The sequence below is a fragment of the Triturus cristatus genome, chromosome 2_2, assembly GCF_964204655.1.
Source record: "Triturus cristatus chromosome 2_2, aTriCri1.1, whole genome shotgun sequence".
NCBI lineage: Eukaryota > Metazoa > Chordata > Amphibia > Caudata > Salamandridae > Triturus > Triturus cristatus.
The window spans coordinates 75,272,194-75,382,632 of NC_140582.1; the positions used below are offsets into that span (position 1 = coordinate 75,272,194).

The 110,439-nt window shown below is 43.3% G+C and overlaps 1 protein-coding gene across 1 annotated transcript; it reads right to left on the reverse strand.

Moving 5' to 3' along the window:
* Positions 1-1,829: 1,829 nt before the first annotated feature.
* On the reverse strand, positions 1,830-110,008 carry LOC146861880 (uncharacterized). The gene is made up of 9 exons (XM_085641051.1): positions 109,722-110,008; positions 109,101-109,227; positions 95,380-95,490; positions 90,663-90,776; positions 87,471-87,581; positions 78,106-78,207; positions 14,085-14,201; positions 12,632-12,742; positions 1,830-3,498 (listed from the first exon to the last, which is right to left on the reverse strand). Exons 1-9 carry the CDS (start codon positions 109,755-109,757, stop codon positions 2,891-2,893), a joined length of 1,437 nt encoding a protein of 478 aa, XP_085497177.1. The 5' UTR covers positions 109,758-110,008; the 3' UTR covers positions 1,830-2,890.
* Between the last annotated feature and the right edge of the window lie 431 nt (positions 110,009-110,439).

The following is a 110,439-nucleotide window of genomic DNA, read 5'->3' on the forward strand; positions in this document are numbered from 1 at the left end:
TGCAATCTCTACCCTCATTAACTTGCCATGTGGAAGTGTTCTTGATAGAATGAATGAAGGAAGTAGACATACGGTGGTGGTTTGGTCACTTCTGTTCTGCGTAAGGTGCTCATGGGATATCCACTGTGACACAGAGTGACACTAAACAGTAGCAGATCTTTCCTACTATTTTGTCAGACATCTTGATTAACTTCACAATGTTTTTTCTCAGTTTTCTTCAACTCAAGAGTCCCAAAAATATCATACTAGGCAGTCGAACGCTATAAGGTCTGGATTCTGGTCAAAAGAGCACAGCATTTTACAATTCAAATATAACTGTTGTGTGGCTGCAGCATTCACATATTCTAATGATGGTTTTGTTTTTGCTCCAGAAGATAGACAAGATTCGAATTTACAATAAAATGCTTTGCATTGATTAGTAGTTGTAACAGCACAAATCGTGAAATGGATGTGAAGATGGTCTTGGTGTGTACAGACAACACCGCAATGTTTGTTTTTTCTCTTGTGCAGTGCACCTTATCATCAATATGCTCCTGGATGGGTTCTGAAGACTACATTCCCTCAAGACAGCATATGTCTATATTGAGACCACATTAAAAGATAGCCTTCCGACTGGGCAGTTGACATGGTAGAAAAACAAAGTTATAACAAGAAACAATCAGAAAAAAATAAGTTATACCAAGAAACAATCAGTTCAAATAAAAAGAAAAAGAGGCACAACATGGATATCTCACTATGCAGCAAATGTGCCTATAAAAGGAAAAAAGAAGAAACAGAAATAAGGCAACTGTATAATAGTGAATCTACAGCAGGTCCGAAGAAAGTGACATTTTGAGTTTGAGAAATACACTTCTAATTCAATGATGGGGTATGCAAAACAACTTTCCCACAAATTCAGTGAAAGAATACCTCCTCCTTCAGACGTTGAAAGGTACACCAAAAAAATAGGCAACCATAAAACTTTCCAGGAAAACAGTTATGTTTCAATTGTGCTCATTGCTTTATACCTGTTCAATCATATTTCAGTCCAAAAAGCACCTCAAAATAAAGTTAAACTATTATTTATCATGTCTACTAATGTAGTGTGAGCAGATTAACATAACTAGTTTCGTTGAAGCAGCTCAGTTATCCGCTGAGAGCTAGTCATTGTCATAGTAGAAAAATGGTACAGAAGAAGTGCATTGTAGAATTCGTAGAATACAGCAACCGGACTGAAGACAGCGTGTTCCATACATCATATCTGATGATTTTCATAGGCCATTAGCCTCAGTTGCCCACACTCTTTCACCTTTGTGGAGGAATGATGCTTTGTGATTGGGAGGTCAGAGTCAAGACCAGGCAATTCAAAAGCTCTTTCTTTCTCTCTGATATTTTTGGACATGTACTGGTTTATAAAAGTTCTCAACATTAGGAAGCTCGTGCAGGGTCCCATTATTCCTAGAGGTGCTTCTAAACTGCCTCTTAAATACTTTCACTTTGGCTACTGTACAATTAAGAACATGAGCAGTTTATACATTCTATTGAGTAACACAGGACATGAAAAGACTGAAATGTATCAAATGGTCACAAAACCTAACATGAGAGATGTCTGGTAGACTAAGAAAAAAGGAAAACCTGTCACCTACTACTACTCCAACTGTTGCCATCAAGAGTACGATTCTGACGTTTTGACTGTATAGGTTGCTGCCAGATTCTTAAATATTGCCTTGGGTGTACGTTCCCTTTTTTAATGGGGCCTTACCCTAAATAGGATCACAATTTACTTTGCTGTGCTCCAGAAAACCTCTGAACTATTTAACATCCTATGTATTAAGTATCGAACTGTGTGCATTACAGCTGCACGTAAACAAAATATACCCTTCATCTCTGAATCAAAGGCAATACTTCACATTGAAAGATTCCCCTCAGACACGCAGATCCCTTAAATCCACACAGGCCTAGCAATGTTTTTCACAGTGTTACTATTAAGACCTATTTTAAATCCTGCCAAAGGAATTCTTCACAATGCAGATCAACAGCCACATTCATAACGTTTGTTGTGATCAATTGAAGTCCATCTTAAAGTGCACAGGTTTCCTTAACTTTTGGTGCATATTAAATCATCTGTGATTACAATAAGGGTCAAGAAAATCCTATTTCATAAGAACTTTTTCTAGTCACAATGCTAGCTTGGCTTCCAAAGGCATGTGTCCATAAACCATTAGTCAAATCTGTTGGCAGCTACATGGAATGATCACCCCGTTTAGAGTCCCTGGGATAGCTGATTTTCAAATGTGTTTGTGAAGACCATGCTACACTAGATCTACAGCTGAATCTGCTGAATTACACAAGAGAAGGTGGTCAGTCCACCCATACACATTCAGCAGTATAACCACGCAGATATTATTAGCTTAGTTGCAAGACACAATGCGTGTCAGAATGCTTGTCTTATCCAAGCAGTAGAGATGGCGTGTACTGAGTACCAGAATAGATGCAGGAGAGACTCTTCATTGTAACCCCAGGTTTTCGAAAAAGGAGATCAACAGCTGTAACATCATCAATCCAAAGCATCACTTGTTCGACATACATTTTACAAGTATAAATATCTGCTTATACATTCCATTATTTTTATTACATGTAGTGAAATATAGCCTTCTATGGCTAAGGCAAATGTTTTGTTTCACGTATCCAATATTCTTCAAGACTTTGGTATACCTGCTTGTTTATGATAGTCACTACTACAGCCTACTATGTTATGCCATAGTGATAGCCTCTGTTTACTGGATTATAGTTTTGAATAAATGTGATGATAGTATTTAACCTGATCCTCAAGTCAGGGCATAGTAGAAAAAACTGCTCTCCTTTTCATTTCACAGTACCCTTGCCAGTTAGTTCTTGACTTCAGATCCTTCTAAAAATGTTTTCGTCGATGTTCATTAAGATCACTTTTACGAATGAATCTTTTTTCACATTCGCTACATTGATATGGTCTCTCGCCAGTGTGTATCCTTTCATGTCCATTAAGATTATCTTTTCTATTAAACCTTTTGTGACAGAATGAACATGAATATGGTTTTTCACCACTATGTGTCCTATGGTGTCTTATAAGATGTGGCATCTGAAAAAAGCTTTTCCCACATTCAGTACATGGATATGGCCTAATTCCTGAATGTGTGATCATATGTCTAATAAGTTCTCCCTTTAGGCCATAACTTTTATCACATACAGTGCATCTGAAAATTCTTGGATTCTGCAGTGTGCTCGGAAGGGATTTAAAAAACTCTAAACTCCTCAGTTTACTTTCATGTTCTTTGCATTTATCCATTCTCCCTGGTTTGGGGGCTGGCTGTTGTGAATTGCAAGATTGCAAATTTATAAAACCTCTTTCGTGTTGCATAGTTTTCTCAGCTCCCTGTTTCCAATTGCCTTGTGACCACACGGATGTTCTATATTTTTTGTTCCTTCGCACATTTTCCACATATTCTCCAACGGTTGCTCTTTTGTTCAAGTTTCCAATGCCTGTTGGATTCAAATCGGCCAGTCATTATCTTTTGACATGTAAGAAAACCAGTTTATTCACAATTATCACCTTATTTAAGAGGAATGTATAAAGATAACACTGCGTTACAATCTCTCTAGTAGTGGAGTGCAAAGGAACACATGGTGTATCAAGCGACTGTAAGACAGATGTCACTGTGTTAAATATTTCCAGTGTAAATACTGATACCTGTTTTTTCTGCTATGTGTTTGAACATAAGTGAATTTATATACCTGATTTAGTGTATTATTGCAGTTTAGTATCCCAATATAGATGTAGGTAGGGCTGTTATGGCATTTAGTATATGTAAGAAGCAAGGTAAGAAGGGAAGCAATGTGAATGGACAATGCACAGCATACTGCTAGTAGTGGCCTGACAACATCTTAACTCAGTCCTGGCAAATCTACAATTTTTAAGAGCTTTTTTTTATATACTCAATTTCATGGGCTGTGTGTGACATTTCCTAGCTTATCAGACAGCAATTTCAAATCTGTTTTTGATATTTGACCATAATGTTATTATGACATTAATGCAAACCACAACACTGTTTAATTTTATTCTGGGTGATTTTGGGTTTCTTGGTGTGAAACCGCTTTTATGCAGAATCATATAGTTTCAAAAAGAAGCAAATACGTCTATTCCAACTACTTCATATCAAGCTCGCAAAACCGCTGATGCAAAATACCTTTACAAATGTAGTGCCAACTGTTATAGTTAGAAAGTAGAAAATGAAGGAGCTGATAGAGAATATATTTCCAACAGTGTGATAAAAAAGCACATAAGAGAACATGTAATATAGGAAAGAGGATGCAGGCAAGGAGAAATGATTCAAGGCATGGTTGAAGGGATACAAATAGCGTCCACTCACACTGCCTGACCTCACAACATGCTTTATTTGAAATGTATTAATTGTTAATGTGTTCCATAGATTCAGGATAAAGTGTATGTGCCTAATTCCGAGTTTGGCAGTCCAAAGGACCACCAAACGTGCGGTGTAGGTGCAGTGGTGGTCGGGGACCGCTGCACCAGTGGTCCGACCGCCGTATTACAACTAAGGCAGTTGGCCCGCCATAGAACCGCCGCAACTGTCAAGGATCCGTGATCCCTGGTGGTGGCGCAGCGATCTGAGGGCTGCATTATGCTGGTGGTGCTACCGCCGCACCGCCAAGCATATTACGAGTTTCCTCACCACCAAGAAACCGGTCATGAGGAAACTAAGAGGGCCCTGTTCCCTCATGGCCTAAGGATGCATGCAGGGGGGCACATGGTGTGCCTACCTGTCTGCATACACCCCTTTCCTGCACGGCATGGACTGCACAGTCCATTCCGTGCAGGAACGGGCTTTGGCATTCCCATTGCGGTGCCTTTCTAATGGGCACCGCCAGACCACGAGAAAACTCACAGTCTGGTGGGTGGCATGCCGCCCAGCTCCCACGCCGCCAAAGTCATAAGTCATAATCAGGCCCTATGTTCTTCAGTAGACAATACATTTATTAATAGTTATCACTTCTATTGCATTATTATGTTGTCCATGAACTTTACCATCACATTTGTATTTGTTTTTTCATGATCAAATCTAAATTATATGTTACAACATCTTGATCTCATAATACTTATTGAACACAACCAAACTTCTTACCTGTATGAATGCTTCTTTTGACTCTCTACTATACAATGACCTAAGCATTCTAGGCCTAATGCTGTTATCCCTACTCTTTTTCTTACAAGGCTTTTCCACTGTCCAAGTCAACTGGCAGTACTGGAAAGTCATCACTGAAAGCACATAAAGCATATGGGAGAGGCTTTTTTCCAGTATACCCTAAAAACATTCTATTCTAATTAGTCTCAAACCAACCCTGGCATTTGCAATGCGATTATAGTAACACCTCTGCTGATCAGACAACGGATAGAAGAGGCACAAGACAGAAGAGACCTTTACGCCTAGATTATGTGTCAGGCAGAGAAGGATTACAGTATGGAATTCCACTTTGCCTGATACAGAGTGGGCGGGTGTTCATGCACCCATTGTTTTGGGATGTGGAAACACTGGACCTCATTTTTCTGGTAAGCAAACACCCAGTAAAATTGCATCAGGTTTCGGTGCAGCTTCAACCAAGCTTAATTTTTTGTTCTGGCAAGGGCGAGCATGCAATGGTCCTCCTTACTAGAATTTACTTTGTCCTATACTCCCCTACTCCCTACAACCCCTCCTGCCACCCTACTCTGGAGCAGAAGCATACATTTACCACAAGCTCAAATCAGGTAGTAAATTCTGTGTGGAATCCTGTGTGGTTTAACGACTGGTAAATCTGATCCCACACAGTAATTACACATTCCAAGGGGCTTAATTACCAATCAGGGTCAGAGGGCATCAAGAGAAAGGGACCTTCAGTATTTGCGCCTCAAGCCCTCTACGCTAGATTGTTATGATTTCTGGGAGGCTAACATTTCTTTCTTGTATATGAGCTCACGAATTCTCAGAATTGCAACGATATCATCAAATTTAGAGTAGGACTTCACCCTCTTTATGCTCCCCCTCAGGAATGTCATCATTTAGGAATGCAGGAGGGTTGTGTGGATGCGGATTTAGGCTGCACTGTAATAAAGAACATGTCTTGCTAGATTGTCGTTATTTTTTTAATGCCTCGCTGGAGAATGCATATTTTGTTTTTTAAATATAAGATCTAGACTGATAGCAAAGAGTGTTTTATTTCAAATGCATACTTTGAACGTAACTTAAGGCCTGGCAAGATATTTAATGCTTTTAGAGAGTTTGTACCTTGATTGTGTTTTATAATGCTTGTACCAAGAGAAATTGATAGTTTTAGATATGGTTTTTATCATGGAAATCATATATTGCTGATTTATTGTTTAAGAACTTGCGGCTCAAATAAACATATTTTTGACTGACTCACTGCACAAGTAGGTGCCACCATGTGCCAATATTAAGGCATTTGTTTCCTGATATGCTCTGCCTTTCTAGGCAGCCATGCAGCAAGGCAAGGGCCCCAGAAGCAGTCTGCAGTCAGAATCAAACTGACCATTTCCTCAATCTAGCTAAAGCCAGATGGGACGAGCTGCATTTCAAGCTTTTGGGAGTTGGTCTCCCTCTTGCTTAAGATTTCTGCTCTTCATGGTTGCTCCATTGTAGGTGTTCACATATTTCAAGTGTTGGGAGTTGGTCTCCCTCTTGCTTAGGACTGCTGCCCTTCATGGTTGCTTCACAGTGGGTGTTCACATTCCTCCATATACTAAAGGTAAAAACCCTAGCTCTTTACCAGTACCCCAACACAACTCCTGAATACAGTGTGCACAACTGTGAGAGAGACATCTAGCCGGGACATACTACCACTCAAGTAGACTTTGAAAAATAGCAGAATATGCATCAATAGACCATATGCTGAAGCCATGTCACCTTGAGATATCTACCTCTATCTTAAAAAAAATATTGAAATGCTAATGGCTGAGCTTCACAGATGGCATTTCTAATGTAAGCTTATACAGGTGTGGTTGTATATAAACAAGAGATGTGAACACTTAAGGCATTATGCCATGAAATGAAATCAAATTAAATAGAATGTTTTTGCAAGAATATATACTCACTAAATTGTAATGTATACTGATTTTCCCATTTACATTCATTAGGATTGCATCGTTTTTATAATGTGTTGTTATTCGTTTTTAAACAGCAATACTGGTAGTCCAGAGGTTGACAAATAAACCACATCCAGGTAACCATCCAGTACGCCATAGTATGCAGAAAATGAAAAATCCACCCAACCACGACTTGCTCAGTCTGAAATCGTATCATGTGGTACAAAAGTATTTCTACCCCAGAAGCATACTGTATCATACTGTAAGGCCTCTCTTTTTTTAATGGCAAAATGCCCCTTCACATATCTCCTACTTTCATCCCCATGTAATAAGAATTTTATCTCACCATTCATTGTGAGTGGACGCACCGGTGGGGCCAGACCACAAGCCCCAGGCACCTCGCGGCAGGAAGCCGCTGCCAACAGTTGATCGCAACCGGAGGTGCTCTACATATTTCGGCAGGCGGTCCTGTAGCGCAGGTATCGTGAGCTGACGCACCACTGGGGGCAGACCACAAGTCCAAGGACTCCTCGTGCAAGGAAGTTGCTGTCAACAGTTCGTAGCGACCAGAGGCGCTCTACATATTTTGGCAGGCTGGGCAAAAACCAGGCCAAGAGCGGGCCTGACTGCGCCCGTCAGTGGCCGGAAGAGGCTGGGCTAGGCCTGCCCTCTTGACTCCTCGGTCCCCCAGTCAGGCCCCTGTGATCAACTTTTCACGCAGCTGTGGCAATGGCATACCTCACACCAGAGGACATCCCAGTAAGTAGCTGCCTTTTTATAGTCCATCATTGTTTCTGTGGCAACGCAAAGTCCCCCCGCTGTTTCTGCCATTCCAGCAACCATGAGGAAAAGGAAAACTGCACCCACCACGACACCCACTGGCACAAGCCGCGCAACCATTCACTCCTTCCTGGTGAAATCAATGGGGGCCATTTCAAAAGAACTTGACCAGGCTGAAAGGCAACTCTCAGTAGGTCCTGGAGGCTCCTCTTCGATAATGCCTTTGAAGGGTCCACAGACAGTTGCATCAAATGTGCTGGGGACTGAGCCAATAGTTTCCTTGCCAGACTCGGTTGGCCCCCTGTCCACCCTGGCCCCTGAGGCCCCTCTTCCTGGTGCCTCCAGCAGTAGGGCTCCTTAGTTTCACCCTCTAGCACTGACTTGATGGTCCCTCCAGCCTCTAAACGGAAGCTCAAGGCCAAAAAGACTGATGAACTGCCAGCTACACAGAAGGGTCTCCTGGGTGAATATGTGAGCAACTGACCGGAGGACATGGAGGACTTCTGGGCCCCCGTGATACAAAAACTTACAGATACTTTCACTGGTTAATTGTCTCCACTCTGAGATAAACTTGAAACAATGGTGACAGAATCTAGGGAAATGCTAATCAGAGCTGAGAAAATGTTGTCTGCCTTCAATAATGCATCTTTGTCCCTACCCTTGAAACCTCATGTCTCTATTGCTGATTTGTCCCCTGCTGATTATCCTAAGAGCAGAAAACTCCGTTCCTGTAACCCCACGCCCTCTGTCGAAACGAGACAGAATGCCCACTCTTGGTGCCATGACTTTAACCCCTTTAACAATGAAGTAGCCTCTGCTAGTCGGTGCCTCCCCGTGCGTACTCGTGCTGCAGTCGCTCAGTCATCTTGTCCTGTTGAGACTGGTCCCCTGCTACCGGTAATCAACCCCCCCCTCCCTCCCCCCCAGCCTGTTGTCCTTACTGGGGTCCACGGACTTGTCATCCATAACCAAGAAACCACTGGCCAATTGATTAATAAGGTTTGTTACTGGTTAGGTAAATACACTAGACATAATGCTGCAGACCACTTGAACATTCTGATGGCCCGTAGGGTTTCATGGACAGGGCCCTCCCGGAAATCCTTTGAGGGAGATTGGGTGACCTATCCACCTGACATTGGCATCAACCCACTAGCATTGGACTTCTTTTATAGAACCACCCCCTGTTTATTTCAGCCTATAGGTCTTGGAGGTGTAGTGAGAGCTCCAGGCGGGCATCAGGCGTATTTATATCGATATGCTCCCCTGGCGGATCTTAATGACCTGGATTGACTCCCCGAGCATGACATCAAACCCTGGGGCCTCAACTAGAGCCACCTCCACAGGGCTCAGTAGATCTTGTGGTTCTGTCCCCCCCAAAGCCGACTTATCATCTTATACCTTTAAGCACAGAGCACCGCCCTTGTAGGTCAAATTCCTTCGGGTCTTTGACCCCCTAGCTGGGCCCACAACTTCCCACGTAAACCCTACACATGGTTCAAGGAAGGACTTGAGACTTGTCTCATGGAACATGGCAAGTTTGTCCGCAAAGTTCCTAGATGCAAGGTGGATCTTGTTTATTAAGTCCTTCACCATTATTTGTTTTCAAGAGACATGGGAAGTGAAGAATACTTTTTTCCTGGAGGGGTACAAAGACTTTTTCTGCCCTGCAGTTGGCTCTAGCGCTGTAAGAGCATTTGGGGACCCATTATTTTTGTTGGCCTTGAGTTCTGTGGCTCTGTGAAGGACTTGAAGTGGGACTCTGCTGTGTTCCAGGGCCTTAAATTGCTTGTCGGGAGATCGTTTCCCCTGGTATTGATAATTTTTATAATGCAAAAAGGAGGTTTCGAGGGTCCTCAAACCTCCTAGCTTTAAGTGGTGCTACTCACTCATTAATGGGGGAGGGCCTTGCTCAAGAGATTCTTATTTTTGCTGGGGATTTTAATTGTAACCTGTGTCTAAATTCCTCAAATCAATCTCACAGCAAAAAAAACCTGCATGATCTCAGAGGGCACGCACATGGAGCACAACCCAGAAGACGCAGAACTAAATGGTTTTTTACACACTCACAATTTGGTTTTAACTCTAGACAAGATGATTAATCCATTTAAGCCTCAAATCCCCCCTACATTTAAAGGGGGGGAGCTATACGATTATCGATTTTATTTTCGTCTCAGCTTCCTGGGGATGGTACCCTTTTACTTTCAACATCTTAGATAGCCCCTTCAGTGACCACAACCCTTTGTTTCTGACACTTGAGGGGGTGAGGTGCCTAACGGAGCGCTCTCGCATGCCCCCAGGAACATTATCCCTAACTGATCAGGGGAGGCGTCTACGGTGGTCGCAGATAGATGCCAAGCCCTTTAACCGCTTACTTTTTTTAAGCTTGCCAGCATGAGATATTAATCTGCCTGGACCCTCTAGCGCCGGGCGAAGAGACTTTAAGCTCTTGTGTCTCAATTGCTCAGAATGTTTCTGGCCTGCTACCGGTTTCTGTGGTTGGCCCCGGTTCTGATTACCCTAAATGGTTTGATACTGAGTGTGCCCGGGCTCTCCGCCTCCTGAAGAAAGCCCTGAAGCAGTTCACTCGAGATAGAGAGTGGGTGGCAAATTGCTGTCTCGTTAATAAGGGGGCTTTAAAAAAACAGAGACAATTGTTACAGAAACAGGCATAAGATGAGTTTACCAAAGCCAGCGAGATGAGGGACAGCACACTTTTTTGAAGGCAATAAATAGGCCTTGTTTTCCTGAGCCAATAAACCAGCGTTATGTCATCATATCACCCCTGAACAGTGGGTTGAACACTTTGAGGGTGTGTACAATTTTGGTCATACTGAAGAGACTCCAAACGAGGTTTATATACAGCCGGGTGACACTAAAGTAACTTTTTCCCTGGAGGAAGTTTTTCTGGGCATTGAAGCATTGTCCCGGAATAAGGCACCAGGACACAACGGGATCCCTCCGGATCTCTTCCAGGATAATATTGATGTTTGGTCCCCAGTTGTGGCCATGGTGTTAAACGCAGCAGCAAGGAAGGGGATGCTGCCTTCTTGGTCAATGGCTTCTATTATACTGATCTTTAAGAAGGGGGATAAGGATAACCTCCAATGCTACCGCCCAATATCCCTTATTGACTCAGCAGTAAAGGTCCTTGGCCAGGTTTTTTTGACTGGATTATCAACATGGGCACAAACTGAATACTATCCGAGGTGCAGTTTGGCTTTCGCCTGGGTAAATCAACCACTGAGCAATGCCTCAACCTCTACTTACTAGTTAATAAATACACGGTGGCTTAACCTGCTGCCCTGCTTTTAGCTTTTACAGACCTCACGTCTGCCTTCGATCAGGTGAACTGCAAGAAACTGTGGGACCTACTTATTTCCTTAGACGTTGACCCTGCCATTGTAACTTTACTAATGAATCTTCATGCTCACACCTCACTACAGCCTGACTGCCCTAGAGTTGGTAGGAAATTATTGCCAGTTCTATTATATGCCGACAACGTGGTGGTCATGGCATGTACAGCATTGGGCATGAGGGTTTTAAATGACTGAGTTTTTTTCTTTCATGGACAGACTGGACCTGACATTCAACTTTACAAAATCCTACGTTTTGGAAGCTGGCCCTCGGTCAACTCGGTCAAAAAACGTTAGGGCTGGGAACCATACTCTAGCAAAGATCCCGGTTTCCTAGTTGGGAACTTTATTTGATGCAAAACTTAATTGGAAACCGCTGTTGTAGGGAAAGTTGGGCAATATGAATAAATCAATAGGGGCCATTGCCAGCTACGCCCATAGATTAGGTTCATGGTCGCGAGGCTTGCTTTTAAAGTTATATCAGTCCAAATGCATTTGTAAGGTTTTATATGGCAGTGAATTTTGGGGGTATGACTGAAGGTCCCCCAGAGCACCCCCTCCTTCTCAGTACATGAAGAACTTGGAGTTGATTATTTAGTTGATCTGGTGGCAGGGAAGCCCCTGCTGTATTGGGTGAAGATATGATTCGAGGAGGACACCGAGTTAAATCACCTGATCATTTCAGATTGTCTGTCAATGGATCATGCTTTTAAAATCTATTGGTTACGGTATGTAAAGGAGTCGCTCTCTACCTTAGGCAGGGCAGACATCTTCCTCAAACGTGACTCAGTGAGGCCTCAAGAGCTCAACATAGTAAAGGATCTGTTCTCTAAGCATGCCGCTGCTCACGTGAAAAGATTGAGCTCTTGAGACCCACAGTGAGGGGGCCTTGCTGAAATCAGTGCAGGGCATGGAGAACTATCTTTCTAGCCTCACAAGCGCAAGTGACAGGTTTCTGGTGACCCGATTTAGATTTAATCAGCTTCACCATCACTTGGCTACCCGGTCTAGTCATGTTCATTCAAACGAGAGAATGCCCTGTGGCTGCAACTCCATGTCTCCACAGGATACCCTACACCTTGTACTTTTATGTAAATATTTTAGCCACGCCAGGAGTCAGTTTCTTTGACCCCTTTTAAAATCTCTGAAGTTTAGGCAAGCCCGAGTTGCTCTCATGTACTTACAGCTCTTGCCCAATGAACACACAGGTTTTGGAGTCACAAACTTCTTGCGGGTTGCTTTTAGGTCAAGACAATTAAGACCTGACTGATCTGGATTTCCTTTTATTTTAAATGTTAATGGACCTGTAATGAATGAATTTTATAGCATGATTTTATCTTTTATGGCTGTGTTTGCATCCGAATAAAGATTTATTTATAAAACTCACCATTCAGGCTGCTGGTGCTTTCTATTATCTCACAGTCCTGGGGATCAGAGGAATAGACATCTCCTTCTTCTTTTATGCGCACCATAACAACGTCTGGGTTAACCACATTCCCTATTTATAAAAAAAAGACGTAAACTAATCTGACATGCAATTTTCAAAACATTATCGTAAACCAGTAGGATTTGGGAAATCTAGATTATGCCATACTCCATCAGAAAGTTTTACCCAGATCTTGCAGGACCAAGAAACCAAATGTGTCTTAAGATATTGATCAATTGGTTCTTTGGGACATTTTCTCTGTGGTCCTTATGCACGTCTATCAATGGGGCCAATTAAGAAATGAACAACTATAAATGTCTAGTTATTTTTTTAACGTTATTTATATTTTATTTATACTTAAAATACACAGACTGGTAATTCGGCCTATTCCTTAAAGCTCTGATTTTGTTAAATAAGTGTAGTGAGGTGCATGGTGATTTATCAAACGGTTTGACTAAGTGAGAAGCCAGGTTTAAGTAGTAACTTAAATTCTGAACCTCATTTGATGAAATACAGAAAACAACATTTCTGATACTGGTAAGTTATTAGGATCTAATAATCAAGTGGATAAAGAGAAAGGTATAGGGCAGTGTGGGAGAGGTTATTTTAGGAACCAATATATCAGATGAGAAGGTGTAAATTTTAAATTTCAGCATGTAACATAAGGATTGATCTGAGTGAAGAAGGAAGATAGAAAGTTCAAGTGTTCAAGTGAATGAAATGCAACAACTGTAACGTGTGTCCCCGATGCAACTTCCAAGCGCTGCAGAGGGAGTAAGAGAAAGGACAACACGAGGGAAGGTGCGAGAAAGAGATGACACCGGTGTAGCAGGCATGCTGCTGAGGATGCTTGAAAATGCTGTTGATGGGGGTGTGAAGTGTCGATGAAAGGAATAGGAGAGAATTAAGGTCTACATGTTAGCTCATGTTTTGCTTTTTAAAGCTCTAAAGCTACACCTTGGTGGCTGCAGAGTGTCAACGGGGACTAGGAAGAAGGCAATACGGTGTGCGATGTGGATTGGCAGTGTGATATTTCTGTCACCTGACAACTACTTTAACACACAAAGTGAGTAATAGGAGGTACCTAATCTACTCTTGCTCATCTGCTAATTCCACCAACCAACTGCATGAACCTACACCCACCTTGCCCCACTTATGATCACACCGGACTACTAATTTAATCCCTCCAACACAAAGACACTAGAATGAATGCAATGCATGGAATGGCCTCTTCCAGAGCACAAGACTAATCCCAATAAGTAATAACAACAAATAACTACTGGATTAATCACTGACTCTAGGTTTCGGAGGCGCGTGTTGCCGCCGTAAAGTGATTCAAGGCCTCATCAGAGTACAATTCAATCACAAATTACAAATATGTCATGGGATGAGCTAAGGCATAGTCCATGCTTACCTGAACTTGGGGCAGTGCTGCTTTCACCTGCCTCTGCCGCAGTTTGGTTTGTTAAGCTCACAGTATACTCTTCCTCTTCATTTGGCAAATCAAAAGAATTATGGAGAAATGGAGTACCTGACAAAGAATATGCAAATCTGTTTATATATCAGAAATTACTAATTTGCAAGGGGTGACTGTGAAAAATATAGTTTGTAGGAACCCATAGTACAGACAAGATATCTTACATTGTTAGCGTTACGTAGAATTGAACTTCCAGACTTGCAGAAGCGTTTTAAAACTATTGATTAGAGTCTTCATGACGTTTATTTGTGCGACACAAGTGGCCAGATGTATAGGCAACTGCTGGCTTTGTACTATATCAAACAACCATAACAAATGCAAAACTACCATTTTATGATATCTAAGCTATGAGAAAGAGTAAATGCATTGATTTACAACATCTTAACAAATGGAGTGTGCGCTGAATGACAATGCGCCACAAAAAAAAAAAAAGCCCTGAACAACGCCCATTAGATAAAAGGGGCAAGTGGCTATGGCACACCACTTCTCTTCTTAGAGAACTATGTGAAACGTATTGTTAAATGCTAATAAGACATTTTCAATTCTCCCCCGCTTGTCGCTCATTTTCTTCCCAAAATGAGTCTTCATTCAGCCATGCACTGGGCCACCATCAGTACTTCTTCACCTTCCTCTCCATCGCTCCACTTGTCTCTTCTGCCCTCCTTCAGCTTTTCATTTGCTTCTGCTTTCAATATGTCAATTTCTTGCCGCCATAAGCTCAATCCACCTTAATAATCACCCTGCGACAACACACCTGTGACCTCTGTGCTACACCTACTTTGTAGGTCTGCATCAAAATCATAAATTAATTATTTTGTTGACAAATGAGTGGCACAGGCGAGCAGCGGAGGACCAAGTGGGTAAGGAAGAAAAGAAAAATGAGTACCAAAGAAGGGAGCAAAATGTGTGCTTTGTGGCTGTTATTGATATGGAACAAAAACACAGCTCTGTACTGGCCAATACTAGCATGGCAAGTGGGAGCTTTGTGACCTGACTTGCAGCTTCTCCCCTGTGAGGAGTTCCAACAATAAGTGTTAGTACAATGTCACAATGTTAAACCGGCTCTGCCTTCTTGTCCACTAAAAGTACTTTAATTATTACTGTGGTAGTGCTAGTGGCCCTAAATGAAGGTTACTAAGCCACATATGTCTAACAAAGTGCAACATGTGTGCGATTCATGGAACCTATTTACATATCTTCAATAGAGTGCTATAACTTTTTCACTGCAGATCGTCCTCGGCTGAATTGTCTGTTCGATGATCAATTCATTTTGGAACCATTGTTGTTTGCTCTGTTGGGGGTGGCATAAAGTGCAAAGGTACTTGCAGGTCCTGTTTCATTTAAATGTACACCATTTGAGATCAAGGATAGGTAACCTAAGTTAGAATACATTACTCAGAGTACACTTAACGCAGGTGCAACTTCACAACCCCCACATGCAAAAAGAGCAGATACATTGTTTTGCTCCCATTCAGGAGGCTAGAAATCACAGTATGTTAGCTCAAGGTTTAATAAAGCCTTTACAAATATTTGTGTGTGTGAATTCAAAATCATGAATTCTAATTCCAGTAGATTCAATCAAACCATTAGCCTCTACAATCCAATAAATTGGATAATATAGTCTTGTAAAATTAGCACATCTCATTTATAATGATAAAAACACAAAGTCCGCAGTGGCTAGCAACCATGACAGAAAAACATAAATAAGAACAAATATAAGATAATCGTTATAAAATCCAGAACCTTACTCCATAATCTACCACTACTTGGCTAAATAAACTCTTTGAAGCATACTGCTTTAAAATTATGTAGCCTATCCTGCAGCTTTTTAGGCAGATTTGGAAAATTGTTATGTTATGTCCATTTAATCAGACCCCCAGGATATTGAGGCATAGATAAGCAAATTTAGCGGCACAAAAATTTAAATTTAACGGCACAAAAAATTGAAATTTGGCGCCATTAATGTGCCTCTTTATTTTACTCGTAATCATTAATTTTCAGTCTTAAATCAATGGAAACTGTTTTAGCAGAGTATTCCACTTTCAAATAGGCATGTTTAAAGTGTCCGAGAGTATTTGTTTGCTATGCTAAGTCCCCGAGTCCTGTAATGGCTGGCAGCAAAATTTTTCACATGTTGCTGGCAGTCAATCAGAGAACCTGCAGGACTTTGACTTCCGCAGGAGCGATATGGCCCAAGGGAAATAAAGATCCCAGGGACAATTATAACTCTCTACTTTTAAATTGGCATGCCCGCGAGAGTCTAAGACACTCTTGCAAGCCTAAATGCACCCCTGTTGGGTCCCGAAACAAGAAGAGAGGGGATGTTTTGGTGCCCAATGCTGCTTCCTACTTCCAGTCTACTCTCGCCCCAGAACAGGGTGCAGGCACCCCTACCCTGACCAGTGGCATCAACCCTTCCACTCTCCCGCCACCGACCCTGCTTACCATGTTTTGCTATAATTCGATTTTCTCCCGGCTGCTCATGCACTTAAATCTGTGCAGTAAACAACAAGTTGCACATGTGATTATAATGACTGACCCCCCTCTTGCCCCCGCCTACCACGAATCCCCTCCACCAAGGCACCAGTCCTAAAAAAAAAGGAGGGGGACTAACCAAGTTAGGTGTTTTGCAAGTGACATCATGAAGTGTGCCACCATAGCACATGACGCCACGACACAAATAATGATTTTATCACTTTTTACACAAGTCTCCTCAGAGGGAGGGGAGTGAGGATTCAGGGAAGAGAAGCATGGACTTGTGAAAGTGTGCACGATTACAGTAAATCCCACAAACTGTTCATGGAGGGAGGGGTGCTTAGACCTGAAATTATTAATGGTCTTTTATGAAATCCATGTTTGATGGAGTCACATGAACAGAGGGGTGATAGGTTTCCAAAGTATTGATGCAAAACCAGAATGGGGGGCAAGCACAGTCCCTGCCAAGCACAAGGTATCCAGTTACACACAAAGTGTTCAAAGCTGCCACTGACCCCAACCACTGGGGAGGGCCTTGAGCAGTCTCTGCAGTAACCATCCTGGTACCGTAGGCCTAGACTTAGGCCCATATTTACAGAGGGGAAAAGTGAAAGTAACAATCCCAGCATGCAGTGGTGAGGCTTCAGAGACCTTGGTGGGTAGTTCACCCCCATCAGCTCGAGATAGAGGGACGCCCAATGAGTGCCAGATCAGAGACGGGGCTCGGTAACCTCCCTGTGTGTCCTCAGAACCCCTGAAGCATCAGTGGACCGACAAACTGATACCCATCAAGGACTCCTCCTCAATATCATTTGAGGTTGGATCCCACGTCATCACAGCGATATTGTGACTTTGTACAGTGACAACCTGAGGCTGACTGTTGCAAATCACTAGTTGCTTTTCTTGTTTGTCATGGTTTTGTTTGAACTCTGATGCATGTTGCGGAGGAATGTTGTATTTGGACTTGTACAAATACTCGGGGCCATGGTGTATTGGGTGGGATGATTTGCCCTACGCTTGTGGAATAATGGTTCAGTCTACAATTATGTCATCTTGTTTTAAAAAAAGGAACTGAGGGGGCTGAGCACGGCAATGAAAGGTATTACACTAACCTACTACATGCAGGGTCACTGGGATTATGCGGCAGAGGAAAACCAAATTATAGGCAGTCTCCACTAACATTTGCAACAAAGGCAAATTATGTGTCATAATGCTGCACATTTTGTGACAGCATTACCTCATTATTTTGGATTTTTTACTCCTGTTCACACTATTTGGGCAAAGGTTTCCCTCATTAGTACCACTTTGACACCCAAAATAGAGAAATACGCAACAGAAAGGTAGCAATCCACCCTTGTGAAGGGCCTTCCACTGTGCAGCAGCACATATGTATCTCGCTGCATTTTTTTGTAACTTTTGATCCGTTTGAGCTACAAAAAAAACTATTTTTGTTGCAATCTGCTGATTGGATTATGGGGAAATGCGGTAATTCGATAACTATGTGGAAAACAGCACACCGCAAATTCATACAATTCTATTGGGCCTGACTATATGTAGCCCCTGTCACTGTTGCCCCAGTGTGGCTCTGTTTTCTCACACTCAGTTCACGCATGGACGCTTTGGGCCAGTCAAGCCTGTTTGCCTGATAGGATGGAATCAAAACTCCCGGGTTTTGATGAGTGCACCTGCTGAGTGACGAGGCCCCGCTGCTGTATGCACAAGCACCTGTTATCTGTGGCAGCATCTCAGCAACCCGCAGTAGAACCAGTCACACCGGCCTCTTGGGGCCCCCACTGCCAGGTGGCCCCATGTTGTGTCTGACACCTGCAGGCATTCTAGCTGTTCAGAAAAGAGCTCAGTGGAAGCCAGCACCATTGAGCCATTGCTCACAATGTTAAAATTAAACTACAAGTCCCACAAGGCTGTTGGGTAAACAACCAGGACTCGCTGGTGGAACACATGGCACGTGGCCACCTGACAACTATGTTGTCCCTGGAGGGTGCCACCTGGTATAGCTCCAGGTCGGTCACTGCACCTTGAAGGTGAAGAGATGTCTTCTAAGCATGTCCAGAAGAAGAGTCTTTGCTTGCATCCTGAATTTGAAGAGCCCCCGAACCATAATTACACACAGTGACTGCCACCGTATGAACTTATTCAGTAATACGTGGTGAGGCGATTAGGTACACGAAATCCACCATAGAATTGAGCTAATAATCGACACCGCATATACAGAAATCTAACTGGTTGGGGGTAGGGTGACCAACTGGCATGAATGCAAATTCAGGACGGTAAGCGTCAAAATTCAGGACAAAGGGTCAAAATTCAAGACAAAACCTCGGGACAAAAGGTAAGTTTTACAGACACATCAGGGGAAGTTGCGCGTTAGTATATAAGTAAGTAAATAGACCACCACTTAAGTACAAGTCAAAATAAGTTCATATTAGGCTGAGACAACCGTGACTTTACGGTTTTTCGGTATGCGCGCAGGTTTGAGCAACTGTGCAGGTCTTTTTGTGGGATTTCATATGATAATAATCTAATCCAGACACATTCCTTTTGTAAAAATCGCGTCATTTTTACAAAAGTGCCGATTTTGTGGCAAATCGCGAAATTGCGAAATCCTGGAGGCTCTTTTTAATAGAGCACAGTGAATCACACACAAAGGTGTATCTTGGTGCTCGACTTCCACATAAGCCACATCTACTCATTAAAACAGCCAGGTTTTTAACAATCTTTTGAATTGAGCAAAGTCCACACAGCAGTGGAGGTAGCCTGGAAGCTGATTTCAAGCCATTGAGGCAGGATAGGAAAATGCTCCGCCCCCATATCTTGCGGCACGGATGCAGAGGATGGACAAAAGCGCCTTATTGCTGTATCACAGAGTGCGAGAGGGACAATAATAGCGTAGTTTGTCCCGGAGATGCACAGGGGACCTCCCCAATAAAGCTTTGTGGGCAAGACATCAGATCAGAATTGATCATTAAATCGCTGATAAATGGAAATATCTGGGATATCAAGGGTGAACAGACATTTGTTTTCAGCAATCATGGGTGCTTGGGTTTCCAAGATCATCAGACATTTGCCTTTGGTTGACATGAGGCACTGGTAAAATGCACTGTCAGGAATCCTAAAGAGTGAAATGCAAAAGGCAGATTATCTAAAGGTATTTTCTGTTGTGGGTTTTTATACTCTGTGAACGTTATTCTTGTTTCTCGTGGGAGTGCCCTTCTAGGTTGGGATGTGAAGTTTGAACTATTTTGGAGTTTCACTATAGAAGTCACATAAGTCTATTTTTAAATGTACAAGTCTTATGAATATTCAGTTCAATCAATAGTCCTTTATTCTGTACTTAAAAAATACCATAAAAGTACATATAAAGTTAAAATCAGAAGAATACGGTTCATAACACGTGGTTGGAGACAATTGGCCCAAAAAAATTCATTCAACACCGCCCTCTTGAATTCCTTAACCTTAAAGCAACCTTAATAAAATTCATAATGCAAAACAGTGTATGAGGATCATTAGCCCTTTGCAAGAATAATAAGGCAACCTTGGCATGTTTAAACTTTGCCTGTTTTAAAATTCCTACTAAAAAGCTACGCCTAGGTAAAACATAAAATGGGCATAATAGTACAAAATGAAGGGTATCCTGCGGAGACTTATTGTCGCAGCCGCAGGAACCCTTCTGCTCAACGGTTGAAGTAAAACCTGGCGGATCAGCCAGTAGGTGGTGTAAAAGGTTGAGCCTAAAACGAGTGATTAAAAATCTATCCTGGGCGTTATACATAAGAGCGAGATAAGGTTCCATTCCTTCCTCTGTTTTCACCATTCTATGAGCACAGACTGAGGTTTTACTTTCTTCCGCAGCCGCTCTACGTGAGGCTACCAGGTCCAGGACATTTTTTTTTACTCTCAATGTATCTTCGGGGATAATTTCCGTTGGATTGGTAAAAAGATCCTTACAACCAATTCCCTCAAGTGTGGACTTCACGTATTTTAGCCAGGGAATACTCATTTCTTTGTCCCTTTCTGTACAGTCTCTAATAATTTGTCTGCTCAGGTCTGCCTCGGTGTTGGACCAAATCTTTAGCCAGGCCATAAGAGGTCTGACCTTTATCAGGTCCTCAATGTATACCCTTCCTAGTTCTTCATGGATAATGTAGGCGGAAGTACTTTGTGGGGTCTTGAGCACCTTTCTCAAATATTTATTCTCCTCTATCTGTAACTGCTGAGTGCTAACAAAACCCCAAACTTCAGACCCATATACCACTTTTGAGCAACAGATTGAGCTGTACAAGTTCATAACTTGTTCTGGCGACCACCGGCCCAGCCTGCGTCCATAATTCATGATCGCTCCCGTCAAGGCCACTAATTTGAAACACCGATCTTCAATTAAAAATTAAAAATGTAAAAGCCCATCGAATAACAAGCCAAGGTAGGGGAAGGTCTGTACCAGCCCTAATTTGTGTGTGCCTATTTTGTATGAGAACTTCTTACAGGGTTTGGTTCCAGCCAACATGACATAGGACTTAGTCAGGTTTGCCGACAAGTCTAAGGTGTCCATAAAACTGACAAACCCGTCTATCAGGCGCTGAAGTCCCTTGGGGGTGCGGGCTAAAAGAACCGCATCATCTGCGTACAACAACACAGGGACAGGGCGGGAACCTACTCGAGGAGAATCTACTTTTAATTTGCCTAGTGCCTGGTCTAAATTATTACTATATAGGGAAAACGAAAATGGGGCCAAAATACATCCCTGTCTGACCCCACTATTGCAAACAAAAGGTGCCGTAGTGCCCCCTTCCAAATTAAAACGCACTTTGGCAGTGGTGTTCCAGTGCAATGCTCTCAGGATGTTAACCAAGCCCTGATCGACCCCTAATCTGAACATCAAGGCCCACAGCTTCTCTCTATTAACGTGGTCAAAAGCTGCAGTGAGGTTCATAAACCCAAGATATATAGCCTCATCGCTAGCTAGAGTATATTTTGCCAACAATAGATAGAGGTTCAGGCACTGGTCCGTTGTTGATCTCCCTGCCCTGAACCCGTACTGAGTATCTGTGATAATTTGATGGACCACTCGTCCCAACACTTTGGCTGTCACATCGATCAAAGATATGGGGCGGTAGCACTGGGGGTTATCCCTGTTCCCTTTTTTAAAGATGGGGACTATTGTTGCCGATGACCATGAACACGGGAGGCCGGTTGCGACCGCCGCATTTATCACACTTGTGAGAATAGGGGCCCACAGCTCCACCTTGCTTAAATAAAGGTCTGGTGGGATACCATCTGGTCCTGGCGCTTTGTTTTGCGTTAAGCCCTGGATACCCGCTATCACTTCCTCCAAAGAAAATTCAATCGTGGTAACCCATCGGGGTCCCTTCTCATCATCCTTATTATTCTCAGCGGTGTGGTTATATAAACTTTTAAAATGATCATACCATTGTTCTGGCAAAATGGTAGTACCAATTTCTGGGGCATTAGTGTCCTGAAAACATGGGTTATTTATTATTTTCCAGAACGCAGTTATGTCCCTTCTATCTGCTGCGGCCCTTAAATCTTCCCAGGCTTGTGATTGGAGGGAATATTTCCTACGTTTAATCGCCTTTTTGTATGTGATCCTACACAGTGCAATGCGTAACTTGTCCCGGGGTACAGTTTGCAAGCTAGATTTTAGCTCTTTCTGTGCCCGGGAACAATCTTTGTCGAACCATCTGGGGGTGGCGTTTACTCTCCCTTGCTTAGGGGTCTTTAGTAGCCCATCTATTAGATGCGCCACTTCCTCAAATGCTTCGACAACGGCAGGTCCCTCCACCGAGAGGTCAAGGCACGCCCCAATCACTCCATTCCCTGTCTCCATTAGGGATTTGTAAAAAGCGTCCCCATCCACTTTGGTCCATCTAAGTCGTCTCCCCTGATCCGTTACCCTCTCAATACTGGCTGCCCCTATACCTCTCCTAGCACTTCTGGGGGACAGGTCTACTAACTCCAGCACTAGGGGGTTGTGATCGCTGAATATACTCCATTCGATCTCTGCCCCTCTTATCCAGTCCTTAAATAGACTGGAGACCAATACGTTGTCTATGATAGAGCGACACCCTCTGCCCTTGAATGTTGGAATGCAGGGGCGTAGCTAGAGCCCGTGGCGCCCGGGGCCATCCCACAGACTGCCGCCCATGGCATCCTCAGCCCCATGACCGTTCGAGGCCAAGTCTCGACTCGAATTTCGAATCTCACCCCACTGTCAAACCTCAGGCACAAATATTTCTCACATGTATCACCGGAATGCCGGCTCCACACTAGTCCACCAACCAGTGCAAGCAAGTGTCAACCATCTGAACTCGCAGCCGCAGAGGGCCGCGCATAGCACTCCGGGGCCACTCGCCCAACCATACCGGTGTGATTCTTCCTAATACCTCCAAACATATACGTCAGCCTACCTGACTGTGGCACCCGCGTCCCACAGGCTCTCCCGAGGCCTGCCCAGCAACCATGCCATCACGCACATACTCACCGCGGTGGCCGGAGTCCGCGAGTCAGCTGACTCCAATGAATCCACAGTATAGGCCCAAGGTAATCGAGATCCGTGCCAGGGACTCCCACATCCCGCCACAGTCTGGGCCCATCTCTCACCGCCCCGACCCATGTGCCGAACGGCCTATGTCTCACCCCACCATCCACACAGAACAATTCCACAGGTGGGCACAGCCACGCTCAAATCCTGCTCACCACAGCATTCAACACACCCAATGCAATGTGTCCCCTTCCCACACATCGGTCTGAGTCTCAACTGCTCCCCTATCCCAGCAAGTGTGTCACTGCGTGGCAGCCACGCCGGCATAGCAGCTAAGGTTTCAGATTGCTGTGTGACATTTTTTAAATTGCAGTGCAATTATGAGTGACATTTCAACCACTATGAGTGACAATTTTTCGTGAGCAAAACCTAGCAATGAAGTCCATGGAAATGAATAAACAATACACATTATACCCTTTTGAGCTGTGAGAAACTCGAAAAAGATCTTTAAACTGCTGCAGTGCACTTCCTATTGATCACAGCACATCTGCTTTCCATAACTAGGTGCATTTTGTACTGTGGATATTGTATGTGCATTCATTCTGATAGGAAAAGACAAAACTATTAATCTCAGCATGCAAAGTGTTTAGGATTAACAAGTCAGGTTTCACAGTGTTCCAATTCACATGAAACACACAACAGGAAGCAGCTATGGATGGGCCACATTATCGTACTTGGTGTTAAGTGACACTCAGAGACACCCTCTGACAAAAATGTAATTTAAAGCCTTCTCCCCACCACAATAATATGAAGCTCCAACCAGGCTTGGACTGGCCCAAAAGCAGCAGCAAATGCTGCTCAGTGTGCACATTCACCCTCCTGCCATTAAGAAGAACCTGAGCCTGACCAGGGTTGGACTGGCCTGTTTGGATTATTGCCTTCACTATTGCTCACTGTTACTGCAGTAGATCCCAGGTAGGTTCTACTGTACCAGTCACTATTGGGTTACCACTAATCTGTTGTTTTTACTGGCATGATCCGTATTGTATTGTCCTGGCTCGGGGTCATACAAAAAGCCGAGATTTTTTCCCTCATCAGTGCATACTTTTAAGTGTTTTGAAGCTGCGAAGTTAAACATAACTGTCTCATAATTAAAGCAAATAAAGACAAAGCCCATAGTAACATGTATAAACTTTATGAAGAGAATGTTTTTTTAAAATAATTTTGTCATGCTTGAGCTTTAAATCAACATAAACAAATGACCAGTATGGCAGTATTTAGCATCCTTACCAGAGAGTGGGAAACGCTGAATGTGCCAGAATGGCTCCAGTGCTGCTCTCCGTGTTTTCTCAATTTAGTGCTGCTGGCGTCAATAGCAAGGCAGGGGCAACGGGAGGGTCTCTCTCTCGGGGCACAAGGCAGTCGCAAGGCGACCAGCCGCAAGGCAGACATTAGTCAAGTTTTTCCCAAGTTAGTGGCCTCAGTGGTGCTACAGGGAGAGGCTCTCTTGACCCTGGGGCAGAGGCGTCAGAGTGCGCAGCACAGACTGCTGATAGCCTGCAACATTGGTGTCTGGTGCAGAGCTCAGTCCAGCCAGCCCAATGTAGTCTGTGTGAAATCAAGCCAGGCCTGGTTCGTCACTAGCATCCATAAGGTATATAACTAGAATGAGCTAAAATTGTTACTGACACCCCACAGCACCATGCTGGTATCTGCCGAGTGCAGTATAGCACTAGTGTCTGGAGAGCATATCACTAACGCATGTAGTGCACAATACTTCACTAGCATCAGTGCAATATGCTAATGGCACCTGTACTGTTCAGTACATCACTATCATGTGCAGGGCTTGCTTTTTGTGTATATATTATATATGTCGTTACTAGTCTCTGGAACATGTGGTTGACATTTGCCAATCACATAATTAGCATGTTTAAAACATGCGTCTGTGAAACATATAATAAAAACCGCAAAGAATGGCATATAAATAAGAGACGTGGAGCGAGTCACTAGCACCAGCCCAATGTTACCAGATCAGACACTGTGCGTGCCCCTCGCAGCGGCGCTGACACAAGTTATAATAAACTGTGTACAGCAAAGTCAGTAACGGCTCTGCATGCATTGGCCAATGTAACACACACTTACTGAAATGTTCAGACTGTCTGCTTGCCGCACAGGGCTTCGAATAGTGGCTGCACAGCTGCAGCACACTGCATGATGCACTCGCCAGTCTTCTCCCAGACTGAGTCACTGACCCGTCCCCCAACTGGCCGCACCACTTTGTGCCTGCGATCATCATCACCACGATGTTGATGCCACTGATGCGCGGCGGCCGTGAGTGTCTCTGTGACAGAAATGAATCAGTCACTGACACTGGTCTTGATCTGGTCGCCCTTCTGGCAGCGCCGGGGGGTTTCATAAATGTATTCTATTGTGCAGTCAGCAGCGCACCGAGGACTGTCACTTGAGTTCCCCACCGAATCTGACCTACCTCACTTCCTCTTCCTTCAGGTCTTGAAGAGGCACTACGGCGGTCACATCCGGATTTAATCCCGGGCCCCCTAGTCAGTTTCAGTGTGGTAGTGCGTCTGAAAGCCGTGCGGCGCTGCAGGCCGCAGGAAATATGGTCCCGGGCATATTTGCTACATTGTAGCACACTCAGCCTGCTCCAGCGCAGAGGGCAGATATTTAAATCTTAATTTACTGCGGGGAGCAGCAGAGCTGGCATACATCATGGAACTGTTGTGAAAAATAACACGCATTTGATTCAGAAAACTCGCACCAAGCTTGTGCCTACAGCGACATGCTGGGAAGGAAGCCAGAAGCTATGCTTCCGAATGCCGCTCCTGCCGCCATTTACAGTATGCACAGTGTAAAATAAAGTCCACCTTCCTGCACATAATACCGCTCCCGCTGCACTTTCCCGCGCAGGCCTTTTGCGCAGCCTCCACTGCGGTGTAGTTTGCTGCTGCATTAAAGCGTTGCTGCCTCCTGCACGCCCGAGAGACCGCCGCATCTCTGAGTTCCTGTCTTTTCAATATTGTCAGGCGCTCGGGGAGGCAGGAAGGCATGGATGGAAAATAATGTATTAATCCGCATTCCTTCATTATTATTTCAAATTCATTTCCTGTTTAGCTGCAGTAAAGCCAGAGGCATAGCTACACTGACTGACAGTAGTGTCAGTGAGTGTCCCCAAGTAAACTACAAAGGCCGCCGCCCCCAAAATAGTGCCGCCTGGGGCGGACCGCCCCCACCGCCCCCCCCTAGCTACGCCACTGTTGGAATGACCTCCCCTCCACTTCCTATAGCCACAAGGTCTATAGTGTGTACTAGGGCGTGACTTTTCAGGACCCTATCCAATTCCATCCCCTCACCGGAGTGCTGAAAGTGCGGACCTTCCTCCAACGTGCAACGAGACCAGTCCTCATTAACAGGAATCCGGTTGGGGCACAGGTGGCAATTAAAATCACCTGCTAAAACCACTAATGGGGCCACCTCTCCCTTCCTCGAGGCTGTCTCTGCGCTTAATCGATTATCTAATTCACTTATTGTAGCTCCCTTCCCCTTGACTGCCACTGCGTTATACAAATTAATCAAAATCACATTTAGCCCATTTGTGTTGAACCCAAGGGCCTGAATATTATTTGTGGGCCAATTTAGGTTGGTCCATACTCCTTCCAGCTGCAGATCTACAAATATACAAAGTCCTCCCATAGCTCTTCCCGAGGTTGACTTCTGTGCAGGCACAGAAAAACACTTGTACCCCGCTAGATGAAAGGGGCTACAGTCTATCACCCAGGTTTCCTGCAAACAGATTACCTGAAACCTGGTGATATACTTCCTCCATTCCTGGTTGTCAAATTTTGCTGATAGTCCCGCTATATTCCATGATACCAGTTTTAGCCCCTCCTGTGTTTGTGTCTCTCTTGGATATAGTGTAGCTAGGTTATTGTCCTCTATCCTTTCACCTTTTGAGTCCTCATTAGACCTGGGCAGATTATATAAATTCTCTGGTCACTGAGGGTGCAGGAAGATATGATCCAGCCCCGCTACTGCCTCACTCCCTGATGACCTAACCACTAATTCAGGGGGATTTCCTGAAACAGGGGGGGCCGCAACACAATCCATAAGAGTCCCATCCGACTCCACAACATAGCTGGTGGGCACGTTCAATGCGGGGTGGTGAGATAAAGTTACAGTCTGGGAGATATTAGGGGAACAACCCTTTTCACAGAGTCGATTCGTGGGAAGGGTTCTATTGCTCTTTAATCAGTCCAGCTCCTCTAAAGACATAAGGGGGTCGAATCTGTTCCTCAGGCTAAGTGCTCCCTGATTTCTAAAGGAAGCATATGGCACTGGACAGCAGAAACCCTTCCCAGCCAAAGGGCTATCACTTCTGCTTCGGGATCCGGGGCCTGGACCAAAACACGGAGTTCCCCTTGGGTAGAAAAAGCTCAGGGGCAAAGATCTGATATTGCTTGATTGGCTAACCGGTTCCCAGCTTAATATATGGTCGACTACGCGCTGGTTCCTAAAATTTACCACCACACAGTCGCCGGTAGCATCTTTTGACCTGTTCCCCAACCAGCTCACCCTTCGGACAAACAGAATTTCCCCCTGATCATTCCCTGTTAGCGGCCTATTCTTGTTCAGCCAGAACATGGTTTTATTCTTGAGTTCATCGTAGGACTCTGTACGATCTGGCTTCAACTCCGGGACCCCCGTGAGTATAATTACATATGAGGCCGCTTCAGGGGTTAAGTTTATACAGGGTAGAGGGTTAATGATCGCCTTGGGGGGTGGCCCTTCAGATTGACACTGGGGTGGAAATTCTGGTGAGGGCTGCTTATGGGCTATAACTTGGGGGGTACGTGTTGGTGGGGCCAGAGTAACATCACCTGAGCTCACAGTATAGCCATTGCGAACACGACTAGTGTGTGGATAATGGGGGTTTGGGGACAATAGAGGGCGCTTGGCAATGGTGGATTGCCCTTCTGGGTTAAATCCCAAGACATTAAAGTATTTCTCTGCTCCCTTGAGTAGTCCAGTCGCGCTCTATTCCAATAGATGCATGTGATTTTCACTTTAAATCACACCCACACCCCTGCTGAAAGAGCTCTTGCTGGAGCCCATGGTGGACAAGGAATGTCAAGTTTCAGTAAGGAGCAGACCCGAAGCTGAAGCATCCACTATAAGTAGGAACGGGTTTGTTGTTTTTTTCAACATAAGATTCTGTAGACTAAGGAGGGAGCAATTTAAAACAATATAACAAACTTCTAATTCTCAGTCGTCCAAAAGTGACAGTGATCTTTAATCTCCATAAGGCTCTTGGATAATTTTTGGTAATTACTTTTTTAAAGTTGCTACCATCATTCTTGTACTAAGGAAAATGTAATCAAGATTCAGTCTCAGAACCTCCCAAACCTCTGTATGCATAGCCAGATAATACAGTTTCCCTCAGGACCTCCCATCACTAGACTCATTCACTTTATTTGTTCTTTTTTGCACCCATTAAGTTGTCTCTAAATGTCCCTCAGGGACTGGGAGCTGACCAACTGGATAAGCGCCCATCTCCAAATTGGAAAATTGGTCTCACATAGACCTGCCCTGTAGAATAAGGTAACATTCTGTTTCCAGGTTGGGATGGACTTTGAGTTCCAAATTCGATAACCATGCCCTGCATAGGGTGGGCTTAGAAGATTCTCCAAGTGATTGGTTTTGACAGCGTTAAGAGAACTAAGGGAGGTCAACTAGGAAGATGCCCCACAAAGAGACCAGCAGCTACCTCTGTGTCAGCTCCACTCGGTAGGTGGGACACAGGCGCATCGGTACATCAGATGCAGTATGGTATCAGTTTCAATGAAGTTTTCTGGATAGCCCTGGGTTCAGTGCAGAAGCATCATGACAACAAAGACCAAAAACCAGTCTGACCTTTGTTTGTATCATTAAGCCTGGCACCAGAAGTTATTGAGAATAAACATGTTCCTGTCATGTGCTGATGTTCTAAGGATTCAAGTGGTGAAAGTTTTATGGCATTCATCTTCACATGCTATTCTTCTTTCAGAATGAGAAACAGAACAATCAAAAGCATCCACAAAACATTTTCGATTTTCTAACGACAGACTCCTGCCAATAAATCAACGGTTTTCAAGCCAGGCAGCAAGGTCCATCAGGTAGGCTTTATTTTGAATGCCGACCTACTATAAAGTAGTCAGACTGCATCTGCCTCGCTACCTCATAATTAGCAGAGCGATAAAAGAAACACCATGTTATCTGACAAGGGAAACAACTCACTACTTCACACTTGCTGTACAGCTTCAGTGAGTTACCCCCACAATCAATTGCAAGAGTATCTAGTTTAATTTTTTTTATCTCAAAAAGAAACAAACCCTTGCTTTACTGTTCATTCAGCACTGGCTTTTCTTAATTCCTGTGTCTCTTTACCACTGCTCCCAGTCCCTACAGTCGTTGCCACAGACAGTAAAAAAAAGTGGTTACCAGTAAAGTGCTGTTGTGTTACTTGCTATGAAAATCTGCCTAGTACCCCTGCCCCTTACCACTCACTTTTCATCTTGCTGAATGAACCAAGTAATCTTTTTGTTGATCAGTTGAGAGCAGGCTGGCGATTTTATCCTGCAAAACATCTTAACTTCTTCTGAATTCGTTTTCTGTTTTTATTGCTGTGGATAGTGTTATATGTGAGTCACAATGATAAACAGTAAAATGCATCTATCTTCAGTTCCAAACTTTAGATACAGCTACTAATACATACATTCAAATATGTGTGTTCCTGGTGTTGTTTTAATAGGTTGAACAAAACCTTCACCATCTCCTATCCAGGAGAACAAATTACTTACCTTCGGTAACGCCTTAACTGGTGGAGACTCTATATAGGAGCAGATTCCTTACCTTATAATTATCCCCAAGCGTCAGACTGGATTCGGAAATGTTTCTTGAGCAGTACCCCTAAACGCCAGTAGGTGGCATCATTCAGCTCTGCATGGCGTCGGTGGCCTTGTCTGCGCCGAAAGTGACATGAGCGGTGCCTATAAAGGTGCCACACCAGCGCGCTGACGTTAGTTTCTTATCTTGACTTTTCATGGCAGATGCAAGGAGCCATTAATCACACTGACCACTGGTGTGGAATACTAGGGCCCTGAAAGGGGAAAGCCCTGTCCCTAGAAATCCGTTCGCAGAGTGGGGAGGATGGGTGGGTCGGTAAGGAATCTGCAGCTAGATAGTCTCTACCAGAAAAAGCATTACAGAAGGTGTAAGGAGGAGTGTGGCTCAATGGTTAGAGCGGCAGACCCTGAAGCAGAGTTCTGGCCAGGGACCAGGGTTCGATTCCCGCCTTGGCGGGGCTCGGGCTCAATTTCCTCGGACCTGTCTATTCTCGCCTCGTGCCTATTCTAATCATGGGCCCCACGCTGCAACTCTGGGCAATAGCTTGCTTAGCCTCCACACCGTCCCCAACAGCGATAAGGATGCCTGGCTTCACCCTGGGGGTGCCCAGGAGTGGACACTTCACAGGGAAAGCCAGGAGGGGTTCCACAGCGGTATGAGTATCAGCGCCAGGAAACCGCAAAAGGCGACACCGCAAGGTGGCTGTCTGGTGACAGTGCGCTCTATAAGTACCTTGACATTTACATTTAAGTAACTTGTTCATTTGATAGAGACTTCTGGCCGCAGATTTCTTACCTTAGAATAGATACCCAAGCAATACCTCCCTGAGGTGAGTCTGCGGACTAATTTCACAAGAGAAAGTCCTGCAGGACCGAATTGGCAAAATGCTCATCCCTATGGGCCAGAATTTCCAAGCAGTAATGCTTGTTAAACGTGTACAAGGATGGAAGCCCGGGTTGCTGTCTGGCAGATGTCCAGGACCGAAACTCCGAGTGCTAACGTAGTGGTTGCAGCTTTAGCTCTGGTGGAATGAGCACACAAAACCTCAGGGGGTTGCTTCTTAGCCAATGCATAGCAGATTTTGGTACAGAGCAGGATCCATCGTGAGAAAGTCCTCTTCTGTACAGTCCGTCTTTTCTTTACTCCGACATACCGTGCAAAACAGTTGGAAGTCAGCGAGAAACTCATGTGCGGTCAAGGCAGAACGACCAAGCTCATTAGGGTCCGAAAGTTACGTTTCTCCTCTTCCTTGGAAGGATGAGGTGGAGCGTAAAAAGTAAGCAGAGTGATGGACTGGCCTACGTGAAAGGGAGTGACCACTGTTGGGAGAAAGGAAGCCCTTTTAAGAAGCATGTCTGGGTAGATGTTCAGGTAGGGAGGCTTGGATGACAAGGTCTGAAGTTCACTGACCCTCTGGGCAAATGTTATTGCCACCAGGATGGCTGTCTTGATGGTGAGGAGCCTGAGAGGACAGGTGTGCGATGGTTTAAAGGGAGCACACATCAAGAACATCAGCACCAGATTAAGATTCCACTGAGGCATAATGAAGGGAGAAGGAGGAAACATATGTTGCAAACATTTCACGAACCTATGTACAATAGGGGATTGGAAGAGGAAAGATTGCTCAGGAAACCACAAAAAAGCAGATATAGCAGAAAGGTATCCGTTAACAGTGCCCAGAGCATAGCCCTACTGGGAAAGGGAAAAAAGACACAGAAGAACCTGAGCAAGGGGAGCAGAAAGAAGGTCAACTAGTTTCTCTGCACACCGTGGCACAAATTTGCCCCAATGGCAGGCATATATCGTTTGGTGGAGGGATGCCTGGCTGCCAGAATAACATTACAGACTTCGGGAGGAAGGTCGAAAGCTGTCAACTGTCGCTGGAGAATTCTCCCCTGCTGCTATCACAGAAGATACTCAGGGGCTGCCTGATTGGAGGACCGATGAACATGCTTGGGATACCAGACTCTCCATGCCCAGTCCGGAGCCACAAGGATGACTTGGGCCCAGTCCTCCCTGATCTTCTTCAGAACTCTGGGCAGAAGTGGTATGGGCAGAGAGGCATACAGGCCTGAACTCCACTTGAGACGAAAAGTGTCTCAGAGCAAGAGCCGCCGTGGAAACTACAGATGTAATCAAGGCTATCCCCACTGTTGAAAGAGACCTTGCACCACCTCCAGAAGGAGACGCCATTCGTCATCCGCTAGGCATCATCGGCTGAGTAAGTCAACTCTGACGGTCAGAGAGCCTGCCAGATGTTGAACCACCAGAGATATGCTCTGATGTTCCAGCAATGTCCAGAGACAAAGGGTCCACAACTCCACCCGCCCTGTTTGTTGCACTATCATATGGCCATGGTGTTGACCGTGAACACCTGGACTAGCCTTCCCTTTATGGATGGTAGAAAGGCACCCAGAGCTCAATAAATTAAAACTAAACCTGGAGCCCCAACAGGATGATGTGGAGTCTGGATTCTATCACAGACCAGAGGCCTCTGATCTCCACTTCTCCCAGATATCCGCCCCACTCCAGGAGTAACGCATCTGTCACTACCATCATATCTGGTTGGGGAAGGGAGAGGGATCTGCCGCTAACCCAATTGCTGTTCGTTAACCACCACTGCAGATCTCTTGCAGTTCCCTCCAAGATCTAGACCATGTCGGAGAGATTACCCTGATGCTGTGCCCACTGAAACTTCAGGTCCCACTGCAGAGCCCAAATATGCCAGTAGTTGTGTCAAAAGCAGGATGCAGGAGGCCATGATGCCCAGAAGCCTCAGAGTCAGTCTCACCAAAATCCAGGATAGAGGCTGAAACATCTGTATTATAGCCTGAATACCCTTGACTTGCCATTCGGGAGGATAGGCTGGAAACTGCACTGTGTCCAGAACAGCTCTGAAGAAAGAGACTGTTTGAAAGGGAGTCAGTTGTGACTTTGGAATGTTGCTAGTGAAACCTAGTGAATGTACGAGGTGCGCCATTGTCTGGAGGTGGGAAACAACAGTCTTGGGCGAGCTTGCCTTCAACAGTCAATAGTCGAGCTAGGGGAGGACTGGTAGCCCTTATCTTCGCAGATAAGAAGCAACCACTGCCATCACTTTGGTAAACACCCGAAGGGTGCCGGTAAGGCCAAAGGGGAGCACAGCAAACTGAAACTACTCATGACCTACCATGAACCGTAGGTAATGTCTGTGGGCAGGCAGAATGGGGATATGAAAATATGCATCCTGCAAGTCATCCAACATTACCATCCAGTCTCCTGGGTCCAGGGCAGACAGAACCTGAGCTAGAGTGAGAAGTTTGAACTTCTTCTTCTTGAGAAAGAAATTAAGGGAGCAGAGGTCGAGGATAGGGCAAAGACCTCTGTCCTTCTTGGGCACCAGAAAGCAGTAGGAATAGCAACCATGACCTTCTTCTAGCGTCAGCACTCACTCTATGGTTCCCTTATTGAAGAGAGCCGTCACTTCCTGGCAGAGAAGGGATAGGTGGTCTCCTGTCATACCTAGGTGGCATGGAGGGAGAGGTAGTTTCAAAGGGGAGGGAGTAGCCTCTTGGGACGATCTGCAAAACCCACAGGTCTGATATAAATCGCCAGTGGGACAGGTAATGGCGAATCCTGTCCCCCATTGGGTGCTCATGGTGGTAAGACAGCACACTATAAGGGTTTGGAGTCTGCGGCTGCAAGGGGAGTGGTGGACTGGCCTTATGTCTGGCTGCCCAATCCACAGGCTCTGTGGATATCATGACCTCTGCCATGCAGAAGCTGGGAAGCATGCACACTGCGGTGGCTGGGCGGGTAAAGACACGGCTGGAAGCCCCTTCCTTGGCAATGAAAGGAGTGAAAGGCAGATTGGGGTTGATGAGAGCCCATGGAAAGGCCCAAGGACCTGGCCATAGCCCTGCTGTCCTTAAAGCGCTCCAGCGCAGAATCCGCCTTGTCTCCGAAGAGACTGGAGCCATCAATGGTCATATCCATAAGTGATGTTTAGACATCCCCAGAAAAGCCCGTAGTCCTTACCAGGCATGACGCCATAGGGCCGCCATTGACTAAACTGATCTGCCCAGTGAGTCAGTGATGTCCAGTCCACAGCTAATGATAAACTTAGCTGCACCCTTCCCGTCAGCAACAGCCTGGGAGAGTACGGCCTGAGTCTCCTCCGGAACAGCTGCAGCACCTGCACAACTGTTTCCCACAGAGTGTGGGAATAAAGGCCCAAAAGGCAACACCAGGCCATGGAAAAAAGATAGATAAGATTTTTATTGTGTCAAATTATTAAAAACCATCACTTTATAAAAACCACAGTCAAAATAGAATACATAGCGTGAGCATTCAATAGATTAAACACGCAACTTTGTTAGGGACCAAACTCTCTAAAGTGCAAGATACAATAGTAATCACATAAAAAGAGCGAAAACCGAGTCTACAATTATAACAGATGTGGACTGTCCCAAGAATCACTATAATATCTACTAAGCCAATCACTGTTACTAGGTGTGACAAATAAGCCCCACCAACAATCTTTATGTGATCTTACTAAATCACAATAGCGTGTTTCCTGCAAGTTTTTTTTTTTTTTTTAAATGAGAAAATCAATGCCCTAAGGAATGTTACATTTTAACAAGGGTCCAATAAGCAAATTCAGCACATAAAAACAGCAGATACTGCCTGGCCCTTTAACCATGTTAAAAAACCCCAAACCATTGTCTCTGCAATAATACTTCATTCATTATTACAGTTCCATTGGCACCTAATATACAAAAATACTTCCTGCATTTGTCAGTCTTACTCCCAAGATGTAACTGATATTCCAAGCCTGTGTAAGCACATAAATAGGAAATAATATAGGAAAAATGTAAAAATTCAAAGTGCCCCATATAAAATGTCAAGCAAGAAGAACAAAAATACATCTTAATAACACTAATGATTAAAAGCTTTCTGGCGCCAAAGTCAGTAATGTTTGTGCTTCTTTGAGTAAATTCACACATTGGGCAGATATCTGCGGGCTCACACCACTCAGACATGCGAAGATCCCCTTATTGCATTGCCTTAAGCCAAGTTTGCAAACAGGCGGTTTCAGCCAGAAGCATCATTGATTTTTAAAAATTGGGCAGAAACATAATATGTGGGCGAGACTTTCCTTCCTAAAATTACGTAGACAGCACTTCCGCTCAGTAGATCCTGATAGTCTTCCAAATTTATAAGCTTTTATAGAAATTAAGCCACATCTCAGTCTCAACAGCTCTTTCTTGACTGTTAGTTTCATGTGGGAAGCTAAATACGTGGCCCTCCCTGGCTCTTGATACAGTGAGTCACATAAACTGGTGTGAGCTTTTCAAGAGAGTTCTTGAATGTCCATGGTTCTTGATTGAATCCTCTCCATTTTTTTATTCAAAAAGTTTTTCTTGGGTTGTCTTGGAATAAAGCAAAAAAAAAAACCAAAGGAAAAAGAGATCGTGACAAGGCATTATAACTGAATACATAATGTTCAGACAGCATGAACAGGATCCGATGGCCATCTCTTATGTCATACATAAGAAAGAAACAAAATGTGAGACCAATATATATAGCACTGCAATAGTGATACAAAACAGACCTACAAAATGGAAACACAAAAAAAGAAAAGGGAAGGAAACTATGGAGTGGTTCACTGAAGGACCTCTTGCAGACAATTGTGTATGGATCTAATGGTCAAGTATAGGGAGATTAGGGTCAGAAAATAGTACATTTACAAGTGACAAATATGTATGGATGTTTGAGTAGACCAACTTTGGTGACAATAAGGGTACAGAGTGGATCCACAGAATATAGGGGTGTGATGATAGAAAGTTAATCCAATGTCTGGGACCAGGCGATGACACCCGTCCAGCATAGGAAGGGGAAAGCAGACCATGATTCATGAGGGATCAGGAAGATTTTGTCATAGAGAAGTAGGTGTCTAAGGATGACCATACACTGTTGTTTTGAAATTTCCAAGGGGAATTGTGAAGAGAGATATTATCTGCACTTCTTAAGAAGGAGATCCAGTTGAGCCAGGCATTAAAGGAGGAGGCAGCAGTATTTTTCCAGTTGGCCAATATTGATTTACACACCTACGTCAGTAGTATGTCCACTAGGAGTCTATCATTCTGGGAATGGATGTGGGGATCTAGAAAGCCTTGAACCAGTGAAGGAAACTTCTTACCAAGACGGACCCCACAGATAGTGTGGATAAAGTCAAACACACTGTCCCAAAAGGAGGAGACCTTAATGCAGTAAAATAGAACATGACAGAGGTCCCCGGTAGCTACATTACAGTTCCAACATAAGAGACATTTTGTGGAGCCGAGACGGAGTCCAAATGGATCTGTGTAGGAGCCAGTACTTTGTTTGCGACAGTGCGGGAGATATTTTGTGGGATACGACTGATTTTCAAATACGTTGCCAGGTATCCGGGGGGATGGTACCATGGCTATTCAATTTTTTAAGACAGATTTCATGGAGGATGTGGATTTAGGTAATAAGAGGTGGTAGAACTTAGAGACTTGGTGGCCTGATTTGTTAAACGTTATTATTGTATTAAGGATGGAAGGATCTTTGTCTAGGAGGTTTAACTTGGACAGGCTTGCTTTGAGTTTAAGGAAGTCATAATAATCTATGTCTGAAAGTTTGTATCGCTGTTTTAATTCACTGAAGGAGAGCGGGGAATCCCTGGAGCCCAGTTGTCTTAAGAAGTGGATGCCTTTCGATGCCCACGATTTCCAGAATATTGCCTTTTCTTTAATTTTGATCTTTGAGTTGTTCCATAACGACATCTTATTAGAATGGGTGAAAGGGGTCTCTAGGAGTTTAACAATATTTGTGAGCGCTCTTTTAGTATTGGAGAAGATGTAAGGGGTAAAACCTTACTGGATAAAAAAAAAAGTGATAGGGTGAAATGTACCGAGTAATTCCTTTTCGACTAATAGCCAGGAGGGAGTATAGTCAGAGGGTAGGGAAAGCCAAAGAGAACCTTGTCTGGCTAGGAAGGCGGATTGGTACTTTTTGAAGTCTGCCATGTTAACACCGCCTAAGTGGACTGGTAAGCGTAATTTCTTAAGAGATATTCTCACTCGCTTGTTTTGCCAGATGAATTTAGTTATTAATTTGTCCAATTTGTGATGAAATTCCTTCGATAGCACAAGGGGTAACACACTGATCAGATAGTTTACTATCGGTGTGATCATAATTTTTAACGGTCTCAATGCGGTCACCACCAAGTGATAAATGTGGGATTCAAACCCTCAACAGCACTTCAACTTTTTTTAGTGTTAGCTTTTTTTTGTGGTGGAGTGATTCTAATAAGTCCGCATTGAATTCTAGGGCCAGGTATTTAATGAAATGGAGCTGCTAATCTAGACCCATGGATTTGAACAGATCACTCATGACCCATGATTTCAGACTTGTCTTTATTAAGTTTGCATCCAGACACGCAGGCATAATCCTCTATTGATTTTAGCAGAGTAGGGATTGAGTGAGATGCATCTTCGGTCAAGATCAGTATGTCATCCGCATATGTGGCCACTTTTATTTTAGTGTTATTGAAAGAAACTCCAGCTATATCGGGATTTGCCTTGAACCTGAGAAATAAAGGTTCTAGTATCAAGATGAAGAGTGATGGAGAAAGGGGGCAACCCTGACAGGTACCCCTCTCTAAACTGAAGGCTGAGGATAGGAGAGCATCCGAACGTACTCTAGCGGAGGGGGGCACTATATAAGGCCATGATCATTTTTGTGAAAGTGTCACCAAGAATATATTTTAACAGGGCTCTCGGAGAAAGGACCAAGAGACGCTGTCAAAAGCCTTATCAGCATCAAGGGTGATGGCTACAGTGTCTGATAATGCAAGCTTTGCTTTCTCAATAGTGTGGCAGAGAAGGATAGTATTGTCACTTGAGAGTCTGTTTTTCATGAAGCCCACCTGAGAGTGATTAACTAAAGACGGCAACTACGGCTCAAGTCTTTTACACAGTATTTTGGCATAGAATTTTGCGTCTAAGTTAATTAATGAGATTGGTCTTTAGTGTTTTTACCATCTTTTGGGATAACCACAATGGTGGCATCGCTAGTTGAACCGGTAATGGAGCCTGAGTCTGGGAAATGCCGGAATATGGCAAGAAGAAGAATGGGGGAAGCACAGGGGCGAATGTTTTATAGAACTTACCATTAAGACCGTCCGGACCTGGAGCTTTGTTAAGTTTAAGTGAATCAATAGCTCTTTTCACCTCCTCCAACGATATTGGTGCGCTAAGTCGTAGTTTGTCCTGGTCTGAGATAGACGGGAGGGCAGACTCCTCCAGGTAAGATCTACATTCTTCTGCCGAGAAGACAAAGTCCTCTTTGTAGAGAGTTGTGTAGAAATCCTTAAGGATCTCAATTATTTAATCAGGGTTGGAGTGTGGGATGTTGTTCTTGTCGTTGAGTGCGCAAATACCCTTATGATTCTATTTGTGTTTCAAGTATGATGCCAGAATTTTCCCCGCCTTGTTAGCTTCACATAGTTTTAAAGACTTGTATTTATTAATCCAGACCACCGCTCTCTCGCTCAGTAATCTATTGTATTCGTATTTCTTGTTCGTTAGAGTGGAGAATGTATGTGCATCATGGCGAGAGATGAGTATGGCTTCTAGAGCTTTGGTCTCATTTTCGAGAGTATCTATCTCTTTACTATGGGCTTTATTTAGCTTAGCTTGGATTTCGATTGAGGAGCCTCTAACCGTGTCATTGAGCGCATCCCAGTGTATAGAAGGGGAGGTCTCTGACACCAAGTTTTCCTTCAGGTAGTTCGTTATTGTTGCTTCAATAGAGGCTCTGGAAGCTGAGTTCTTAATTGATTGATCTTTGAATCGCCAAATTTTTTAGAAGCTCTTGCCTTAGTGCCCAAAAGGGACAAGGTGATAGTCGAGTGATCTGAGATCTGCCTGGGTAAGATGTCTGTCTGATCTAAAAGGTGTGTGTGGGATTTAGACATCAACAGGTAGTCTATCCTAGAGTGAAATGCATGGGGGTTGGAGAAGAAAGTATAGTCTCTAGTATCTGGGTGCTGTTATCTCCAAGGATCAAGGAGATTAAATCTATCACAAAGTTTAAGAAATGCTTTATGTGACCTAGGAGAATGTAGTACTGACTTGGATTGCCAATCTAACGTTAGGTCCATTGTAAGATTGAGGTCACTACCTAAGATGATGAAAGAGTAAGAGTGGATTTGGTCTGGGTCGTCATAGTTCAGACCGTATACATTGAGAATGTGAAAGCATTCGTTATTGCTGGATAATTTTGTAAGGACCCATCTACCTTTATCATCTGTGACGTGAGAGTCAACTGAAAGGCCAGACTTTTTTGCGATTAGCGTAAGAACCCCACCCTTTTTATTGATGGCTGGTGAGCAAAGGACGTCAGAGAGCCAGCTACTCCCAAATGAAGACACTTGTTGGAAACTTTAGTTTCCTGAAGAAGGAACACATCTGCTTTGAGTTTGTTCAGGCAAATTTAAATTTCATTACAAGACCGGAGGCTACATTATGCATTAATCCTTTTAATGCAAATCACAAACAGCCGCTGCATCATAAAGGTAAAACAGTTCTAGAATGCGGTGAGCAGAAGTAACAAAAGGCATGAGAGACAAACAGACTGCCTCTTTTAAATGCGGCTCACAAGCAGATAAGTCTATCCTTTACTTGCTCATCTATTTTTTTGAATACCTTAATTATTGTACCATTATTTGCCATTATTTGCCTTTAATTTGCCAATTAAGAGATATTTTCTTAACCTTTCTCGTTTCTGGCGCTTGTTTTTTCCCCCTCGCCCCCATGGTGACCATGTTCTCCCCTTCCCCGTCACCCCTCCTCACACGACTTCCTATTTAGGTCGTCGCTTTCCTCCTCATCGAATCCTACCTTTATCCTTAACTTTCTTCCTTTGACCCTGTGTGCGCTTTGGCTGCCGATCTTGCTCTTTCGGCTAACGCGCTCGTTTCTCCAACCCCCTGACACCTCTTCTGGCCAGCGCCTTCCTCGCCCTTGAATTCCTAATATTCAGGCATTTTCGGGACGCGCTCGCCTCTCCCCTCGCGAGCGCGTCGCTAAGAGCTAAGGAAAGAACCTTGGCAACGGCGCGCAAACGTGAGGCTCCCTCCCACGGCCTTTTCTCTCCACCGGCAGCAGCTGATCTCGAGCGAAGCCTTTTCAGTTACTTCGCTTTCTCGATCAGCTGCTGCCGGACCAACTCAACCGCTACCAGTTTCCTTTTTCAATAAATAGGGTCCGAAACCCTAATAATACATAGAAAATACCTTAAAAAAAAAAAAAAAAGAGGGGATATTTAATCTTAATTTATATACTTACCAAAATAAAAAAAATAAAAAATAATAAAAAATATATATATAATTTAAAGGAGAGTGTTTTATCAGCCTTAGGTTTACCCCCTTTTCTCCCCATTATGTCTGACTTAGACTCAGATGAGGCTACCGCAAGCTCTCCTATTCACGACGATGACTCCTTTAAAATCTTTCTTCAAAAAGAAATGAGATCCTGTATGCTCTCTACCTTCAAGGAAGTTATGTCCTCAAAAAGATCTCTCTCCCTTCCCAATTCTGACCCTGCAGACGATCCCAGTGTTCATCGCAAAAAAAGTAAAAAATCTAAAAACTGCGATTATCCCTCTGATTGTAATCTGGGAGGTCAAAGCACCTCAAATGATATGGGAGGTCATAGCGCCTCATTTATGATGGGAGGCCTTCGCGCCTCAAATGACTATGGTGTCCCTTGCGGCACAAATGTGATGGGTGCCTCCAGCGGCACGAATCTGATGGGTGTCCCTCGCGGCACAAACTATATTTCAAAGCAATCTGACGCAGTCTCCGACTCTGATGAAGAGGAAGAAAATTTTAATAATCCCTATGATGAATTCGTTTTGGACTTGGATGACCAAGACCTTGAATTTAATAACACTCCTGACCTTGATTCCCCTTCCTCAAAAAACGTTATCCTTAACCCTCTCGGAGAGGAAATGTTCTCCCCCCTTAATATTTCACACCCTAATAGCTCAAAATGGTTTCCACAAGAACATGTGTCTAAATTTATCACTAGGTGGCTGAGAAACTATCTCGAGAGAGAGACACGAAACACCCTGAGATCAGAGTGCCCTAGACCCTCTATCCAAGATAAGGTTTCCCAAACCCCCAACCTCGACCCTGACCTTATTAAATTTTTATTTAAATTGGGAAAGGACCCTAGAAAAGGTCTAGAGAGAGCCCTCAAAGGTTGCCAAGACCGCCTACTCGACATCCTTGGTCCACTCACAAGGATCCTCGACCTTGCCGAGGAATCGCATATCTCCAATATCCCCCTTGATGTTAACCTCATTCGAGGCTGGAGCCAAAGGGCGATAGTTCTCCTGGGCAACGCCAACTCTAGCCTCAACATAGAAAGAAGGAGAACTATCCTCACCAAGATCAACCCGAAGCTGGGTGATCTGGCGGAAAAAGAACCCTCTGAGAATCCCAAAGGGCTCCTCTTCGGAGAGGACATGATTAAATCTATTGGAAAGTACGTTGCTACTTTTACCGCCCTGGACAGGGCTCAATCCAATATGAAAAGAGTCTTCAACGCAAACCTTTTTGGACAGGCCGGAAGAAGAGGGCGTTCTTTCGGCCGTGGTATCCAAAGGCCCTTCTCATCGTTCAGGGGTACCGGAAGAGGGTTCTTCCCATCTAACCAGCAATTCTTCCCACAACGAAGCAGAGGTCCACGTAACAGAGGCTTCAGGTCCAGAGGAAACCCCAACAACTCCAATCCTCAAAGTAAGTCTCCCTTTTTCTTTCGTTCCTTCCCAAGTAGGGGGCAGACTGAAATACTTCTACCACATATGGGAATCTATAACTCAAGATCCATGGGTTCTCGAGACCGTGCAGGGTTTCAAAATAGATTTTATAGATATCCCTCTTCAAACAATTCCCCCTCAACCTCTAACACTTTCGGAAGAACACCAAAAGATTGTGCAAGAGGAAATTTCTTCGATGCTTCAAAAAGGAGCTATCGTTCAAGTCCCATGGTCACTGAAGACCTTTGTCAGCACTCTTTTCCTTGTACAAAAAAAGGAAAAAGGTTGGAGACCAGTTATAAACCTTCGAGAAGTGAACAAATACCTAGTTTACAGACACTTCAAAATGGAAGGCATCCACCTTCTCAGGGATCTTCTCCTCAAAGGAGATTGGTTAGTCAAACTAGACTTAAAAGACGCATACTTTACCATCCCTATGGCCTTAGAACATCAACCCTACCTCCAATTTATATGGAAGAATCGCCTCTTTCAATTCAAGGCTCTTCCCTTCGGGCTTTCTTCTGCCCCTTGGTGCTTTACCAAGATCATGAGGACTATCGTCTCTCTTCTGAGAGAAAGGGGTATTCGTCTCATCATCTACCTAGACGATATCCTTATTATGTCCCAGCTCCACTCCCAACTTTTAAAAGACCTCAATTCTACAATGAATCTCATCGAAAGTCTTGGTTTCATTATAAACAGGGAAAAATCTATCCTAACTCCCTCAAAATCCCTAGAATTCCTAGGTTCACTGTAGATACCTCGAACTGCCTTCTCCTTCTCCCTTCCAAGAAAATTGCGAAAATTCGAAAAGAGATCAGGTATGTCTTGAAACAGGAATCTCTAACACTCAGGGAATTAGCCAGACTACTAGGTTTACTTTCCTCTTCCATCCAGGCTATTTTTCCGGGCCCTCTGAATTACCGTGCTCTTCAGAGAATAAAAGCCAAGGCTCTCAAGCTTGGCCTCTGGTACGGAGATTCAGTGACCTTAGACCTGGAAGCCAAATCCGAGCTCTCATGGTGGCTAGAGAACTTGGATGCATGGAATGGCAAGGCTATTTTCGGTTCTTCACCGGAATTTATCCTGGAATCGGACGCCAGCCTTCACGGTTGGGGTGCTCGCTTCCTCGACCAAAACACTGGTGGCGCTTGGTCCCTCGAGGAATCTTCCCGTCACATAAATTTCCTAGAGCTTACTGCAGGTATGTACGCTCTAATGAGTTTCAAACACTCTCTTCAAGGGAGATCTGTCCTTCTGAAGATGGACAACATCTCCGCTGTTTCCTATATCAACCGACTCGGCGGTACCAAATCTGCAGACCTTTCCGCTTTAGCCAAGAAACTCTGGATGTTCTGTTTAGAACACAAGATCTCTCTCAGGGCGGAATACCTTCCTGGAGAGTCGAACCTTTCGGCGGACTGGAATTCAAGATTCCTTTCAGACCCTACCGATTGGAAACTCAACGTGGATGTTTTCAATCTTATCTTTCACCTTTGGGGTCCACTGGATGTGGACTTGTTCGCCAGCAGACTTACCTTCCAACTTCCCAAATATTTCAGCTGGATGCCGGACCCTGGAGCTCTAGCGGTGAATGCCTTCCTCCAATGCTGGTCGAACCTTCAGGGCTACGCCTTTCCCCCCTTTGCCATGATCCAAAGAGTCCTACAGAAGGTCAGAATAGACCAATGCACTCTGGTTCTGATAACTCCCTTTTGGCCTTCTCAAGCATGGTTCCCGACATCTCTGGAACTGTCCTGCGACATCCCCTTCCTCATCCCAGCGAGCCAAGGTCTGATTTCCAACGCAGACGGAGAAGATCATCACCTAATCACTTCAGGGAATTTGAACCTTCTTGCTTGGAAAGTGTCAGGCAATCCAACGAATTGTCTGGACTTTCGTCATCAGCTCTCACTCTCCTCGGTGAATCATGGGCACCTGGAACGCACTATAGGTACAATAACATCTGGAAAAGATGGGTTTGTTGGTGCATGGAGAGGAACCTGGATCCCGTGGAAGCTCCTATCGTCAATGTAGTTAATTTTCTTGTCGAACAATTCGATAGAGGTTTAGCCTATAGATCTATCAATTGCTACAGATCAGCAATTTCCGCTGGACATTCCCTTGTCAACAATAAAACGGTAGGTAAAAATGTTATCATTTGTAGAGTCATGAAAAGTATGAGACTCAAAAGACCTCCTAGACCTAAATATCAGACTATTTGGGATGTTAAGGCTATCTTTGACCTTTTCTCTGCTTGGCCTGATAATGTTTTTCTCAACAGGAAATGTCTTTCGCTCAAACTTGCTACTCTCTTATGTCTAATTTCTTGTCGCAGAGTTTCTGATGTGAAATGCTTAGATATTTCTTATAGACAATATGATATGTTTGGAGTTAAGTTTGATATTTTTAGAAGAACTAAAACTATGTCAGACTCTATTTTTTATCCTCGTTTTGATCTCTGCAAAAAATTGTGTGTTGTCGACTGTATGAAAGAATATGATCAGAGATTTAAAGACCTTCGCCCCTTAAATGCTAATCAACTCCTTATTTCTTTTGTTAAGCCTTTTAAACCTGTTTCTTCCTCGTCCATTGCTAGATGGGTCAAGTCGGTTATGAAACTAGCTGGTATTGACCTTTCTAGATTCCAAGCACACTCTCTTAGAGGTGCCATGGCTAGCAAATCATTCTGGTCTGGTGGTAAGTTGAATGATATCCTTAAAGCTGCTGATTGGTCGAATGCTTCTACCTTTGCCAATCACTACTGCAAACCTATCGAGCACATGTCTGATGTTGTCCTTCAGGGCTACCAACATGCATAATGTAGCCTCCGGTCTTGTAATGAAATTGCGATTCTCATATTAACATGACTAGAGAATCTAGATTTCATTAAAGACACGGAGGCTATCATTATCCCTCCCGTCCCTCCCTTGGACGGAGCTGTATTTGAACTATTGTACTTGGCTTTTTTGTATTTACATGTGCTTGTATTTCTTTATATCTACCTTTTAGTGTATTTACGTTTCCTCTTTCTTTTCAGACCACTCTGCATGATGTCCTGCTTCACTTCTTATCCAGGTTCAGACGTCTCTTCAGTCTCAAGTTCAAGTTCGATTTCTTCTTTGGACTTCCGCTGTTTCGCTTCATTTAAAAGAGGCAGTCTGTTTGTCTCTCATGCCTTTTGTTACTTCTGCTCACCGCATTCTAGAACTGTTTTACCTTTATGATGCAGCGGCTGTTTGTGATCTGCATTAAAAGGATTAATGCATAATGATAGCCTCCGTGTCTTTAATGAAATCTAGATTCTCTAGTCATGTTAATATGAGAATCGCAATTTTCTTCTGCTTAACCCGATGATTTAAACCTCTAACATTAAGGGAATCGATTTTCAGGCTCATACCAGTGTGTGTGGATAATCATAGTGAAAGTGTCTATCTACGAAGATATAGTGCTGGAGTTTTTTTAACAGCAGTTTTGCAGCGATCTCTGGGGTTAAACTGAGGGTTGCGATGTTGGGCACCACCAGAGCTTCCATTGCATCCCTCAAATAGGGTTCCCATGTTAATGCTTTATTCTGGATACCTCGGTGTATAATTTCCTTCAATGACCCTGGAGACCCCGTGCTAAGTTTCCTATAATATCACAAAAATCGAGCCTTTAATATTAAAGATTGTTTATTAAGGCCGAATTCCAGCCATAGCTGAGAGGATGGAGCGGCATCAGGAAGATTTAAAGGCTGTCTCTAACACCTTAATTGCCCTTTATCCAGCCAGCCTGAGATATGGTCTTTAGCCCCTTGGAACGATCTGCAAAACCTACTGGTCCGATATTATAAACCGCCAGTGGGGCAGGTGATGGCGAATCCTGTCCCCTATTGGGTGCCCATGGTGGTAAAACAGCAAACTATAAGGGTTTGGAGACTGCGGCTGCTGGGGGAGTAGTGGACTGGCCTGAACTCTGGCTGCCTGATCCACAGGCTCTGTGGATACCATGTCCTTTGCCACGCAAAAGCTAGGAAGCATGCACACTGCGGTGGCTGGGCGGGTAAAGACACGGCTGTAAGCCCCTTCTGTGGCAACGAAAGGAGCAAAAGGCGGATTGGGGGTGATGAGAGCCAATAGAAAGGTCCAAGGACCTGGCCCTAGCCATGCTGTCCTTAAAGCACTCCAGCGCAGAATCCGCCTTGTACTCGAAGAGGCTGTCAAAGGTCATGTTCTTGAGTGATGTTTGGACATTCCCAGAAAAACTAGTAGTCCTTACCAGGCATGGCACCATAGGGCCACCACTGACTAAACCGATCTGCCCAGTGAGTCGGTGGTGTCCAGTCCACATATATTGCACCCTTCCTATCAGCAACAGCCTGGGAGAGCATGGCCTGGGCCTCCTCCGGAACAGTTGGCAGCACCTGCGTAACCGTATCCTACAGAGTGTGGGAATAGGGGCCCAAAAGGCAAGTGATGATCATAGACCGCAACACCAGACTAGTGGAAGAAAAGTAGTCCAACCTCCCAATTTGGCAATGCAGTTGATAATGCACCAGGATTTACTTGGAAAGTTGGGACTTGGACCACCAAGCTCTCTACGGTAGGATGTTCTGTGAGGAATTTGGGGTCTCCTGAGGTGGGGTAGTGGCAGCAGGCTATCATACTGTTCACAGGAGCACCTGTGCTGGGCTTGTACCAAGTCCCAAGCAGGGAGAAGCGGTTCTTATGGGGGACACTCCCACCTGAAGCACTTCTGTCAAGACATTTTTCTTGGCTGCCACCAAGGGCAAGCTGAGGTCCAGGACCTCGGCCACCCTCTTCACCACCATTGCGAAGGATGCTCCCTTCTCCGTAGCCATGGTAGGGAGAGAAAGCATGCCAGTATCTGGAGAAGTATCCAGTCGACTGGCTTCACCCAGATCTTCACACCAGTTCAAGAAGTCATAATGTTGTTATTCCTCAGGGTCCATTAACCCCTCCAATTCCTCCCAGAATCCTAGCCCATAAGAATAGGGCTCAGGCTCCAGCATGGAAGACATAGCTCCAGTCGGTGCCAGAGTTGGGTGACGCCCCTCCAGCGCCATGTAATAGTCGGGGATATAAATGGGGTTGGCATACTGGTGGCACTGGGAACATTGGCCGTGGGACTTGTGCTGTGAAGGGTCAAGATGGAACAACCAGCGCCAATCTGGTTCTGTCTGTGGATCCTTGGGGCCCAACTGGGGCTGGAGCCGCAGGTGTGGATCCAGTAGGGGTCCCACCCGAACACGCACGCCCAAAGACATGCTGGAGGGAACGGGCCCCCCCATATATGAGGTGAGTAGCCTCATAAAGTTCTTTTAATTAGGCGTGGTTCGCTCCGGCTCCCGGAAACACAGGGAGGTGTGGAGACGCCCCAGGCACTAGCTCATCCGCGGAGCCAGACCTCAAGTGACCACACTCCCTCGTCTTGTAGGCTGACAGACTAGTTGAAGTTGAAGCACTCTTTGACTTTTTCTTCTTCTCATAGAAGCAGGACTTACCCGAATGGCCCGATGACTTCGAGTGCGACAAGAATCTCGGACTCTGCAACCGCTACCAGGACCTTCTTCTCGGCCGGGATCTGGATCATCGCACTGTTGCACGTGGAGCCACCAGGATCTTGAGGGACCACTCTCTCAAGGCCTTTAGATGCATGGCGCGACACTCAGAGCAGGCCTTCAGGTCGTAGTTGCGCTCGAGGCACCAAAAGGCAAACACGGTGCAGGTCCGTCACCGACATAAAGCTGTGACAGGCACCACAGGGCTTAAAGCCAGCCTTCTTCAATGACATTTCTACCACACCAGAAGGAAAAAACCTTAAAACACCTCAACAAAAAGAAAAAAATTGACTAAGGGGTAGCTCTTCCAGGATCTGCGCTGACTGGTGCGGAAAGAAAAGACCGGACGCTCGGGTGGTGCCTAAATAGGTACCAGACACATCACTTCTGGCGTGGACGACGCCACACGAAGCTGAACGATGTCACCTATCGGCGTGCAGGGGTACTGCTCAAGAAAACTTTCTGCATTTTGTCTGACGCCTGGGAATAATTCTAAGGTAAGGAATCTGCAACTAGAAGTCTATGTCAGATTACGCCTTAATCACTTTAAGTATACTTGAACCAAGGTCATTCAGATCACATTATTAACAATATATATTTCAGCACAGCAAAGCTTATATTCCACCTTAAAAAATGGAGGCTCCATATGTTTTCGGTTACCAGTACAGTCTGTTCTGCATTCTTTTATCAGAAGCCATTTTTAAGGTGCATCTTCAAGTCATGTCTTCCTTTTCTGAACTAATCCTAGGTGTTGTAATCCCATAAATACACTGCATATTGGTATACATTCTTAGGGACTGATTCACAAAGTGCCTCCACACACATAGCGGAGGCACCGCAGTTGTGGTGGAGGCCCGCACTAGTTTCTCATTAAAGAGGTACCGCCACGACTGCTGGCCTCCGCCCCAGTTGTGGAGGTCCTATGTGAATCGGGCCCTTAGTGTTTGGCACATGAAAGAACATGTGACAGGTGAAGGTGGCAGTTCTTCTAGCTCAGAAGGAAAGCATTTTACAAGACTTTATCCTCAAAAGTGATGGTTGCCAAATGTGAAGGATAGACTATTGCTTAAAGGTTGAATTCTATGTTTGAAAAATCATGTATTTTCTCCAACTGATCCATTTGGTAAAACATGTTTTCCTCTCTCCTTCTGCATTTTATTATGTCTTTGGAATAATGAAGATTAAATGCAGACAAGAACTAGTAGCATAATGGCTTTAGTATTTGTGAATTAATACAAGATTACCAGATTATTGTTAATTCTATATCAACACAGTAACAATGATCACTTACATGAGTGTGTTGCACATACAAAAAACAAAATTACACAGTTATTACCAAGCAGTATGTCCTTCATTTGTGTACACAATTTCTGTGTACCAAAATTAGCTATGTAGCAATTCCTCATTGCTATCATTGTACTTCTTAGGTGGAGATAAGACAGTGTCCTTTTCAGATTGCCTTAGATTACTTTCTGCTCCCTTTTATTATTAACAGCTAAATAACGTAGAGAGATGAAGTGAACAGGACTCCATCAGCCCTACTCACCTGAGTGACATGTCCTTTTTTATGTGTAACATCGAAAGGGCACTGTGTGCCCACCAAATCATTGATTTTTAGCCTCCACAAATGACACAAACTGATATCAAATGCTATTATTCATGAATGGTTGGCTCGTCATGATAGGTCAATCACCAAATCGTTGAGAGGTAAGAGGGTGTGTACTGACAACATGCCTCCTCTACCTATTGTGGTGACAGTGGGCACTAAGTGTATGCGTCAATTGAGTAAAAAACATGACGTCGGACACTGAGGGGCACAACTAGCTTAGTCAGTGAGGTTTGGGGATGTGAGTCTGAGATTGTTCGAAAATCTCTGCAGTGTGCCCTCATAAGAAAGATTGTTCACAGCAGGGATTGGGTGGTAGAACAACCAGCATCTGTAACATACATGTTAAATGAGATGAAAGGAAGATTTAATGTAATTATTAATCTCAAAGCCCTTCAAATCTATATGTGCATATTGTATTGTATAGGAAGAGCTTGCTAACAGTTTTTACAGACTGGTAACCTTGGTACAGGCCACTGGAAACTGTTGTATCTAGGACACTGGCACCTGCATCTTACAGACTCCAATGCAATTAGACACCTTACAAGGTTACTTGAATGCTGCACTGATCTGTGAGTAAAACCTTGCAGGCCATAGGTTCCAATTCCAGTAGGACAACTTGGTGGGGAAATGCACCTGCTGGATAAACAAATATCTGTGATGAGTGTGTGTGTGGCTTTTTGTGTGTTTGTGTATGATTATGCATAAGTGTGTGTAGCATCAAGACTGCTTTTTATCATTTAATTTTTAAGTATTTGATATATAGCATGAACCTAACTCCAAGAGGCAGTAGACTGTTTTTCAGATAACATATTTGTTTCAGCTGGAGCATACCAAACTTGAGGTGCCATCCATAAAATAGTATATTCTTCATGTGTAGTCCAAAACAAGTGCTGAGCAAGTGGAGAGTAGCAACATTACAGAAACCAATGGGTAATTTGCATTCTACATGTCCCATCTGATAGATTGCAGGTATATGCCCTTTAGAATTTAGATATGTATTACATAACAAGGGGACCCCAATTTTTGAACATGGGGTATTAAATAGTTTTGTGGAAAAAAACAGTGGTTCATAAAAGGCCATTTGGTCCTAATAGTGATTAATTATCTCAAGAAAACGAAAATTAATCAAATATCCTTTGGCATAAGGCACTTTTCTAAACAAGTATAGAGCGGGACACATGTGGACATTGTAAGGCAGTTACTTTATTTTACAATATTCAAGTGGATTATAGATTCAGTGCTCACAAATAAGTGAAAAGGAACGTGATGTGGTAAGTGAAAGAAGTTTTAAAAGCATACATCGCATTGACAAGAGCAAAACTCCTTATACAATTTTTTTCCAAGAAATAAAGTAGTTTGGCTGTAAAAAGGGTCGACGGCGTATCAATTATTAGAGATCTTCACAGGACAGAAATGTGAGCATGTAGTATTTGTGTTGTCATAAAAGGACACGTATGAGTGGTAAAAGGCTCTGATGGCCTGGAAGCTTATTAAGAAGGAGGGGAATCAAGCCCTTATACAGCTAAGTAGGCGTCAACAACCGCGTAGTCGGTATGCAGTGTGATTAATTTGGGGTCGTCTTACCGCAAAATCGGTAGACAGGGAGAAGGGCGGGCGCTTCGTTTCCCTCCAAAGGGCAAACACTGTCGACCCTTTTTACAACCAAACTCTTTTATTTCTTGTAAAAACTTCTTTCACACACCACATCACATCCCTTTTCACTTATTTGTGAGCCTTAGCATCTAGAGGCCTGAGAGTCAGAATTGCCATGCTAGAAAGAAAACTGGGAAGAGAACTGGCAAGGGATCTAAGTCATGGTACATTTACTAATCTCTGCCATAAAATATGAATGTACAAGGAGGGAATGTTGTGTACTTTTGCCTTACTATTTCACTCCACAGCTCTTGCCTCCCCAAAACACAAAAGAACTACTTGAGCGAAGGGCCACTAGTATCTACTGATCCACTGCTCCCTGCTTTTTCATAATGGCAAAGATGTTTCAACATTGCCTGTAAGCCTCTAAGAACCCGAGAAAAAAATTGTGAACTTTTCAGGAAAGAAGCACACTTTTATACCTTTAAAGGATGCTCTGGATCACATCACATGAAAAACACCAGGTCTCATCTCAACGGAGTAATTGCCTTTGTTTATCTCTACCATGTAATGGATGTATGCCAATACAACGCATGCCTTTACCATGCATTGCCTTTACCACGCATGCCTTTACAATGCAAGGTAAGTAGATGGTAAGGTAAGTCTCATCTTATAAGAATGAAGATAAGATAGGAGCGCAACACACCATCTAGTGGTACAAAATTGTATTTATGTGGATTTATGAGATAACAGGAGCCAACACTGGGTGGATGACAGCATTGGGGTATTGATCAAGCCCTGAGGAAGTCCCACAGGGACGAAACGTACTGGATGGGCCAAATGGATTGCTTCTGTCAAATTGGCATTTGTCTTGTCATAAAATCCTGTTTAGAATTGAACGCTCTTTTTCATTTGTTATTTCTTGACCTTGTGTTGGGGTGGCCTCTTGGCAATGAAGTCACAAAAGTAGTTCGTTGGAGGAAACAGAATTGGTATTAATTACACACCAGTGCGCCGTTTAGAGTCCACATTCCCATATATATATATATATATATATATTCACTTAAAAAAACCATAGGTTTCACACATGTTATAGTTAGCTGTACATTTCACTCGTAAAAAACCAATGAAATTCCACGTTATAGTTAGATCAGGTAACTATAACTTGCGCGCCCACAATAAACTGCTGATGACGTCACATAGTACATCACTCATGACATGGTCAGTGACATCACTCATGACATCAATGATGACATCTGAAATTACACATTGTGGATTGCGGTCGCGCAAGTTATAGTTACCTGATCTAACTATAACGTGGAATTTCATTGGTTTTTTACGAGTGAAATGTACAGCTAACTATAACATGTGTGAAACCTATGGTTTTTTAAGTGAATTTGCAAGGTTTTGTAAATGATAATTCCTAACTATAACATGTGTGAAACCTATGGTTTTTTCAGTGAATTTGTACGGTTTTTTAAATGCTAAGTTATGTATTTATTTTTTATTTATTTTTTCTGTTTTTTCACTATGCGCACACCCTGCGCGCACGGTGCGCTTCGCGCTCCGTGCGCGCGCTGTAGGCGCTCGGTGCGCTATGCGCACCGAGCGCCCACGTTGCACAGTCCATGCCGTGCACGCCTCACCTTTTTTTACGCAGTAACATTTGTTTTTTTCTCCCTTGTGGGTCCTTTAATTTATTTAATAAATGTGATTGTTACTTCTGTATTTTTTTTTTTGTATTTTTTTTGCCGTGCGCGTACGGTAAGCTTACCGTACGCGTACCCCGCGATTTTTTTTTTAAATTATTAAATTTATTTTTCGTACTATTGGGTCCTTCTTGGACCCCCTGATAAACACTAGGGGGTCTGCAACTCTCTTCGTTGCCCCCGTTTCACGTTCCCCACCTTTGTTTCACAGTGCGAGAGACAGAAAATGGCAGCCGACACTTCCTGATTTCGACCGATTCGAATGTTTACAGTCATGTAACCACCAATCAGAATTGAGCTCGCGCACGGCACCGTACGCGTACGGTAAGCTTACGGTAAGCGCACGGAGCGCGCTTACAGATATATATATTGATTTAAATGCTATTTTCTCAGGACCTACTGAACAGATTTACACCAGACCTACAAAAGGCACATCCTTGACCTGAGGACTACCTCTCTGCCAAATTTCAAGTAATTCTGTTCAGCCGTTCGGGCTGTAGCTGTGTTTAAAGGTCCTATGGAAAAATGCATGGGGAAAACGCGTTTTGGGACCCCCCTTTTTTCTCAGCCCCCGCTTGACGAATCCCCCCGAGACTTTCAGGGTAGGAGCGGAGCGTAGCGCCCCATTAGTTTTGAAAATTTCACGAGGATTCGTCGACCGGCGCCAAAGTTATTCCAAATAGAATGTTGCGGATTTCCCTTGGAAACACGGTCCTAACTATAACTATCTACTGGCGACCGCCAGTAGATAATATAAATATATATATATATATATATATATATATATATATATATATATATATATATATATATATATATATATATATATATCCAAATATAGGTGTATTTCTGTTGCGAAACAAACATCCAGCACTCCGAAATAAGAATGGGCACTCGGTCTTTATTTTTGATGAACGAGGTAACATCAACGCGTTTCAGCCTTATATATATATATATATACACAGAGGTTACAGGGACATTATAGTTAGGCTCAGATTTCACTCGTACAACACCATAGAAGTCCAGCAGTTATAGTTACCTGAGTTAACTAAAACGTACGCCCTACTTATGACTGCACTGCACTGCTTATGACCTCACATAATACATCACTCATGACATGGTCAGTGACATCTCTCATGACTTTACTGAAGACATCTCAAATGACATCACTGATGACATCATCCAATGAGTGTGAGTGTCAAACATATATACCAAGGTACTACAAAAGTCTAGGGGGTCAGGGTATTCCTACCCTGCCCGCTTTTCTTTTTTCCCCCCGTTTTTTCTGGGACTTGGCTCAAGACGAGTACCAAGATGGCTGCCATCACTTTCTGATTTGAAGTGTAGGCAGCCAATCACATCTCTGCACAGGATCGGGAGAGATCGCAGAGCCTTCACGTCCCTATATATACAAATTTGTTTTTTCCTTAATATTTCAAAACTACAGATTTATGCCAATTTACAACAAGCATTGGCATAGCCAATAGGTCTCGCTTTTGGAACCTTATATCCTTGGTGCAACAACATCAACTGTTGCATGGCTAAACACTTATAAGGTCCCAAAGGCGAGACCTATTGGCTATGCCAATGCTTGTTTTAAATCTGGATCGAGCCCATGAAACCACAGTATTTAAATACAAAATGAGACACTACAATTAACAGATCAAATGTTACCATGATTTTTGCCACAACTTTCAGATGGTTGTAATTTAGTCTGTACAGGAGATCTTAGGACTGGGAGGGAAGTTCAACGGATAGACTTGTTTGCTGAGCCTTGTTATTAAGATTTCATCCACAGTCACAATCAAACTGAAAGACTTAACTAGTACATGGTTTAGCACATTTCCTCAGACTCCAAGTTTCACCGGCGAAACCTTCCGCTCTTGCAGTCCTGGTAGTTTGACAGTCCATTCAAGAGAATTCCTTGATAATCTTCAAAAGGCTCAACTCCCTAAACCGATCGGTCCAAGTTAAGCCCCAAAAACCTTTCTTTCTACCAAGAATATTCTCTCTTGCAGCTGTTTTCTGCCTCTTCTATCTTCACAGAGACTTCAGAGGTCCACGGTGTGGGTGTACTTCCTGGCCCTAAGCTATGATCAGTGCAGATACCACTGGCCACCACCAGAGGTAATGCGCAATTGGCTTAGATAAGAGGACTGTGTAGTATCTTCATCCACGCCATGCATTCTCCCCTTAGTGATTTGTCCCCTGCTGCTACGCAAGAGTGACTGTGATTTAATTAAAATGCTGATGTGTGCCTCAATGAGGGAATGTCAGTTGGAGTGCATGAGCTGAGCAGCAAGGATGCTGCTCACGGTGGGACTTCCTTACAATGCAATGTCCCTGTAACCTGAGGATTCTCCAACTATATTGTAACCATTTAGAACAGAGGGGTTGCGATCTCATCTGAAACAACACTTGAGTTTGGTGATTAAAACTTTAGTTTGTTTAGTTACAATTGCCATGGGGAAAATTTAAAGTCTACAAAACAAAAACTAAAACTCTCTGACTACAGCATACGTAGTAACAGATGACATCATCAATGGTATCGCTGATACCAGTAAAATTATCATATGGATGGAAGCCAAGAAATGACCCTAAAAATAAAACAAGTGTGTGAGGTCTAGTACAAGGTGATTTGCAGAATCTGCTGCTAGAAAGTTTACGGCTAAATAGGCCCGGGGACGGTCTCCTGTGAGACCTTAAAGCAGGGTGACAGTAGGGCCAAGTTGGTCCTGCTGAGACTCGTGTGGGAGTGCACAACTGGAAAAGAGGTCAGTGCACTGCTGAAAAAGCTGCCACCTCAGCAGACAGCCCCTCAGATCTGTCAATGAACCTGTCCCTGCTAGGCAGGGTGCTAAAGACTCCTGTGGATTAATAACTGTGTTTGTTCCCCCTTGGGAATGAAGGTATGAAGTGCTCTGAGAAGTCTTGTGGGACACACTGGGCAAAGAAGTGTGGCTGTTTAGCAGGAAAGGCCTGGCACAGTCTATGGAACCAAGGGTGCTTTCAACAAAGCTTTGGGCAAAAGGGCCCACGAAGCAATAGGTCGGAATAGGGTACCGGTATATATATAGCTTCTGCAGGGGACAGTTCATGCACCTTCTGAACCTATTTTCTTCTGAGCTTAAATGACCATTGTGTCATGGTCAGCTAAACTGCACATCCCATAGGTTTAAGGAACAGAACTTAACATGTCTGCACAATCAGCCGACATTGTAGGTAATAAAACATCTCATGCCAGGTCCAATCAAAGAGTTGATGCCAGTGGTACATCGATCTTAACTAATACAATAGACTTGTGACTGCATTGGAAAATTAGTCCTGAACCCGTTAACATTTGAAAACCCCCCTGCCAACCGCTCGGTTTATGCAGTGTAGAGGGGATTCGTTGTACACGGTTGGCAGGGGGGTTTCAAATGTTAACGGGGTCAGGACTAATTTCGTATGCCTGCGGAGTGTGCTTGAGCATATGCTTCATATTTACAGAGCAATGTTGAGGGCGAGAAGAGCTGTGGTTGAAAGTGTTATCTAGGGTTGAGCGACACTTTTCGCCCTCAAAAATGCTCTGTATATACGAAGCCAGGATCTGACTGCAACCACTCTGAAGCACTCAACCATGCTCTGCACACCCTCACACATGCTACGCATGCTGTCACGCCCGCTGCAGATACAATCTACATAGGCTACCTCTGCACTTTACACCTAATACCAACACTACCCAACCAGATTATGCCCTGCCTGCCACACCCATTTGTTGCATATGCTCAAGCACACTCCGAACCTCACCATTCAAGCTCAAAGCCCCTTTAAGAACACTCCGAACAGAAAATTGGAACACCTGCCTATAGATGTGGGCAAACTCTGAAGGCTCGGGCCAGGCTCTGGTTCAGCTCGAGCTCCTGTTGCAACCTCGAGCCCATGACGAGCCGAGTTTTCATGTGGCTTCTGCCTGCCACCGTCGCTGTTCTACCCTTATGTACGAGTCAAAAACAAAGCATTAACCTTGCAGGTAAAAAGGAGAAACACATAGATACATAATGTGTAGCTGATTTTTGCAAGTGAACAAGAAAACCTGAATTAATTGCGGCTTCCCTGCTTAACCAAATACGGTGATATAGAGCAAAGATTTTACTTCTACCAATCCTCCTTTTTTCTTCAATATGGGAAAGGAAGGCACCTTCGAATACCCATGTTCCAAATACCAGTTGTAGAAAAGAATAGTGTTTGATTTACTAGACTATAATATTGCTCTATCCACAATAATGTGGGCCACGCAGGGTTCACGTGACAACTGGCTTTCCTCTTAGTTCATCAACGTTACTTTCGCCAGAGTGGGGGAAGGAGCTAAATGTTTCTAAGTTCTAAAATTCTTGTTTAGAAAGTATCACTTCCAGCTCTTCGTGAGCCCTTACCTCCCCCCCCTCCAGCTAATCTGGGCACAGTCAGGACATTCCTTGCAGTGCAAGTCGTGAGGTAAGGGAACCTGCAGGTGAAGCATGACCAGGTCTGGGCGGAAGGGTGAGGGTGAAACTTGTAAGGGAAGGGTGATATGAATCGGGGAGAGCTGTGGAGGGGGGTCACAGACGCCTAGTTTCCTGATAATGGAGCGCATCAAAGAACCGATACTGCAACGAGTTAAAGGACTGACACCGGAGGCAAATGAATTAACTCACACTGGAACAAAGTAAACATGACGAGAAAACTCTGGCACTAAAATAAAAATTAATGAAACCATACTGTAAGGCAAATCCTGATAATGGAAAGAAAATCAGTCGACAAATTCTGGGACCATTGAGAGCATCGATTATGTAAAGACGAAGGAGGGCAAATCAAAGGTTCAAATATGGAAGTAAAACAGGTGCAAGCAGAGCAGCTGAGAGCAAACTACTCCAGACTGCGACTGTGCGGCTCGAAGACTACCGGCCGATTTAATACTTGTAAACTAGTATACATATGATATATGTATATATCAGCCAAGGTTCACCAAAGAGCCCTCCTTTTTCTCAGCCCCCAATTGACAGATCACCACAAAACTTTCAAGACAGCACCCGGAGTGAGTGTCAAACTAGTTTCCAAAATGTCTCAATGATTCGTCCAACAACGGCAAAGTTATTGGCAAATGAAAAAACACTCTTTCTATGAAAAATACATCCTAACCATAACTACCTACTGGTGACTGCCAGTGGGTATAATTACATATATGTTCACAGAAAAAAACATAGGTTTCAGGGGTGTTATAGTTAGCTGCCCATTTCACTCATCCAAAACCATAGAAATTCCTCCATTATAGTTAGTTCTGCTACCTATAACTCACGCGCCCGCAATGCACTGCTGATGATGTCACATATTGCATCATTCATGACATGGTCAGTGACATCACAGATGACATCACTGATGACATCACTGATGACATCATCCACTGAATGTGGTTTAGTTTGAAATTTAAATATATATCATATATATACCAATCTGTATTGAAGATTGAGTGGATATATAACTGTCTGGATGGAGGATTTAGTAGCTGTCTGACTGTCTTTTTAAGTGAGTAATTAAAAGTGTCTCACTTAATTCATGGATTAGTAACTAAACTATGTGAATGTGTGCAGCACTGTCTCTGTTGCTGTATAACATGCTGCATCAGTTGGTCACTAACTACATGAGTGTGTATATTAGTTATTGATTAGTTGGGTGAGTATTTGTATGGGTCACTGAGTTTGAGTGTGGTTGGATGGGGTGTGTGTACCTCTATGCATAGATGTGTGAATGGTTGAGTGATTAGGTGTATGGGTTTAAGAGTGCATGTGGAAACAGTTATTTGGGTGACTGAGTGTATTTATTTGTGTGTTGGTGAGCAAATATATGTTTTAGTTGTACATCTTCAACAAAGTCAAAAAATAAAAGGCATTGTATGTGAGAGTTGGTGTATATAAATAAGTATGTGTAACAGTCAGTGATTGTGAGAGTAACCATATGAATGTATGAATGAGTGTATAATTGTAATGGTGCTTTTTTAACATATTAACGATGAGTTACTATGTGTTTCAATAAATGAGGTGTTGTTGGATAAGTGTAAGTGAGTAAATTTAAGTGCGATACATTTTTTCATGAGTGAGTAGGATGACTGCATAACCGACTAAGATGACTGCTGATGTGTCAATGTCTATATATGTGTATAAGTGCATTTGATAGTGTTCTATTAATTAATGACGCATGTATAGATGATTCTGTTGTTGAATGGGTAGTTGTATGTGTAGACTTAGGAATCAGTGAGTGGGTATGTAGTAACTGGTATTGGTGTGTCAATGGTTTCAAATATGGTACTCTATTTTACAGTGAGTGATGAAAGGTTATACTAGTGTATGATGAGGTGTATCAGATTCTCAAGTGGATGATGTCATCAGTGATGTCATTTGAGATGTCATCAGTGATGTCATCAGTGATGTCACTGGCCATGTCATGAATGATGCATATGTGAGATCATCAGCAGTGCATTGCGGGCGCGTGAGTTATAGTTAGCAGAACTAACTATAACAGAGGAATTTCTATGGTTTTGTATGAGTGAAATGGGCAGCTAACTATAACACCCCTGAAACCTATGGTTTTTTCTGTGAATTTCTAAGGTTTTTTAAATGCTAATTTCTAACTATAACGTCTCTGAAACCTATGTTTTTTTTCAGTGAATTTCAAAGGTTTTTTAAATGCTAACTTTTAAGTGTGAAAGTAGTTATATCAATTTTTTTGTACTGATTTTCTACAGGCTTTTAACTGTTTATTTATAAATATTTTATTCATTAAATAACATTATATATTTTTCTGAAAATTGCAACAACAAAAAATGTTTTCATTTAAAACTGAAATATTGATTACTTTTCTTGTTTTCATTTTTTATTTTAATATATTTATATTATTTTCTTTAAAAAAAATTCCAAATTTTTTTGGAGTCGCGCACTCAAAGTGTACACATCACGGTGGGTACGCGGATTCTAGCCGCCATTTTAGAAAAGTCATGAAGGATCCGCGTATGGTGTGCGACGGCTGCGTGTTTTTCAGTTACATCATATACATTTAATATCATGTGATATGCGCGATTAGTATGCGACCAGTCTGCGACTCCTGCTCCCGTGCATTCGCGACACATGCGCATTACGGTACGAGATGTTTGCGCGGTTGCGGGTCCCGTGTGTCATCATATACGTGCTGGGGCACGCTGGGTGCGCGACTCCCGTAAAAAAAAATTATGTTCCAAAATGATATGTATGTGTCTTTAATATACATATTAAGGCAAGAGATTATGTAAGATATTCATCAAAATAATATATTTGTACTTATAATAAACTTATATTATTTTTAAATATATTTTCGCGAAGTCGGGTGCGTGCATCGTGAGTGCAGAAAACCAGGTCAGCAGAGCTGCTGTAGAGCCAGAGAACCAGGTCAGCAGAGCTGCTCTAGAGCCTAAGAACTAGGTCAGCAGAGCTGCTCTAGAGCCAGAGAACCAGGTCAGCAGAGCTGCTGTAGAGCCAGAGAAACCAGGTCAGCAGAGCTGCTTTAGAGGGAGAGAACCGGGTCAGCAGAGCTGCTTTAGAGCCAGAGAACCAGGCCAGCAGAGCTGCTTTAGAGCCAGAGAACCAGGTTAGCAGAGCTGCTTTAGAGCCAGAGAACCAGGTCAGCAGAGCTACTGTAGAGCCAGAGAACCAAATCAGCAGAGCTGCTTTAGAGCCATAGAACCAGGTCAGCAGAGCTGCTTTAGAGCCAGAGAACCAGGTCAGTAGAGCTGCTCTAGAGCCTAAGAACCAGGTCAACAGAGCTGCTCTAGAGCCAGAGAACCAGGTCTGCAGAGCTGCTGCAGAGCCAGAGAAACCAGGTCAGTAGAGCTGCTTTAGAGGGAGAGAACCAGGTCAGCAGAGCTGCTCTAGAGCCAGAGAACCATGTCAGCAGAACTGCTTCAGAGCCATAGAACTGGGTCAGCGGAGCTGCTTTAGAGCCAGAGAACCAGGTCTGCAGAGCTGTTGTAGAGCCAGAGAACCAGGTCAGCAGACCTGCTGTAGAGCCAGAGAAACGAGGTCAGCAGAGCTGCTTTAGAGAGAGAGAACCAGGTCAGCAGAGCTGCTTTAGAGCCAGAGAACCAGGTCAGCAGAGCTGCTCTAGCTGACACTGACTGACGGACACTGACTGATTGACACTGACTGACACAGATTGACTGACACTGACACTGACTGACACAGATTGACTGACACTGACTGACACTAATTGACTGACAATGACTGACTGACACTGACTGACTGACACTGACTGACACTGATTGACACTGACTGACACTGATTGACTGACACTGACTGACTGACACTGATTGACTGACACTGACTGACACTGATTGACTGACACTGATTGACTAACACTGACTGACTGACTGACACTGACTGACTGACTGAGATGAAGAACAACAAGGACCCCCTGAACAGTGAATAGTTCAACTCCTAGGACAGGGTAATGTACATATAGTAAAAGTAAATTCCTAGGCAGTCTATATATACTGACAAGACCATCTATTGATATTATTGTTGGGAGACAAGAGAAGTACTAAAAACATCAATTTTAAAAGATAATAAATTTTTTTTTTTTTTTATTTCATCATCTCATTTATTTTCTTCGTTTCTTTCAAAGTGAAAAAACAGAAAAATATATCACTACATATAATATATACAATATAGATTTAAAATTAAAACAACAGCAATAAAATTGCAGTACAATACAATATAAAATAGGTGGCAATTTCTAATTAATGATCATTAATTAGAAATTGCCACCTATTTTATATTGTATTGTACTGCAATTTTATTGCTGTTGTTTTAATTTTAAATCTATATTGTATATATTATATGTAGTGATATATTTTTCTGTTTTTTCACTTTGAAAGAAACGAAGAAAATAAATGAGATGATGAAATAAAAAAAAAAATTTATTATCTTTTAAAATTGATGTTTTTAGTACTTCTCTTGTCTCCCAACAATAATATCAATAGATGGTCTTGTCAGTATATATAGACTGCCTAGGAATTTACTTTTACTATATGTACATTACACTGACTGACTGACTGACACTGACTGACTGACACTGACTGACTACTCTCTACTACTCTACTACTGACTGTCTACTACTCTCTCTCTACTACTCACTCTCTACTTCTCTACTACTACTACTCAATCTCTACTACTCACTCTCTACTACTCTACTACTCACTCTCTACTACTCACTCGCTACTACTCTCTACTACTCACGCTCTACTACTCTCTACTACTCACCATCTACTACTACTCACTCTCTACTACTCTCTACTATTCACTCTGTACTACTCACTCTACTACTTTCTACTACTCTCTACCACTCACTCTCTACTACTCTACTACTCACCCTCTACTACTCCATACTACTCACTCGCTACTACTCTCTACTACTACTCTCTACTATTCACTCTCTACTACTCTCTGCTGCTCTCTACCACTCACTCTCTACTACTCTACTACTCTCTCTCTACTACGCACTCTCTACTACTCTCTCTCTACTACTCTCTACTACTCACTCCACTACTCCCTCTCCACTACTCACTCTCCACTACTCACTCTCTACTTCTCTCTACTACTCACTCTCTACTACTCTCTCTGCTACTCACTCTCTACTACTATACTACTCTCTACTACTCACTCCCTACTATTCTCTACTACTCACTCTACTACTCTCTACCACTCATACTCTACTACTCACTCTCTACTACTCTCTACTACTCACTCTGTACTACTCACTCTGTACTACTCACTCTCTACTGCTCACTCTCTACTACGCACTCTCTACTACTCACTCTCTACTACTTTCTACTGCTCACTCTCCACTACTCTAGTTGTTCTTTAAAACACTCTGGGACATTCTATCATTGGGCTATACTTGGGCTACATCTCGTGATATTTGTGCTACATTTGGGCTCTTTTGTCTCTGGTGGCCATCTTGGGAGACTTATTTGTTTTGAAGTTTCCTAATTTCCTCATTTACAACAGTCTCCTCAGTAGGAAATACTTTCAGGTTTTTTACTTTCATTGCATCAAGAAGGCATTCAGATGTGTCACACATTTGCCATAAATTCGGAATGTTAGCACTCTAGTTGCTTGTTAGATCACTGTAGTAAAGCTATTGCTCACCAGGGAAGTCTGCTGCTGGTATTGAAAGTGCATGTTTCAGTCTGCATGTCAGAATTTTTTAATGAAATAGAAGAGGATTTGAGAAGTCGCTCAAAATGTGCCCTAATTTTCTTTTTTCCGCACTAATCATAATTTCTATGGCAAAATGAACCTCCTCATTGTGTTCCTTTTAAATTAAACTACTCACTCTCTACTACTCACTCGCTACTACTTTCTACTACTCACTCACTACTACTCTCTCTCTACTACTCTCTACTACTACTCTCTACTACTCACTCTCTACTACTCACTCTCTACTACTCACTCTCTACTACTCACTCTACTGCTCTCTACTACTCTCTACCACTCACTCTTTACTACTCTACTACTCACTCTCTACTACTCTCTCTCTACTACTCCCTCTCTACTACTCCCTCTCTACTACTCTCTACTACTCACTCTCTACTACTCACTCTACTACTCACTCTCAACTACTCTCTACTACTCTCTACCACTCACTCTCTACCACTCTACTACTCTCTACTACTCTCCCTCTACTACTCACTCTCTACTACTCACTCTACTACTTTCTACTACTCACTCTCTACTACTCTACTACTCACTCTCCACTACTCACTCTCTACTACTCGCTCTCTACTACTCTCTACTACTCACTCTCTACTACTCTACCACTCTCTACTACTCTCTCTGCTACTCACTCTCTACTACTCTCTATTACTCACTCTCTACTACTCACTCTCTACTACTCTACTACTCTCTACTACTCTCTCTACTACTCACTCTCTACTACTCTCTCTCTACTACACACTCTCTATTACCTGCTCTCTACTACTCACTCTCTACTACTCCCTACTACTCACTCTACTACTCACTCTCTACTACTCTCTACTACTCCACTACTCTCTACTAATCACTCTCTACTACTCACTCTGTACTACTGTCTACTACTCACTCTCTACTACTCACTCTCTACTACTCACTCTCTACTACTCTCTACTACTCTCTCTCTACTACTCTCTACTACTCACTCTACTACTCATTCTCTACTAATCATTCTCTACTACTCTCTCTCTGCTACTCAGTCTCCACTACTCACTCTCTACTATTCACTCTCTAATACTCACTCTCTACTACTCACTCTCTACTACTCTCTACTACTCACTCTCTACTACTCTCTACTACTCACTCTACTACTCACTCTTTACTACACTCTACTACTCTCTACTTCTCACTCTCTACTACTCACTCTCTACTACTCACTCTACTACTCTCTCCTACTCACTCTCTGCTACTCTCTCTACTACTCGCTCTCTTTACTCTATATTACTCATCCTCTACTCTCTACCTCTCTACCTCTCTCTACCTCTCTCTCTACTACTCTCTACCTCTCTACATCTACCTCTCTACCTCTACGTCTATACATCTACACCTCTATCTCTCTACCTCTCTCTACACGCACACATATGCACATATATGCATATGCATTTATATATATGTATGAGTATATATATATATACATACATATATAAACATATATATAATCTGCATATCTATATAAATACAAATATAAATGCATGCACACATATACATATATGCATGTTATGTACATGAAATTTTGAAAACACTAATAAAAGCAAAGCTAAAAAGCCACCTAATTACAAACAGAATTGCTTTAACTTAAACGAGGGCGAGACCTATTGCATTTTCAATGCTTGTTTACTTTGTTTCCATCAAGAAGGAATTCAGATGTGACACATTTGCCATAAATTCTGAATGGTAGCACTCTAGTTGCTCATTAGATCACAGTAGTAAAGCTACTGCTCACCAGGGAAGTCTGCTGCTGGTATTCAAAGTGCATGTTTCAGTCTGCATGTCAGAATTTTTTAATGAAATGGAAGAGGATTTGAGAAGTCAAAATGGGTGCCCTAATTTTTCTTTCTGCAGCACTAATCATACATTCTATGGCAAAATGAACCCCCTCATTTTGTTCCTTTTTAAATTAAATGTTTTAGGAGTTACCACTTTATTCCATTCAAGATGGCTTCAGGTGTGCCATACGTTTATCATAAGTAGGAGTGTTAGCGCTCTAGTTGTTCTTTGGAACACTCTGGGAAGCTGCAGTAGAACACAAAGGAATCAACTGACAGTCTCTGCCCTTGTTGGATGTACATGTTTTACTGAGAATGTCAGACTTCATTCTCACATGACTAAGAAAGATAATGTGAATTTACGGAAAATATGCTCTCAGTTTAGCTTATAGATCACCTTCCAAACCTCTGTGGGAAAAGCATGTGAAAATAGTTTTCTCTCAAACATGATTCATGATATCCCAGCAGAAGGCTTTTTCACATGGTAAAATCACCTTAGAACATACCACAATTCCTAAAATGAGTATGGTACCATCAACAAATGATTTATAATGTAACTAAAGTCTTAAAACCTTCTATTAACTGCAATGCTTTTTAATGAGGTGCTATCATGTATATTGGTCCCAAGATGGCTGCCAACACTTCTTGAACGTTTTGGGACTCCCCTTTTTTCTCAGCCCCTGCTTGACGAATCACCACGAAACTTTCAGGATAGAAGCGTACCGGAGCTGGCCATAAGTTTGGAAAATTTTGCGAAGATTCGTCAACCGGCGCCAGACTTATTGGGAATAGAATGTTGCGGATTGCCTATGGAAAATAGGTCCTAACTATAACTACCTACTGGCGACCGCCAGTAGGTAATATATATATATATTCACAGAAAAAACCATAGGTTTCAGGGGTGTTATAGTTAGCTGCCCATTTCACTCATACAAAACCATAGAAATTCCTCCGTTATAGTTAGTTCTGCTAACTATAACTCACGCGCCCGCAATGCACTGCTGATGATGTCACATATTGCATCATTCATGACATGGTCAGTGACATCACTGATGACATCTCAAATGACATCACTGATGACATCACTGATGACATCATCCACTGAATGTGGTTTAGTTTGAAATTTAAATATGTATTATATATATATATACCAATCTGTATTGAAGATTGAGTGGATATATAACTGTCTGGATGGAGGATTTAGTAGCTGTCTGACTGTCTTTTTAAGTGAGTAATTAAAAGTGTCCCACTTAATACATGGATTAGTAACTAAACTATGTGAATGTGTGCAGCACTGTCTCTGTTGTTGTATAACATGCTGCATCAGTTGGTCACTAACTACATGAGTGTGTATATTAGTTATTGATTAGTTGGGTGAGTATTTGTATGGGACACTGAGTTTGTGTGTGGTTGGATGGGGTGTGTGTAACTCTATGCATAGATGTGTGAATGGTTGATTGACTAGGTGTATGGGTTTAAGAGTGCATATGGAAACAGTTGTTTGGGTGACTGAGTGTATTTATTTGTGTGTTGGTGAGCGAATATATGTTTTAGTTGTACATCTTTATCAAAGTAAAAAAATAAAAGGCATTGTATGTGAGAGTTGGTGTATTTAAATAAGTATGTGTAAGAGTCAGTGGTTGTGAGAGTAACTATATGAATGAGTGTATAATTGTAATGGTGCATTTTTAACATATTAACGATGAGTTACTATGTGTTTGAATAAATAAGGTGTTGTTGGATAATTGTGTAAGTGAGTAAATTTAAGTGCCATACATTTTTTTCATGAGTGCGTAGGATGACTGTATAACCGACTAAGATGACTGCTGATGTGTCAATGTCTATATATGTGTATAAGTGCATTTGATAGTGTTCTAATGACTGCATGTATAGATGATTCTGTTGTTGAATGGGTAGTTGTGTGTGTAGACTTAGGAATCATTGATTGGGTATGTAGTAACTGGTATTGGTGTGTCAATGGTTTCAAATATGGTACTCTGTATTTTACAGTGAGTGATGAAAGGTTATACTAGTGTATTATGAGGTGTATCAGATTGTCAAGTGGATGATGTCATCAGTGATGTCATTTGAGATGTCATCAGTGATGTCATCAGTGATGTCACTGACCATGTCATGAATGATGCAATATGTGACATCATCAGCAGTGCATTGCGGGCGCGTGAGTTATAATTAGCAGAACTAACTATAACGGAGGAATTTCTATGGTTTTGTATGAGTGAAATGGGCAGCTAACTATAACACCCCTGAAACCTATGTTTTTTTCTGTGAATTTCTAAGGTTTTTTAAATGCTAATTTTTAAGTGTGATAGTAGTTATATCTATTTTTTGTACTGATTTTCTACAGTTTTTTAACTGTCTATTTATAAATATTTTATTCATTAAATAACATTATATATTTTTCTGAAAATTGCAACAAATTCTTTTTTTTAATTAAAACTGAAATATTGATTAATTTTCTTGCTTTCATTTTTTATTGTAATATATTTATATTATTTTCTTTAAAAAAAATCCAATTTTTTTCGGAGTCGCGCACTCAAAGTGTACACATCACGGTGGGTGCGCGCATTCTAGCCGCCATTTTAGAAAAGTCATGAAGGATCCGCGTATGGTGTGCGACGGCTGCGTGTTTTTCAGTTACATCATATACATTTAATATCACGTGATATGCGCGATTGGTATGCGACCAGTCTGCGACTCCTGCTCCCGCGCATTTGCGACACATGCGCATTACGGTACGAGATGTTTGCGCGGTTGCGGGACCCGCGTGACATCATATACGTGCTGGGGCGCACTGGGTGCGCGACTCCCGCAAAAAAAATTAATGTTCCAAAATGATATGTATGTGTCTTTAATATACATATTAAGGCAAGAGATTATGTAAGATATTCATCAAAATAATATATTTGTACTTATAATAAACGTATATTATTTTTAAATATATTTTCGCGAAGTCGGGTGCGTACATCATGAGTGCAGGAAACCAGGTCAGCAGAGCTGCTGTAGAGCCAGAGAACCAGGTCAGCAGAGCTGCTCTAGAGCCTAAGAACTAGGTCAGCAGAGCTGCTCTAGAGCCAGAGAACCAGGTCAGCAGAGCTGCTGTAGAGCCAGAGAAACCAGGTCAGTAGAGCTGCTTTAGAGGGAGAGAACCAGGTCAGCAGAGCTGCTTTAGAGCCAAGAACCAGGTTAGCAGAGCTGCTTTAGAGCCAGAGAACCAGGTCAGCAGAGCTACTCTAGAGCCAGAGAACCAAATCAGCAGGGCTGCTTTAGAGCCATAGAACCAGGTCAGCAGAGCTGCTTTAGAGCCAGAGAACCAGGTCAGTAGAGCTGCTCTAGAGCCTAAGAACCAGGTCAACAGAGCTGCTCTAGAGCCAGAGAACCAGGTCTGCAGAGCTGCTGCAGAGCCATAGAAACCAGGTCAGTAGAGCTGCTTTAGAGGGATAGAACCAGGTCAGCAGAGCTGCTCTAGAGCCAGAGAACCAGGTTAGCAGAGCTGTTGTAGAGCCAGAGAACTAGATCAGCAGAGCTGCTCTGTAGCATATGAACTAGGTCAGCAGGGCTGCTTTAGAGCCAGAGAACCAGGTTAGCAGACCTGCTGTAGAGCCTGAGAAACCAGGTCAGCAGATCTGCTTTAGAGAGAGAGAACCAGGTTAGCAGAGCTGCTTTAGAGCCAGAGAACCAGGTCAGCAGAGCTGCTCTAGCTGACACTGACTGACTGACACTGACTGATTGACACTGACTGACAAAGATTTACTGACACTGACTGACACTGATTGACTGACACTGACTGACTGACACTGATTGACTGACACTGACTGACTGACTGACTGACACTGACTGACTACTCTCTACTACTCTACTACTGACTCTCTACTACTCTCTCTACTACTCACTCTCTACTACTCTCTACTACTCACTCTCAGCTACTCACTCTCTACTACTCTACTACTCACTCTCTACTACTCACTTGCTACTACTCTCTACTACTCACGCTCTACTACTCTCTACTACTCACTGTCTACTACTACTCTCTCTACTACTCACTCTCTACTACTCTCTCTCTACTACTCACTCTCTACTACTCTCTACTACTCACTCTACTACTCACTCTCTACTACTCTCTACTACTCACTCTCAACTACTCACTCTCTACTACTCTACTACTCACTCTCTACTACTCTACTACTCACTCTCTACTACTCACTTGCTACTACTCTCTACTACTCACTCTCTACTACTCACGCTCTACTACTCTCTACTACTCACTGTCTACTACTACTCTCTCTACTACTCTCTACTATTCACTCTCTACTACTCACTCTACTACTTTCTACTACTCTCTACCACTCAATCTCTACTACTCTACTACTCACTCTCTACTACTCTCTACTACTCACTCGCTACTACTCTCTACTACTCACTCTCTACTACTCTCTCTACTACTCTCTACTATTCACTCTCTACTACTCACTCTCTACTACTCACTCTCTACTACTCACTCTACTACTCTCTGCTGCACTCTACCACTCCCTCTCTACTACTCTCTCTCTACTACTCACTCTCTACTACTCTCTCTCTACGACTCTCTACTACTCACTCTCTACTACTCACTCTACTCCTCTCTACTACTCTATCTCTACTACTCACTCTCTACTATTCACTCTCTACTACTCACTCTCTACTACACGCTCTCTACTACTCACTCTCCACTACTCACTCTCCACTACTCACTCTACTACTCGCTCTCTAATACTCTCTACTACTCACTCTCTACTACTCTCTACTACTCTCTCTGCTACTACTCACTCTCTACTACTCGCTCTAATACTCACTCTCTACTATTCTCTACTACTCACTCTACTACTCTCGCCTAATCTATACCACTCACTCTCTACTACTCTACTACTCACTCTACTACTCTCTACTACTCACTCTCTACTACTCACTCTGTACTACTCACTCTCTACTACTCACTCACTACTACTCTCTACTGCTCACACTCCACTACTCATTCTCTACTACTCGCTCTCAACTACTCTCTACTACTCACTCTACTACTCACTCTCTACTACTCACTCTCTACTACACTACTAGTATCTCTACTTCTCACTCTCTACTACTCACTCTCTACTACTCTCTCTCTACTACACACTCTCTACTACTTGCTCTCTGCTACTCACTCTCTACTACTCGCTAGTACTCACTCTACTACTCTCTACTACTCACTCTCTACTACTCCACTACTCTCTACTACTCACTCTCTACTACTCTACTACTCTCTACTACTCACTGTCTACTACTCTCTACTACTCACTCTCTACTACTCTCTCTACTACTCTCTACTACTCACTCTCTACTACTCTCTCTCTACTACTCTCTACTACTCACTCTGCTACTCACTCTCTACTACTCTCTAATACTCCTCTGTCTGCTACTCACTCTCTACTACTCTCTACTACTCACTCTCTACTACTCTCTCTACTACTCTCTACTACTCACTCTACTACTCACTCTCTACTACTCTCTACTACTCACTCTCTACTACTCACTCTCTACTACTCACTCTACTACTCTCTACTACTCACTATCTGATACTTTCTCTACTACTCTCTACTACTCACTCTCTACTCTCTATTACTCGCTCTCTACTCTCTACCTCTCTCTCTACTACTCTCTACCTCTCTAACTCTACCTCTCTACCTCTACACCTCTACCTATACACCTCTACCTCTCTACCTCTCTGTACATGCACACATATGCACATATATATGCATATGCATTTATATATATGTATGTATATATATATACATATATAAACATATGAATATAATCTGCATATCTATATAAATGTAAATGCATGCAAACATATACATGTACATATATGCATACATATGCATGGTATGTGCATGAAAGTTTGAAAAACTCTAATACAAGCAAAGCTAAAAAGCCACCTAATTACAAACAGAATTGCTTTAACTTAAACGAGGGCGAGACCTATTGCATTTTCAATGCTTGTTTACTTTGATTCCATCAAGAAGGCATTCAGATCTGTCACACATTTTCCATAAATTCTGAATGGTAGCACTCTGGTTGCTCATTAGATCACAGTAGTAAAGCTACTGCTCACCAGGGAAGTCTGCTGCTGGTATTCAAAGTGCATGTTTCAGTCTGCATGTCAGAATTTTTTAATGAAATGGAAGAGGATTTGAGAAGTCAAAATGGGTGCCCTAATTTTTCTTTCTGCAGCACTAATCATACATTCTATGGCAAAATGAACCCCCTCATTTTGTTCCTTTTTAAATTAAATGTTTTAGGAGTTACCACTTTATTCCATTCAAGATGGCTTCAGGTGTGCCATACGTTTATCATAAGTAGGAGTGTTAGCGCTCTAGTTGTTCTTTGGAACACTCTGGGAAGCTGCAGTAGAACACAAAGGAATCAAGTGATAGTCTCTGCCCTTGTTGGATGTACATGTTTTACTGAGAATGTCAGACTTCATTCTCACATGACTAAGAAAGATAATGTGAATTTACAGAAAATATGCTCTCAATTTAGCTTATAGATCACCTTCCAAACCTCTGTGGAAAAAGCATGTGAAAATAGTTTTCTCTCAAACATGATTCATGATATCCCAGCAGAAGGCTTTTTCACATGGTAAAATCACCTTAGAACATACCACAATTCCTAAAATGAGTATGGTACCATCAACAAATGATTTATAATGTAACTAAAGTCTTAAAACCTTCTATTAACTGCAATGCTTTTTAATGAGGTGCTATCAGGTATATTGGTCCCAAGATGGCTGCCAACACTTCTTGGATGAAGTGCTGACAGCCAATCAGATCTCACGATGAGATGTGTGGTTAGGCTCCGCCCAGATATATATGTGATTTTACTTTTGATTTACTCAGGAACTACTGAACGGATTTACACCATTTAAGCAAAAGGCACGACTTTGAACCAAGGTCTACCTTTCTGTCAAATTTGGTGTCATTCCGTTCAGCAGTTCGGGCTGTAGCTGCGTCCACAGGTCCTATGGGAAATTGCATGGGGAAAAAGCGTTTTGGGACTCCCCTTTTTTCTCAGCCCCCGCTTGACGAATCACCACGAAACTTTCAGGATGGGAGCGGACCGGAGCTGGGCAAAAGTTTGGAAAATTTTGCGAAGATTCGTCAACCGGTGCCAGACTTATTGGGAATAGAATGTTGCGGATTTCCTATAGAAAATAGGTCCTAACTATAACTACCTACTGGCGACCGCCAGTAGGTAATATATATATATATATATATATATATAAAGAGTGTTATTGGCAAATGTAAACACACTCTTCCTATGGAAACTAGTTTGTAAATATAACTACATACTGCCATCTGCCAGTAGGTAACAAAAATATATATATATTTGTGTGTACGTTTTTTCATTTGCCAATAAATTTGGCGCCGTTTGACGAATCTTCACAAAAGGTTCAAAACTGATATGACGGTCACTTCAGCTACTGTCTTGAAAGATACTGGGTGATCTGTCAAGCGGGGCCGAGAATCAGGGGGTGCTTAAAAGCGTGTTTTCTCCATGTTAATTCCTATAGGACTTTTTCGACATTGGCTATAGCCCGAACTACTGAACGGAATTACCCCAAATTTGTCAGGAAAGTCGATGTTGGTTCAGGGTTGTGCCTTTTTGGCATTTGGTGTAAATCCATTCAGTAGTTTTGGGAGCTATTTAAGGGAATTTCCAACTGTATATATAAGGACGCGGAGGATCCGTGACCCCTCCCGATCTCGTGCTGAGATCTGATGATTGGTTGACAACACTTCAAACCAGGAAGTGTAGGCAGCCATCTTGTGACTTGGTTGAACCAAGTCACAGAAAAAGATTATTTTTTTTTAAAGAAAAGGCGCGAGGATAGAAACACCCTGACCTCCTGGGGCAAAAAAGCATTTTTTTAAAACATTTCTGCAAGAATTGCTCTGGATTTGCAACTCCCACCTAAATTATTTTTTAAAACGAAGCGCAGTCTCCCGCGCTTCTTTAGTAGTTCGACCACAGGTGGGCCAGGTCACATCAATGGGGGGGGGGGGGGTTGCATGGCCCCCCTCTTAGGGCATCCAAATGGCCTGGGGACTACCTCCTCCCCAGGGCTTGTCCTTTTTCAAAATGCGGGGTGGCCGTACAGCATCCCCGCTGCCCAGGGGGAACACCACCTACCTGGGGCTATTCTTAATAGAATGCAAGGGCCCGCACGGTCCCCACAGCCCCAGGGACCACCACCTCCCGTGGCACAAACAGAATAATTAAGGGGGTCTGTTGCGGAACACTGGCCACGGGGACCACAACCTCCCCGGAGTTAATACTTGAAAGAGGGGAGCTGCGTGGCCCCACTCGTGGAACCGTAGACAGCCCGGGAGACCGTCACTCCCCAGGTTGGCTCCAGCAAGGCATCGGACATTGGGTTTAGCTATGGCTTGGCAGAAGCGGCGATTAAAAATGCTCTAGCTTGCTGAAAGCCGAGCGGAATTGCCGGGTCTCGCAAACCGGGGCAGCTGGCAGGGACCGTGGAGGCCTTGAGGCTCCCCCGGCGGCCCCCAACAGATAAGAGTTGGTGTCCTTGGTGGGACCAGAGCACCCAGAGTAGAGGCCTGGCCCCGGAGGATGGGGTCCTAGGGCCACATTTGGCCCGGGAGGGGAACTGCGTGGCCCCCTCCCTTTTTTTACAAAAAATAAAATTTTAAAAAGGGGACGGTCCTAGGGGTTGGGGTCCCTGAGAACAAAAATGGCCCGGTAGGGGGGCTGGTCGGCCCCCACACTTTTATGTTAAAAAAAGAAAAGGCCATGCGCAGCCCCTTCCCCTTAGTATATTTTTTTTATTAAATCTTGCAAAGGCCGGGCCCCTAGGGATGGGGTTTACAGGCCCCAAACAGCTCGGGGATGGGAGGCCACGTGACCCCACTTTCCTAAAAAATAGAAAAAAAGAAATTCAAAAAAACCAATTCACCGGAGGCCCCACCCCCTTTCTCCACCACTCTGCAAATGGGCCTCCGGGCGCACTGCTGATTGAGGAGTTAATTCCACAATACTTATTAGGGCCTCAGAATTAAAGTGGACTTCTTCCCCTAACCACTAGTGCGCCAGGAGGTGCGTTTGCAGAGTTGTGGAGAAAGGGGCGTGGCTACAAAAACCTCTCAGCATCCTGTTGTGACGGACTTATAGGAGCTAACAGGAGGGGTAGTTGGCTCCAAGGACCCTCAAGAGCCAAGGAGACTTCATCCCCGAACGAGTAGTGCACCAGGAGGCGCATTTGTAGAGTGGTGGAGAAAGAGGGCATGGCTTCCAACAACCTCTCAGCAATCCTGCTGCTTGGGACTTATGGAGGTTACAGGAGGTGTAGTTGATCCCCAATGATGTTCTTGGGGGCCAACTACCCCTCCTGTTACTCCAGTAAGTCCCACACAGCGGGATTGCTAAGAGGTTTTCGTGGCCACGCCCCCTTTCTCCACCACTCTGCAAACAAGCCTCCTGGCGCACTACTGGTTGGGGGATGAAGTCCACTCTACTCATAAGGGACCTTGGGGGTCAAGAAGCCCGCCTGGTACCTCCTGTACGTCCTACACAGAGGAATTCCTGAGAGCTAGTCAGAGGCCCGCCCCCTTTCTCCAACACTCTGCAAGCGTGGCTACTACTTAAAAAAAACATAGAAATTCACTGCAAAAAACAAAGGTTACAGGGATGTTAAAATTAGAAATTAGCATTTAAAAAACCTTAGAAATAAGTTGCAAAAAACTAAGGTTACAGGGACGTTATTGTTCATGAAATGGAATAAAAATAACCAAAGAAAATCATTGAAAAAACAAAACTTACAGGGACATTATAGTTAGGCTCAGGTTTCACCCGTACAAAACCAGTGAAATCCAGCAGTTATAGTTAGCTCAGCTAACTATAACTCACGCCCCCGCAATGCACTGCCTATGACCTTACATATTACATCACTCATGACATGGTCAGTGATATCACTGATGACATCACTAACATAAAACGTCTATTCGCATAAGCTAGTCTACTAATAATCACAACAACACCATTCGCAAACCTGGAAAGAAATTTTAATGCAAATGTCTGATTTACACAAACCACTGCAATAGACAACCAGTAGAGAGGTCTTAGCACAAAAGCCACTGTGTCGCAAACCTCTAGTAAAATTATTCTTCATCCTGGAGAAAGGGGTAAGTAGAGAGGTCAGTCTGTTGTAAATGTCTACTACACTGAGCCATCACCCTAGAGAAAGGTCTAAGTGAACAGATGAATTTATAGCAATCTACTACAACACTCATTCATCACAAAGGAGAGAAGTGTAAGGAAACTGGTCAGTGTGTCATAAAACAGAACTATACTCAGCCATCACTGTGGAGTGAAGTCACAATGAACAGCTTAGACTCGTAAAGCACCAGGGACCACCACATGCCCAGGGAAAATAAAAAGACAGGAGGGGGACTGCGGGGTCCCCTCCTGCAGTTATACATGGCCCTGGGGACCACCACCACCAGGGCCGGCTCCTCCTATGTCCCAGAGTGCTCACCCCCGGGACATAGCTGTTTCCAATGGCATGGCGGGAGCTTTACCGCTTCCACCAAGCCATAGCAAACTGTGCTGGTCTGTGAGAAAGCGGGGGCATTTTGCTTTCACATGCACAAAGCAGAGCACCAATGCTTTGACAGAAAGGGAGCTGCATGTTAGCAGCTCCCTCTCTGTCAAAGCAATGCCGGCTCTCGCAGGAGGTAGGGAGCCAGCAGGGACCGCTGGGGGCCTTGCAGCCCCCCGTGGTTCCAATTAGTGACAAGTGGGAGCCCAGGGTGGGACCAGGGCACCCACACTAGAGGCCGAGCCCCGAGGGGTTGGGGTCCCCGCGTCCAAAATCAGCCCGGGATGGGGGTCATGCAGTCCCCCCTCCTATTATTTTTTGTTTTGTTTAAATGAAAAAAAAGACTGAGCGCTGGGGGATAGGGACCCCGGGGACGAAATCAGCCCGGGGGGGCACTCGGCCCCCTCCCTTTAAGATATAAAATAAAATAAAAAAGAAAAGACAGAGCCCTAAGGAATGGGGTCCCCAGGGAGTGGGATCACAGGGCCTTATTGAAAAAAGTCCTGGGTCCGGGGGATGGGAGAGGCAGTCCCCTGGGTCCAAACCAACCCAGGGAACGGCAGCCAAGTGGCCCCCCACCCGTAAAAAAAAAACATGCTAGACCGGCTAGTCGCCGGAGGCCTAGCCCCCTTTCTCCACTACTCTGCAAACGCACCTTTTGGGGCACTGCTTGTTGTGGGATGAAGTCCCCTGGAATGCTTAGGGTTCTTGGGGGCCAGAAACCCCTTCTGTTACCTCCAGTAAGTCCCAGACAGTGGGATTGCGGAGAAGTTGTTGGTGGCCACACTCCCTTTCTCCACCACTCTGCAAACGCGCTTCCTGGTGCAATATTGGTTGGGGAAGAAGTCCACTTTAGTCCCGAACCCCTCCGAGGCCATGCTCCCTTTCTTTACTTTGACTCTGGAGGGTCCTTGGGGACCAACAAGCCCTCCTGTTACCTCCAGTAAGTCCAACATAGCATGATTTCTTAGGGGACTTCGGAGGCCAGGCCACCTTTCTCCACCACTATGCAAACAAGCCTCCTGGCGTACTGCTGGTTGGGGGATTAAGTCCGCTTGGCTCTAGAGTGTCCTTGGGGGCAAAAAGCCCTCCTGTTACCTGCAGTAAGTCCCATACAGCAGAATGGCTGAGGGGTGTTTGGCGGCCACGCCCCGTCTCTCCACCATTCAGCAAACGTGCCTCCTGGGGCATTGCTAGTTTGGGAATGTAGTCCTCTTGGATGCTAAGGGTTCTTCCTGACCCAGAAGCCCTCCTGTTACCTCCAGTAAGTTCAACATAGCAGGATTCCTGATAGCTGATCGGAGGGCCTGTCCCCTTTCTTCACCTGTCTGCAAACGCGACTACTAGTTAAAAAAAACACCGAAATTCACTTTAAAAGAACAAAGGTTATAGGAGCGTTATAGTTAGCTAATAGAATTTTTTATTTAAACTGAAAAATTCACTGAAAAAAAACAAAGGTTACAGGGACGTTATACTTAAGCTCAGATTTCACTCATACAAAACCAGTGGAATTTAGCAGTTATAGTTAACTGAGCTATAACTATAACTTACGCCCCGCAATGCACTGCTCAAGAACTCACATATTACATCACTCATGACATTGCGGGCGTAAGTTATAGTTAAGGCTCAGGTAACTATAACTGCTGAACTTCACTGGTTTGGTACAAGTGAAATCTGAGCCCCGCTATAACGTCCCTGCAGATTTTGTTTTTTTCTGTGTGTGTGTATATATATATACACACACAGACACACACACATACATATGTACCTTAAATACACTTGCCTTGCGTAAAGGCAGCGTGGTAAAGGTATGCGTATGGTAAAGGCATTTCTTTGTAAAGGCAATGCATAGCAAATTATGCATGGTAAAGGCATTGCAAGATAATGCCTGTAACAGAAAGGCAGTATTCTCCATGTAATATGTGGGACAGAGAGAGAGGCTCCTTTAAATTAGTGCCTCCTAGGTTTAAAGGGACAAAAGTCACTTCCATGATGGGCCCAGGGGAAACTCAACACTGATGCTGACACACCAAATATAGAGTTCCAGAATCCAATGATCAACAGTAATGCGTTTATTTGGAGGGTGTGATACCCCAGGCCCCCTGAAGCTATGCCCCTGTGAACACTCCTCTGTAATATCCATGTACACTCTTGCTTCAGCATTCTCCCTGTTTAGTGTTTCAACTACAGTGCCCCGGGTATTCCTCGAACTGTGAGTCATCACCATGGTCTTTGTCCTTAAACTGTTTCCCCTCATTGATGTACTGAAATGCAATCACAAGAGTCTGAGATTAACACAGACATTCCTTTCCATCACTTTGTTGTTTACAAATGTTTTTAATAAGACAGGTTGTATTTCAGATCATTGTATAAAAGTAGCCAAACTTACCTGCATGTATTATGTGTGGCACTACTGTATGAACTTACCCATGCTGGATTCACATTTAAACACCATAAATATTACACCAGCCACACTCTACAGCACAAATTTTTATACTGTTTGTAAATATTTACTGCTAAAATATACTATAATTCTAGAGCAAGTATTGCCCTGGGGCTTATTATTCCACTGTCCATATGAACAATTCATGTAATTCATATTCTGATGGATCCAAATTAGGCACCTTCTATGTGCAAGGCGTTACTTTCTTCATCTTATTAATCAATAAATTCTAGGGAATAATGTAGCTACGAAAACTTTTAAATCACAACACAATTTTGAACTTCCACTGCATACTTTTTTTATGTTGTGTCTCACCCCAAAGTAATGTTATGGTGTACATTTATTCCTCTGTTCCTAAAACAAAAACACCTAGAACAAAACCTAGGCTCCATCTGAGAACACATGACACTGTTGGGGGACAATGTAACTCTAATGAGTGACATAAGAATGTCAGACTAACAAAGTAAGATGGATTTGTTTTGGAGACTGACCACTACAAATCTAACTCAAAAAGAAAAGACTATATATCATGTTATTCCCTAGGTGTGAGGGTAAGAGCCATTTGAAGTATGTAATTTCAAACAAGTGTAGTTCAATTTACTTACTTGTAATGTCTCCGGTCCTCTCGCTGTCCTCATGCTCTAAGGGATATGCCACACCTTCTTCTTTTATGCGAAACGTAATAGCTGATGAGATAATTTCACGACCTAGTATGGAAACAGAAACATAGATCTGCCACTGAGCACCAATATCCAACCAAATATTAATTAGGACTAATTTCTATTTATGCAGAAACACAGAGTGTGGGGATAGCTAAATATTGTTGACAAATACATGTAAGGGTCTGGCACGGTCTGGAACATTGGATGGCTCTAAAAACATTGTAAAACCAAGTCAATAAATCTACACCCCTCATACCACCTCAAATAGTGTAGTTGTGTTTATAAATGTAATACCATGTTTTCTTTGCTTTTTGTTTTAATTCTCATGTTTGTGTCTCACTTCTAAAACTCATCTTGCTTCACCTCATCATGCATGTAACAATGCCAAATTAAAAGTTTCTTTGTATCATATGTTAATACGATCAAACCCCATGTTATAAGCGGTACAAACTTCTCAATAAATAAAAATGAAAAATGAAGAAAAAAAACAAAGTGGCCATTAATGAGCAGATCAGATCACACAATAAAAGTCCACTAAAGTATCAGGACAAATTGAGGGAAACTGAATTGTATTCACTGAAGTCATCCTACCTTGGATGTCATTTTAATTCTCACATTTATGACTTTGATAGGGAACAATGTAAACACAGATTTCTTCAAGTAGGGCAAATAACAACAAAAAAAGTTGCTAAACCGAGTTATTACTTCATCTATTTCTGATATGTTCACATTTTCGATTGTATAAGTTAATTCTACAAGGTTTTGTACAAATACAATCACCAAGTACTACACAGGAGCTACTTATAAAACATTAGAATGAGACCAAGTATAAGATCTTTTTTGGAAACCTCAATGTTTTCGCTCAGAAGTTCATTAGAATGAATTCAGTGATCGTTTGAAATTAAAGATTGCTTGAATAAAATAGAAATGACAGTAGTAATGTTTATTTATTAGTTTCCTCAGGCACTGGTAAAGAAGAGCAGTGCCTGTGATCATACTACGTAGCTGCATGAAATTGTGTCATACCCAGAGTTTCAAGACCAGTAACTGCATTACGTCTCCCTGTGTTCCTTTAACCCCTTGAGTGCCCATGACGAGATAGTCTCGTCATGGGCCGCGGTTGCGCTGTGCCCATGACGAGACTATCTCGTCATGAACCCCGCCCGCTAATTCAACGCCCGGCACAGGGCGGGGAAAGGGCGGGGCACACAAGGGGTTAAATGGACTAATCCACACAGCCATCCGTTGACGACAATATGTTGTTTTGACACCAGCACCAGCAACTCTGCCTACACTTAAGGTTTTAGGCGCTGATTATTGATGGAAACCTGCCTGAAAAGGGTATGATTTTAGATAAAAACAGTCTAACAGGGGCACTGAAGGCTAATGCATTTGAGCTGAACTTGGTTGCACTCCCATCTGAGGAAGCAATGTCAAAAGCGCATTACCCTGCCTGGTAAGAGATCGAATTGGTCCAAGATTATCCTCTGCAAGAGTGATGCGTCAATCAGACTCAGTCATTTCTTTTTTTTGTAGGCCAACAAGTAGTGAAGAGGGCATGACAGACTATTTTATAGTAAGGCTACTGTCACTTCTCTCAGGCTTTGAGAAGAATCATCATCGGACGAGTTGATGAAGAACGTTTCCCCTACACAGCGAAACAAGTAAGGTTGTGTAATCCTTGACACAGGGAAAAAGTCCAAGAATGCCTCCACCTGCCAATTAGCTTTCACCTCCACCCTTAGACAGGAGTGTATGGAGATTTCCACCACCACAAATGGCTTCAAGGAGGTATCAGCGTCCATAAAATCCCAGTCAAGTAATAAGGATTTGGGCATTCTAATATGTTGTTAGCCTTAGACGTTTCGGTAGAAAACAAACTCCTCATTCCCTTTTCCAACATAGAAACAGTCATGGTTTTACTCCACCACAGTGTGCTGGCATAAATCCCTTTCCATGGTGGGAAGGGGCATGAATCATCCCCAAACATGGGTAGGAAGTAGAAGAAGGGGTTTTTCTATGAGGCAATATATTTACAATTTATGTTTAAGCTACAGGGGGGCTGTCAGCACACAGTCCCCAGTTTTGCTTTCATAATGGAATAGATATCACTATGAGCTACACAATGAATTTCAAATTGCTACCACCTGTATAATGTGTCTCTACATGCTATATCCCTCTATGTCTCCTTTATGTTAAATAACCTGAATACTTCATTAGAGAGGTAGGTCCTCTCTCCATACCACTTTTGTGTGGTGTATAGATTTGGCCCTGACGAATGCCTAAGAGGGTTTGGTTAACTACAGGCAGAAACATGTTGACATGAAAAAAAATTACCAAATCAGAGACGTATATAGGTTATTATACCAGTATATGCCTTCTGATAATACCTTTTGGTGTTTTTAAACACGCCTAGGATACCACCTCAATAAAGGATACTTTTGTGGTTTATCCTGCGGCTTTTTTAACCCAAGAAACTGGATCTAAGTAATTTATCAAGAAAAAAATAAATAATTTCCAAGAGCTCACACTGGCTAGCACCCCCCCCCCCCCCGAGGTTGAGTCTGCCCTGGTAGTACCATCTTACCAGGGTGGGATGAGGTGGAAGATGATGAAGCATGTCACATTACGTGAGTGAGCCCACCTCGTCCAATTCTTGGAATTGCCCTCGCTCTGGGAGTTAGTATTTAGTAGGTAGCCAATAAGACATTAGGGAGCTTTTCTGCTCGTGACCCAATAGGTTTGGAGCAAAAACCAGGGTGTCCCGCACTGGTTCTGCAAGTAAGGGTATGCATGAGCCCACCAGTGCCCTTTCCCTTTCTTTTTGTGTGATACAGCAATATATTTTCCTCATGGAGGAAAAAATTGTATTTTAGCACAGGGAACTATTCACCCCATGCGTAGTTCTTCACTCAGGCCTAAAAACAGCAGAAATTGGAACTCAAAAGGAATCCACATGGAAATCTCTGCCTCATGCAGCTTTCAGTGCAGATTCCTGGTGTTTTCCATGAATTCCAAAAGTACTAAATCTACACTCACACATAGATGTAAATCTATGGGTGTAGAATAGATTGAATACTTTCCTTGTGAATCGGCCCACTATTTTTCTAACACAGTCCTTCAAGGGTATTGGGCTACATCACCCACGACAAACTGACTGAAATTCTATCAAATTCTGGACCCTGTAAAACGTTTATGTTGCAATCTTAGTACAGTTGTCCTGTTTTGGTATGTTCCACTTCCCCCCCCTGTCCTGCAAGTGGTATAACCCAGGGGAGTTCAACTTAGAATGTTGGTGCTTCTGTTGTCATTGCTGTGAGAGCGGATGGTCAGAATAAAGACTCTTGACTTACCTGTTTTGGAGTCGCAGTTTCTTTTCAACTTCAACACTGGCGACGAGCTGTGAAGGGGGCAGCTGGCCATCTCCCCTCTGTGTATTCTCTCCGGGCTGAGGACGGATGGTGACACCACTTCTGGGAATTTCCTCCTCTTCAATCTATACTCGGATTATCACGCATCTTGTCGGTGCTGTGCTGCGAGCCAACTCCTTTTCTACTAGGCAAGCGCCTGGTGCAATTTGGGGCTCATTGGAACTGTCTTCCTAGGAAGTTGCGGATTTTTGAAGGAGATCCTGTACTCACATCCTAATAAGTGCGGATGTTCGGCGTCAGTGGAGTCATCCTTGCTCATGTGGAGTGTGGGGTGTACATCAGCCACGTTCCAGTCAGCTGATTTCGGAGGACGGCGGAGTGAGGAGAGTGCGCAGTCGGATCTTCCCTGCTTTGGTCTGGAGTTTCGGACGAGGTCGAGTAATCCCTGACGGTGGAGTGTGGAAGTGCGCAGCCACGTCCCAGTCAGAGCCTAGCTGCAGAGGTCCGGAGCTTCAGACGAGGTCAATTTCACAGATGGAAGAGAGTCTGGGGTGCGCAGCCTTGTCCCAGTCAGAGTTTCACTGCTGAGGTCCGGAGTTTCAGACGGCGGCGGACGTCCTGTGAGGTAATTTCCTCTCAGAGGGGCCGGCGTGCCAGCTTCTGAGGGCCGTGCTGCTACGCGGAAGGTCTTAGTGCATCCTGGAAGTCCGGCGCTCCAGCCGTGTGTGGGCCGTCAACCGTGAACTTCATTATAGGAGTGATTGCGTCGAATGCTGTGGGCGGTTCTGTGGAGGTGTACCTCGGAGTTAATCCTGTGAAAAGCCTGGCATCTCAACCGCCTCAGAGCGTTATCGCGTGTACATATGAGTGTTCACTCTACTATTCAGGTGCTACAGTGAAGGAGACAGTCAACGTCACCAATTCATGCTGGGGGGCATTTACGAGAATTGCTGCAGCCCTAAGTAAGATTTTATATTTTGGGGGACACTCTGGGCCATTGAATCTGAGTCGAATCTGTGGTTTAGCAGTTTTCTAAGGAGTGAAATCCGGGGGCTTCCACGTGAAGACTGGTTACATGTCGGTGTGCTATCTGGGGTAGTCCTAGGAGGGTTCCGTATTTCTGCGCCTGTGCAGTGTGGGTTATTCTGTAGAGTGCTTCCTTTTACGGTGAAACTTTTACGAAGTCATTTTACGATGGGCACGCCAGGCATGAGTCAACCCCCGTCCTTTTTAAATGACTGTGGGGATCCAGAAATTCACTGGAAAGATTGGGCTAAGCTTTTCGAATCATATTTAATTGCTATGGGTGGTGAAAAGTTCTCAGCATTGCGGAAACAGCACATTCTTCTGCATAATTTGGGCGTTCATGGGCGCAAAGTATACGAAACTCTACCGGAACCTGAAATGGAAGATGAGGATGAGTGTGATGTGTTTGATGTCACACTGATGAAACTTGAAACACATTTTGGAGATAAGGTCAATGTAGTTCTGGAACAACATAAGTTTTCAGCAGAGTTACAAGGGAAGTGTGAGTCGATCAGTAACTACATTGCAGCTCTAAGGGGTCTTACACAGCTATGTGAGTTTAGGGATCTAAATGACTCACTCATACGAGACCAATTAGTTAGGTGTACAAACAATAGCAGGGTACAAGAAAAACTTCTGGCAAAAAATCCTACCTTGAAGGATGCAGTGGCGATTGCTCAATCCATTGAACATACCGCGAAATGTGTAAAAGAGATGAAAGTTAGAGATGAAGTTGTGGCATCAGTACAAGTGGAGGAGCAGAGTAGTGAAGTGCTTAAGTTATAAGACAAATGGAGCAATAAAGATGTTCAAGTCTCTAAATCTAACAAGGAAATGCATAATTTAAAATGTTTTAGATGTGGCAGTAGCAACCATCTTGCGAATAACGCAATGTGTACAGCCCGAAGTGTCTTGTGTAAAAAATGTAATAGGAGGGGGCATCTAGCAAGGGTGTGCAGAGAAGGGGTAAGCAACACTGTCAGTGTGGTTAGTACTTGCGAGGAATCTCATGCGAAGTATGTTTTTCAAGTAAGAAATAACGCTGTGTGTGGGAAACAAACCTATCCTAAGTGTGTTGTTCTGTTCAATAGCAAACCGCTTGAAGTTTTTGCAGATTCTTGTTCACCTTTCACGTTAGTAAATGTAAATGATTTTGAGGAGTCACTGGGTGGGTGTAGAGAAGTATTAGAGTCTCCTGATATCTCACCAGAAGGATACACAAGAGACCCAATTCCCCTGGTTGGCATGTTAAGTAGCCAAATTGATTTCAGAGGAAGATCCACGGTGGGGAATGTGTACATCGTAGAGAGTGGTGCCAATCTTCTTGGATGGCAAAATCAGAGAGAGCTGGGAATTATTTTAGATCCCAACAAGGAGAACCAGGTCATTATGGTTGATAGATCCAACAGTGGGAAAGACCTACAGGTTACGTTTCCTGAACTCTTCACTGAGAATCTGGGCAAGTTACGTGACTTCCAGCATAAAATTAAAATCAGACAGGGTGCCAAACCCGTGGTTCACAAAACACGGTCAGTACCTTTCCACCTTAGAGAGACACTTAAGATGGAGTTGGATAATCTGTGTGAGATAGGAGTCATACAACCCATTGAAGCAACAGAATGGCTTGCGCCTTTGGTTTTGGTATCTAAGGGTAATGGTAAAGGTATTCGTCTATGTGTGGACCTTCGTTCCTTAAATGAAAATATTTGGGTAGAGAGATTTCCTCTCCCCAATATAAATGAGATGATAAGTACCATGGGCAAGGCTTGTTTTTTTTCAGTAATCGATCTGTCCATGGCCTACCATCAGGTGGAGCTGCATCCTGAGTCGAGACCTTTGACGGCATTCACTTCGCCTTTTGGGGCATTTATGTTTGTAAGGATGCCGTTTGGGCTCGCCTCAGCGGCATCAGTTTTTCAAAAAATAATGCAGCAAGTGCTTAAGGGTATTAAGAACACTCTCTGTTTCCAGGACGACATTCTAATGTATGGGGAGACAGAGGAAGAACATAATGTTAACTCAATACAGTGTGTCGGAGACTATCTGATGCAGGGTTAACGGTACAGCTAGACAAGTGTAAGATTAAGGTCACATCCGTCGACTATTTGGAGCACACTATCTCCAAAGAAGGGATTAGACCCAAGCACAGCTTAATTCAGGTAGTCAGGGATGCCCCGCATCCATCGAACAAGGAGGAGCTAAAATCGTTCCTTGGGTTGGTGGAATACATGTCCAAATTTGTCAGGAATTTTGCTGATTTGTGTGTTGGTTTACGTGACCTTCTAAAGAAAAGCACTGCAGTTGTTTGGGAGAAGAAACACAGCGAAATGGTTGAAGTGATAAAACAACGCATTTTGGATTCACCAGCACTGGGGTCGTTTGATCCTAAAAGAAAAACCATTTTAACCACGGATGCATCAAGCAAGGGATTGGGGGCTATGTTATCCCAAAAAGGAGAAGGGGAAGAAAGTGTCATAGCTTTTGCATCCCGTACCTTGAGTGAGTCAGAACGCAACTACTCCGTCATTGAAAGGGAGGCGTTGGCTTGCTTTTGGGCGGTGCATCATTTAAAAAAAAATGTATGGGGAACAAAGTTTACTATTCATACGGACCACAAACCCCTAACCTTCATGTTTTCGTCTAGACATGCACAAAACATGTCAGGATAAGCAAGTGGGTTTTAGGTCTAGAAAACTTCTGCTTCAGAGTTGAGTACTTACCAGGCCCAGAAAATGTCATCGCGGATTGCCTATCAAGATTACCACTCAAAGATACCCAATGTGAGGAAGCATTAGATGTTCCCATTTTGTCAGTACATCTACCCTCTCTAACGGATGTAGAATGGGACAGGGGCATGAAGGAAGATAGGGACATGGATATATTAAAAGACCTCATTGTCAAAGGGTGGCCAGAGAAGATTTCGGAAGTTCCCGACCAGGTTAGAGACTTTTGGGAGGTGAGATTTGAACTTTCTTTCATGTCTGGTCGCGTGCATCGAGGGGACAAAATCGTTCCGAGGGGTTGAGGAACAAGATTATAGATTTGGCCCATGAAGGACATTTGGGTAGGAGCCTCACTAAAAACAAGGTGCGAAGCTGTTTTTGGTTCCCTAAAATGGATTCCAAGGTAGAATTGAAAGTTAAAGAGTGTGTCAGTTGTGCGAGAAGCGACAAAAGCAAAGTTATCCACAAAGCTCCGTTGGCTCCTGTCAGTGTGCCAATGATTCCGTGGACTAAACTGGCCATGGACATCGTTGGTCCTATGGAGATTCTGGGGCCACAGAAGAGATTCATATTCGTTCTGGTGGACTACACCTCCCATTGGGTAAACTTTAAGTTTACGTCTTCCACCACACCGAACAGCCTTATCTAATTTCTTAAGAACATTTTTGTGTATGAAGGCATCCCTGCCACCCTTGTAACGGACAATGGAGTGCAGTTTGTTTCTGAGACAATGAGAGAATTCTTGGAGGAACACGACATAAAGCATGAAAGAACTGCTCTCTATTGTCCCAAGGCTAATGGGTTGGTAGAAAGGGTGAATCGTATGATCAAGGAACACAAACAGCTAGCCATCACCCATGGATTCAACGTGGAGGATTCATTGAGAGAGTCCATTTGGGCGTATCACACCACTCCCAATGGGGTCACGGGGATATCCCCTTTTGTATTTCTCAGAGGGAGGGAACCCAGTACCAAAATGAATCCGAGATGGTTGGGTGGGGGTAAAAGTGTGGTACCTGACTTAAGCCAAAGTGAAGAGAGAGTTGAATTACATCAACAAAAATACAAGTTATGGTATGATGAAAAAAATGGAGCAAATGATGTGGAGTTAACAGCGAATTCTCCTGTTTGGATCAAAAAACCTGGTAAAGAGCAACCAGGATTGAGCAAGTATGGTGTACCCCTAAGGGTGGACAAAGCAGGGAGAAGCGTAGTCCATTTGGAAAATGGACAAACATGGAGTAAGGACAGAGTTGTGAACACTGCTTGAAGTAATGTTTCTGTTTGTATTCCCTACAGGGGGAGATGTGTTGCAATCTTAGTACAGTTGTCCTGTTTTGGTATGTTCCACTTCCCCCTCCCTGTCCTGCAAGTGGTATAACCCAGGGGAGTTCAACTTAGAATGTTGGTGCTTCTGTTGTCATTGCTGTGAGAGCAGATGATCAGAATAAAGACTCTTGACTTACCTGTTTTGGAGTCGCAGTTTCTTTTCAACTTCAACAGTTTCCGATTATTATCTTAAAGCATGAGCATGTCATAGGAGAGGACACCCAACACTCAAAGTGGTCACTTCCAATGAGGCTTTTAATGATGATACATACTCGATTCCATTAAGAATATTGGCTGTATGTAACCAGCCCATGTTTTACTTTCAATAACAACATATTTGTTTCTTGGGATTCAAGCTCTCATTTCAACCAAGGGCTCTATTTAGGTGTGCATGCCTGAGTCAATTGATTCTGATATATGCAAAAGGAGCAGAAACAGCTTTATTATACGTTTGTACATTGTATATGCATTGTACAAGTGACATTTCACAGACCAAGTAGGTTTGATTTTTTTCTGCTATCATGACAAATGTGCATTACTGTAGGTAGTCACCTCTATTCAACAAATACTCAAATAAATCGGAGCCCTTTCTAGCAGTAGGGCCAATGTTTTATGAAGTAAAAAATAAATATGGTAAGTATCAAAATATGAGAAAAATAATAATGGCAGAAAAAAGATTACATGAAAAAAATAAACATGAAAAATATAGATTAGAATTTTTCAAAAATGCACTGAAAATTGAAGAACAATCAATTCACACTATCCTCCATTATGACAATAAATAAATTGCACTGGGAGACAGACATGTTATTCACTGCACCACTCCGTGTGCAAAAAAAGATGAGAATTGGTAACTTACTTGGGGTTGGGTCCTTGGTGGCTTCTCCTTCTGCATGAAGATGATGGTTCAAACGTGCACCTGACTCTCCTTCCTTCCTCAAACAAATATCAGGACTGAGGAAATGGTATTCTGTAGGTATGGTTAGAACGGATACATATTTTTTAGGAGTTAGTAGGCATTAAATATTTATTCACACAGAGAATTGGTATACCACCAATGACACTCAACATGGTTACCAAAATTCTGTGTGATATGTGAAGGAAAGGTTACACAAAACAGCACAACTCAACAAATTATAGAGGAAGCTTTGGAGTGCAGAGTCAGTGACAGAGGAAACAGGTCCAGCTAATGCTGCCAGATTGGCAACTCGTTGCTGTTGGATTTTGGGCTCCTGCTATTTTGATACTATGAAAATGCATTGTCTTTTACAAAGTGCATTTATGGTGTATCTTTGGGATATGCTGGAATGAGACAATTTAAAATCAGAAAATAACATACAAGTGAGGACACATGCTTTAAAAAGATTTGAATTAATTTTATTAAACGTCGCTGTATGTAAGTATACAGTATCAATTTTCATTAGGATTTTCTTTTTAAACATTTGTCTGGCGAGACAGCTAAACTATCTTTAGGAGGAGACTTAAATATAGGGAGGATAACTGATCTCAGTGAGTTGTTACACCATCACATTCGGAACCTGCAGAAAAGGGTGGTTTTAAATACCTTTATCAGTTATTAGAATACAACAATATTTTTTTGTTAGATTTCTCTGGTTGTACGTGTAAGTGTATATGGGTAAGGTGAGAGGATAGAGGTCGGGTGTCTATGAGGAAAACAATGTATATTTTTGACTTTTGTCAGAAAAAGGCATTTTCACAAAGGAAGAGCCTATCTCATGCATTTGGTATGTATGTATTTGTGGGTGAGTTCTATATGACAGCATGTAAAACTTGTCTGGCCAGGTGGCTGATTACAAACAACAATCTTATGGAATAAGAAATGTTGCCTGATACTTGCATTATATTTCCCCTTTGTGCTTTGACATCCGGAAACAAGGTACAAGATGTATGGCGTGTCACTTGGGCAATGCATCTTTATGTTTGTTTCAGCAACATGATTTATATCAGGAGCTCATTGAGTGGCAAGGTTCAGCGATGGGTGGATATCTACATCCTCTTGAGACACCATAGGTTGGGCAATCACTCATCCTGCACTCCAAATATACCAGCCAATCCAAGGGGACCAAGTCTACTTTACTTATGGGAGTGGGGAAGTTCTGATCAATAGGACAACACCCACGCATTTACATTGCACACAAGTGCAAGTCTTTGTGGCTAAAGATGGCCAAGCACAGCATTACTGTATTACAGCTCCAACCATACACTGTATTTTAAATCTATAAATATACTAACATATTAAAGCACAGGTCTAATACCGCAGGCATTGCAGAATTTCTAAACCGGAGCTTAACACAACTGTCTGAGGTAGTGTAAGCAGAAGCAGCTCTCTTGTCCTGATCAAATACATGGATTAAGAGAGAATGAATAATTTTTTGTGGTCCGATACTGCTGTATTTGATAGGTAAGAGGAGCTGGCATCCTGAACAAAGACCAAATACTGCAGATTTTCCCACCACAAAATTCACAAATTTCAAAAGAGCTCTTCCTCTGATAAGCCTAATATGACTGTTATAGAACACTATAGAGGCAGCAGTCATCTAATAGACTGTCAAATCAAGTTTTTTAACAAATCTTCATGTCAAGACATTGACTATGGGGCTATAGTTCTAGAATCCATATTGCATGTTCACCCAATGGTTAGCAATATTCTTCACTGTACAACTAAATATGCCTGTTTATCACTTAGAACTGTTTCTGCTTTTGCAATGTACCTGCACTCTCATTCGTACATGTCAGGCCACATCAAGAAAGGTAAGGGTACATTCCATGTACATGCACTGAGGTAAGTTTGTCTTTTTGAATCTACAAATGCAGGCATCGAAAAATCATAAAAATGTTTCTAGACCTGCCGATCGAGTAACTTGAATAGTCTACTCGACCTAACTGTAATGTACTTGACCCGTAAACTGGTCTCAAACTGTGTGATCATTGGCAAATATTTTATGTTACAGAGTCACCTTTGTCTTCATTTTAGCATAAAGTACACCTTGAAATGTATGAGTTCAGCATTTCTACTGTACAAAACAAAACTCTTTTGTTTGATTAAATGGACTGAATGTTTGCTCGTTGTGAAATAAGAATCTAGCCCACAATTAGAGTACACGGGATCCCTGACTTGCCTCTCAGTTTACTAATAGCATTGCCATCAGGGTAGGAGTGTTTCTCAGTTCATGTTTAAACACTCACGTTTAATAAATATATTACTAAAGCATGATGTGGTAGCACACTGTCATTTACAAATTACACTATAGAGTATAATAACAATAATCTGTGAAATTTGAGTTTCAGAAAACAAATGTATAAATTGCATATCACCAAGTAAAGTGTTCTGATTTGTTTTTCATCCTAGTATCATATTTTTGTCATCGCATAGAAGTACAAAAACTGGGCTTTCACAACTACTGAAATATATTTTGAAATGTTTGTACAGTTGACTTATAAGCTTTTTAAATGAGTGTGAGGAAAAACGTGGTACCCTACAGGTTTTCATTTCACACTTGGTACAGCAGGACAAACAGTTCACTTAATAAAATCCTCGAAATCTGCAGTCAGAGAAACAAAAGTAATTGTAAACTGACTTCTGACCTTTGTCTCTAAACACAGAGCAAAGGTGACAAGATAAAAACAATTTAAAGTCATGTTTATTGCTCCTTCAATTTCTGACTGAAGAGATCACCAGTTCTTCGTCAACTCAACAGGCGAGTAGGTCGTAAATACAGCTCAACCTGATAAAATCTGACTCGCCATAGCAAGTGGGCAAGTAGATTTTTATAGGCCTGAAATGTCTAGCTTTCCATTATTTTAACATACATCTGAATTCTTAATATACCCTTCAGCCCTCCAATCTCCTGAAGAGAAGCTATATACCGGACCCAGCTGACAAAAAAATGTTTAGGTATGCAAAAAAGGTCAATCTTAACTTAACAAACAGTGGGCCTTGGCATCCTTAGGATGCACAGAAATAGCTTACAGGATTTGCACAGGCTGATTTGACTCAGAAATGTTCATTTGTACAATATTTTTTCCTCACCTGTGCTAAGGCACTCATTCCTTTCTGCCACTTCTTCATTCCTTGGATCTTTCCACTGTTCAAGTTCCGCCCCATTTATCCTGTGTAACATATCAGGAATGGTAACTGTATCGCCTGTTACAAAAAAGACATTTGTTTGTATTTAATGTTGTTACTATAAATTATTCTACTTGGCCACAAGCTATTTAATATTTTATTTATTTATATTTGGTACTATGCTTATTTAGGAAAAATATACTAAGTTTAAAAATACAACACTTTTTAATATGAAAACACTAATAAATAGTACTTTTCACATCTTCATCTTTATGCATTGAGTCCAATATCTAAACTATTACAGTATTCCCTTTCCAACTGCTGTAGTCATGAAAGGCCTCCAGGAACAACTGAAAATCATGTGCAAAAATGCATTAAACTGCAATATGTTAATGTGCAAAACACAAATTAGTTTATTCTCCACATACATTATATAACATTACTGGTCAATTAAAGTACATAATTCTAAAATACATTAAAGTGCCATAGAATAAGCAAGATACAGAAGAAAAGAAAGTGTGAAACCCAATTGACCCTTGGAGGCTTGGGAAGTTTAAGTATTTACAGGTAAATGTGCCTACAAGGGATTCATTTAGGGGCACTCAGTTAAACAGTTCATACAATAATGTATCAAGGTTCCAGCCGGTAACCTATAGTTAAACAATCTACAATTCAGTTTTTAATTTCTTCCCAAAAGATCTATAAAAGATACTGATCAAACGGGTGTAAGTTCTTCATGATTCAAACTTATACAATATGAATATAGAGGGTACAAAAGATTAAAGCAACACAGTAATGACCGAGGCTTACTAAAAAGGATTGTGTGCTATTAGTACCTCAGAGTCATTAATGCAAACATCTATGCCAAACACAAATACATAAATAGAACAGTGAGTCTGAACACAACAGAAAACACTTTCTAAAGAGAAACCAATCATTAAGGAAATAGATGCGATTGTCGAAGTTTTGGTCTTGTTGGTGTATGCATCTGTTAGACCACCTTTAGGAGTCTTCAACTGCTCCATAATTATCATACCAATAGTTTATTTGTCTTTGCTAATACTTAAATGCAATATTTGTCAGACCTGATTCCAACCTTAATGCATCATGTACTGTAACCTTGGGAGGCCTAACCAGTTCTTCCATATACTCATTTTAACTGCTCGGATTCACATAATCATCTTTTCATCCAGAATCTCCCTACAGAGCAACAAATTACAATTATCATATTGTATGTTTACTTCAAAACTCCTAACTATTTAAAACCCAGTTCCATGTGAATTATTTTCAAGACTACTGTTACTGCTTTTGTTCTCTGTCCCAGGGCCTCAATATGTCTCTTAACATTTGAATTACTTCTAAAAATTACTCTCTATTGTTTGCCATTCAATGACCAGCTTTTTTTTGGGTAAACACCATGTTTTTTGTTTTAGTTGCATGTATAATCAGTTTGATCATTCTGCAGTATTTAGCAAATTAATTCAATTGTTTCTCATTGCCTGTTGGTGTGAGATCCCTTCAAACAGAATTGTCCCTATTGAACAGATTTGGAATACATTCTTTACTTAGTTTCAGGGGGCGAGCGTACAGAGTTCAACATTTTATGAGCATCTGCTATATAAATGGAAAATGAAAGGGAAGCCAGGATACAACCTTGCCTCACACCATTTGGGGTATCAGTCCTCCTTGATAAAGCTCTGTTGCTGCCAAGTTGAATTTGAGTCCAAGGGACAATATGTAGTTGAATCACCAGGTTGAATAAACCTAAAGGAATACCCCAAGACACCATCTTGTTCTATTTATTTTGTCAAATGCTGTGAGTAAGCCTATATAAGCCACATAAAGCAGATGTCCGTTTCTTATAGCATATTATTTCCACAGGCAATTTTAGTATAAAATACAAATTTGAAGTTGAGTAGCCATTCCGAAATCTTAGTTGTGTTTTTGGTAGCACAGTCACATTTTCTGACTCATCCTTTAGATATTTAAACTCATAGTTTGCATATATTTTGGCAGAAATATCTGAAAGGGTTATCATTCGGTAGTTGCTAGGCAATTCTTGTCCCCACTTTTTATACAACGGCGCACTTATGCTACCTCGTGAGCTCATCATACCCATGTTAATTTACCCTAAAAATCTATAACTCAAACCAAATAACCTTATACGACCTGAATTGATGTGGAATGCAAGAACCAGCAATATTTTGTTCAACCCAGCGAAAAGGAGCATGAAATATCATGATAAATACATGTAACGGTGTGCAATTAAATGTATTTGGAAATACAGTTATTTAAATCCTGGCCTTCTGTCAGAGTTTTTATTGAAAAGTTTGTAAGCTATGCGTTCTCCTACTTCTAACAATTAAAATGGTTGGTTTATATTGCAATGAGCATAATAAGTGTAGATCTATAGTCTCTGATTCTAAGTATGTAGAATATGGGGTGGGATCTGTGGCATCCAGTAAATACCGATAGCCCTGGGAAAAGTGTTTACTAGGTGTTGGAAATACCTTTTATTCAGAGTTTTGCATTGTAAAATAAGAACACTATGCACATTTGGAATCTATTGCACTAGAATCTCAATTTTTTTACAGCACATTTTCCTCCTCAATAAATTTAGGCAGGTTTAACTTGCTGAAATCTGTCAGAGGGGAAACAGTTTAGTGTGATTATCATCACAGCGCTCAGAATTCCAGCCCCCTCATCAACAAAAGTGTGTAGCAGGATCGGAATTTATCTCCAAACTTGGAATTGGGGCCTTGCTCAAAAATGAAGGATTTGTCACAATTTCTATGGCAGCAAGTAAACATTTATAAGCTGTGTCACAAGAGAGTCAGTTCTTGACTTATTTAGCATGGGGGGCTAATGGAAAATCCTCTGACATCTGGAGAAAGTGATCAATCTAGAGGAGAATCTGCTGAATTTCCTTCACCCTAAGAACAAAATATGGTAGAAGAAACACGAGTTGTCGTAATCCTTTTGGCCCCCGACATGGTAGAAAACTGCAGTTTTCCCATGATACTGAAATACCTTTCCTACATTTTACTTCATGCACAGTGTATATATTTTACTTAATAAAGGTTTCTGGGTATTTTCTGGCTACAACCTAGGTGGAATAATGGTGGCAGCTGTGTTGTTCTAATAACAATTGTAATCTGTGTCTTACCAAGGAATGGGTATAGAGGTGAAGGAGTCGGTATCTAGGTGATGTTTATGTTGTATGCTATTTGCATGCATGTGCTCTCAGAAATTGCTCCAATTACTAACAGTAATTAGAACAGCTGTGGCAATTTGATGAAGACCAGGGATTTGTGTAAAACGTTTACTGTTTTAACTTATTTTCAGCCCTGAAGAAGTTCTTTAAGTGCAGGGAAAGCAACGCGTTGGCAGTCTTGTTTGTGCTGTTTTCAAACAGATGAAGAACAAAGAAAGATTTTAAATGTATAATTGTGCATATCCAAATCTAATTTGTTGGACAGTGTGCTCTCGGTAAAGTAGATTTACTGACATTCATTACTCAATTCAAATAAATTGCCACACCACTAGGAAGGAACCCTTATGCCATATTCTAACACCACCTGAACTTAAATAGATAAGCCTATTATTCCTCTGAGGGGCTCATAAAGAACCACTTAACCCATAAGGGATTCTGATTTGTCACAAAGTGAAAGCAGAAGGCTGAAACAGCCAGTTGGTTTCATACACTTCCTTAATGTTCTGCAAATCAGGAGCAAACTATAAATGTATTTGAATTCTGCCAACGTATGCCAATACAGCCAAACATTCTTTGAATAACCTAAAGTCCATTAGTGTGAAAAAGGATTAATACAACATGTAGTTAACTTGTTTTTTCTTCTTCTTTCTGTGTGTTACCATCTGGAATTTCTCGCTGATGACCAACAAAATCCACACCAGATTTTACCTGACATAAACATGGAGGAAACTTGCATGCAGTAAACAATTTGTGCATAAGCAAACAGCATGTGTGCAATGATGTTGTTTTGGGAGAAAATTGGAGCACACAGCCTAAACTTTTTAAGAGTAGTTGTAATAAGTTCCACAGTGCTTTAAGGCTTCTGAATGCTTGCATGCAGCTTCAAGTGCGCATTAGAATACAACAAAAGACTCTAGATGCCATGTTGGAGGTAATTAACTTTAAAGGCCCAGGGATGCTTTCAGAACATGCATCTGGGCAATCAACATCACACTCTCTATTGAAAGCAAAAATGTTTTTTTCACTTTGTGTTCAATTAGGGCTAAAATGGCTCACATGTTTTACATAGTGATTATAAATGTACTGAAGTCCTTTCAAGAAGGAAGGGGTAGGTTGGATGAGGGGCAGAGATTTATTTCAAAGGTTTAAAAACATTTAAATGTGAAAGTGTTGCCGGCACTTTATTATACAGCATTACTAACGTATATTAATGTAAGCCTGCATCGAGGAAAAATTATGAAACAGCAGAACCGTCAGCAAAGGTTATTGCCTCCTTAGATAATTCCCGAAAGCTCCATCTCTTGAATATGAATACATATACACATGATAAACATCATCAAAGTGAATTAAGGTGTCTTCTATAAAGTGACTGTAATGGAAAATCTTAAATTATGTGGGCTAGGGTGGAGTGAATGTGTGGAAGTTTTAGTTTCAGACAGCAATGTGGAGTCTGCAGTTTACACCCACTTGGAGAATGATTAACATTGTGTCTGGTCCCTTGTTCCTCTTGGTCTACGGAGTACAGCTCGCCATCTTCTCTTGCGCTTAATGAAAATACAGAGGCAGCAATAAGAGGACCTGTCATTAAAAGTTAATAGAACATAATTAGTCTTTAAATCCTTGTGAAATGGCCAACATTTCAGTATGTTTCATATTTAGTTCTCAAACAACAGAGGTGTAGCGATCATGAAAATGTGGGATGCAAAACTAATGTTGCATACAGAAACACCATGAGAATCAACATGCCCTGATCTACAGACATTTAAACTTAATAAAGTATTCCCTTTCAATGCTAAGTGAAATTATCAACCACACGTTAAGGTGCCTGCCCACTTCATCACCGCGGGTCACGGTGAGGTCTGCAATTCCCCCTGTGGCGCCTCCTTCTTCTCGAGCACGTTGCGGTGCTGCACAGCAGCCCGCAGTTCCAGCATCGCGGTTACACTCTGCGACGCTTGTGTCTAGTCAGGCACACTGCAGCACCACGCGGTGGCCCGTTAATGCTCATTAATACACAGTAGGAACACTGCAGCTCCGGTTTTGGAGCTGTGGCTTCCAATACTTCTATGGGGCATATTTTAGCTCACCTTTTGTTTTGCACACATCACTGTGGCTTCCAGTATACTCTCCTCCTGACATCTTGTTACTTCTTCTTCCTATGAGTCCTCAGTCCTGTTTTCCAGAGAGCCTTGGGAAGGGTCTTTGTTTTACCCTTTCCAAGATGGCAACCTTTTCTATTCCTTACATTTCCTTTTCCCAAGATGGCAACTGCTTATTTCCTGTTACATCACTTCCTGCCTATGGGTTTTAAAGGGGCTGAATCCTTCATTTTCTTGCGTTGCAACACTCCTTGCTCATTCTGGTGTGTCCTCGCTCTTGTTGGTGACCTTTGCTCCTGTTTGGCGTATTTTTGCTTCCTGTTGGCGCACATTTGTTTCCGATTGGTGCTTCCTGTTTGGATTCTTTGAAGCCTTCTTCTCCTAATTGGAATTTCTTGCCTTTTATTCCTCACTCCTTGCTTAATTTTGCTCATATTTGTGGGTTATTTCCTTCCTTTCCGTTTCTGGAGTCTCCACTCTCTACAGAGATTTTCCCTACGGGGTTTTTTCCTCATGGCACAGTCTGATCTAGCTTTTCATTGTGGGCATCACTGTGGCTACCAGAAAGGGTCGCCCTTACCTCCGACAGACCAGAACCCTCAAGAACCGAAGTCGAGAACCTCTCCAACACGCCAGAACTGGTAAGAACATTACAAGTTGTGACGCCCAGGGCTTGGATTCCCTGAAGTGAGCACCAGTCCAAAGAGAATGCTTTCCGGGTAGGACGTTTTAGGCAGTGGTCCTCCAAGGAACCAGCCCACTCATGTAGCACATACATGGGACAGCCGCCATCTTGGGGCTACGAGGAGGAGGCGGTCTAGTGGTCAGACAACCTGTATAAAGGCCGACCCAGCTGCGTACACGTAGCTTTCGTTCCTGAGGCGGAAGCCGGGAACTGTTCACGTTAATGCTGGTATGCGAGTGTTTTAAACGTCGTTTTAACTCATTTTGCTGCTATACTGCGTGATATTTGTTGTGTTTTTAAAAGTATTGGGGCTATCATACTACTCACCGCATCACCTGAAGCTCCGTAGGGGGACCCGCTACTCTTGGGATCCCGGGGCTGATCGGACTCCTCCTTGCGACAGCCGCCATCTTGGGGCTACGAAGAGGAGGCGGTCTAGTGGTCAGACAATCTGTATAAAGGCCGACCCAGCTGCGTACACGTAGCTTTCGTTCCTGAGGCGGAAGCCGGGAACTGTTCACGTTAATGCTGGTATGCGAGTGTTTTAAACGTCGTTTTAACTCATTTTGCTGCTATACTGCGTGATATTTGTTGTGTTTTTAAAAGTATTGAGGCTATCATACTACTCACCGCATCATCTGAAGCTCCGTAGGGGGACCCGCTACTCTTGGGATCCCGGGGCTGACCGGACTCCTCCTTGGGACAGCCGCCATCTTGGGGTTACGAGGAGGAGGCGGTCTAGTGGTCAGACAACCTGTATAAAGGCCGACCCAGCTGCGTACACGTAGCTTTCGTTCCTGAGGCGGAAGCCGGGAACTGTTCACGTTAATGCTGGTATGCAAGTGTTTTAAACGTCGTTTTAACTCATTTTGTTGCTATACTGCGTGATATTTGTTGTGTTTTTAAAAGTATTGGGGCTATCATACTACTCACCGCATCATCTGAAGCTCCGTAGGGGGACCCGCTACTCTTGGGATCCCGGGGCTGACCGGACTCCTCCTTGGGACAGCCGCCATCTTGGGGCTACGAGGAGGAGGCGGTCTAGTGGTCAGACAACCTGTATAAAGGCCGACCCAGCTGCGTACACGTTGCTTTCGTTCCTGAGGCGGAAGCCGGGAACTGTTCACGTTAATGCTGGTATGTGAGTGTTTTAAACGTCGTTTTAACTCATTTTGTTGCTATACTGCGTGATATTTGTTGTGTTTTTAAAAGTATTGGGGCTATCATACTACTCACCGCATCATCTGAAGCTCCGTAGGGGGACCCGCTACTCTTGGGATCCCGGGGCTGACCGGACTCCTCCTTGGGACAGCCGCCATCTTGGGGCTACGAGGAGGAGGCGGTCTAGTGGTCAGACAACCTGTATAAAGGCCGACCCAGCTGCGTACACGTAGCTTTCGTTCCTGAGGCGGAAGCCGGTAACTATTCACGTTAATGCTGGTATGCGAGTGTTCTAAACGTCGTTTTAACTCATTTTGCTGCTATACTGCGTGATATTTGTTGTCTTTTTAAAAGTATTGGGGCTATCATACTACTCACCGCATCATCTGAAGCTCCATAGGGGGACCCGCTACTCTTGGGATCCCGGGGCTTACCGGACTCCTCCTTGGGACAGCCACCATCTTGGGGCTACGAGGAGGAGGCGGTCTAGTGGTCAGACAACCTGTATAAAGGCCGACCCAGCTGCGTACACGTAGCTTTCGTTCCTGAGGCGGAAGCCGGGAACTGTTCACGTTAATGCTGGTATGCGAGTGTTTTAAACGTCGTTTTAACTCATTTTGCTGCTACACTGCGTGATATTTGTTGTGTTTTCGTAGTGGGGCTATCATACTACTCACCGCATCATCTGAAGCTCCGTAGGGGGACCCGCTACTCTTGGGATCCCGGGGCTGACCGGACTCCTCCTTGGGACAGCCGCCATCTTGGGGCTACGAGGAGGAGGCGGTCTAGTGGTCAGACAACCTATATAAAGGCCGACCCAGCTGCGTACACGTAGCTTTCGTTCCTGAGGCGGAAGCCGGGAACTGTTCACGTTAATGCTGGTATGCGAGTGTTTTAAACGTCGTTTTAACTCATTTTGCTGCTATACTGCGTGATATTTGTTGTGTTTTTAAAAGTATTGGGGCTATCATACTACTCACCGCATCATCTGAAGCTCCGTAGGGGGACCTGCTACTCTTGGGATCCCAGGGCTGGCCGGACTCCTCCTTGGGACAGCCGCCATCTTGGGGCTACGAGGAGGAGGCGGTCTAGTGGTCAGACAACCTGTATAAAATGCCGATCCTGCTGCGCACGCGCAGCGGGCGCGCCCAAGGCAAGCCCGTCTGCGCCCGTCCGCACCTCGTCCAGCCCCAGGCCCGAACCCCCTGCTCAATCTAAAGCTTCCCCCCTCATACCCCCTCATCGGAGCTACCCCGCTAAGGTTCTAAAGGAATATAGACACACATACATGTCACTGCCGTCATACAAAGCCGGCTGCATGGAATCCCTCCCTCATTACCTTGAGGGACCAGTATCATGTAGAGCGTGTTCCTATAGCAGTTTAACAAATATCACAACTAGCCCAAAATCTGATACCTCGCTAACCACGAGTGGCCTAAAGCCAATGTTTATGTTATGCAATACCAGGTCCTTAGCGAAACACCCTATTGAAATCTGGGATATGATTAACTCACACTCTCCTAACCTGTGTTTCCTCACGGAAACCTGGCTAAATCCATCAAATCACCCTCAGATTAGTTTAGCGATCCCAGAGGGATATAAATTTATCCATCTAGACAGGCAGGGGAAAACGGGGGGAGGAATCGCAATTGGGTTCAAAGAACATTTATAAGTCCAGTGGACAGCTACCCACCTTTCGCCCACGTTAGAAGCCGGCTTCTTCAAGCTGAGCCTATCCCCTACAGAGACCTGGAATGAAGCCCTGATCTATCGCCCTCCAGGCCCTAGGACAAATTTCGTAAATGAACTAGTAGAGCTGATCGCGCTCCAAACAATAGCATCCAGCAATTTCATCTTGCTTGGAGATTTCAACTTTCATGGAGAGGCCCCAGACAATCCCGACACTGACAATCTTCTAACGAGTCTAAAGCAAATTGGTCTCTCCCTCCTCTCAAACGCCCCCACACATAGAGCAGGTCATGCTCTTGATTTGATCTTCTCTTCTATGGCAAATCTCACTGCCTACCCCCCCCCCCCCCCTTCCTCTAACTTGGTCCGACCATTTCTTGGTCCCTTTTACTCAGCACCAACAGAGCCCCACCAATCCATTTAAACCTGAACCTCGCCCCTCTCAGTGTCGAAGACCATGGAACAATTTATCGCTAGAAGCCTTTACGACTGCCTATAACGCCCTACCTCCGGCCTCCCCTACTCCAGACGCTGACCCGTCAGAGCTGTTGGATTCTTTTTCCACCAAACTTTTCACAATATTTGACTCGCTAATTCCTATAAAAAAGTTGGGTTCAGCCAAACAACGAAAATCTGACCCATGGTACACAGAGGAACTCAGGCTAGAAAAAGCGAAGTGCAAAGGTTTGGAGAGGTCCTGGCGAACAAGCCACACTCCCTCAGACCGTAGGACGTACAAACGTTCTCTGTCTATCTACCACCAGAAAATAAAATCAGCTAGAAAAGCATTTATTCTAAAACAAATCGACCTTGCGTCCAACTCCGCAAAAACACTGTTCACCATAGTCAAAGACTTTGTTAATCCTCAGGCGTGCAGATTGCCTCAATTAGAGTCTCAATTCTTATGCGACTCGTTAGCAACGCATCTTGCGCCCACACAAACACACACTAAAACCTTTCCTACAAGTCACACCGAATCAGAGTTTCAGCCTGTGAGTAAGCTCACTCATTTCGTACCGCTAACTGATTCGGATGTACACTCCCTACTCGCATTAGCAAAGTCGGGGTCACCTAGTGACCTTTTCCCTCCTAGGGTTATGGCTCTCATTGCACCATGCTGTGTCTCGGAAGTCCGAAGGATTTTTAATAGCTCCATATAATCAGGCTCTATCCCTCCGAGTTGGAAGGAAGCCTTCGTCCGCCCTATACTGAAAAAACTAACAGCAGACCCCCTTACGTTCGCAAACTACAGACCTGTTTCACGACTCCCGCTGCTGGCAAAATCTTTAGAAGCAGCTATAAATAAACAGCTGAGCCATTATCTCGAAGTGAACGAACACCTAGACCCTTCGCAATCAGGCTTCAGACCGGGATTCAGCACGGAAACTGCAATTCTTGTGGTCACAGATTCCCTGAGGTTAGAAATGGATGCCGGAGGATCAGCTATTCTGGTCCTCCTAGACCTCTCTGCGGCATTCGACACGATATCTCATTCCAAACTAATAGAAAGATTGAGATATTGTGGCATTCAAGGGCAAGCCTTGAAATGGCTCCAAAACTTCTTCGTAGAAAGAAACCAAACAACCATGCTAGGGCCATTTAGATCAAGCAAACATGGGCTTGATAAAGGGGTCCCTCAGGGTTCGTGCCTAAGTCCTATCCTGTTCAATCTTCATATGTCTCCTCTTGCCAAAATTGCTGAATCCTGGGGTTTCGAGATTATATCATATGCGGACGATACCCAACTTATTTTTAAAATCAACCCCAATGCATCGGCGGAAAACCTACGTTTCGCATCAGGAATGTCTGCAATCTCCAATTGGATGACAGAGAATCTCCTCCAGTTGAACCCTAGTAAGACGGAGATCCTATTAGTAGGCAAAGCCTCTCTTTCCTGGTCTACAGAATGGTGGCCTAAGGACCTGGGCTTGGCCCCAATCCCGAAGGAAAGCGTGAAGAACTTAGGGTTCACACTTGACAAGGCACTTTCCATGAAAGATCATATCGCCACTATCACTAGCTCCTGCTACTATAGCCTGCGACTGTTGAGAAAGATGCTTCCGTATCTTCCCACCAAGCACAGTAGAACGCTAGTACAGGCCATGGTGATTTGCCGGCTGGATTATGGCAACGCGATGCTGGCCCAACTCGGCTCTTCCCTATTAAGGAAATTGCAGGTCATCCAGAACACGGCTGCATAATGGTCTTTCAGGCAACCATGACTTGTGTGGATTTTGGGACCATCTTGTATTTAGATCCTCAACCTATATGTTATCTAAACTTCAACTAATTCAGAAATCAGCAGCTTGTCTGATGCAAGGCCTCACACACATGGATTATGTCTCTTCTCATCTAGCCAGGCATCACTGTCTGCCTCTACTTCAAATTATTCTGTTCAAATGCATGTGTATGTGCCACTCGACCAAATTTCACATTGGTTCGCCCTTCTTACTGGACAGCCAATGTATGCAATTCACAAAGTGTTCTCTGTGCTTCTCCTCATTCAATCTTATGGCATTCCAGAGAATTCATACAGTTTGTATTTAATCACTTTCAATTCTGGAAAGCTCTTAAAACCTGTTTTTTCACATGGAATGTTGATGCTTAATTTACCTTCTGCAGCTCCCTTTCTTTTGGCCTTGGATTCCCCTAGACCTCTGTTTCCCCTACCAACTTTATTTTAGGGCTTTACCAAATGTGCTCATACACTATTTTTTTTATTTGAGCACCTGGAAAGTATGCACCCTGCATTGCGTTATAAAGGTCCAACAGCACACATCCAAGATGATCTTTACATGGTAATGCACACCTAACATATGGTGTGGCACAGCATGCATTGCAATCTTTACTCATTGCACACCCAAAGTAACAGTAAACAGTTAAATTTACAACAGCGTGCCTTAACCAAGAGAAGGCAATACAAACTGCAATGTACAGCATGAGGGAGACGGAATGAGAGAGATGACATCGTGTGAGGGAAAGAAAGAGAAAGTGAGACAGCAAAAGAGAGAAAAAGACAGAGGGAAAGAGAGATATAGAGGGGCAGAAAGACATGCATGCATCAGTACAAAAGACTCAAAGAAGCAATGCATGCAGTACTGTAGAAACCTATAAAATATACATTAGCATAGAGATACACCTGTAAAATGTGCCGCATACAGTGAAATACATAAACACTAAAATCGCATTCACAACATAATGCAGTTATATGCAAATATAAATAGGTGCATATTGTCAGTCAGAAACAAATTAAGGTGCTGGACAAACCGACATGGAAAAATGCATGTCATGAGACCTCCCAAAGGCAGTCCAAGGGTATTCACAACACATCATGGTGTTACACCTGAAAACACATTTCTTCGATTATATCTGTCACTTTAAAAAAAAAGTCCCAGCTGTTCCTGCCTATCCGACCTGCCCCTTCGCCCTATTGCTGCTGCTTTAGCTATTCTGTAGCTGATGGTTGACACGTTATCACATTCTTTTTTAGGTTGTGCTCATTGTGTACTGTGTCATTGTTTTCTATGTAAAGTGCTCTGATACCTCTTACTGCAAGCACCATACAGAACAGTTGCATAACTAAATGAATAAATGATTGTGCTATTAGCAGCATGCAATGAGTAATTCGATACAAATTGTCATTGTTCACGCTGTTGCTCCCTGACCATGGGCACTTTCAATGGGTCCTTGAGCTCCTTATTTTTAAGAAGCTGACCTAAATGCAACAGTAGGGACTATCAGCTTACGAGTTCTGGCAAATCATTAACTAATGAATACAGGCAATATTGCTTCTTCCCCACTCTTTTTATGCCAACTGAAAATATTGGTGTAAAGTGTGAGTAAGTAAGTGCTCATCAGACCCAGGCTGGAACACAGTACTGGAACACAGTCTTGGAGAGTTAGGTGTCGTGCAGCGGTCAGAGTGGCTGACTCTGGAACACGGGGCTCACGGTTTGATCGCCGGGGATAGCTCAGCTCAGCATCATGTGACTCTAGGCAATAGCTCACTTAATTTCCCCGATGCCTCCCAGCTCCTTGAGACCCTTAGGGGTGATTAGTTTGCGTTTTACAAATACCTGATTATTTATTATTATTAGATATCCTTTTCTGTAGAAGTCCTGGGATAAAATTGATTATTTTTCTCATATGTTCAAAGTTTGGTATTAAGGTCTGTGACTGGACACCTACAATTTAGAGGAACCACTGAAGTCCCAAATAATTGCTGGATGCTAATAATCACCCTTCAGATTTCCAGTGGCGGCCGGCATGGCTCGCGGGTGGTGAGGTAGGTGTGGGCGCATGGGTGGAGCGCCACGATAAGGAAATGGTGCACAATGTAAAAAAAACACTTACCTTGCCATGCTGGGGACCGCGTCTCTGCTCCTGCTCTCCTTGTGGGACTAAGACACAGGTAGCACAGCCAGGCTTCCCTGACCAATCACAACGCTGCAATGTAATGCAGACGGCATGGAGAACGGGGAAAATGCGCATGACTAATTTGGGCGGCCCGAGAGGGCCGACCAAACAGTCATTGCGTACTTAGGAGTGCAAACCACTCCTCCCCTGCCCTGCTCCAAACGTAGAGCAGAGCCCGCCCACCTACCCGCCCGCAAAGGAAACATAAAATGATAATAACACAAAGTTCTTATTATTTTATGTTTCCTTTACTTTGCAGTGCGCTGCTTAAAAGCAGTGGGCCAACGCCATAGCAGAGGAGCCACCCCTGCAGATTGCACAAGTCCAGCGAACTAGAAGATATTATGGCCATCATAATGAAAGTGGTGCATGAAGTAAATTGTGGCATGTGGCCTAGTCATTAAGGGACATCAATGACAAAATGTGTGGGGGGGGTTTGCTGGAGCACATTGTAAAAAAAGTGTTAAGCACATATCATCTGAATCAGGGAAGGACAGTGTCCCTGAACCTATTAAAATGTGCTCCCTGGCAATTGATCCCTTGGAGAAAGCTGCAGTGGACTTCTGGGGCCCAATAATGCTGGTGAACACCTGTTGCTAGTTAGGGACGAATATTGCACATTTACTGAAGATGCACCTCTACCGAATACATCTGCCAACTGCAGTAATAGTAGCATACCTTGCACCCTCAAATTAGTTAATGGGCTTCATTGAGAAACACGCTGCTCATTGTGCCACCTTCGTGGGTTCTACCATTGTAAAAGCACTCCTTTGAGGCAACAAGCAAACTGCATGGTGGAACTCTTCATGTCCACGGGAAAAAAAGGTGTTCCAAATTGCAAGGTTAAGAAGTGCACAGGAGTCTCTGTCTAATCGGGGGGCACTCTTAAGACACACGACACCGCACTATTCAGAAATTCTCTACGGAAATGCTGTTTGTGAGGAGGACTGGCACCCTTATGTCTCTGGTGTCACATGACAAGCCTTCGGATAGGGAGGACATACTTCTGTAGAGCACAGAAAAAGGCAAATAGGAGTATGTGTTAACCAAAAGAAAAAAGTGAGAACATTAGTATATGACTAGGAGACATGATGCTGGGCAACTTCTGTGGGATCTTCCTACAAACATCCACATAAAAATGTTTATCCTGCAACCCTCTCCCTTATCTCACCACAGGTGTGAAAGGCTGAATAATTATGCTGTGAAAAAATGGTCTACCCATGAGGAAGTGGGTAGATTGTAGTGGTGTAGATTGGGGAAGTTTGGGTGGAGTAGATTGGAGTGTTGTACATAGGGGTGGTGTACACTGGTGCGTGGTAGATTGGATTGGGATAGATTGTAGTGGGGTGGAAGGGAGTGGGGTAGTTTGAGGTAGATTGTAGTGGGGTAGATTGGAGTAGTTAGAGTGGGGTAGGTTGGTTGGGGTAAATTGGAATGAGGCAGATTGGAGTGGGGTAGATTGGAATGGGATAGGTTGGGTGGGGTACATTGGGGTGAGGTGGGGTACATTGTGGTGGGGTGGGATAGATTGGAGTTGGGTAGATTGGGGTATATTGAAGTGGGGAAGACTGACTTTGACTGGAATGGGTAGATGGGGTGGGTAGATTGGAATGGGGTAGGTTGGGTGGGGTAGAATGGGGTAGGATGGGGTAGTTTGGGTGGGGTAGATTGGACTGGGGTGGAGTGCGATGCACTGAAAAAGGGAAGCTGCAGCAAGTGGAGGAAAGGCGAGAAGCAGTGCCTTGAAGATGGAGGAGCAGTAGAGTGTTTGATTGTAGTTGGGTAGACTGAGGTAGGTTGGGTGTGGTAGATTGAGGTGGGGTAGGTTGTGGCGAGGTAGATTAGTGTAGACTGGGGTGGGATTGATTGTAGATTGGAGTGGGGTAGGTTGGGGTAGATTGGGGTGGGGTGGGTGGATTGGAGTGTAGCATATCGGGGTGGGGCAGATTGGTTGGGGTAGACTTGGGTGTGGTAGATTGGAGTAGATAGAGCTGGGTAGATTGGAGTAGATTAGGGTGGGGTAGACTGGGATAGGATAGGTGGAGTAGACTGGAGTGGGGTAGATTGGAGTAGGGCAGATTGTGATAGATTGGAGTGGGTTAGATTGGAGTAGGGCAGATTGTGATAGATTGGAGTGGGGTAGTTTGAGGTAAACTGGAGTGGGGTAGTTTGAGGTAGATTGGAGTGGAGTAGAGAAGGTCAGATTGGAGTGAGGTATGGAGTGGTAGATTGGGGTAGTCTGGAGTGGGGTAGACTGTGGTGGATTGGAGCGGGGTAGATTGGAGTGAGGTAGAGTGGGGTAAATTGGACTGGTGGTAGATATGGGGACATTAGTGTAGGGTAAATGGGATAGACTGGAGTGGGTTAGATTGGGTGGGGTAGAGTGGAATGGAGTAGCTTGGGGTAGGTTGGGTGGGGCAGATTGGAGTGAGGAAGATTTGAGTAAGATAGAATGGAGTGGGGTAGATTGAAGTGGGATAGATTGGGGTAGATTGGAGTGGGGTAGGTTGAGGTAGATTGGAGTGGAGTAGATTTGAGCAAACTGGAGTTGTGTAGATTGAAGTGATGTAGACATTAGTGGGGTAAACTGGGGTGGATTGGAGTGGGGTAAATTGGGGAGATTGTAGTGGTGTAGATTGTCGTCGAGTAGGGTAGACTAGGTTAGGGTGGGTGGGGAAGATTGGGGTAGGTTGGGTAGGGTAGATTGCAGTGGGGTGGAGTGCGATGAGATGAAGAAGGGGAGCTGCAGCAAGTGGAGGAAAGGGGAGAAGCAGTGACCTGAAGATGGAGGAGCAGTAGTGTGTTAGATTGGAGTTGGGTAGATGAGGTAGGTTGGGTGTGGTAGATTGAGGTGGGGTAGGTTGGGGTGAGGTACATTAGGGTGGACTGGGGTAGAGTTGATTGTAGATTGGAGTGGGGTAGGTTGGGGTAGATTGGGTGGGGTTTGTTGGGGTAGATTGGAGTGTGGCATATTGGGGTGGGGTAGATTGGTTGTGGTAGATTGCAGTAGACTTGGGTGTGATAGATTGGGATAGATGGAGGTAGGGTAGATTGGGGTAGACTGGGGTGGGGTAGATTGAGGTATGATAGGTGGAGTACATTGGAGTGAGGTACATTGCAGTGGGGTAAATTAGGGTTGATTGGCGTGGGGTAGATTGTAGTGGGGTGTATTGGGGCAGATTGCGATAGATTGGAGTGGGGTAGTTTGAGGTAAATTGGAGCAGAGTAGATTGGGGTGGAATGGAGTAAGTAAGATTGGGGAAGATTGCAATAGACTCGGGTGGGGTAGTCTGAGGTAGATTGGAGTGGGGTAGATTTGGGGCGGACTGGATTGGGGTAGATTGGTGTGGGTAGAGAGGGTCAGATTGGAGTGGGGTAGAGTATAGTGGAGTGGATTGTGGTGACTTGGAGTGGAGTAGATTGGGGTACATTGCAGTGGGGTACATTGGAGTGGGGTAGAGTGAGGTAAATTGGAGTGGTGGTAGATTAGGAGACATTGGAGTGGGGTAGATGAGGCAGATTGGAGTGAGGAAGATTAGAATAGGGTAGAATGGAGTTGGGTAGATTACAGTGGGATAGATTGGGGTAGATTGGAGTGGGGTAGGTTGAGGTAGATTGGAGTGGGGTAGATTGGAGTAAACTGTAGTGGTGTAGATTGAAGTGATGTAGATATTAGTGGGGTGGACTGGAGTGGGGTAAATGTAGGTATTTTGATAATAAAAAAACATTCATTTTGTGTAATTTGTTATCTTTGCATAAAATTTGTGCTGCTCCAGGCGAACAAGTGCAATATTGACAAATTCTATTTCACTGCATGTCAGCTTCATTTCTCACTAGTCCGTAACTGCAATGTCGAGAAAGCTTTCCATGGTTAATTTGCATGCCCATAATGCTATGGGCTCTAACTGCCGATTTAAGCTGCATCCATCTTTTAATAGTCTTTAGCCACACCGGCAGTATGTTTGAAAATTGCCAATCGAAGGGGGTTGGAGGAAAGAACATGGAATACTGAGTCAGTGGCATTTAATTGTTTGTTATTGTAAAAGAAAAAGGACCAGAACCTAAGTAACAAGCACTTGTATACAGTGCGTAAACACAATTATAGTGTGGCAGGGTGGGGGATGTAAAGAAAAAAACAGACGGGGTGAGACAAAAAAAGAAGTAACACAAATGGGGAAAGGAACGAGTGGAAACACAAGCACTCGTATAAAGTGCGTAAACACAATTTAAAAATGAGCTAAAAAAAACAGGAGCAGTGGATAGACACAAGAACTTGGTCCATGCTCTAAGAGGAGGGCCAAACACAAGAAGAGGCAGGACCCATGCATGATATTGCAAGCTGTAATGAAGTATATTAGACTGACGTTGCAGATAACAAATGGTAAGCCTGTGGGCGGGCTGCAGTCCACTAACACCCCCCTCTCCCCCATGTGCCTTGAGACCCTCACAGGTGAGTAGTATGCTTGAAAGATCCCTGATTGATTGATTGATTGAACAATGTCTCAAAAAGACAGCACATGTGCTGTCTATGCGAGACCTAAAAATCAGAACCAGAGTGCCCACTTGATGAAGGTACTCCTACTGTTGTCTCGACATCAGGACTCCACACAAATATCCTATCATTCAAGGACCTGAGTCCCTGTTGCAATTCATATTCCATACCTCAAGGTTCTCCATTTACCAGTCCGCTACTCACTTGTCCTGAAAGTCACCATGAGAGTCAAGGACCAACTCTGGGTAGTTGCTAGCCATAGTGGGGGCGAGAAGTGGTGTTGTCACTGTCACTGAATTTTGGACGCACTGATGTTAACATGCAGTTCCAGTGAACAAGTTCTGCTCGGCGCACACTGGGACAGGGTTAGGAGAAGACAACACTAGGCTGCAGAGGTAAATGAAGAGTTCAAAAGTATGGCTCTAGGGACAATGTGGTGTGTTTGATTTTCGTTTAGTTAGCACTGCAAACAGTTATAATAAACTTTAAGTGGATCTCTAGCACCAGAGTCATTAAACAGTAGAGTGACTTTAAAAAACATGAATGTAGTTTCAAAAATATAAAGGTAAAATACAGTTAGAATCCTGAGCCGAATTCAAGCAGGATTATTCCTAGGCTACACAACTCTTAAAAAGTGCGACATTACCAAGAGAGGTCAAGACTTGTTGAATTTCCTTCATCACATTTCTGTAAAGTTCCTTCTGCCACTCGTCTAAAAGTTTCCATTCCTCTTTAGAAAAACACGCAGCTACATCACGGAATGTCATTGGTGCCTTGAAGAACAATATGTAAACATATTTAGCAAAGTCAAGTGAAACATACTGTATTTACATGTATAATTGAACATCCTTTCCACTGGTTTCAGAGAGCTACTCCATAAATATTATTATGAAACAGGAGGCATGTTTCGAAGCTAAAACGAGTTTGTATATTTTCGGATTTAACATGTTTGAAGCAAAATAAATGAAAGACAGGGACACGTCAGCCTGACTGGAAACGCTAGTACGACAGTACAAACCATCTTCATAGTTCGGTTACCCTACTATAACATTGTTACACGAATACATTTATAAAATATACATCTGATGTTCAGTAGTCGGTGCTACTGACGTCATGCGAAATACAGATGAAACTAATTCACAAATTACAGAGCTGAGGACGTAATATACTGTCTGTATTCGCTAATTACGGTATTATACGAAGAGGGTACTTTTAGCACAGTGATTGAACTCCTGCTAACAAACATTCCTTTCAAATAATTACTTACCTTATCCGCACCCGAATGGACCTTTTCTCCTTTCATCTTTACTATACTTTTGTAAGGGGAAAACGTTGAGTTTAAGGTGGAATTGGGCCCTTTGAATGTGAGGAGGAACTACCAGGTTCCTACCGCTTCTTTTAAGTGAATGACCCAGGAGGAACAACAACTATAAAGCAATTCGCCTTTCTACTGCGAACTGGTCAGAACGAACAAATAACCGAGACAGGCATACATTGTGTTCTGCAGTGCCAAAAATATACGAGTCCACACAGTTGGCAGAGCCTGTCTATTGTGACAGTTGCTGGTAGTCAGTGCGCATGCTCCGAGAAACTGCACAGCTCTTGCGGGCTTGCTCCTTGAGAGACATTCTGGTGGCTTCGGTTACACGCTGTACAAGCTCGGTGGTAATTAGATTTATTCAGGCAGATATGCGTATTCACAAATAAAGTCCAGCCCAATGGATACAATATTAGTTTCTCGCTACATCCTTCCTTTGCTTCGAGTTCCGCACAGGAAATATTCCCGTATGGTATAATTGCACTTCCGGTTGCTCTGCACGTCTACTGGGGTGGACAATTTCCTATTACTTCGCAGGACACCATGCGCCGAGACATCGAAAGATGTTTGTCGGTGAATGAGAGGGCTGTCGCGGTAGTACATACTTGGGGTTTCTGAACGTCGAAGCTTAGAATTAATCAATAAAATGTTATTGATAAAAAGGCCT

Coding starts and splice junctions, on each gene's coding strand:
- LOC146861880 (XM_085641051.1), bottom strand. CDS start 109,757: ATGAAAGGAGAAAAGGTCCATTCGGGTGCGGATAAG. Junction 95,491..109,100: donor ACAAGTCTTGACCTCTCTTG/GTAATGTCGCAC, acceptor TTTTAATGACAG/GTCCTCTTATTGCTGCCTCT. Junction 78,208..87,470: donor CACCAAGGACCCAACCCCAA/GTAAGTTACCAA, acceptor TTTCCATACTAG/GTCGTGAAATTATCTCATCA.